General features: G+C 37.0%; 3 protein-coding genes and 1 long non-coding RNA gene across 12 annotated transcripts in view; 2 read left to right on the forward strand and 2 right to left on the reverse strand.

The window, feature by feature from the left end:
- Positions 1–9,703: 9,703 nt before the first annotated feature.
- Positions 9,704–110,487, forward strand: sema5a (sema domain, seven thrombospondin repeats (type 1 and type 1-like), transmembrane domain (TM) and short cytoplasmic domain, (semaphorin) 5A). Of its 9 annotated transcripts, none has more exons than XM_077735788.1 (26): positions 9,704–9,818; positions 10,735–10,963; positions 11,126–11,386; positions 11,487–11,559; positions 11,640–11,892; positions 41,437–41,651; positions 52,192–52,291; positions 53,990–54,035; positions 59,087–59,149; positions 66,816–66,914; positions 69,637–69,850; positions 71,248–71,533; positions 72,753–72,888; positions 76,352–76,556; positions 78,997–79,204; positions 79,936–80,053; positions 81,457–81,638; positions 82,037–82,180; positions 84,800–84,947; positions 90,065–90,290; positions 98,678–98,887; positions 102,340–102,510; positions 103,107–103,262; positions 104,104–104,148; positions 105,149–105,360; positions 109,564–110,487. In XM_077735788.1, exons 6-26 carry the CDS (start codon positions 41,504–41,506, stop codon positions 109,681–109,683), a joined length of 3,237 nt encoding a protein of 1,078 aa, XP_077591914.1. In that variant the 5' UTR covers positions 9,704–9,818; positions 10,735–10,963; positions 11,126–11,386; positions 11,487–11,559; positions 11,640–11,892; positions 41,437–41,503; the 3' UTR covers positions 109,684–110,487. The 9 variants fall into 9 exon arrangements, 8 of the variants coding, with proteins under 8 accessions (XP_077591914.1, XP_077591915.1, XP_077591916.1 ...); XM_077735789.1 differs by having other exon boundaries at positions 11,665–11,892; XR_013329141.1 differs by adding an exon at positions 106,959–107,327 and having other exon boundaries at positions 11,126–11,892.
- LOC144209663 (uncharacterized) lies at positions 62,960–64,813 on the reverse strand. The gene has a single exon (XM_077736103.1). It carries the CDS (start codon positions 64,618–64,620, stop codon positions 63,766–63,768), a length of 855 nt encoding a protein of 284 aa, XP_077592229.1. The 5' UTR covers positions 64,621–64,813; the 3' UTR covers positions 62,960–63,765.
- Positions 110,488–112,196: 1,709 nt separating the features above from the next.
- LOC144209691 (uncharacterized) lies at positions 112,197–113,707 on the forward strand. Its single transcript, XR_013329202.1, has 3 exons — positions 112,197–112,405; positions 113,414–113,490; positions 113,580–113,707. It is a non-coding gene; the product is annotated as an uncharacterized LOC144209691 (long non-coding RNA).
- An 888-nt stretch (positions 113,708–114,595) lies between these two features.
- The window catches only part of LOC144209719 (uncharacterized), a 10,659-nt gene continuing 8,810 nt past the window's right edge, over positions 114,596–116,444 (reverse strand). Inside the window, exons 6-8 of the mRNA XM_077736170.1 lie at positions 115,504–115,547; positions 115,060–115,138; positions 114,596–114,995 (exon numbers count right to left, since the gene is read on the reverse strand). The gene's annotated coding sequence lies outside the window, so the exon portion shown is untranslated. The remainder of the gene's footprint in view (positions 114,996–115,059; positions 115,139–115,503; positions 115,548–116,444) is intronic.

Consider the following 116,444-nt stretch of genomic DNA (forward strand, 5'->3'; position numbering starts at 1 on the left):
AGTAGGGAATGAAAGTGTAAATAAGCTTTTTTGTTCCATTTAGTAATTTTACTTCAGCATTTGTGCATGTGATAGATTTTCTTTCCGTTCATGGTAAGCAAAAGCCTGAGAGTACTTTACTCCCTTTACAAAAAACAACTCCTAAAATTGTGCAGCGCAGTTGTGCTATTTAACTACGAAGTTCAGCACAGAATTAAGAAATAATAACTGAATATGATCTTGATAATATAACTACTACTAATCCCCTTTGATTCTGCAGCAGCGTAAGGTGACCACCATAATGTAGTGCTGGCCCTTTATTCTTTTGGGTGATTTGACAAAAGGCCCACACAACTTCCATTTATAGACTTCCAAAACTTCAGAAAGGAACTCCCCTCAGGCATTTTGTTAGAACCCAAAAAGTCCCCAACCATGCAGCGCGGTGCCATTTATCTAGCCACCATACTTATTCCCCTTGATGACTGAATAAATTCTATTGTGTAAAGCTCAAGACTTCCCCGAAATGTTAACCATTTTACTCCCATTTACAACAATGAAATTTAAAGGTGAATTTGGTGGTCAAAATCCACCCAATAATGAGTTTACCCTACATTTTTCCAAATGTGTTGCCCATACGTGAGTGTTTATCATCAGATTCACTTCCACATTTTTCTGCGTACTTTATGTAATCCACTAGATGGCTGTGTTGCTCCATTGGCTGTGATGAAATGATTTGTAGCTCTGGTTTTTATAGTTATTTATGACAAGCTACCAGTATGAAATAGCATTTTTATTACCATAAATACAACCATCTATTTTCTTAACCACCATGCAAAAATCTAAATCACACCTATTACTCAAACCTAAACCTACAATTTGTTTTAATTTGACTTGGTTAATGTGCATGTTTTTTGGAAACTAGAAAAAAACAACTATCAGCATTTACTTTACAAAAACTGCAAGAAATATGACATTTAGGAGAAAGTATGCCAAACACTAACTTTAAACTTCCATGTCAAATCTCATAGGTTAAAATAAATTAATGTATAGAATAAAAATAATTATGTGACAAAACTACTAATTTAAAGCTGAATTGGGATATCAGAGAAATATTAGCCGTTCTTTTACTGTATTGGTCGAGTTTTAGGAAGAATGCTTATATTTTATTTTCAAACAAACTACTGTATTTTTTGGACTATAAGTCACACTTTTTCTCATAGTTGGCTGGGCCTGCAATTAATATTCTCTCTGGTATATATACATTAGAAGCATATTTTGACTAGTGCGACTTATAGTCCAAAAAAAAACAACATTCAACACAGGAGGACCCACCCACCTGGATTCAAACCTCGAACCCTAGAACTGCGAGGCCGACTCGCTAACCTCTCAGTCGCCGAGCCGCCAAAACACATTATATTTAAAATATAAGTTAATGTATTTTTTAAGATTTAAAGGATAAAACATACATTTCAGGTTTGTGTTCAAGTGAATGGTAATCAAAAGAATCCACTCTAAAAGTGTATACTTTTAATAGTTTATTTTTGAACATTACTTTGTGTAAGTTACTTCTACTCTCACGAATCCTCCCCAAACAGCATAGCACAATGCTCATTATTTCTGACAAGAAACATGATGATAGATTATTAATATACTTTTGTCAGGCCCTGTAAAGCCCATGTCCTCAGTGACAACACTGCCTTTGCAGTTCAATGTTTGAGATGTACACGCATACCGGTTTTCATCATAAATAAGTGAAATGCTAGAAAATATAGACAGAAAAGAGAAAACATTTGCAATGTAGGCTTCCACATTATGTAGTATTTATTACTTCCGGTGAGGAACACCATACATCCAACAAAAGTCAACATATTACTAACAAAATGGTATAATAGTCTAGGTTTTGTGTCATTTTAAAGTGTTATTCTCCTAAATTAGGTCAGGTTCCATCCATAACATACAGAGTAGAGAATGTTTAATTACCAATGTTCATAATTAGCTGAAAATTAACTGAGGATTATTCTCGTTTGTTAAGATTTAGTGGGAAATATACACCGATATTGAGTGGTAATTGTGTTGTCAGGTTTCCAGGGAGCTTCTGGAACATCTTTCGAGAGACTTTTATAGTCTAGACAAGTACATTTATGAGCAATGACGACCAATCCCATCCGTTTACATTGTACATGCAGAATTCCATCTCATATGCCAACACTCCCATAGCAGCTCTCACCAGGACAACCAGTCGATTGTCTTTATACGAATGAATTCACACTTGACAGATGTACTGTACAGCTGGACAATATATATATGGCCACAAATCTAGACTCTGGCAGAAGCTCTTATCATTTTGGCAGTGCTGCAATATTCCTGCTTCCATTGCCAGGGTTCTCTTTTGAAACATTTGCAAGCAGACAGCCAGGAATTAGATTTGGGATTAAGGTGCGAGTGGGTTCGGATCGACTCTCCATCAATGAAATTGGAAGTGATAAGTCCACCCAGACACTGTCTCGGTTCCCGTTCATCAATGTGCTGTGAGGAACTGTGCCTATTAACAAATGATGTGAAGACTACTGTAGCTTGCACAACCTTTTATGTCTCAGTTTTTGATTGCCAACAAGATGCCAAGAGCAAGTGTAGTACTTAAAAAAAATAGTGTGTTGTACATAGCGAGTCATTTGCAAGGAAGTTCACGAAGATAATTCTAAAAGTGAAAAAAGTACCTCGAAAATGTTCACCTTATATTTGAAACACTGTGTTGCCCTAATTAGTAGAAACTGTTGTCTTTTTTTACCGGCCACAGCTTCACAAACGGTGCCCCATAGTTGTGCATTTAGTCAGTTTGATTTAGATTTATTTAAATTGGATTAAATGCAGGCTGATGTCATGCAGTCCACCAAATGTCACCACTCATTCACATTGAACAAATCCAGATCATGCATGCAAACACGGGTGCACAAACTGTACACAGGTGAAGGACATTTAACTTCACTTTGTAGCCACTTTTAAATTCCTTTCTTGATAGGAATCCTTGGACATTGCATAAAAGGCGAATGAGATAGACAGGCATTCCAAAAATCTACTTTTTTTTTCTATGAGAAAACTTAAACTCCCACAATGATGCCTAACCTTTCTTTAGAAGGGCTAAAGGGGACACCCTTTCATACATTACAATATCTGCAAGACTCCTTTGTATGTATTGTATGTTTCTTGGACATAAACTCAAACTCCCATAATATACTGGTCAAGAAAAACAGCTATATCCTTCATCAGTCATATTGCTGTTTCGTTGATGTTTTTAGGATGACCTGCTTATTTAACCCCACATACCATGATTTTTGGATAGTGTAGTGTAGATATGAACATTTTCAAAGGTGGAATGCTTGTTTCAGTTCAACATTGACCTTCTTGATCTCCAGTATTACAGTTTATTCTTTTTTTTATGTCAAACTCCTTTTTCTCTTGTAGAAATGAACAAAATGACCAAGATTGGAAGTTTCAAACCCAAAAGATTAGAAAATATGTGGGCTCATCCATGCACCTACTTATGTCCTTGGCCTAAAGATAAATAATGGCATCTTATCGGATGATTAACGTAATTAAAATATATACAACTTATTTACAATAATGTAAAGCACACTTTAAATTTACTGTCCGATGAAAATGAACCTTGAGAAGAGAACACGTTTTTTATACTTATAATTTCATAACTAATAATTAAAAAACATTTAGATGTCAAGATTAAAAAAAAATCACATTTAATATACTCTCCAAAGACATCCAAAATGTCTAGTGTAAAGAAACACATTGCTTTTTTGTTGCAGTTAAAAGATATATTGAAAACAAACTACTTCTACGTTTTCCTACAGCCAGATACTTGGCATCTTTTCTTGGCAGCAAGTTTGTTTGTGTCTGGTTGGGAGAGGGGGGTGTTCTGTTTATCTCCGCTGCAGGTGTTCATCAGTGAGGCATTTGCTATGTTTTGTAAGTTTTCATTACAGAAAACAGGTGCTCATACAGAAATGTGCTCCCAAAAAATTGGAACATTGGAGCTCCATCTAGATGGTTTCGAGCCTAATTCCACCAAAAAAACTGAACCCCGTGTAAGCTTTTAAGAGCAATACAGTAATAGCTCATTTATTGCAGTAAATAGGTTCTGTGACCTGCCGCAATAGGTGAATAACAACAACATTGGGACAGTGTTTTCATAGTGTCGATTTAATATTACATACTTACTTTTAAAACCCTCTTAGTCCTATTATTTAACTTACCCATTACAATACTGTTCTATTCATGTACCAACAAGAACAATACTTAAAAAATATCATTTAATATTAAATAAAATAAAGATTGTACTGTATGTTGTTGCGATGTTCTCCTTTTGACAGTCAGCTATCCATATGGCCAAAGAAGCTTGCATATAATATTCTTATTATGAGACATAACAAAGCTCTTTGTATTCTTACTAAAAGTGATGGAAAACATACCTAATTTTAGTCTCGTCCTTCTTAATATAGGTAAGTTAATACAAAAAAAAGTTTGAAAAAAGAGTTAGAACTCTATGTTTGATTCTACCACCATGACGGGAAGAGAACTACTATGATTTTCTCAACAACATATCAGTACATGTATATGTATATATAAGTCAAATTTAATTTGGTAATGCATTGATGCATTTTGTTCCTCCTCCATCCGTTTCAATGACGACAAACATATATACGTATGTACACGCTATTGGACACTCTGTGCCCTGGTCAATGGACTCTAACGCTCCAAAATGTAAGTATTAACATTTTCCACACAGGACTGATAAATAGGAAAACAAAAGTAAATTACCTTTCCAGGACCAGGCATGCAACTTGGGCATCTGTCCTCATTTTTTACTTCCTTATCAGTTATTTACATTGTTCAAAGGCATCTCCGATGCATATCCTTGTTTTGTTTTTGAATTTGACATGATTCATTTGACTTTGAGAATAAGGTATTTTTTAGTACACACAATTGTTCATTCTGACTGTGGAAAAGTAAAAAAAAAACATAGTTGAAGGAGTCTAGGATATTGCAGGAATCGTGCCGCAGTCCTTACTCAAGTATTCAGATAAACCTTCCTTTTTGAGTGATAAGTCATGCCACTCTAAAAAGTACATACATTAACTTTTAAAAATGTGACTTATTAAATCCAATTAACTAATTATTAGTGGTGCAAAAACCATTACCCAAAACTCCCCTTTACTTGCTGATTTGACTTTTTGTTTGCGGGGTCAAATATGGAGCCAGCCCAAACAGTGTGCAGATGAATGATGTCTATATTTCCAAATCATTCTAATGAGTTCTCTTTCCATATTGCAGATTCATTAGAAGCAAGGGAACTCTGCATTACTGAGAATTATAGGAAATCATAATACCCCGGTAATGGCAACGATAATTGTCTTTTACTGCACATTCTCAATGCTATTTTGGTCCTGATGATTCTTTCGTTTTTCTTTATGGGACATTAAATCACTGACATTTACTAGAGTAATCTATCTAAAAGACACATTAGAATATCCACAAGGCAATGCATGCATCTTACCAACGTACGACCAGAAAATAATGTAATGGATCCAAATTATATTGTGTGCAGATGTAAAATTCTGTGTGGTGGGTGTGGTCAATTGGATTCAAAACTCTTTCAATCAGCCTATTGTGCATGTTTTTGAGAGCTGGTTTCAACAGTACTTAGATATTAAACAGTACTTAGATATTGACCCATGAATCAACAGTAGATATTTAGATATTAAACTCTTGTTGAGATCTGTTTTCGACAGTACTTACTCTCTGTCACTGTTTGACTGGCGACCAAAGGACCGGGGACCAAACGTCCGGCGACCAAACGTCCGGGCGACCAAATGTCCGGGCGACCAAACGTCCGAGTACCGTTTTTGGGATGTGGGAGGAAGCAAAAGTACAGAGAGAAAACATAGAAAGGCCATAAAACACCAGGGATCGAACCCATTATCGCAGAACTGTGAGCTGAACATGATACCTACCTACACTTTCATCCTGTCCCCCACCAAATACATTTTTTTTCATTTTCCGTACCACTTATCCTCACAAGGATCATGGTGATGCTGGAGTCTAACACACCCAAATGATCAATACTTGTTTTAGGGTGGTCATTCTGAAGTTGGTTCTGAAACGAATAAATTGTATTCCTAAAAAATTCTCTGGTGCAGGTGAAGTCAAACACTGATGAACAGCTCATATATTACTTTTATTTCCTCTTTCCTGGTACATCAATTGAAGCTCTGAATAGGTGAGAGGAAACATTATAGTTTTGATGGGACATAAAAAAATATATTTAAAAGATGATAATCTTTTCTAATACATTTTAAACTACTAAAATGCTGGCATGCATAAAAAAGGTTTGAGGAATTATATATAATAGATTCTTTAATTGAGTGTTGCTGCCCTTTAAAATGATCTGCCTTGAGAAGAATGGTGCTAATTCCCCACTGGCTAGGAATAAACATTCAATGAGTACTCGCATAAATGGCTTCATGTTTTCTATTAACATAATCCTGGACAGATTTTGCATATATAACCAGTGAAATTGATTTTAGAAGGAGAATAAAAAATGACAAAGAATGTACAATCTTAAGATAGACAAGTCATTGACTGCCACAGCCTCAATAAATAAATTGTCACCATATGAGATTGTTTTGTGCAGGCTGAATCTTCTTCATTTTAACCTTAATTAAATCTCCAAACTGCCCATGGCCCAAAGCCTTCCCAACTCCAAACTATCAATTCCCATGATTGAATTTTGCAGTTCATCTCTCTAGCCCTTACCGTCACCCATTCACCAATGGCATTGGAAATACGAAAAGGGTCTTATTTTAGAGATTACAAAGCAAAAGGGGTTACAAAGAGTGACAATTTTAGCAGGAGCAAAAAAAAAAAAAATAGAATAAGGCCTCAGACTCAGCTGCTACATTTCATTATGTCACTCAGTCCATTCATTCACTGGTTTCTTAGTCCCCTTAAGCACTTTTTTTGCTACTATGGTGTATTGGAATTGTATTGTCAGAACCTTGAGAAGAAATCTGTGATAAGGAAGAAAATATATGAAATATTTTGCCTTATAAACATTTTTATGCCATGTAGAAAACGCCATTACTTTCTGTATATATAAACTCCTCCTTGAGCTGCCACTTCAACATACAGTAGAATAATACTGGAGTCATTTTAAAAAAAATGCATTTTCTTTACCGGTTATCGGATAAGACTTATCCTCACAAGGGTAACCACCTTCTCTCCCTACAGTCTCTGATAGGCTCTCCTTGCACAGTAACTAATTACCACATACCAGAGTCATGCCTTCACTTTTTGATTGACTACTTCTTCCAACATACATTGTTTTTAAAATATTAACTAAAGGGAAAATTTACGAAATAAAATTTGCCAGCAAGATGTTTTTATTTTCTTAAAAATTAAATCAATAATATCCTTTAAAAAAATGAGTATCTGGTTTTGTACTCAACTAGTAAAATGTTTTTTTTGTGTTTAAAAACTATTACTAGTGTTCATGACAGAAGTAAAGTGATATAATTCAATTAAAATTATAGCCCCATTATTTTGGAAAAACGTTTTACGTTTTACTGGATTGGAAAACATAATATTTGTTTATTCTTTACTTATGTACTGATCATTTCAGATACTACTGCATAATTTGCTTTCCGTAGTCCTATGTAGTAATTATGATTAACTTAATATTATTTAAGTAAATAATAATAAAATCTAAAAGCCAGACATTACTCTTTTTAATGTCCATGCATACTCTTAAAATGAAGTCAAAGTGTATAAAATGCTGGCCATATCCTACAAACGCCAAACATAACACCATCAATGTTGTCCATTACTGATGTAACTGTTATATTGTCCTATTATACAACCTAAAACTATTCTGCATTAATTTCAGCATGGATTTAATATTACATTTGACTTTTGCTGATGAATTAACCACTACATAATTTTAAGCTGAGTTTTAACATTTCCCCTGTGGCACATATACTTTCTCCCAGTCAGTGACAGTTATGGCATCATTGTCTAATCCTTCTTCAACGGAGCATGACAATGAAAGTAGACTGCATGGACTCCTCAAGGCTGTGGCCAGTGCCGTAGGAGGGCCATAGTGCGGCTGAGGGATGACATAGCATTGTGGCCGAGATGGCTCGTTGAGCCTGTAGAAAAGGAGCCCAAGATGAAAAATGGCTGCGTGCTTTCACAACTGGAATGGCCTTTGTAATTCTGCTTGTTTTTACTTGCTTCATTCATCCCCATTCTCACGCCTTGCTCCTACTTTTCACCTCCCCTTCATCAACTCCAGCACCCCTGGCAGGTCAATGTACAATGTGTGCGAAGGAGGGTATATTTTGCGTGCTGCTATCTGTCAGAAAATGTCTGTCTTCAGCGGGGTTTTCCCAAGTTGTGGATGACCTAAGGCTTGAAAGTGCTGACAAAAGGCTACATGACGAATAACTTGTTTTCAAGGTTCAAGTTGCAGTCCAAAAAAGCCCAACCTGGTGTAGGTGTTATATTTTCTAAAGGAAAAAGTCATATTTCACTGGAGACAGTCTTACATTGTCCTAAAGATGATGTAATGTTATTGAAGTAGGGTTGATTTTACCATGCTATGTCAAATACTATATAGTTTTTATTATGTGTGTTATATAATAACATAAGTACAGTATATATCTTATCTTAATTTTTCCGCTTTATCCTCACTAGGGTCGCGGGGAGTGCTGGAGCCTATCCCAGCTGACTTCAGGCCAGAGGCAGGGGACACCCTGAATCGGTAGCCAGCCAATCACAGGGCACAAGGAGACTTAGAAGCAATTTAGAGTGTTCCATCAGTTTATCTTGCATGTTTTTGGAATGTGGGAGGAAATTGGAGTACCCGGAGGAAACCCATACAGAACATGCAAACTCTACACAGGTAGATGTGTCGTGGATTTGAACCCAGGACCCCCAAGCTGTGAGGCCGGCACACTAACTACTCGCTCCACCATGGCACCCAATATCATATTTTTAAACCAAATCAAAAATAAATATTGTGATGGGAAAATATAAGGGAATTTTATAGAACGCAGTTTTTCAAATTGTAACATAATGTTTCAAGGTAAATGATTTTTCCACATAATTTATTTTCCTGGCATCCGACCATCGTTACCTGCTGAGAAGCAACGCAATGTGAACTGACATCACAGAGATATATATTTCAATTACCATTGTTCTTCTCAAGATAAAAGGAAGCTTTCAGCACCTTTCATCATAGCAGTACTTTAAAAATATTTGGTCACTGTACTGTGTGGAGCTGAAGAAATATGTCTTCAAAAAGCTAAAAGATGAAACACATGCACACAATACATGACAAGGTTTAATTTAAGAGGCTCCTTTTTCAACCTTAAAATTTTATCACGTTGCCAGGCAACTTGAGTTGTACCTTCAAACAGAAATGCTGAACAATAACACACATTATGTTGTATTCAGGCAAAAACACTAAAGTTTTATTCAAATTATATGTATCTATCTTCATTATTGGGCCCTTTGGTTCCATAAGAGACATTGCGTTATTGTTGGGTATTTTTCTCGTTTATATTCATTTTTTTAGGATGACACTTGCTCACTCAGTTCCCCTTTCGCAGCTCAAAATCTGCTCTGAAACATAGCTGAACCTCTGTGGGTTATGGTTTTGGCCGTGAGCAAGTTGCACATCCATTGTGCAGAGGAGACAAGCATGCAGAGAGAAAGAGGTGCTGACAATCCTGATTGGAAAACGAAAACTTGTGGAGGTCAAAGTATTGGTGAGTAAAAACATTTACCAAAAAAGATTGTTTGAAAATGAAACTTTTTTTGTTTTTGGTTAACATTATAAGCTTGGCAACTAGAGCTGCTTTCCTGTAAAATTCCAATTTTGTTACAGTGAAGTTTTCTAATTGAGGATTTGTGTCAAATATTTCATATTTTCAAAATGAATAATGTTCAGTTCAAGTCAACTATTTATTTACCAATTATGGCTTTGGTCTTTGCAATTGGTTTCTGATTTCCAATTTTGAACATTTCTAAATTTAAAAATGTAGATCATACCTATTTGTTATTTTGTTTGATTTCATTGGCCAGGTGTAAGTATTAAAACATGTAGTGAAAATACTTACAGACCTCTGCATTATGTTTTTTTTTTTCATAAAAATGCATGCAAGCTTATGATATTGGAATTGCCAGTGCGCTGATTCTCTTACTATTTGTTAGCTATTTCACATATCCACTTCATTTCCATCTCCCACCGTAGGGGATCGAGGGAGATGGCTCACCCACGCCCTCGAGCTGCAGGGGAGATCACACACACATAGCATCCAACATGTGAAGTCAGCACGGAAAATGACTTGATTTGAATGTAATGTAGACCTACGTGTGAAGTGCGGTCAACAAAGAAGTGTATTTACAGCTGGCGCTAATGCTGCTGTGCACAGCACGACACACAGCGCACTGCAATTTTGATGTAACTCAATGTGCTCTGTGCTTTTCACAAAACATAAACAACTGCAACTAATACCATCTCAAAGATCAAATTTCACTCATTTATTTTTGTATTTCAATGTGTCTCACTGTCAAAAAAGATGAGCGTAATTATGCCCTACAATCTGTTATCCCAGATTCCTGTTTGCTGTAGGAATTGGGTTAAATTCACTTTAAAATGTTTTACCGCTTTATCCTCATTAGGTTTGCAGAGGGTGCTGGAGCCAATCTCAGCTGTCTCCAGGCCAAAAGCGGGAGACACCCTGAATCGTTGGCCAGTCGATCGCAGGGCATGAGGAGACGGAGAACCATGCACGCCCACACCCATAAATAGGGGCAATTTAGAGTGCGTATGTTTTCGTAATGTGGGAGGAAACCGGAGTACCCGCAGGAAATCACGCAGGCCCGGGGAGAACATGCAAACTCTACACAGGTGTGTATGTAGATGTATGTGTATGTGTGTTTGTGTATATACATTCATACACGCGTATATATACATATATATACTAGTATATACTTTTAAAAAATGTATTTATTTATTTTTTTAATTCAGCGAGAGAGACCACATCATTTTAGTATTCTTTTTTGTTTTCAGGAAGAGAGAAGCTCGACCTGATGCGAACCCGAAATAGTAATACTTTCCATTTTAAGCCTGACCCAAGCCGAATTTCACCTCTAGCCCCTATCCCGTCTGTTTTCTACATCTTCCTTCCTCGACTAATACACCCAAATGGAATGACCAACTCATCAGCAATGTGCCCAGACCTTAATTATTTGATTCAGTTGTGTTTTTTGGAAGAACCCATGAGTAAAACACTGGATAGGGGCCAACAAGGACTTGAATTGGACACCCCCGGTAAGTCTAATGGCTCTGTCCAAATTAGCTGCCATCCTTATCCACCTGCCGGGCCAGTTGTGCGTCGCTGCCACGTTTCTCTCCTCTGACGTTGTTGAAGGTGCGCCAGGAGAAGCGCATCGACCACCCTCCGATCTTCTCGCGCAAGCTACAAAGATGCGCGATCTCCTGGAGTAAGTTGCATTTTCTCTTCCCCTTGCCATCCTTTTGAGGTCTCACGCACACCCCCACTCCTCCCATTTCTCCTCCCGAGGGGAGGCACATTGTCTGTGGCGCAGTGTCCGATTTCAAGCCACGCTGCCTGGTGCGCACTCCTGCGTGGGTCAGGAATAGAAGCAAGAAGTCCGCGGGGAGGAGGAAGACTTTGGCTGGAGCCCGTCCCGAGCACAAACTGGGGATCTATTTGCACATTCGTCTTTATTGTTCTTCACTGCTCTCCCCCACGGACTCTTAAGACACGCTGCGTGGATCTCAACTAAATGACTGCGAGTTGACCACCTCACCAGGTAAAAAACATTTTTTCATATTTATTTATTCATACTTATTTATTCATTATGATGTGCTCCTTTTTTCCCGTATTGCAGTTGATATTACACCCGAAATGTCTTTCCTAAAATGTTTGCTTTGTATTCTTAGTTTGAAAATGCATGTGATGGAACTTGATCTTCTGAATTATTAATGTCTGAAAACCCCAAAATGCAACAAGTTGGATTAATTCCGGGTAAAAAATATTATTAAACAGCCACACGTATTTTTTTTAAAGTGCGCTTTTAGAAGTTTTAAAAAAAGACGCTCTTACCAATTTTGACCGCTTGGTGGCGCTGATAGAGTGCAACCATCACCCACATGTTTGATACAGTCAACAAATAGTGTTTGGCCCCTGCTCCTCTTTTTAATATTTCAGGACGGTAAATAAGAAATTGAAACGAGACGTGATTCCTAATTAAGATGGCATGGAAATGTACACATCCTATATACCCTATAGTGATTTAATTTAGTGTTGTGGAGTAGTAGTCATTTTAAATGTGTAGATTGGATGACATTTGAAGGGACTACCGGCCTATGCATTTCCTCAACTGTTTTTTTTTTATTTATCACTTGCATTTTGATACAATTTGAACAAAAGTCCACATCCTGGCAAGTAGACTGGACTGCTGTATTCATGCCATATCATTCATTCATCCATTTTCTGAACCACTTTATCCTCAAGGTTCGCGGGGGGTGCTGGAGCCTATCCCAGCTGACTTTTGGGCATGAAGCGTGGGACATCCTGAATCCGTAGCCAGCCGATTGCAGGGCACGAAGAGACTGACAATCATTCACGCTTACCTTTCATACCTAGGCGCAATTTAGAGTGTCCAACCAGCCTACCATGCATGCCTTAGGAATGTGGGAAGAAACCAGAGTACCCAGAGTAAACCCACACAGGCCCGGGAGAACATGAAAACTGGTGGACCGACCTGGATTTGAACCCAGGACCGTGCAACCGTGAGGCCGACGCGTTAACCACTCAGCCGCCAGGCTTCAATACAATGTACATCAATTGAAAAGATATGATTCCAGCTCTGTATTTGTAGTACAGCATTTTTTAGTAAATACTGTATGCTGGCAGTAGTACTGTAAAATACACACGCACCCTTGAGATGCTCCTCTCCACCATCCAAATAGTGAAATTAAATTAGATTTCCAACGTTTTATCTTATTTTTTCCAAATGTGAAAGTGTTCCAGTGAAGCAACATAATAATGCGAAGAGTCAGGTGAAAAGTTCTGAATGACAGAAGTCTAAATATGCAAATTCAGCACGCGTTTCTCGTTGATTGGAATCCTCATTTACGACCTCACATTCCTTTGCATCATGCCTAAGCAGCATGATGGATATTTGAGTCCAGGCACACAAACAAAGCAATTAGTTTCGCCCTGATGACACGGACCCTTGTGGCCTGAGTGGGCTCTGCGGTCACTATGACAACCACATGAATGACGGGACTATTGTCGCTGACCTTTGTGATATGGCTTCCCTCACGGGGGGGTTCCTGTCCCACTGGGGGTGAAAGTAGAGAGGCATTATCATGCCCATGTAAACTAAACAGTCGTTACCCTCTGGCCCTGTCAGTGCTCTTTTAAGGTCTTTTGGCGCCTTATTTATCTGACATATGTACCATGGAGCTTTGGGCAACTTTGTCTTTGGGCAACACACAAACAATTCCATCTTTATCACGAGGGCAAGGAGGTCGTTTTCATCTTTTCCTTGTCATGCGTCATTAACATTAGTAGTTTCAACTGAACTCTAAAATGTCTTAACAAAAACAATACAAATGATATTTAGCAGGAACTACATCTGCAGTGTGTACGTAGCATTTATAAAAAGGGCATCGCCATTGCCTAATGGACCGTCGTGCATGTTAGAGTGAAACTTTTAGGTTCAGAAAACAATGCAATCAGTCATGCTGGTTTAGTTCTCTATTTTTATTTTATGAAGGAAAAGACTGAATTCATTGCGAACAGACAGCCATTGCAATAAAACCTTCAGTAATGTTGCATGGAATATATGGAGTCATCATAAAGATCTTAATGGAAGAGAGACAGCGATATGTTTGCAGCACTTTGGTATAACGGGATTCTTGTTTTGTTCATAGAATGAGCATTGCTATACACTGTAATCATTGATATTTTATGTTGCCTTATATATTTTCTTAAAACTTTGGGTGAAATCTATTATTCCACCATTCCTTTAAGAGCAGAAGTGTTTTTTTTGTTCCCCCTTGGATTTTTCTTTGACTTCGGAAGAATATTTTTAAAGAAAATCTTCATTCAAGTCTCAAATTTGGCTTGTCTTGGCCATTTTACCTTTCAAGTTGCTTAATGCGCTGCCCTGCAATTTTTAGATGTCATTTTTTTCCATTTAAATTTGGTCTAGAAATTTAGCAACTCGACATTGATCGAAAATGGTTGTCAAAACAAGAGAACACAAAGAAAATAAGTTCCTATCTCAAGTGTTTTACCATCTACTACTTTTTATTTCACTTTTCAACCAAACTTTGAATAGAATTCTTGTCGATGAAATTTCTTCTAAAGTGCTCTTGTATGTACTGCTATACAAAGGCTGAAGTGGTGTTCTCCTTCCTCCCTGCTGTTCTTGCTCCTCTAAGCTGACACTTTACTTATACATCATAACACTTTCTGAAAATTGTCCCTTCACCTTCTTATAGCTCAAACTCATGAGTTAATTCCACTTGAAAACACTTCCACTTGGTGTTGTGTTCATTGTTATAAGCCACATATTTGCTACTTGTGTCCGTAGGGGAAGAAAAGTTGTCAAGGTAAAAGCAAACAGGTCTGTCTTTAGTGCTGTTGGGTAGTGGGAAGATCCAATGTTGCCACGGTGACAAGTCCATCAGTGCATCGACTATTTATGCCACTTTTGCTTTAGAAACCCTAGTAGCTGAGCAATTGCCTTAGAGATTAGGTATAAGGAAAAAACTAACTTCTGTTTATTTACCTTTACACTCACTGGCCATACATTTAGGGACACCTACATTGGTATATTCCAAACTTTGTCTAAAAAGAACAAAACACTTTTCTAATACAGTGGTACCCCGAGATATGAGCTTAATGTGTATTGTATGTCGATTTTCTCGTAACTCAAACAAATATTTAACATAGAAATGAACTAAAAACAAATGAATTTGTTCCAATCCTCTGAAAAAAAAACACCTACCTTTTTGCACGGCAACAGGCTGGTAACATAACATAAATTTAAATGAACTTGGATTACCATGCAGACACACTCAAAAATAAGTTTAATCTAACTTTACACTAAACGTAATTCTAATTTTGTTTGAAATTTTGATACCTTTCTTTGGCTCTATTTGCCCCACCTCCACACTGACTTTCAGTCAATATTGAGGGTTGTTTGATTGTTTTCTCTTGGAAATATTCAGAAAATGATGCACACAAATGTCTTCACAATAGGATAATGCATGACCACTTGCCAATGAGAAGTAGTATATACGCCATTCGCATTGACTAATGGGAAAAAAAAACACTGAAAACACTATCTCAAGATAAATATCTGCTCAAAATGCTACTCCTATCTCAAATTGGTCGTACGTCAGCCACTGTATAACACTGGTCACTTTTGATAAATCCATAGGAAGGAGGCCTTTGGAGTTAACAGTACTTTACATAAGAGTAGTACATTATATCCACTGTTGTGTTGCCTGCATTATTAACTGCGCTGTCACCACCATGTCTATCCAAGATTAAATGTCTGTGGTTTGTAGGCAACATGTCCACATGTCACTGGGAATTAGCACCACTTAAGCAGCATTGACCTGCCAGCACTGTTCCAGCGTTGAAGTACTGTCCCGCTCTTCTCAGCTCAACCTCAAACTCCCATCAAATAGCTGAGGAATTTGTCTTTAAAGCAAGATGACTGTAACAAGGCAGCTGGCTCTATTTGGGTCATCATTAAATAATCCTTAGAGCCCATTTTTCAAAGGAGGATCAAGAAAAAGTGGCTCTAGGAAAAGGTTGGAGAGAAACTGATTTAAAAGAAACAACTTGTTTGAATTCAAAACAAATTATTTTTCAGTGATGAAATGAATTTGATTTATTGGTAGATTGGTTAATAAGGATAGTCACAGTTTTCTGCTATTTTACAGGGCTTGTGCAGTTTTCCCCCGATTATTCCAACTTCACTTAGTTTTTTCTGCTATTAGTGATTAATACATTTTTTGTTATTATAGAGGTGATCCTACTTTGCGATTTTTCGATCATTGCGGCCACATTAACCACATTATTCGTGGGATAACTTTACTATAATTCTTATACCCTGACTTTGTTTTACGTGGTGTGGGTCATAGCTAGTTGTTGAGGTGTTTATAGATGATACAAGAAGAAATATATCAAGACAGAGTATTTCTAAAGTCACTATCCTCAATCAAACAGACCTATTATTAGGTCAATTTGTCAAATAACACATTCGCCCAGTGGCAATGTATCAAATCCTCATCCTTCCGCCTCTTAGTTTGTCTTCTCTGATATAGCAAAGACCTATTCTAACAGCATGCCAACAAAGATTTGATTTGAAAAGGCTTATCAAATTTACAGAAATTTCACTTTGTCATCACTTATAGACAGCCCGTATAAGTGCAAATCATGCACAATATTGATTGATATGGTTGAAACAAGTTTCCAACAAAGTATTCCTGCAATATCTCATTTTTTTGTTCTTAACCACGTGGGACTAAAGAAGGATACCTTGAATTCAAAGAATGGTGTCTGTTTCTTGACCACATGTTCGACGTGCCACTTAAATTCTAAGGTCAAATACTCTTCTGTGCTCCTCCCACTATTTATCTACTAAAGGAAAGACTTTAAGACCTAATACCTTGACTAGTTTATTTCCCTGGACACACAATAGATTTACCCCCAGTGCCATAATTCACTGAGGTAAAACCTGCCTCACTACAACATGTGGTGCCTCGTATAAGCCCTGCAATTAGAAGCCAGCAGCCATGAAAAGTAGATGATTCTGTTCACATCTGTTTTTTTTTGTGTCTTAGCATTTTTAAAAGGGAGAATTTGACTCACGTGGGGTCCCTGAGACCCTGTGTCCTCCTCCTTTGTAGAACATATCATCACATGATAAGGAGCTGACTTTGATCTAATCTGTTTCGGATTTCTTGGATCGTTAGCAAATGAAAACAGATGAGGACTTTGAAATCGTTGCAAAAAAGGCTAATCAGAGCAGGATCCTAAGAAGTGAAATCACAGTTACACGAGGAAGCATCCCTTGGCAGATGAATGGGGAAAGGAAATTGCAGCGCGTGCTACATTCATTTTATCCCTAGCCCTATACCAAAGTTTGCGATAACATCTGAAAGATAAAGTGGCTCACTGGTTGTGATGCAGGAAAAATGGAAGGAAGATGCAGTAGGAGATTAAAGAAGGGTTCAAGAAAAGGAAGATTGGACAGCGGTGATAGAAGTGACTGAACAGATAAACAGACAAAAGGCTAGAGCCGTCCGTCTTCGTCTTGAATGCAAAAGATGCACGAAAAGGATGCAGAATTATCCAGATCGACGATAATATCTCGGGCTGTCAATTTGACAGGTTGTCCCAAAATAGCTGGAGGGAAATTGCTCAACATTCAAGCAGGAGTTTCTCTCAAGGGGCAGCAGTCCCTGATTTAGTGAATGGGCAGAGAAATAGACAAGATGCCCGCAAAAATGTTACATGATAAATGAAAAAACAGGAAAACCAAAGGGAAACCGACAAGGAAAATAAAAAGTGGCATTTGTTTTGTATAATTGCGGTTTTCCACTCTGGCCCCCATTTAGTGATAAATGCAATATAATTAATTCATGGTTTTTACTCATACTGCTGTTTTTGTTGACGTCATTGCAGTATTATTTGTGCTATTCAATTTATGTATTCCACCTCAAGTCGAACATGCCAAAAAAGCACCAAAGTGCTCGTAATATTTTTCTCTCCACGCGCTGACTTCAAGCCAGACTTCCAATCGAAGTCCCTGCTGAAAAGGCAGCATGTATTACAAATAGTGTGATGTGGCTGCTGCTGCAGCACATTTCTAATTTGCCAGTTCGCTAAAATAACTTTTTCTCACCCATTTTTTTGTTGCCAATGCACATATTCTGCAATAGAAAAACAACCCCACCCCTGAGTATATCATTAGTAGATAATTTTTTAGCAGCACATCTGATTATTTTAATGACTGTTTAAATGTGCACTTGATGTGCTACGTTTGCAATTTTTAGACCACCTGGAGCTTTAGATTTGACTCCCTTTGTTGTTCTTGGCCCGTCTTTGGTCAGTATGCATATTTTAACGTTGTTTATGCATGGATGATCATCAGAGCCCCATTTATATTTTTGTCTTGTTTTATTTTAAATTTTATTTCCCTGATTAAAACCATATTATATGAATACAAACTATTTAAAATTCGGTAATGTTTTTACTCTGATGGGCAATTGAGGGTTTAAAGACTTTAATTTTCTGTCAATTACTTGTTAGTCTGGGCTTTAAAGACTTAAGTGTGGACTCATTGTTTCCTGTAGCTTCCGGTTTAGCCAGTAGAAGGCGTGTGCGCTGGCCAGGTGGGCTTATCAGGTTAGGTGGTCGTAGTTCAATTTGAACTTGTTTTGCCAAGCTCATAATCCATGATGTAGGCTTAATTTTTGTTTTCCCTCATGCTTAAAATAACATTTTTCTTTAAGTATTTTTGAGATTATCTGCAAATGGGCAAAATGGGCTCAAACTTAATTTGCTGGTGGTATGTGGTGGTTCTTGCAAAACTGTTCTCCAGCCACTACTTTTGCTCTGACTGGCAAGACTGAATGCAGGTTTGTACCAGCTTTCAGGTGCAATATTGAAAATAACCTGGTGTACTTTGTCTCAACACTTCTAGCTACTGACTTAATGGGCGACCTGATTTTTTTTTTCAACACAAAAGCACCATTTGTTCTCCTCTAGACACCATAAAAATAGTTGTTCGGCCAGACACTTGACTGGCTTTGAATCACCAGCCAGTTGTTTTGGCAAATGAGTAACAGTTGTTTTACACATTCAATTCTCCTTTTTACATCAAAATGAGTATGCATTGTCGAACGAAATTGCGAGTAAGTTGCTCTTGGGTTTCAATTTGTGATAATTTGCCTGAAATCAACTCAAGCTTACCTGCACAAAAACATTACATTTGAATGAGATTTTTGTTTTAAACCTGATTCTGAGGAATAATTTAAAGATCAATATGTTAAAGTATAACACAAAGCTAATATCGTATTAAAAAATCACCATCTGAAAGATTTTGTCACTTTTCAGTTCATCTTCATCTCAGGTTATTGTAATTTAAAACTTTCTTTTCCAAAACGTTTAAATACATTTGGATTTTTGTGTGAAACATCAGGTTGTTTTATTCAGAATTGCGCATTTTTCCAACTTCTTATTTATTCCATTTTTATTGGCACACTGTACATGTTCAACAGATGCCACCATGTCTGTGTGTATGTTATTTAATTCACAAATATCAGATAATTTATTGTTTCATTTGCATATGAAATTTCTAATGTGCCAGGAAATTCATGTTTGAATGCAATTTACTCACTGGATCCTCATAGAAGACTTTACTGTCTTCATGATTGACACTTCAAAATAATCATTTTGGTTTAGTGCTTCTGACTATGTTATGCTATGAACATATTTGAAAGACCTTGCTGGTCTTGAGCCTTAGTGATAAGTGAGCATCTTCCTGCAAAGCACACTTTGAGAAAGATTGGTTTGGATGTTTGGCTGTGCCAGTGCTCTTATTCTACTGTTTGTACAACCTGTGAATCTTTTAATCCCCTTGCCATTTTCTGCTAACTTAACGGCTGTGCTGGGATGAATGTGGACTGTTTAAAGCATCTCTGGAGTCAGATGGTCCTTCATAGGTTTCTTAATGTGAAGGGATAAAAAGCTATTGCCGTGAAAGCTGACTTTTGCATTTTTTTTGCCATGGCTTAGAAGAAACACTGTCTTAAAACATTGCTGAAATATATATTCAGGATGTTGACTGCCTATTTAAACAATACTATGTTTAAGATATAACGCTATCATGCGGGAAAAGTACACACTGCTCATATATAAAAAGCTTTTGTTCATCCTGTTTTCAAACGCATTTATTAAGTCTGCAAAGGGCCACAAACAAAGGCTCAAGTTTCTTCTTCCCAGGCTATTTTGACCCTAGCTTGACATCTTGACCAAGGCGCATCTGCTACCGCTCTATTGAATGAAGAGGAGAAATAATACCCCCTCTCTCAACACAAATCTTAGACCAAAAAAATGTGATTGCCTTCTAACTCAAACCTCAAAAAAGGTTTGGTCAAGTTATAAATAACTGTGGAAATACGTAATAACAATATAAGCAGTTTTTCTGACCTTAAACTGTCTTAAACATAAACTGGAGAAATTCCAATGAGGAGGAAAGGGCATTCCATATATAAATATCTCTGTAAATATATTATTAGAGAGAGATTTGGCCACTCGTATAATTGTTTTGCTTAATCTCTGACAAACTTTATGGGTTTTGAATGATGGGAGAAGCTGTCATATTTGTGTAGCCTGCAGCAGTACTCCAAAAAAAGAAAGATGAGATTGTGGTAGACTTTAATGCGAACAAATGTAGAGTGTGTTACATAATGTGGCATCTCAGCATGTAGTAGTAAACCATCCCTTGCTTCTATCAGACAATCACAATATTCATGAATTCGGTGAGATATCTCTCTCATCTGATTTTCTGAACCATTGGGGGTGCCAGAGCCAATCCCAGCTGTCTCCAGGCCAGAGGACACTCTGAATCGGTGGCCAGCCAATTGCAGGGCACAAGGAGACGGGCAACAATGCACACTCACACCCATACCTAGGGACAATTTAGAGTGTCCAATCAGCCTGCCATGGATGTTTTTGCTATGTGGGAGGAAACCAGAGTACCCGGAGGAAACCCATACAGAACTGGGGAGAACATGCAAACTCCACACAGGTGGTCGTGACCTAGATTTGAACCCAGTACCCCAGAGTTGATTTCTAGCTCAAGGTTTTTAGTTTCATTGAACGCAAATAATCACAATATGGCATAAATTCCACATTGTTTACCAACATTTGTATTTCAAATGTCTCAAAGTTCTACACATTCACACTTGAAGTAAAATGTGGGGACCCAAATAGTTTTTAAAAGATTCACCCAATCAGCATAGATGTTAATATTTACTTGGAATTGATTAAGAATATTTTTTAAAACAGTTTGCGATTTTGTTGTAGTTTGTCAAAAAAATGTAGAATAAGTAGTCCCTCGATTATTACGACTTCACTTATTGCAAATTCACTACTTAGGGATTTTTTATGCTTTTAATTAGTATTATTAATATTTGTTAAAGTTCATAAAAATCCACACTGAAATTCTTGCTACTAGGTGGTCATTTGTCTCCCACGCGCACCATCTATCAATACGTCCAACATTTCAGTCTTAAGAGGATTGTAAATATTTTTTTTCCTTGGCCTTTTCTTCGATATAGATGAGTAAGAGTACAAGGTTAAGTGTGCCCTGAATCCATCAAAACACCCACATCAGCACTATATTTAACACACACACACACACACAAACATATGTAACTGTTCTTTATAAGAATATTATTGTGAATATTTATGCAAAATGCAGAATTGACTTCTTCTGTCTGGTGTGTCCATAATAAGGCACTCAAAAGGACAAAGTGCGCCTTGAAGAAATCCACTGCACACATTTTTCACTCCTGACTGAAAAAGAAACATGACGGGATGATTAATGTGCAGATTTTCCAAGAAAAGAAAGCCCATGTGTGACAAAGATGAAGTTAGGCGTATGACTAACATCTATATTTGGAGTAAATGGGGCCTAGGATTTACTAAAAGAGCACCACAGTCAAAGTATACCTTCTTGTGGTAAGTTACTAGGAATAACAAAGATGACGCTTGGTACACCTGTGCGCCACATGTGGATCGGTGCCCTGCAAAACGGCATCGTCATCATTAAAGGCAAGGTTGAAGGGGATCATTAAGTCATTATTTATGGGCTTTCTCCTGTTTTTTTTTTTTTTTTAAATCACCTCCAGACATAGTCACACCATACAGACACACTTATATGAATAACACAATTGTGTGAACCACCCAAGGCGTCCGGGTTAATAGAAAAAAGTGCAGACATGGACAGTCTCAGATTTGTAAAGTTGCCAAAAGTGTTGTAAAAATAGCTTTGCTCGCGTGGCGTCGCATGCTTGTTCCACAATGGTCCTCCAGTGTTCCAACACAAAAAAATCCAAGGCAATGTGATAACCAGTCTTGAACAGTAATTTAGATTTAAGATGTTATCAATTTGTTCACATAACAAGCACTTTTTTTTGTCTCGGATGATTGACAGTATGATAGCCTACTGCCAGACTCACGTAAAAAGTACCTATGTTTATTTTTTAATGCATCATAGGCTTAAATCCCTCCCTCCCTTTGGCACATCATTCAAAACACACCCATTACATCGAGAACTGTGACCGGAGTTATAAGAATAAACTATTGAATAATTGTTTCGTTCCAAACTGATAATTCTGTATTTTTAATGTATCGGTGCAAAAGGCGATTCAAAGCAATTGGTCACATGAAATGTATTAACCTTTTTGCGTTTTTGCAGAACAAATTGACCACTTTATCTTGGTTCAGTCTCATATATTTTGATAGCCAATAAAATAGTTGAAAGAAAAATGCTGCCGATATTTTGTAGTTGAAGTAGGAACTCTTTTAGTCCGTCTATTGCCCTTGTGTACATGGTATTTTTAAACTTATTCCAAGTGGGTGTATATATCTTTAGCTGGACAACGTCAACCTGTGCTGATTTTTCTTTCTGTAGCTTCTCTCCCATTTGGCTGGTGAACAACCAGCATTGTGACAGCCTCTATTCATTTTAATTAGTACCTCTACAGCAGTACATTTCATTCCTCTCCCATTATGGTCAGGCAGCTTTGCTATCATAAAGAATGAGTAGCCTACATCCACAATAGGCATTTCCAGTATCTTTGTACGGATATATACTAGATATTCCCGGCAGAAATGTCTCTACAGACAAAATGACTTCTTGAGCAGAAAAGACCTTAATCATTTTTTACCACCTTTTTTCATGGCTTGCTATGGTCCTGTGATGTAGCTACCTGGGCTGGGAATTTTTTCTTGGAGAGGCCGGTGGGTGTAAAGTGGTTCAAAGTTAATGAGGGAGTGTTTTAAATAGGCTAGTGTTGCCTCCACACCATGGTGTTTCCTCTCCTTTTATAAGAATGGTGTTACTGTTTTTCCAGCTGTGGGGTAAGCATTGCTGTTGTGTACCCCAAAGTACCCTTTCACCTGGTTCTGTTACTTTTTAGGACCACAGGTATTTACCGGTTTGTGGACTTGCAAAATGTGTAGTTTAAGCCAAGCGTCACTCCCCTATTAATCTTTTTTTCATCTCATCTTCTTTTAATCACTTCCTTTATAACGGATCATTTTGTTCCTGCCCTACCTATTTTAAATAAGTCTTGCCGCTCACAAAATCCCTTCAATTTTTTTAGACTTCCTCAAGTCTACTTCATCCCTTTGTGCTTCTATTTTTGACATTCTATGCAGTACCATATCAGTGATCTACCTCAAGTGACCCAAGACAAGCTTCTGGCCTCTGACCCTCTTTTTTCATCAGATGAGAGTGAAACTGTAGGGCATTTATTCAGCCACTTCACTGAGCTGAGGCAAATAAGAATAGAAAAAAAAAACCTTTGACTTTTATTGAATGGACTTCCGCCATCATCCATGTCTATGTCATCTATTCCAGTGCATTAGTTATGTGCAGTGTTTGCTTTATTCCGTTATATGATGGATGGTGTTTTATTAATTATTACATGTTCTGTGATCGGTTGGCAATTCAAGGTGTCCCCGCCTACAGTCCAAAGTTGCCTCTGTTCAGTTGCCTTTTTTGTGTGGAGCAAGCATTTTCTCAGGTGGTGGGTGGAGTATAAAGTCAGATAACCATTGCTTGATTAAGAGCTAAGCCTACAAAAAAAGATAAATAAACAAATGCCTCAAGCACATTGGCACATATCTTCACACATGTTGGAAGTGGCATTTCCAAACGTATGAAATGGTGTGAACACAACTCGCACGGAAACTGACGCTAAGTCAAACAAGTCTGGATTTGAACACAAAGAAACTGTTCAACTTTTAAGGATATATTTGGGTCACCTAGACAGCTGTGCATACATAAACACACAACTCACTCTACACAGACGAGCTCATTGAACAACCCAAACGAGTGAAAAAAACATCTGGTTTTGGCCTCCAATAGACCCCCAAGGCAAAAGTAGCCACAAGAGAGGAGACCCCAAATTAAATACATCCCAGCGTGCTTTGAACCCGTCCAGTGTTGCGGGATACTAACGACGAAGATCGTACAACCTAAATCAATACCTCCCAGACTTCAGGGAATATTTAATTCTATCGGCCAAAATCCAATTAGCTTTGTCTGGTTTGTATTGTTCGTGTTCGTACATCCCATGAATATGCATTGTGTGAGAGTGGGTGAAAGTTTGGTTGTCTTTATTTTTAATTGGAGCAGCAAGAGGAGGTAAAAGCTAAACATAGACTGTTGAATGGATGTATAGCTGCTAAAAGTAATGCTACCCAACTTTGATGTGGAGCCAGCTCAGGCGTCACGAAATAGCTCAGTGGTTCATGGCAGATTCAGCCCTAAGCTTAAATTAGACTTGTCCCAGCAATATATGCAGACTTTACTGTCTTCTGTGACACTTAGTCCCTCGCGGGAACTTGTGAGCTCTAGTATTGTTGGTCAGGTACTGTTGCTAGTGTGTCCCAGAATATATTGGGGCACCATTTTCTGTGCCCAGTGTGTCTTCATAAAGAAAATGGGCAACTAGTGTTCCCACTGTTCCTTGAAAAAGTGACTTACCTAAACAAGTTGTTCTGAGTTTATCAGTTGGGAATTAGTTTGTGATCTTAATTCCATTACCATAAATGATGATGCGCTGGTTCATATTTCTTCACTTCATTATAATAATTGCTTTCATAAATTCTTCAGTGTTTTTCCAGTTGTATTGTTGCTTCCTTTAGTTTATCCCAGGCACTTATGAAGCTAAGAGGTCTTGGGACACGATTTTTACTCAGAGTTTATTGACCTGTTGTGTTTTAAGGGGATACTTTTTAAAGCTCCAAGCAGCATTTGCAAAAGATGGCAAATCTCAACACAACTTCCCAGTATGAAAATATGAAAAATTCCATGTAAGTGCTTGTGCTGGCTTTTGTTTTGTAACGTATGCTTGTGATTCATATTTCAGAGCCATTGGCACCATTGGACGTCAAACCTAATTTCAATGAGATATTTTTCTTTGTAGTCAGTAGAAATAAATAGATTCATAAAATTATTTTTCCCTGCAAACTACTGAAAATGATGCTTTTGGGAAGTAGACAGCTAGAGTCAAATCACTATTGGTATACTTTGTATATATTTTGGTCTCTTCCATTATCTTATTATCTCTAGTATTATATTTAAAACAAATAATCTGATAAATTTGATCCACCATTACTAAACTGTATACTGTGAAAATGATTAATGTGACTTATTTTATTTTCAATGCAATCGCTTTGCCCTCAGTGACTTTTGATTAGTAAATGGTGAATGGTATATTTTAATATTACATGTGCTCATAGCCATGTGTGTATACCAAACACGAGTTTCTAATAAATTATTTCACAGTTAATTTCAAATTAGCCACAAGGGTGCTTCAAAAGTTGACATGGTATATGAAATAACCATCATAAACTAATTTCAACAATTCAATACGTAAATATATGTGCATGTGTGTTTGGGGTGCTTTAGATGCAGGGGTGGACATTCGGGGGTGCTGGCAGTGCGGTCGTATCTTGGCCCTGGCCTGCAAGGGGGTGTTGTAGGGGAGAGTATACAACACATTCATGACGTTCAAAATATTAGGATCCCCACCCACCTGCTCGATGGGACGTTTATGGGGGGCCCGTGTGTGAAACCTTGCCAACATGTAATTCATTCTCCCTTAAGATGCCAATCTTGGTCTCATGTTGTATTGATAAATAATCCAACCGACTCGTATATCAGTTTACTGGCCCTCTGTGGCTCTTTTAAATCAAACCTACTACTTTATATTCTATGTGCTACTCTGTCTACCTGGTGTGGCACTCTGATGATTTAGGGCAAGGTAGTGAAGTGGATTAAGCGTGCGCTTCACGCTTTCTGCCCCGCGCCTCCGAAGGAGGGCACAGTGTCATCCATCACGGCGAGACAGTGTGGAAACATTAAAGTGAGACGTGATTAGTAAGAGAGAAGCAGCGTGACACGTGGCGGGATCAGCAGCGATGACATCCTAAGCTCGAGTTTTTCTTGTCTCAGATGCCACCCGTGTTGCTTTGATAGGGCAAACTCAAATTGTTAAACCGACACCATAAATATCTCCAATTTGAATGAATTTTGACTATTGCTATAAGCTTATTACCTCAGTTCTGCCATATTTTATTTCTAATTTTGCTACAGTACTGCTTTGCGCCCTTCAGGTAACTTTGAGATTGGCATTGGCCACCTATCAGTACAAGCAGATTTGTCAGTCTTTAATGAGGATTTTTGAGGACCGCCTAGTCTTTTAAGCCTTTACGGACTCCAGCATATATGATGAAGGAAGGGTTCATGATTAGAAGAGATAAGTTGGCAATATTTTTTAGTGAAGCCGTCATTTTCCAACCCAAAAGTTGTGAATTTGATCCGATGAGCTGTTATGAACTTGCCGATGTGTCATTGAGCAAATAAAACATCTGCCCTCTGAATTGGCTCTTAACAAGATATTTGTGTTCTTGTATGGTAAAAGTGTAAATTAGTCACAGTTAGTAAAGTAGTGCAGTGCTTTAAATAGGATAACTGTCTTTTCCATCACTTTTATAATGTTTTCTATATGCCTTTGCTGTATTTTCCGGATCATAAATCATACTTTTTTTCATAATTTGGCTTTCTTTTGGGGCTATAGTTATCTGAAAAACTATTTAGCCATATTGTTATTACCATAAGGTTGTTCTTTGTTTCAAAATATGCAACTTATACAGTATAACATTTTCCTCTTCATTTTGTATTCTTTAGCTAGTGGGTCCTGGGCTCAGTTGTGCCTTCATAGTCTGACGAATACAGTATTTTTAAGTTATTTTTTGCACTGCAAAAATTGTTTCTGATTATTTGTACCTTTAATAGAGTTGGATAAGAGTACATATCATACACTTCTTTTATTGATATACATACATGACCATAGCATAGCTTTTACAGAGACACCTTGATGGAGTTTAATGTTTGCAATTTGATTTTGTTGCCCTTTATTTTTGCTGTCTTTTCCCCAGAGAGTGTAACGCTGAAGCCATGCAACTCTGTGTAATGCAGTTGATGCTGGCATTGCACAGAAGCAAGTGCAATTACAGCCTCCCCGTAGATTCCTAATCACTTTTGCCCTGATGCTAAAAGTCTTTTTTAATGGGTTTTGAATTTCAAAGACGCAGCGGTAGCAATTCACTCACTTCCATTTTCGTGGTATGCAAATAAGCTTAATATCTGGACATTTCAAATATAAACCAGGATAAGGTGCTGACTTAATTCCAGCTGAACCTCAAAAGACTGCTTTTATAAGAAGTAATTTATGAAAATAATATTTTGGCCACACATTTTTTACAGTGTAGACCTCACTGAAATTGTAGAAAATATGTCCGTAAGGTTTATGTCACCATCTCACATTTGAAGGAGGAACAATTTAATTCAATTAAACCACAAAATTTGCAAAGATATGTATAAGGTAGTGACATAGTGAATTATAAACTTGCCAATTCTTGCAAAACACATGAAGCAAATGTGGATGTGAGGCAGCTTTGGCATATTTTGTTGTTGTTGTTTATCTTGAAGGCTTTTTGAAGGAGTTTAGGTCATTCTTTGGAAATTCAACCACACCTGGAGCATAAAAGAGATTCTCCAAAATTCCCCTTGCAAATTTGGAAGCAGAATTGTCTAAAATGTCTTGATTAAAGGCCTTCTTAAGGAAAACAAGGGTTTTGCTTTACCCCTCATCTAGCAAACTGGCACGATGCAGTCAGTCATTAGACTACCAGATGGAGGAGAAGGACTTAGTCACTACTCAGAAGACATTCCTACTGTTCAACAGGCAGTGGTTGCATACTTCGCTCCACCCCATCTGATATTTGGCACTGTGCTTGGTGATGTAAGGCTTGCATGCAGCTGTTAGACCATAATATTATATACATGCCAGAAATTGGGCTTTGGAATTTATACAGCTTCTTCCACTTTGCAGTGACATTGGTAATATTTAGGTTGGCTGGCTAGATCACAAGAAATTCTGTACTGCAATACGATAATAATTTTCATTTAAACAATATTTCAGTAGTTTACAAGTACCCCTTTAAAAATGTTTTTTGGGAAACTCCTGTTATTTTTTTTGATGTAAAGGACCATATTGGTCAAACACCTCACAAGACAAACAATAATGGTAAAAAACAAGACCGCATTAATTCTGCTCAACATTTCCAGTCAGAATTTCAGTGACTTAATGAGACTCAGAGTAAATAGTACTATTAATGAAATTTATACCTGATAGTGTTGGGAAGGGACATCGCTAGGAGCTTTTTTTTTTTTTTTTTTACATTTTTTACTGTTGAAATATAACATGGTGGGATGTAGATCTTGAAGTGCTCAATTAATGCAAATAATAAAATTACAATTGAAATCAATTCTTATAGAATAGATTTTTGGTTGATTTAATACAATATATTCTACATCTGAAGCAGGAACCACACTGTTAGTCCACCCTGGAGATGATCATTATATTTTTTTATTCATGTCGAATTAGCTGGTTGTGCTCCCAATTTGTATCACAAGACTGAAATCAAGCTCAGTCCAATTACAGCTTTTATGCTTCTCTTTTTCTCTGCTTCAGTGAAAACAGACGCATAAAGAGAGTTCATCTATAGTTTGGTGGATGTGATTGCCCTCATCTTATACAGAAAGAGAGACCAATTGTGTTCCAATAAGATTTGCGGGTCTTGTATTGATCTTCGACATTTCTTATTCGAGTGGTCTTAGGTCTCCTCTGTTGTAAAGAGGAGGACAGGGAGGCAATTCTAGGTGCTCGCCTGCTTACTTGGACTTGAAGAAAGTGGAAATTACGGATAGTACCTGCAGGCTCTCTCTAGAACTCTTGCTCTATTTTTGTAAAGTTACCCTTGGGAGACACAAGCAGTGCCACGTGCAATCACAAGCATGGACACCCTCCTGCTTGATGCTCTCTAAACTCTCACTCTCTCATTAACGCTTCAATTTCAGGAGATTGTGCCACTTTCTTTTGTTAATGGCACAATTTACAACTCAACAGACACATGCACACAATGTACGTGAACATGATCAGCTAATTAATCAGTTCCATTGGAGTTGAGACCTAATTTATTATCCACTTAGCCACTTTTCTTAAGATAGTGTACTTCAAGACAGTTTCCTGATGACTCTCTTTCTATACGACTCTTTCATGTACAATTAATAATATTTTTATATGCCATAGTAGTTGGTCTTGGTTGCTGCAGTTGTCTGTAAAGGCATTTAATTTCCAAGCTATATATGTTGACATTCTGTTGAGCTTGTTATCTGAGGTGCACCCATGCAAGTGCTATTTGGGAAGATTGATTACAGAGCACTTTTGTTTGCTTTGTGTCTCCCTTAAGGATTGACCGGTGAAGCAATAGATGAAAAGCAACGTTAATTTGGAGGGGAATGTTTTGTGCATTCTCCTTTGCTGTCTTAGGATGAAAGAAGACGGAGAAGAAAAACAGGGAAAGAGACGCGTGTAACATTTATTTGGAAGGAAAACTCATCTCGTCAAACAGCCCTAGTTGTTCATCTTTGATTCCTGTATTTTATAGTATTATACTCACTAATCCCTATGGTGTCTGTCAGTAATACAAACAAAACAAAAATACATGGCTGACTAAATGTCAATACATCCTTTATCCAAAAAACCCTTCTTATTGAGATCCTGTCTTCCCAACATGTCTTTCTTTCAATGGGACATGCCAAGAACAGTTCGCCAGGAGGAATCATAACCACATGCCCAATCCTCCTCATCTTTCTGCTCATAATGTGGATGTGGTCTACTCCAAGCCATTTCCTAAGAAGAATTTGAATAAATTAAAAACTTTGGAGTCTTGGTTCATGTTGTCACCATGTTCCTGACACAGTAATGCATAATTTAAGGGAAAAGTATCTTAGTATTTCAGGAGTTAAGGCTGCTTTGAGGCAAATATATAATTATTTCCATTTGTATCTTGTTTAAAGTTATTGGACCTTTCTTGCCATTAATCAAGATAAAAAAACGAAAAATGATAACATCACAGTGGAGTCAACAGTTGTAACGTGTCCTCTGTCAGGTGGTACATTACTTGCTATATGTATAGCAGCACATCTTTGCATTGAAGAAATCAAGTTATTCTTATCTTCCTGATATTGGAAATGAAGTAATCTTATCAGTTTTTTCTGTTGGATCTCTGTGCAGATGACATGTCTCCTACTTCTTGTCAGAAAAGGGCCAATTAAGTGACTATAGGTTGCTAGACTCGATGAAATTCCTAAGGGTAGACAATGTCAGTTTTGCTCAATTTTAGGAGGTCCTTAACTTCATTTATCTTAATGCAAATAAATTGCTTTAATGAAGTCGCTATTGTTAGTTCATGTTACATCTATTTTTAAAGCATGGCCAGGAACGAGCAAACCATTCAACCTGTGTTGATTGTTTTGTCCATTGCAATGTGGTGAATATATTTGTGCATTTTGCTGGGTCACTTGGGAACAGACAGAAAATTTGCTCAGATGAAAATATGTGATACAGGGGGAACTCGTATAACATATTCTAATGTACCCTAAGGGGGCCCTGTTCGTGTAGGACCCTTGAATCATTATAACTTTCCATTCTCGTGGTTCTATGCAACAATTATAATGAAAAACACGGTACCATTTATCTATAAGGGCTTGTCATACATCATTCACATTTTTATATTCTCTAACCTCTGAAGCTCATATGATTGATTAGGATCTTTGTAATTTGGAGCGTTCCATGCAGAAAAGAGGGCTTTGAGCCTTGAAAGACTTTCCTTTTCTTTGACACTTTACACCAAGGACTATCAAGGTAGCATTTAAGTGATTTTTAGATTATATCGCCATCTCTATGGGAAGTAGTTGGTGCTTTATTATTTGCTTTGTTTTTCCTGGACAGCGGCGGGCGGAGAAGGCAGGTGTGCATATGTGACTGACAAATCTGCCTAAGACACCTGCCCGCTCATAGCTATAGACGAGGATAGTGTAGTTCTCCAGCCAGGGAAAAACGTTGACTTACCCGTTAGCCAAGCATGTAATTAAGGTTGAAAAATGTTGCCATGCCCAGAGATGGGCTTCATGTTCCTTATCACTTCAGCAACAATTTGGGGACAGGGCAGTGCACTGACTGACTGTTTGCTGTTTGGTTTTCTTCTTGAAATGATACAACACTCATTTCTACTAAATAATTTGTTGCCTCATCTGAGCAGTTAATGTAGTGGCATTTTCCCCCTTTACCTTTTTCATTTATAACTATCATTTTGGGGAGTCGAGTTCCTTTTTATGGGAGTGATTAATGATTATATATCTATATATATTGATTTTTAATATCCCATCATTTTGCTCAATTACTTTACTTTCCCATAGTCAGGATAGTGTATAGAGGACTTTACAAATTTTAAACTTGTATAATTTGTGCTAAAACAGTAGGACAAGCCTCAGAATAAATACAGGCAATCTTTGACAGATGTTACCCTGTCTTTGTAGTCTAGGTATGACCGTGGCAAATCATTTTGTCCTCTGGGCTTGCTGTGACAACTGGCTTCCAGGGAACACCCCTCCCTTGACACACACCCTAGGGTCGGTGTAGGGAGCGAGCTACCGATTTCAGCACTCCATCAGCAGCCGTAGAATTATTCACAGGTTGACAGTGTATCGTTAAACATGTCTCTACAAAGTAGGACCCTATTGAGAGAGGTGGGGAGATGTACACGATTCAGATCAAGGAATGACTGTCAGTTCTCTATTCATCACTGCATCCAAATCAGTCAATTTACTTCAAAGCTTGTAAATGAAAAGGCTGGAATATGTCAGGTGATTTTTTTTCATAAATTAATTTATTAAGCTCTGGAGTTTTAGAAGCATTAATTTCCTTTTCTGCATATCTTATCTTTGTATGATTGATGGTGCTTTAAGTTGGCCTTGACTGAGAGGTGGTGTCACCCTAGACTCAATATTTTTTGGGCTCATGAATAGAAATACTTCTAATGGACAAAACCAAAATGTTAATTTGCTCAGGATGGTTTCATCCTAAGTCTTAAACAGAGTTGCACAATTAAGTTTATAAATATTTACATACTGCAAATATTTGGATTTTACTTTTATTAAAAATGTATTTCTCTTGGGTCCGACAACACCACACTTAATTTCATTGCCAATGTGTTAAGTGATTTACCAGTTAGATGTTTTTGAAACATTTACCAGAGCACACTGTTAACCTCTAAATTGACGAGAGGAAAAGAAGTGGCCTTTTTCAAAGTCTTTATTGAAAAGGGCTGGCCTGTGCTACCCTTTATATAATGGTTTCAAGTCAAAGATCATATTGACATTTCTCTAGCAGTCATTGAAGCAGCAGGGCCGTGTCATGCTTGTAATTGCTGTGTGTTTGTGAATGCTTTTCAGGGGCATGTTTGTCACTTTTTTGCTGCCTATTGCTTGTTGTTAAATTCCTTGCCTTATCTCTAGAATTGCCTCGTGTGCGCATACGCTGAGCTTTACAATTACTGACCACCACTACGAAGAAAACTCGAGATGAGTAAACAGTAGAATTTGTGCACCACTTCAGAGTTTGGATGGGCCGCAGGGTGTGAAAGCGCTGTCGACACTAAATGATCTAGACCGTGGGTAGTAGTCGTGTGCTTGTGTGTGTGTGAGTTCATTTATCTGAGCCTCACATTTCCAAACAAATTGCAATGCCTGGGTGCATCAGACTAAAGCCACAGACATTTGTGCGGTTTCGTATTGATTCACACGCTCGCATAAGCTCTAATGCATATTGTCAAAAATGCTGAAGAGTGAAATTGTGTTTGTGTGATGGGGACAAAGTATCCCAAAAAGATTGAGGGCCTGTGTTTGTGTGATTCTAAAGCCAGAGTGGGTAAAGCAGATAAGGTTGTGAAACAAGCAGGCCATCTGATCTAAGAGCTCTTCAATCCTGCCGTTGGAAAGGCACAAACATTTTCCCAGAATTAATTTTTCCCTCTGATGCAGGGGGTCGCACAAACGCCCATGCTGGGCAGCGACTGATTAAGATAATCGTCATCACTCTATCCTCCTCTCTGGCATGTCCCATTGAGACTGCCTGAATGAGGTTTCATCAAGTATTGTACAAACATGACCACTGTTTCGCTATAATATGGGGGCTGTGGACGTTTATTTACTCAGGTGCATACCAGAAGGCATTTATTACAATTTATGTCAAGTAGAACAGGAATTTGAAAGAAAAGAATAGGCATTTTAAAGGATGAACGGAGCAAAACGTGAGAAAATCCCATTCTATTCCATTTAAATCTCATTATGCTTGTTTAATGACGATAAAAGCATTCACTACAAAGTGAGATATCTGTAAATTGTGTAACATATTAGCAGACTTTGACACACGCAACAATATTGACTAGAACTACCTGAGCAATCATCATTCTTTCATGTTTGGACATGTGTGGACAAAAGTATGAAAAACTAAAATTCCATTTTCAGTTTTGCGTTCTGCTTATTTGGACAAAAAAACATTTATCAATTTTTAGGAAGTGTGATTTTCCCCTAACACGTCTCGGCACAGGGTCTTTTTCTTTGACCTGTCCTGTCCATTTTATTGCCAAGTTTGATACACTCCACATATGGGTGATGATGATAGACTTATAAGAAAGAAAACAAAATACAAAAAGAACAAAGAAGGACAATATAAACCATTTGACAGCAGTATTGTATTTTATCTATTTATTTATTAGTATATCTATTAATTAGTATGTCTAATTTAGCAAATTCTCAGGTTTGCAGCTAAATCGTTTTTATGGGCTTGAACACATGCACTTTATAGGCATCCGACACACCCACAATGCATTAACTCGGGATGAAAGTGGAAACACCAAAGACGATGTGATTCAAGAACAGCTGAGGATGGCCTCAAACTATGGACATATGGGATTTTTTTTTAATCTAAAAATTATGACTGTGACTGAAATCCATGAAAAAGATGAATGGGGAATGCAGTACACTTAAACCTACTATAGCATGCCTTATACAGCAGATGTAGTTTGAAGGCAGCCAAGTTGAGACTTGTGAACCGCTACATTTAAAACACTAAAGGGAAAATGCTTTTTGGAGGCTAAATCTCATTCAAGTCATTTCAGGAGACAAAAATGAGTAATGACTCAATGTAACAAAAGGTTATGTTTGCTGTCCTCTAGAACAGCCTGCTCGACTTTAAAACATTTTTTTTACTTGTGTTATAAATGGTTTAAAGTTCTGGCATAGTAACAAATGATTTAACGCACAGTAAAATCCATAATTAAGCAATTACAGTCATTAAGGGTCTTCCTGTTCCATGTTTTTCTAAAACTCTGCAAGGGCAAATTTAACCCCCATTGAATTTGTTTTAAAACACTGCACAGGGTCCTGTTTCATCAACTGGAGGAAATGTTTTTGTGCAAAGTCACTATGCAAGTGTGGCGATTCTGGCACCCAGTGGGAACCTTGCACTACTGTAAATTGTTGTAATTAATTAGTTTGAAGCAGCAGTCAAGCATGTGATTAGTTTGGCTTGGGAGCTGAGTCTTCACATCAATGTAAGAGGTAAATTGTACATTGTAACTGCTTTCAAACTTCAAGTGTAATATTGTGTTTCCCCTTCCCAGTGAACCACAATAAAGTGGGTGAGGAAATTAGGACACCAGATTTTACATGTGCAGAACACAAAGCATTTCTCTCTTTCATGTGTGGGTGTGGCAGGAAAACATGAAACTGACCTTAAATTCATTAATTCTTCCATTCATTTCCTTTACTGCTTATCCTATTGAGGATCATGGCGGTGCTGGAATCTGTACCAGACAACTTTTGGGAAGCATTTTCTCCAAGTTTTCTGGTTTCTTCCTACATTCCAAATAATTTATGGTTGGTGGATTGAATTCACTTCAAATTGTCTGTAGGGATGTGTGAGGTTGTCAGTTTCCATATACCTGCAATTTTCTGGCAAATAATTAGTGTATACCCCGTCTACTGCCCATTGCTGACTGGGATAGGCTCCAGCAACCCCGCGACCCTTGTAAGGATAAGTGGCTCGGATAATGGTTGTATATGGAGGAAAAAACTGCAGCTTTTCTAACTCGCAAACTGAGAATATGCCTTTTTGTGAGCTAGAGAAGCAACATGTAAAATGGCTGGATTGGACTGGAACATATGGCATTGGATTTGTGCCACATTTGCGTGTAAATAATGAGAAATACCAGGTAGAAAAGTGTGTTTTGAGTGCACAAATCTCTTTCTTGTGTGAACAAGAATGTGTTGTGCTAGAAAACATGTTGTTGTTTTTTACCAAGAACCCACTATTGGATTTTGTGTGACTCATATTTCCCCAGTACAGGTCTTCTGTTTTGCTCCTTGTGACCATGCATTCTGCTACAAGTGCAGTTCCCTCCCCTCATGCTTGCAATTAATGTTACAATGTTACAAATGCAAAGCAATGTTACAGATGCAATCAAAATTTGCCTGGAATTCCCATTCTTGATTGAGTAGGAATTGTGACTTCTTTGTTTGTGTCAGGAATCGCAGGCATAAGGACAATGCATTGTATTTGCCTAGAAAATGTTGCCTGTAGCCATACTAGTGCATACTAAATGGTGTCCTTGGTATATCCTATTGCTTACATGTAATTATTGTCCCAAAGAAAATTAATGTCATGAGAAAGGGCAAAAGTGGCAAAATGTGTATTTAAATTAATGTGCAGGCGGAATAGGCTAAGCAATGCCAAATCACCTGTGGAGACAATGAGTGCAAATGAAAGGACGGTAATATAATCCTTGGCAGTATATATAGCAATTAAAGGTTGGACCCACACCAAACGACTAACAACAAGCCAGTGAATTAACTCTGCCGACTCACTTGGATCTTTGTCATCTGAGGTAAACCGAGTTGCTTTCAAGGCAACATGAGAACAGGCAATACAGATCTATCTGATCTCCACTGAAGCAGCCTGACCTTCCCAAGGGGGAATACGGAAGGACACCCAACACCACCTGCCGTCACCTTGAGGAAATGTGGTAGCCATCAATAATATTAATTAATGTCAACAAGGAGAAATGACTTGCATACATTTTCAGGACAACAGGCATTTTGAATTGTAATCGCCCTATAAAGTCATTATCGTGGTATTAAATATTATTGAGCATCAATAGTTTGGCACGATTGCGATGTATGCATTGGCAGAAGCTTGGCCAATTTCTGCAAGTGAGCTGTTAGACATAAGATTTGTTAACAAGCCGGAAAAAAACAAACAAAACACATTGTATTGTTAAGTGTTGTGTATAACCACGCGCAGCGAAACCGACAGCTCTGCTGTGCCACTGTGATTACTGTCTGACTGCTCGTGTGTACTTTATGCCCAGCACACCCATATAAGCAGTGTCTCAGTGTGTATTGTTCTCCTGGGTGAATATTTACTTCACTCAGTTATTAATTCTCTTATAAGACATGCATGGTGAGGCTCATCAATGAGATGTTTAGAGGTTGACGTGGGTATAAATGAAGATGTAGACGTAACTTTTGTGACAGTTGATCTGTTTTCTTACATTATAAGCAATTTAAATTACAGCTTTTATATTAGAAAAATGGAAGTCAGACCACTGGAACATAAGGCCAATTTTCTTGATTAAAAGTAGATGCTTTGAGGAATGCAGTGTTAACAAACTGTTACAAAACTTATCAATGGTATTGATTATAAATGGCAGTTTCATTTTGCTGAGCAAACAAATTGAGTTCTTTAGGTTCATCTTGGCTGGAGGGACTCAGTTAAATACATTTCACTTAGTCCTGTTTTGGTTTTGGGTCTTCCTGGAGATGATGTCTATGAAATTGTAATGTATGTGAAGTTTTGTGGTTGCTTTATAGGTGGTTTCCCCAAGATCGTTTATGTGGCTCAGCAATTCGGGCTCAGATCAGTTAGAGAGGAGCAAAAACAATGGCGGAATACCATGTTATATTTTTAACATTGGAAATTAAAGGTTTCCCAACATCTTTGGAATTTAATTTCAGTGAGACTGATGACAAGAAGTTGGAATCCACTGCGGAAATTACATGTGAATGCAGGATATGTTGGCGTCCACAGTGGTTGCTTGTTTGGTTTGTTTGCTGCATTTTTTGGTAAGTTCTGACTCCACCCAGAGACACTTAGTAGAATGATGGTGTTAAACTAATTTGTTGCCAATACATTATTCATGCAGGGGCATTTGGGTTTTTTTTTGGTCTTGGATGCCCCCTGGGGTAGTGACTGCTCAAATTGCTAATGTAATATAGCTTTACAATAGATTTCCGCTTGTTTTTAACTGTTTGAAATATTTTTTCATATTATAAAACATGAATTGGGCGTTTTGCTATTGTACTCCCTTCTAAAGTTTCCTATGTACATTAGTGATAAATGCTGTCTGGAGATTGCTTAAAAAATATGTATATTTTTTTGTTCCTGATAAGTTGCTTTTAGCTTTTGATAAGTTAAATTTCCTCTGAGATAATGTACAATGACAATAAATAGCTACTCATATTATATACTTTGAATTTGCCATGAATATAAACTGCCAGTCAATCGCTCAGCCCATGTCAAGTGAAAGTCCTCTTAAAAAACATTGATGTTGCCTGATGTATAGATACTTGATTCATCAAGTTGTTATTGAAATGCAGTAGTTTTATCACCTCTTTCGCTAACCTATGTACTCCTGTGCAGAGCTTCAAACTATATTCATCATACATTTTTCAGAGAAGTCCACATACAGACAATATGGAACTACAAGTGGCAACATAACACTTTTTTAAATGGGTATAAACAAACAGGTTTCCAAAGAAGTGCACATGTAAACACAGTGCTCCTCAGTGGCCTCTTTGTGTGTTGTGGCCTTAAACAAAGTCTGGGTGGATTTTTACCAGTGTGTGTCGGGTCTGAGTGCAAGGCATCAATCGGGAGTGAGGTGTGACCTCGGCCTCACGCTCCTGTGAGTTTGGACACTTGAAACGTGTTTGTGTGCATGGTTGCTGTCTCGTGTGTTGGTCATTGTAACAAATACAAAGACAACATTTATGCAAGAGGCTCTTCAATTTATATAGTGTGCAATTCAAGAATCTTTGTATCAACCTCTCACTGAATCAATACCTCTCTTAATATGATCCCCCCAACTCATTACTGCAGGAAGAATTCAATTGATTGGTTAGCTCCTCGACTTAAAGTGAAGATGAAGTGTTTGCACTTGCTTTAAACAACTGGGGGTGCGACAAAGTAACTTGTACATTCCGTAGTTTTACGATCGAATAACTTGTTTGTAAATCGACCAAATTATACTTCGATCTTATTGAATTTTGCATTGCACTCTCAGGTTTGCTATTAACAAAAAATATTTTTATAATGGTTTTGCTTTCCTCGAAAACTAACCACACTAAAGGGAGAGGTACATAACTATGCAATTAAGGTCGGTCTAACTAAACATTTAAGTCAAGTGGAGGTTGCTGGGATATTAGTCTTGTATACATTGGCTGCTAATGTTTGCATGGAACTGGTGCTGAGAGATCTGACGCTTGCCCATTAGCACACCCAAGCAGACTCCCATGCTTGCAAGAATACTTCTTGTAAGATATAATGCCCCTGAAAACATTTTAATGAAAACATCATGATCTCCAACATTTGTATGCCCTTTGCTGGGTTTGAGTGATTCATGGGGTTGTTCCTGTGTGGGTGTCTTCTGTACTTGTAAAAAAAGGTGAACTTGAAGCTGTAGTGGAAGGTGAGCAGGCAGAGGCCTAAGGCTTGTAGTAATATGCCCTTGAGATGATTTGAGGGCTTAGACTTTCTAAAAGTGTAAAAAGCTCTCAGTGTTCTCCTACAGGGCCAGTGGCATTTGAAGAGAAAATAGGACCCACTGAACATTATTGTAGGTGAAGATACACAAGAAAAGTAATTTGACTTAGAGGCTGTTCAGCTAAAATGATCTATAATGCCTTGAATGGATCACAAAACCAGAAAGTGGATGACACTCATCAAGATGGAACAGCAAAGGTTCAGTCAATGATCAGCTGCAGGATGATCAGACAATCTGGAGTTTCCTGCAAGTGCTTTGACAATGAGAAGACATCTATGTCTATCCGTTTATACAAACGTATAGTACAAATATTCATCCATGACTTGCCTCAGGAACGTGACTTGCTCCTATCCTTGCATAGCAGCTGTCGTTTAGGTTTTGAAAAGAAGTTATAGACTACCTAAGAAACCAGCCGATTGTGACGGTTTGAGATGAACGGAAAAAGGGGACATCATGCTGTCACTTACTATCTCCTTGAGTGCATGACAGGTGCTTAAACATTTCTCTGCAGGTAATGAAAAACCATGTAAGCACACCTGCTATGACTTTTACTCTAGACTTTAATACTTTAATTCCGTAACCCCCAAGGTCATGGGGGCATTAATTTGCTCTCAAGGCAGGGCAAAGTTTGCATTCAGGTTGAAAATCAAATCAACACCGCAAACAATCGGCATGACATTTTGGAAGCAGAAGGTAGAGGCATTTTAGCTCTGAACTGAATTGATTTCATACCAGAGATGAGGTGAATTCTATTTCATATCCTTCCAGTTATACCGCCTGATGGTGTAGTGTTTGACTTGCCTGACTTGGTGCGAGCAGGCGCGGCTTCGATTCCCGCTGGTAGCGGTATGCTTGAGAGTGCAATTGGTCATTTCTCTCTCTACGTGCCCTACGGCTAACTTGCGACCAGTCTAGAGGGTGTTGTCTGGTTTTCGTCTGCCCAAAATCAGCTGGGATAGGCGCCTCCCGCAACCCGCACAAGAATACGCGGTAGGGCAGATGAATGAATGAATGAAAACCTTTCCTATTTCCCTTTAGTTTCTGCCATAAACACATCTTTACAACACAATTTTTTGCTATTTGAGAATATTGCATTTACGTACCTATAGTTCTTTCATCAACCAAGAAATATTGTGTTTTTGTTTGACAATGTAGATTTTTTTTGGGCTTCAGATGAAAATCAATTTCCTCTAGCACTGAATTAATGAGTACTCCATAAGTTCCCGAAACACAATGCATTAGAAAAGTCATTTCATTACTTTGCACATTTTCTTCAAGTCCCATGTTTACCTGACCTGAACAGCTCCGTAAAATAAAGAATCCTCTCCAAAAAGCTCATTCTTGTATTCCATAGCACTTGAATCAATCTTTTTAATGACATCACATGAATGATTAAAAAGCAATGATGTGGATGGTCTAAGCTGCTCATCAGTTTGTGCCTGCAAAGAAAGAGATCATCAACAATTGTGCAGAGCACTTTGTTGTTCCAAGGCTTAATGATGCAAGAATTGGTTGAACGGCGTAATGATATTGAGAATTAGTCTCCAATGAATACTGATTAGAGTGTCCAGCTTTATTTACCTTGACTGGCAACCATATTTGATGCAACTGTGTCGAAATCCCAGCTGATACCATCAACTTTTTTCAGCAATGACAATTTAGCAGAATATTTTTTTTAATACTTTGGACTAAAAGCATTCAAAGATTTTTTTTCAATTCACCAAATGTCATCTCCACATCTGCGAACTTCAAGTGTGAATATGAATAATTAGGATTAATGCTTTCTAACAATGATGCAATGATGTTTGTCCTTTAACCCATTTGTGTTGGTTTATAAGGAAATTGACAAATGAAAAATTAACAAACAAATACAGAGCCAATGTTCCCCATTTCAGATAAGGCAAAGTGTGTCAGAGATAAAATGTGTTCTTGGAAGAAACTCACACACGTAGTACTTCACCTAACACAACATTGTGATTTATAGGTTCCAAAGCTCACTGAAGACTGAGCTTCGGCAAACTATCTTCACTCTGTCACTACTTCACACCACCTTTCGGTTTCTCTCAAAGGATATATTTTTCATGTTTTTATCCGCCTGAATTTGAAGTGATAGTCAGAATTAGTTTGCTTGAGTAAGGAAGTGTTTTGCGCACTCTGATCTGATTACATGTGAGAGTAACACTCTTTCTAACCCAAATCCGTCTTGTTTTTTTGCTCCCACCAGGTGTGTCTCTCTTCGATGCGCTTGGCCCCTGAGGCTTGAGGAGAAGTGAGCCTAGCCCAGGCCCCTCATGGGACGCTCAGTTAGCAAGCATGCACTGCTGCTATTGCAGTGCATGCTGCTGCTGAGGCTCGGAGGCGTGGCCGGTAGGAGAGGGCCGGTGCTGCTACCCGAGTCACCGTGTCACAAGACGGAGCACCCGATCATCCCCCATTCGGGTAAGAAAGAATTTCAAGACACAACTGCGTAAATTGATACTAAAGTAGAGGGTACTTTGTGGGATGGCTGGCGAATACATCATAGCAATCCCCAGATATCATACTGTGGCTACGATAACAAATACTGCACAGTACTTTATCACTTCTCATCGTTGTTGACCACTGTATATACTGTAGTTAATTTTATTAAGTGCTAGGATGGCCCTTATTACCACATTATTGTTTATAGTCGACTATCCCAATTTTATTAGTTTTTGTAAAATAACTGTCCCAAAGCTCGGTACTTTTACTTTATGATAATGATCATAATAATGATTCATTTGACAATTTTACTCATTACCAAGATATAAAGACAATAAAAGAACAATAAAAAGGGTTAGAAAGGCTGTACATAATGTGTAATATGAAAAAAAGTGTGTCCTTGTCCAATGAAGAATTGCAAAAACGATACTCAAACAGATGTTGACTTCATAATGATTTCAGAAGCAATTTCAAACTACCCGAATTCTCAAAATCTTTTTCATTTGAATTGTCTTAATAATTCAATACTGAATCATCCACATCTTGATACGTAAGGTGCCTTAGCATTAAATATCTGCTCGGGTATAAATTCCAAAGATATTAAAATCAGTTGCATTCAAGGCGATTACACTTTGGATTGGATTATTTGGTATGAAGATTCAGTTGGATTATTATTTGATGTTGCCAAGTTCATTTTAGGTGCGATACAGTCATTTAAAATCATATTTGAACTTGTCGATGAAGTTAATTCATGAATTTATACAATATTTGTTTTATTCACCAAAATATGTTGAGAATGAGTCCTCCGTTAGTTCCAAATATCTGATTTATTCAGTAATATATTCCCATTAGAATTTCCATTCCCTGCTAATACACAGGAGAATTTTCCTTGTTTCTTCATTACTTGGTATGGAAGTTTGGTAATGCTATTTTGCATCCAATTTCACTGTCCTTTACCCTTCATCTTTCATTACTTTGAACAACTAAATATAGACGTATCCAGTACAATCAATGTAGCTCTGTCTGCCGAGCATGGAGTAGCATTGAGCTGTTTTCGGTCCTGTAAGCTTCCCAGTCAAATAATCACATTGCGTTTAGGAGAAATTGACTGGAAGGCTATGTAATGTGTGCGTAAATCCGTATGTAAGCAAGGATGCTCCTTTGATGACTATACATTAGACGAGGTCCTCTTTCTATATTAAGACGAGTTAGTCAACTAAGATTAAGCCCTTCCTTTGGCCTAATAAAACAATCATCCGTTCATTCCTACTGTAGATCCCTTATACAAAAATTGGAAGAGCCAATCAATCTTGCAAATGTTTCTCGTGAATTTTAGCCAAGCATTTGTCCACATACTGTTCTAAGGGATTAGATTTCAGCTTGTTGTTGTTGTTGTTGTTTTTTTAAAAGAACCACGTTGTGTTTTTATTTTTCACCGACTTTGAAAATGACATTCAAAGGGCTTTTGTCAAAATACATTCCCACATGACAAGATTTCAGAAAATGCCTGAAGTCATCAACGTTACAGTGGTATACTCGCTTGTATTTGGTGCAAGTAGTGTGGGTTTAGATTCCCCAGTTATGGTGTGTATGTTTTGTCACTATACAGTATTTGCTTTGAGACTTGTTCAATTTTGCCCAATGTCAGCTGGGACAGCTTCCAGCAACATGTGACTCTCAGAAGGATAAGGAGAATTTCATTTTTCTAATTACGTAGTTTAAAAAAATCACCTTTTTTTAGGCTGTGTGGACAGACAGACTGAATCTCAATGCTGTAAACCACTGGAAAAGTTTTAATGTGCAACAGGGGAGTTTGGAGTCCTTTGTGATTATTCATTCATTCATTCATTTTATCCTGTTTACGGGTTTCCAGACCTTAAACAAAAAAGAATAACGGAATAATGGAAACACAAGAAAAACATTGATTTTATTTTCAGTCATTAACAAATAAGCTCCATTGAAAACTCTTTGCGGATTTGTTTACAAAAGGGATAACGTGGAGAGGGAAAACACAAGAACCGATTGGAAAAGGTAAAATAGGACAAAGCCATGCTCATAATTTGCTAAGGACAAGAAGTGTAATTGTCAACTCTAGTGTATTGACATCCTGCATAGTTGCTAATCCTGGGATCACCAGTTACAGTGTGTGTCGAGAGATAATCTTATCTTGAGTGTGCCTGGGCCTACGTGCATGTTAACCATGCATTGAGCCGAGCTGTAGCACATCAGTCGCCAGTCCGTTTGAAGGACCCCAAGCTGGTCCAGTTTTAAAAATGGATGGATGGTATAGACAGCAGCTTTTGGCCACAATTGGGTCATACACTTTATCAAAACCTTGTAGAAAATAGCTTAATCTACAAGAAGGATCAGATTGACTAAAAAGGACAATAAAGCACCAATCTACCAGGTGCCATTTAAGATTTTTCACCTCACTGCACATTTCTTAAATCAATCTTTCACACTGAGATTTGTACTCCATAGTGATTTCCTTAGCAGAAACACTGTTCAGGATATTCCATCTTGTAAACAAGCATATAGCTGAATAGATTTTAACAGGGCTGAAATAAGGCTAGCAGGCATATTTACATTTGATGGTCCAAGTTAATCGATGAGAAAGACACGATTTCCTATGCTCTTTTTGAAAGTTGCAATTGTCCATTTATCTCCAGGAAGGAACTGTCTTAGGGGGGGGAAGTGGGACGTATGAGGCGGAAATCACCATAGCACAACCTGATTAATGGAGGGCCAAGTATAAGAGGCTGTGTGCAACTTTACATGGCACGAATGTCTTGTCCACGATTCAAATACCTCTTATTTTAGGTCTGAACCAGGCATGCGAAAGACATTGAATCTTATGGCATGTCGGTAACGTAGCACCACTAGATATGTAAAAATAAATCAGAACCATTGTCTGAGATCAACATGATTTACCCTTAAGTGTTGTTAAAATGTTTTTGAGAGGAAGTGCCATTGTATAGAGCTCTGCCAGACATCAATATAGTATTTTTGGAATTTTTGTGACTTTTTTTCAGTACAGCACAATGTATAGTTTTCACTTCTCCAGGGACCTAGTCCATCTCTACAATAGTCCATTGTTGGCTGTATTTTTAAAGATTAAACTTGAACTGCTTAGGTTTAACTTCTGTGCAACAGTGATTGTGCTGAAAACCTTAGCATAGGTTACTATCACTATAACAACGTTTATTTTTTATATTCCCACAATTGTCATAAGCCAGAGCCTTAAAAAAGAAACACATCATTTGTGTTACATGAAGGTGCCAATTAATCTTTGCCTTCACTGTTCAATCTCTCCTGAGTAATGCTTAGTATGTCATGCCCTAATGATAGCGTATGTGGAGTTCAAACACATCATGATTCCATCTTGTAACGATAGAGCTTTTTCCAACCAAATAATAGCCTTTGGGGAGAAAAAAATCACTGACTCTTGACGAAATTTGCAGACATGAGTGAAGAGAAATCTCTCATTCAACTTATGTGTCTCTTGAAATGTCTTGTACGTTATATACTAAAATGTAAAGTTTGTGTATTTTGCACTGCAGCGTAAGGTGCCCTTTTAAACCAATATTAAATATTCCGATGTTTTGGCTGAATCACAGCATGGATGATCCCTCTGGATATAGGATAGTGCCAGCTGATTATAGGGATCAATCGGATTGTCTGTGTTCAGTAAATATTGTTACTCTAGATAAGATTGGTATCTTTACGCCTTTACGTAGACGTTGCCACCTTATTAAATGTGTTGGTAATGAGCTGGCACAATTCTAATCCACCTGCTGTCACCTCATTATGTGCCTAACCTGAAATAGTACAATTCAAAATTAGACAAAGATAATTGGAAAGACAGAACTTGAACCATCATGAGATGACGCCAAAGTTATGGTAGTTTTTCTTTTCTTTTAACTTTAGTTTTTGGTTTCTTGTTTTAATTCACTTTTGCAAAAGAAGGAACAATCACAAGACAATGTTTTTAAAAAATCATGACGAGAAAATAACGTCCACTGAAAGTTACTGCACTGTCAATGGTGAAAATGTACTTTTATTTTGAGTCTCTTCTTAATATTCATTCATTTTATGAACGACTTAATCTTCACCAGGGTTGCATGGGGTCCTGGATCCTAGAATGATAAATATTGCATACTTAAATAATTTAGTATGTAAAATATCATGACCACAGTAACCCTCGGGACCTCTTTTATAGGTTTTACTCTGGTTTAATTGTTGTTACAGGTATGTAATCAGCAATATCGACCCACGTAATACCCTAAGTGTTAGACATATACACAGGTAATGCAAACAGCAATTTTCTTATTTATTACAAAAACATATGGGCCTTAAGGCATTACCTACACAGGGTGCTTGAGTATAGTATTAGTTGTGTTTTAGCTATGATGAAACTTTGACCAAGGCCCAGAAACTGTTGAATTCAACATTATAGAGTACGGTATATAATAGAGTTTACATTATCTTGTTGAAAGTATGACAGGAGGAAATAAATCAAATGGGATAAAATGTGCATTTTCTAACCAGAGGCTGTATTTCTTTTAGCTGTTTTTTTCTCCAGTTTGAAGGTCATCTTGCCGTTGAACCTCTGTCTCCTCTTTCAAGATTCACAAAATAACCCTAAGGTCAAAACCGAAACTGATGCAATCTAACACTGAAAAAAGTAGATAAACAAAAAAAAAAGAAAACATTTGAAGGAGGTCATGCTTGCCTGAATACGTTCAAGAAAACGTCTGTCTCGCTCTCACTCCCTTTTGGACATTGTAGCCTTTATGTGGAAGGGTGTGCCTCTCATGGTTCATAGCACACTGTGACCGTGGTTTTGTAAACTTGGCATAACACTTGGCTGACAGAACTGCTACTGTGGTGCGAGAATACTATGGAGTGAAAACTCTTCTCTTTTCCTCATTTTTATGGTGGTTTGCAAATATAGGGTTTGAGAATAAAAGTCCCTTAAACGGCTCCATGTATAACATAACCATTGTTTATCCACAAGGTGTACTCACACAAAGGCAAGTCTCAATATAGCTTGAGGTTAAGTTTAGAGGGACCCTCTGGGCAAGATGGTGATTTTTTTTTAAGAAGCGAAAGAAAATTAAGTTAACTTTTAAAAAGAAATTAAAATCAATCATCAGTTAATTGGGATCATAACAGCTGCTTTTGTTTTGTAGCTCATGAGCCTTGATGTCGGAATAATAACTATTTTTCTTCCTGAAATACTAATTCATTTCTGTCACTTTAAATTTCAGCAAATTCCTTTCTCTGGCAAATGCATTTTTTGTATAAATCAATAGCAGTTACCTCATATTCCCTGCACTGAAGTCATCATGCCTTGTGTGTCTAAAAAGCTGTACCAGCCCCCCAAAAAATTGGATTGTCCCACAATGTACTGAATGCCTTTACAAAAATATCACTACTGATTTTATTTTTTTAAAGATGGGTTAATTCAAGTGCTTACATTTTTAAATCCACTCCGATGAGATAAACTAAGCATCAATTCAATATTTTGTGACTGTGTTCAAGGAGAAAACTACATAAAGTAAAAGAACACATGATATTGAGTGTCTTTTCTCAAGTCAAAGCCTTTAAGACCCTCTATTATAAGTGTTTCATTTTACAAAGGTTCTTTAGTGTGGGATTTAAGGGGTTTAAAAGTTGTAAAGTGTGTTGTAAACAAGGCCATGCTCTCTCTCTAAAGGTGTTTATAGTTTTACAGCCACAGATTGAAGTTCAGATTTTATCATCTCAAACTCATCGCCAAAATACGTTGTTTTCAACACGTCGCACTTAATTGCTCAGTTGGGAAGAACATTACAGTTTTCAGACCAATTTTTACAAATATCTGATCGCACACAACAAGGAAACATTGAGAGAGAAAATAATTTGAGTTAATTTGTTTATTAGAACGAATAATACAAAAACAAGAAGCCAGATGAACACGTAACTTTCCCACTAACTTTGACAGTGCACAATACATCCATATTGCATTTTATGGAATACTTGGAAAAACATTTTCATCTCATCAATCAATACAATAATCTCAAACTCTTTTGTAGTATTATGTTCCATTTCATCTCACCGACAAAGTCCATAACTTCCAAAAACTACTGCAGGTATTGCTCACACACATGTTTTTTGCAGTCATGTGTTGAACCTTTGAGGAGATTGTGGAGGCTTCACACACCCCAAATTAAAAATAATTTTCTTCCAAAGACACACAAATTTGGTACCTTTTGATTAGAAGTAAAAGTTTTCAAATTCAGGATGTGACTTATTTGTTTGACCTGAATTTAGATGATGTTCTAATTGGGATGGCACACTGGATGATGATGAATGGTTATCATGTCTGAGGTCAAGGGTTCATGCTAAACACGTACAAAATATATATGCTAGTGTGGTTAGATGTCTTAACTCGGCATGTGCTTTTTACTTTTACTCTTGCTAATCGCCTTAGAGACATTTGGTAGTCTTCATCTCCTTATGTCGATATTGAATTTTATTATTTGATGATATTCTTGTTCATAGTGGTTTTTTAATGCATGATTTACTCGGTGCCCCAGAGCCAAAACACAGCTGCAAAAATACACGTAGCCCTTTTTTTTTGCAAATTATCTTATTTTTCTTGTATGAAGTAATAGAAAGAAACCTGGGAAGACTCAAGGTCTCAAATGCCCTGTACCCTTTTACCTCTCCCCCCAATTGAGCAGGTGTTTATTTTTTTAAACTTCAGATCTGAACTGTTTCCTCCCATGGACTTGACTGAATAGTTACAATTCTTCTCCCGCCTATTACCACAGACCTGTATTTAGAGGGAATTGACTCTCCGTTTCTGTGAGAGTCTTTTGCCACACTATTTGAACCACTCTGCCGCAAAAGAAAAAAAAAACATCCATGCTTCAAAATTGGTTCCACATGTTGCCATTGTTGTCATCCTGGCTTCGCCAGGCTGTAATGTTGAGCCCTGCCACAGCGGTGAGGCCTCTGATGCCGAGTGCAAATATTTATCCACCCTGCCTTTTGTCAGCTGCTCTGTGTCAAAGCGAGGGAATAACAAATGGGATGTGAGCGATGGGGTGTTCTATTTCGAGGAGGAGGTTAAGAGGATAAGATGGAAACCGATAAAAAACGGGGGGGGGGGGGGGGGATTTGCGTGTATGTGCATGTTCCTTGGTTTCGTTTTGGCACAGAGCTCTGCCTCTGTTTCCGAGTTATCACCCCTGTGATTGTAGGTTTGATCCTTCCTGTGTGAGTGATAGCACTTTCATCTCATCTGCAACCATTACTCCAATGCAGTCAACAATCTTATATCGGTGTATTTGAAGTGATTAAATCCCATGAATCTACTCCTTTGTTGATTTGGTGAACCAATGTACCAGGCTAAGGAAATCTAGAAATTCAGGTTTTAATAATATTCATTTTGCTCGAGGGCTGTCGTCTTATTTCCTTTGCTTCCCATTGAGATAACGATAAGGTTGGTTTGTTTGGCTCTCCTCAGGGTGGCCCCCACAAAGAGCCATTTCAATTCTGCACGTGACACATAAATATGATAATGCCACAGATTTGCATGCCTGTAAAACTAAACTGTGATCGAATGAACTTCCGTGAATGCAACGGTCCATCGAACACGTTTATTAATATTTACGGTCCTTGGCCTTTTCCCAAAAGGCTATAAATCCTGAGTGCTGTTCATTGAGGACCTTTTGCCCCTTTTTGCAGACGTCAGCAAATAACATGTCTTGTCTCATTCTTTCACATGCTCACACAGATTTATGAGGCGAGGCTAGGTTCGCAAAGCCTGTTGTCCCTCAGGTTGTGTCACAGAAACATTTGTAGCCTCTGCCAAATGATTTACTTGTTGGTGAGGGGGTTGTGAAGGATTAATATTTCTAAAAAAATAAATAAATCTTTCCCTCCAGGCAGACATAATTGGCAGACAAAATTGGCAAACATTCAGACAAATAAAATGTTAGGATCATATTGACTGCTTGTGTGTTAGGAACGTTAATGAAATTGTATCATGACAACTTTCCGGCAAGGTGCTTGTTGCGTTTTGTTTGAAAGCAAATTGTAGACTTTTTCTTTGTGTTTCACTAAGCTGGAGAACATGAGGTGATGCGTTTTTACGGTTGTCCCCCCTCTCTTGCTTTGTCTTTGTCTGGAATCGCTCAGAACGCTAGCATTTGTCAACGGAACACTTCTGTTTTTGCTTGCTTTTTGTGCTGTCAAGGGACCGCATTCTTTCATTCGAAATGTTGACAGATGCACCCGGCGACACAGACGGCATGTTTTCCAGTATATTCACTCTGTCGTCTTGCTCTGTTTCAACCTTGATGGAAAGTCCTTTGCAAATTAAAAGAAAAGACACTTGAAAAGCTTGCTATGGATGAATTTAGATTTCTGGAAACCAAACCTTGCTGGATTTTCACTTCTCAAACAGCTTTCTGCAAAAGATTGTGGTCAAAAACCAAGGTACCACTATACTACTACCACCACCACTACGACTATTGCATCTTATAATCCAATGCTTAGTTTATCTATGAAACTAAGTTTAAGATAGGGAACAAATTGTTTAGATATGCAATTATTTTCTTGGGAATAGGCCATGTCTATAATAATATAAATAATCATAAAGTATCAGTAATTGTATAAAACATCAAAATGTGTTTACATCTTAAATCATTTTTAAATCACCTTAGCACACACTCTTTTAGTCCATAAACGTTTCATTTACTTTATTGTAAATCATCTATATTTACTTATAGTTTTGGGTAAACGATAATTTTGACTAGACCAGAAAAAAATATTTATTATCTTCCTATTCCGAAATAGCTAAATTAAATGCAAATGACAAACCGCATGAAGAGAATAAAGTCATGATGGTAATGCGATAACTTGCTGAGCTGTGCTACAAATTATGCAGTTTTCTGGCTTCTTAACACAGTGGACGAGGCTTTTGTGTGGGCCATTAAACAACAGGGATGCCTTTGCTTTATAAAGGCACCGCTGCAATGAATTCCGGCTCTTATTCGATGTTTATTTTTAAATTCATGATGATAAAATACAAGCAACAGAGAACATATTGTTTAACGTGAGTAATGTACATTGAATAAACTTGTTTTACAATCGGAACAGAATACTATTGTGGAATGAAGAGTTATGATGCATATACAGCAGATTGGACATGAGATGAATGACTAATTGGCTTTTCTCCGTTGATCTTATCAAATAACGACGCAGCAGACAGTCTTATTAACAGACCTGTGATTGGATTGGTCAAGGAATAATGACTCGGGCACAATGAGATGAGGTTTGTTAACTGTTGATTGTGGCTATTTCTCTGTGTACCAATAAATAGACTGGAAGTTGGAGTGAAAAGTTCGGATTTCTGTGTTAAATTTAACTTGTTTTTTTTTTTTTATTAACATTTTCTGAAGGGGTTTCTGCATTTAATTATTCATCGGTTTTATTAATCGCCACTGCTTTGTTTGGGTATATGTTCCTCTTTGGCGCTGCTTTTCAGAAATTATCGACTTTGCACTGTATCTATCCCCTGCTATTTCTTCCTCTTCTTTCCATAGGAGTAACATTGGCTCCATCTCGTCGTTCAGTGACGACCTCTCTCTATTTTTTTTTAATCAAAGAGAGGCCATGCAAAGGAGTTATCCTCCTTTTAATGTTTTTTTTCTGCTTCAGTAATGTAGCGACGGTACATCGTATGTAGAAGCATTTGTAAGTCTAGGTACCACTGTATAGAATCTATAGTACAGTGGCCAGTTTGGATACTATTTAAGATAGTATTTAAGTTAGTCAAATAAAAGAAACTTCATGATGGTATTTTCTATCTGATGAGAGTAGGAACTTTGCTTTCATTCAGTTCTTGAGTTTACTGTTTGCATTACACATGTGGGACACAGTGTCCAAATGAGAGGTACTGACTTGATTTTTAAAGCATTTTAACTTTCAAAATAGTTACTTCCTGCTAAAGGCAGAAGCAAGTACTTCATCATCAGGGTCATCTAAATTATACCATACTGAAAAATACTTAACCAGAAGTCCTTTTCCCCTATGTTCTGACTCAGATTCCTGAAATTTTCCCAGTCGCAATTAGGTGTCGTTAATCTTTTTTTTCTGGGTTTAAAATAACACTATACTGTAATGTCAATTTGTCACTGAGAATCATTTTCCCAAATGATGGGTTTTTAGTCCATTTGTGGTTGTTTCATTCTGTGTGCTTGAATAACAGTGTCTCACTTGTCTGTGAACATCTTTAAAGCCTTCTTGTCCTTTTGTACTGCAAAATAAGCATTTCACTGTTGTTGTAAACACTTAGAAGTACAAAGTAACATCTGTGAATTCAATGGAACACTGCATTCCATCTAGAGAAATATGTAAACTCATTACTCAATATAACACTTTGAAAACAGTTAATAAAAGATGTCATTTGCTCTCGTCACTCTCATTGGTTAACTCAAATTACATCCTTTGTTGTCATTGGCAGGAATGGAGCCTTGGATTTTCCGGTTCAAAGCAGAGGGCACCGTGGATTACTCCCAGTTGACCTTTGATCCCAGCCAGAATGAATTGATTGTGGGTGCCAGGTAAAGTTCTATTTTTTTCTTTTTTTTTTTTTGAATGTTTTTCTTTTCTGTCATGGTGTTGTATTTTATGAGACTTTACTGGTGTGCTGCATGACATCAGCTTGTCATCCTCTTAAACTATATGCCACACAGAGGAATTAAGGTCAAAACAAATAGAAAAAAACTGAAGGAAAGCTGCAATGTGATGAGATTAAAAACTGATTTTTTTCTGAACGTCAAAAGTTCAAGACAACTATAAAGACATTATTTTAAAAAAAACACTGCCTCTCCCAATAAATATATGGCACGAATTAATCAGGTTATATAAGAAATTTTATTAGACTTGTTGTTTGAGTACTTTTAATTATTTTTTATTATTATTTTATATATCTCCTAATAAAGTTCGGATCTTTACGACTTCTCTTCAATCTGTGGCTTTTCACCTTGTCATACAATGACAAATGCGTTCAAATTACCACTTTGAGGTTTTTATCAAGGTTATGTAATATATACATATATATTACATAACCTTGATAAAAACCTCAAAGTGGTAATTTGAACATATATGAATTATGAGTAACATAATGATTAAAATGTTTATTTTCTTAGTTTCTCAGTATACTTTTTTTTAATGAGCAAATCTGACTTTTTGAATTACTCTTCTTATAGAGTTACAAATTGATTGGAAGATGGTATTTATTACATTTCTTTTTATTTTAGCCACAGCTGCTGTAAGATCCACATCTGGTTATCTTTTTTATTATCTCGAAAATTGATTAATCCTTTCAATGTGGAGGATTAGGGACACTCAATACAGTAATTTACTTCAGGCATCACTCTCTGTTAATGACAAAGTGTGGTGAGTGTTTCAAAATGAAAGGTGATGTTGGGTGTACAGAAACAAGCTGGGACAGCCATTCGGGGGATAATGGAGAGGGAGAGGAATCGATGCAAATATCAATACTACAGTACAAATCTGAAGCACTAACAAAATGGTTGAGAGCCTCTCCTCAGGAAGAACACTAGTTCGAACCAATGTCTATGTTGTACATGCATGTGAAATAATAAAGTCTCTTGTTGATAGGTTAGAAAAGTCCATGTAAAAATTCAAAGATATTGATGCTTTCATGGAATTCATTGATTGCTCTTTTGGAGTACACAAAAAGTAACTTGTAGATCATTTTTAGCCACGTAGACAACAGGACAGTGATTCTCAAGGGTCTCTATGTATTTAAGTCGCCAGCCTTATACAATGGTGGTCAATACAAAATGATTTTGAGAGTAGAGGAGTGCAATTTTACTTTAAAGTGAGTTTCAATGAAGTCATTTTGTTTCTTGCGAACATGACTAGAAAATACAGTTTAGGAGGAGGGATGAGAAATTCACGAAAGCGTATTTGGAATGTCCCAAATTAGTCAAATTACCAGTATGCTTGGAAAGAAATGTTAAACATTCAACTTGACTTGACTGCAGTTAATTTCGCAAATTCATTTTTAAACATTCTGTTTGGGCAATGGTTTAATCTACTGAAATCTAGCAATGAAAAGCTTATTTGAATTTCTAAGCTTAGCTATCCTTTCAAATACTGTTTGTTGACAGCCTTTAAATAGTTTCCGTTACTTCGGAACTTTCTGTTTACTTTGTGGAAAAGAAATCCCATTGGAATATTCCTCTCATTTGTATAGCCGGTATCCTGACTTTCTCCTGTTTTCCTTCCAGAAACCACCTCTTTAGACTCAATCTTGAAGACCTAACACTAATCCAGGTGAGTGCAAACAATCCTTTTATTTTCTTCATTATTCTCTTTGGAGGAGTCTCCCCTCTGGGTTCCAAAATTTTGCATTTAGAATTAATTTGGCTGGCAACATCCACAATTTATAGCTGTCATGGTAAAAACAAAAACAGCTTGCATTTTGCGTATCACTAAATCATCATACCTGCTGGAGTGACAGCTGGTTTGCTTTTAAGCATTCACTAGGGAGAAAGATGCTCTAAAATCTTATCACTGTTAACAATTTGAATCTAATTTGATCTGCATTCTGTCTATGGGTGAAAATGTGTGTAACTTTATGTGGTACCATGCTGATTAAATTCTTGCCTTTTGCCTAAAAAGAAATAAAAGCAGCTAACTTCAAAGCTCCGGCTGTGGTTTAAGCATGAACTTGTAAAATATGAACCATACGTTCATTTTTCAGAAACAACAAAGACCTCTGCTATGACTAAGATTTTAACAAAAGTAGAAAACACAGTTCTTTTACTATTATTATTTTACTCTTGGAAAAATGTCACAATTTATGATCTCTGCCGACCCATAATTTTCAGACATAAAGATAATACTTTTTCCCTCTGCTTTGAACCCTTTGTTTTATAGTTTGCTGGGGATTACTTATGGATTTTACAGGCTTTTTTTGGGTGTAAATATCATGTAGTACAATCTATAAATTTTTAGTCAATGCATTTTGTATTGCGTATAAAGAAAATACAATTTAATTGTGGAATTTGGCGGGTGCGATGTGTAACTCAAAAGTTGTATTTTTGTTGCACTTCTTGTTTTTTTTTGTTAATCAAGCATTGTATCAAATCCAGATTACTTTTTCAATTGTGACAAGACATTTACCATTGCTAATACACCTCTCAACCAAAAGGTACATGTTTTTAAGCATCAATTAATCTTTTTTTATCTCATATTTATAAACAAAGGGATTTTATCGACAATTTCAGGACTTTTGCTTGAGGGCTAAATTCACTTTTTCCTACAGCAAAATTAGTTTTGTTTGTATACACTTTTTGCTAGTATGTAGCTTTTCTATTAAGCACGCTTTTGATATCAACCTTTTTAATTCAGAAAGCGTTTGCTCTGAACCTCTTCTATTAGGTATCTATACCACTACTTTTCTCCTGAGAGTGTGTGCATGGAATCCAATTTAACGCTCCCCCAAAGCTTCCATCTCAAGGGGCATTATATAAGCAAAAAGGGAATGCACAACATAGATGCTTAAGGGGTTGGTGCCTTGCCCAAAGGCACCTTGGAAGTGTTCAGAAGGAACTAATATCTTTCTGCAACAGGCATTCTGACGCTATTGTCCTATTCCTTATATATTTTTTATATATATAGTTAATGATCCTTGCACACATTTGTGGGCCTGCACTGTTCTCATTCATACATTGATCCATACAAGGTTTGTTTGTTGGTCGTAGCAGCAAGATGTCTTTGAAGGGTTGACAACTGCTCATGTTTGCCATTTACACCCCAGGAGAGTTAGTGGCGAGATTGAGGAAGAGTCAAAAAAAGGCAACTGAGGAATGAAAATGGTTGAATAGAACAAAGAGAGAAAAGTAGGAGCCATGTAAACAGAAAGCTGCTTGGAAAGCAAAATGAGAAAAATGATTAAATGACACGGGAGCCAAAGCCAGGTCTGGTGGAGAAACTCATGCAGTCCATTTTGGGTGCTCACACATGCTTTGTGAACACCCATCCTCTATATAATCATCCACTCTTCTTTAATCCGGGTTTCAGTGAGGAGATTTCTACCAAACCTGTCGATCAATCCCTCATTTCGAGACCACAAGATTTTCACCTGGTCAGACAAAAGTTAAAGTCGAGACCTTGTGAATTTTTGTCAACCTGATCGCACCCAGTAGTGTTTTTTTTTTCTAAGCGAATATAATTTAAAGTTTGAAACTTAGAAATGACAATTTTCCACCTCCCTACTTTGCATTTGACTGGAGCTGAATCTCCATGTGAGGCAGAAGGCTGAGTGCAACTGCTGAATTTTAAAGAGCACAGGTGCTCTTCTCCACCATTCAACACATTCTCAATATTTTCTTTCCTTTTGTGGCTTTAGTTTCTCATTCAAAACATGAATGCCTTCATTGGAATTTGATGCTCACACTTGCTAGAACAACCATAGGCCAACTACAGGGGTGCATATGGCCAGTTGGTTTTATTCATCCAGCCCACCGAAAATATATTTGATATATTTTTTTAAATAAGAAATGAACAAATGTGACTTATTTCCAAATTGCCCCAGCAAATACACATACACATATCAATCATATTACATGTCCAAATGAGCATGACCTATTGGAATGCGGTCATAGAAGATGTCTGTCTATTGATTACAATCTAGTTTGCAAATTTCCAATCGACCTGATTTAATTGGACAAGATACAAAGTTACATTGTCACCTTATCATGCAAGTAACTGCCTTTATTTTCATCTTGCTACGTGCCTCACTCATCAATATTTACCATCATTAACATCGACCATGCCTGTCACAGATCTAAATTAACTGACCAATACCTAATCCAGAAAAAATCGCTATAAACAAACCTACACGTGACTTAGATATAACGGAGGGTGGACAAAAAAAAAACAATATTGCCATTGAAAGTAAATACCTCTTGTGATTTATAAATTAATTGTGATTTCACAAAAATATACCATCCATTGTTTTCCTGCCTGGACCAATCTGTCAACTTCTAGAAGCTATTGTCGCCCATGAATCTAAAAGGTTGCCTGCCAGTGAGCTATTTTCACTTGATTCAATCATACTCCAAGGGGAAATTTAGAGTGTCCAATCAGCGTACCATGCATATCTTTGAAACCGGGGGAGTACCCAGAGAAAAACCATACAGGCCCGGAGAGAACATTCAAACTCCACACAGATGGACTGAACTCCGGTCTCCCACTGTGGGGCCGACGCGCTATACATTCATCCGCCGGGGCACCCCCAGATGATATTGTTGGCCAAACCATTGTATATACGTACATTCAAAAGCTTTTTCATAATTTGGAAGTTAATCACAATTACTTTTGATTGGTACTGTGAAGGCACATTTACTTAAACAGTCCTTTTCAGATTGGAGTAGGAGAATGGATGCAGTTTCTTGCCCTGTGACACATTGGATTCAGAAATCAATAATACCCAGCAACCATGGTGTTGCTAATAAGTGCTTGCCACACTTGGTGGTCATCACACATAAAAACCAAAGACTGCTAAACATTGAATGGCAGAAGTGCTGAAACCATCTGAAACTCTTAAAACTTTCATTGACAATATTTCTGTATGGCCACAGCAAGGTAAAGTCTCAAAGACAAGATAAAGATGTGACAGGAGGACATAAAGTACATAATTCTAAACAGATGTGATATTCTACCATCCATGACAGGAATATCTTCTGAAATGAAATGGCCATGACATTTCTGAAGGGTTGAAGTGGGAAAAGTTCGGTCTGCGAGTCGTCCTCCCTTTGTGGTTTATGATTGGAGTTGACATCTGCTACTTGCTATGTTTTTATTCCCACAGCCTTTAGTGGCTTTTCTCTTCCTGTCAACCTCCACCCTCATCTTCACTTATCAGTGAAACACTGTCAGCAGCCGACGGCATGTACTTTTCCCCTTGCCCTACTTAAAGCAATTTTAAGTCGCAGTGGAAGAAACATCAATTTCAATGTAATTTACTTATTTACCATTACATTACAACCAATTTGCTTTATATACAGTTGCCAACACTTCATAGGGACATCCTACCTCTTACATCACACCACATTGTGCTTGAGACAACTGTCATCAGTCAAAACAATCTGATCAATAGAAAAGTAGTTTAAAAATGCTTAAATAGTTTTGGGCAACATAGCGTAATAGTTCTTTGCACTTTTGTATAACATAAAAACTCACATTTAGATATCACGTGGTGGCAACAACTGTGTTGACATCAGTGAACGCGATAATGGCTTTTAACACAAAGATAGCGAAGTAAGATGTGAGCTTTGGGTGTTAGACTAAAAATGCATGCCGCACCTTTATGAACACGTATGCCTGGCACTTAAATGAAAAGACAGTCAAATCAAGAAAAAAAATACGTTTCTTAGCACATGTACAATTTTTCAATAACTTGAGTTGTGGGGGTGCCGGAGCCTATCGCAGCTCACTTCCGGTCGGTGGCGGGGGACACCCTGAATCGTTGGCCAGCCGATCACAGGGCACAAGGACAAACAAGCATTCACGCTAACACTCATACCTAGGGCCAATGTAGAGTGTCCAATCAGTCTATGGAATGTGGAAGGAAACCACAGAATGCTGACATCCTATGCCCAAGTGATGTTGTAATGGTTTAAAATGTTATTTTTAAAAGAATAAAAAATGTTTGTCTGCCCTCACATAGACACCAAGTTGACAGTCTTATGTGTATTTTCACTTTCTGTGTTTGATCTGCCTTTAATTGGATTCTACATATGTATTTAACATGGCTTTGAAACTTGTATTGAATGGTTTTGGTATCTGTGGCCACATACTGAGCTGTGGGTGGTGACAACATAATTATAGGGCTGATCTAAATACCACAATATCGGAAACCAATATTTTCCCAAAACCAAGAGTTTTGGGAGTCCGGATCAAGATGCCCAAAATAAATTTCCTATTGAAGAATGAAATATATAATTTTGTAAGGTTTTAATTAATGTTGCTTAGGTTGTTATTGTATTTGTTTGTTTGTTTTTTCACATTAATCAATGTTCTACTCATGACAGCAAATTCTAATTCCAGCGCCACCCTCTAGCATTGTACAACACTATGTGATGAAGTCATTTACTAGTGGCATGGTTTAATTCAAATTAGGGATTAGTGAAGCAGGTGCCGTTGCAAATTCATGTGTGCTTTCATAGATTTTAGAACTGACTTTTTTGTCACCTTGCCTGATGTCTTTTAAAAAAAAGTAGTCTGGAAGTTCTGTTTTGTTTCATACTAACATTTTTTACCATCCTCGATGTTTGATAACTGGACAAATCTAATGATTCTTTATTTTTCTTCTGCAGGAAGCTGAGTGGCACTGTGATGAGTTTACAAAGGGAGCTTGCTTCAGCCGAGGGAAATCTGAGGTATGTTGTGTGTGTGTGTATGACGTTTCAGGCACTAAAAACATTGCAAAGAAATTGTTTGATTTAACATTTTTTTACGTGGTGCCGCATAAATGTTTCTTTGTATGGTGAATACGAGGAATCATCTTTGTAGTCTTTGTATTCATTATTTTTTATATTTCCCCTTCTTTTTGCTTGTTCTGAGAATCATCTATTCTCACTGGTCGCTATTTTAATTTTGAACATGAGCTAAAATTCTGCTCTTTCAAAAATAGCATGGAAACTAAGAGCAGATGAATGGTTGTCAACTGTGAAATCATTGAGAGAACAAATATAGTTTGGAATCTTAACGACTTGAAAGAAAGGTTATATAATTTGTTCTGGCTCAATGGAAACAAATTGTTTTGTTCCCACAAGGGGGAAAAATTTTGACATGGATAAGTCTTAACAGTTTAAATACGATTTTCTACGTCAAATTTATATTGATGCCTTAGCAAAACATTGCAGTTTCCAAGTCAGAATAATATACCTTGTAAAGTTCACAAAAGTTAGTAGTGTTCATTTTTAACTTAACTCCGACACTGTTGAATTTTTTTTGGTTATGACTTGTCGTTTCAAAACATCACCCAAAACAACAATACATTTGTTATCATTGTAAAAAAAATGTATTTAATGTGCTAACAAAACACATGCATACTGAGACAAACAAAAACACAGCCTCCTCGGCCCTTAGAGGTAGTTACAAGGCCACCCAAAATTCCAGGTCACCTCTTTTGGATGCTACAGTGCAGTTCTGCACCACTGTCATCCATAGTAACAAACTTGTTGTTACATTAATACTAATAAGCTGTTTCAAGAAATATCTTTTTAAATAAAGAACTGTTTGTTTCATTATTGTATGAAATAGATATCATCCCACACAATAAAGCAATATGACTGTCTCAAAGCAGACCTCTTACATTTTCCTTTAGTATTCACTGCCATACAATTCACATTGGGGTCAAATGTATTATAGATGACCATTTTCAATAGGCAGGTTTTTTTTCTTCTAATTCTTTCATTGATCTGTGTCACGTCTCTTTGGTTACGAGAAAAAGTTGGTGTAATGGTGAGGAGTCTCTATAATATTGAGAAAAAAGGTCTTTCAGTTCCCATCTCCTCCTGCAGATGCTTCCTTCATGGGGATTGGTGGTAGCGGTGGAAAAGGATTTAGTAACTCTTTCTGTTGTTTGTATTTTCTAAAAGTGTTGAATGTCCATCGTGGTAATTGATCTAATGTATCTATTGACCGGTACAGGTATTGGTTGGGATGGGCACTGTCTTCTTTGGTTTTCCTCCTCACATACCTGCAGTACTTTTCTGGGATTCCGCAAGCTTTAAGTTCTTGAAGTCTCTCCTCCTTACACTCCTCTAGCCATTGAATCTTCTCCTCAATCTTATCTTTCATAATGTTAAACTCGTACAGCTTCTCATTCCGCTTCTTAAGTGCCGCCTGCTCACGATCCCTCACTTGCTTCTTGATGCTCTCTAAATGCTCATACGCATCCCTCGCTCGCTTCTTTTCCTTCTCCTCATCTTTGCGCATCGCCTCCTGTGTACACCTTAAAACCCGGTCAAATTCGGCCTTCTTCTTTGAAATCTCGATCTCCTCACAGCGCTTTTTCCACACAAGTTGCTTGTCACGTTCCGCCTGAATTTTACTATTTAAAATCCATCTGTCGATCTTTTTCATAGAATTGTCCTGTTTCAGCACAGCTTTTTCCCTCATTCGGTGGAATGCCAGCCTCCCCGCCTTCTCCTCCTGCTCCTCCCCGTGCTTGATGGCAAAAAGGTCCTTCTCAATGATCAGACGCTTTCTTTCCTCTGCAGCCTTCATATCTGCTTTCTTTTTTATCACCGCCTTTTTAATATTCTCCAACTCTTGGTCAAAAAGACTTGGACCTTTGGCTTTTGCAAGTATGCGGTCATGCTCAGCCTGGGAAAGACTGACTGTTTGTAGATATATCTCATCATGTGGAACTCGGACATTATAGATGAAACCATGGTTGCAGATTACAATTGTCTTTTTTGGATGAGTTCTTCTTAAAGGAGCCTTGTGATTGGTTTCCGTCCCGTATATTCCTCGGTCAATATTCGAGATTGGGTCGCTGATGCCGTACCGATTCTGCCTCCTGCAGGTTGCAGCTACACTCATGATTTTGGGAAACCCAAAAAGGTCTAGCTCCAATTTGGTTTCTATTCAAATATGTGTCTTGTTTGCTCATTCGAATGTATTCTCAATACATAAAGACTACTAGTAAATACTTGCACCCTTTAATAAGAGATCATTTATGACATCATATTTTGAGAATCCCCTCAACCTCACTATGACGTCACAGTTGCCTTTGTACCTGAGGTGATTTTCATGATATCACTTACATAAGATCTTTTAGTTTTTGCAGCTGGGTTCTGAACATTACGAATGCTAATCTTATATATTTTTTTGTGGTTAAATGGCTACTTTCTCAAAGATTAATAATGCATCAAGAGCACCATGTGCACAGATGGAAACTTTGTTTCCGCATCATTGGAAATTGGGACCAACTAACTGGAAAACTGTTTTCTGTGTGTCGGGTTAATCAAACTATATATCAACTCAGTGGAACCCAATATCCCAGAAAATGGGCCACGAATGGTGAGTAAAAGGCAATGACTGGCCTTAATGACTAATAAGGTTGATAATTATCTTTTCTCAACTGGTATGCTTTGCACGTCCTTTTCAACACTAAAATTTTCAGTTAAAAACACTGTTTGCTCTAACATTTCTCGATTCATTCTTTTTTCTGTGAGCTCATTCAGTCTTAATCCTCTCTCTTGGTATATCTAAATCGCAGTTTACGCCACATGCTTGATGACATTACTTGTTTTAAAACTGTTAAAATGAGACTCCAAACAGGATCAAAATATTTAAAAATGACACCTTTGCCATATATGATCTTAACAATCTATTTTTGGGTGAAATTGCGCCTGGTTTGCATCTTGTATCACAATTGGTTGTCTTATCATTGTGTTCTCACCTTTTTGCTACTGCGACGAAGTGAATTTCCCAAGTACGGGATGAAAAATGTAATCGTATCCAAAAAAACGACACACTAATGTTAGCAATGATCATGTGAACAGACATGTAGGCTATAATTTATGTACATTGCAGCAATAAAATGAATTTATGGTAGTCCTTGGAGCATTTTAAATTGCACCAGGGTTAAGACGGTTCAGGAATATTATTTATCTAGCAAGGTAGATTATTGCTTTGATTGGAGTTAGGGAGGGGAACTTTTCTCAATGTATAAATAGTCTGAAAATAATCCTTAATTTAAATTCAATTACCTAATAACACATGTAAAAGTGATATATTTGTTCCAGTCAATCGACTATCTATGCATGTACCATTAGCACACTAACTTGTACACATTCAAAATGTCAGTTTCCGCAACATGAAAGTAAGTACATAACCTCTTCAGAAGTCGAGCAATTTTGGAGTCTGCTGTCAATTTTTTCTTCAGTTGTCTCCATTGACCTCTCCAATCTATATCCTTGTCTTGTTGCTGAGTCAATTGATATTTCATTTTTTTTCTCTTTCCAAACGGTAGACAACATTGGTAATTCAGATTGTTTATAGCACCTTTAGTTGGATGCTTACTCGTTTCAGTGCAATTTTCAGGAACTGGTTACTCCAGTGGACAGCAATTTACAGGCTTTACATAGGCAAGTTATTATTTTTAGTCATTTAAAAAATATGGTCTGACCATTTCTAGAACAAGTGATTGTTTTGGGTCAATAAAAAAATATAAATACTAGAAAACACATTTTTAATTAAGTTGCATTTTTATATTCATACAATAGTAGTGGTAGTAATAGTCATACAATGTTAATTCAATTAAAATGAATATACAATATTAATTTTGGTAGTAGCACTAAGAAGGCACTATATATTAACTCATTGCATGTCATTGCCAGGGTTAGGTCCCTTTTTTTTTTCAAATAGCAGATTTTGTTTCATTCATTCATCCATTTTTATTGGTCATGGTCTCGGGGACCTAAAGCTTATCCCAACTGATAAGAGGAGAAAAGGGCAGACTATACCCTGAACCGGCCTCCAGTGTGTGACAGTGCATATACAAAGGAAGAAAAAAATTCCCTTTCAGTGTTACACCATTGCTTATTGGGAATCCAACCTGGCAAATTAGGCAAAATGTACCACAGCACCATAAATGACTCTTATAACCATAAATTAGAAGTATTTTTTTCAACTTTTGGTAACATCATATAATAAAAATTTAAAAAAAAACTTCAATAATGGATAAATAGGGTATGTCATTAGATGAAGACTGGAAACAAATAAAAACAAGTGCAGTTCAGAATAGGATTTCATTAAGTCCAGAAATCAATGTAATCACTAAAAAAGTAACTAATAAATTCATACAAACACATTTCAATGTAATACTACTGTGCATGGTCTTTGGTCTTGTAATAAAGGACTGTTGCCGAGCTTTCCTAAAAAACTACCATTGTTTACACATTTTCAGTCATTTGTCACCATAATAGTCTTTGTCTAAGGGTAGCATACCTCAGCCTTTCAAATGTTAGTTAGTCTTTGATCATTTTCCATGGTACTGGAATTTCTCCACTTTTTTGCCAGATTCATCTGCCTTCTTCTTTACAAACAAGTAGTATTTATCTGAAATCCCAGTAGCTCTGAAATTGCTTAGTTTTTCCTCTTTGACTTCCTCGATACACTGATTTTGAAGCTTATCCTCCTCAGTCTCTTTCTTACCCATGCCTAGCCACTCTTGGCGGTTGACAGCCGCAACATGCTCATTCTGTTTTATCTGCTCTGCTAGGTTATCCAAATAGCGGCGTCCCTCCTCCTTCCGCTTTCTCTCCCTCTTCTCCTGCTTGACGAGCATCTCTTGTTGAGCCTTGACCACCCGCTCAAAGTCAGCCTTGTCTTTGGAAATCCCGACTGCATCGCAATGCTTTTTCCACTCACTTTGGGTGTCTCGCTCAGCTTGAATCTTGCACCGCGCGATACTTGTGTCCAGCTTTCGAATCTGATTGTCCTGCTCCATTTGGGCTTTACATCGCATGTGCATATATCGTTCATAACGCTGCCTCCTGGACAGAGATTCGGTTTCCACATCACATTTAGCAGTGCGACGATCCTTCTCAATGATCTGCCGTTTCCTTTCTTCTGCCGCTTCCTTATTCTTTTGAGAAGCCTTTTCCAAAGCCTCTTCCCTCTCCAAGAAACTGGGGGTCCTGGCTCGTGCGATGATTTTGTCGTACTCCGAAGCTGAAAGGCTTAGTGTTTCTTCACGCCTCTCCGCTCGGGGAACTCGGATATTGTAGAGATGGCCTCGGTTACAGATCACAACTTGTTTTTGTGGCTCGTTTTGATGGGAAGACGCTGTATCTTTTTTATCGAATTTGGAAGGAGTTTTTTTGCTGCTCATCCCAGATAGACCTCCATCCAGTACCGGCTTTTTCTCCTAGACATCGAGGAGCTGGGGCCCACAAACATCCACCTAATAGTGACATGAGTTACAGAGAGACAGTGCAAATAAGAGTCAAAATGGTCTATCATATTTGGAGATGAATCCAATCATCAGTCTGGATAGATTGGGACTGATGAACAGGATGTGAAAAGTCAAGTGGAAAAGGATGAAAGGAAAGGCTGGTGACATCGTAGAGTTCTCATTGTGACATCGTGCCTTGCCTCTGACAATTGCAGGGGGTGGGGGAACACAAGGGGTTGTATAATATGGTCACCAAAATAAGCAACTAACTGCTGTAAAACATTTGCATGCTTTGATGAAGCTATGATCTTGTCGAGAAAAGAAACCTTGGAAAACAGGCAACCAAGGTACAAATGTTTAATTCAAGGGTATCCAACCACAGATTGCTGAGTGCCTTTTAAAATAACGTTTATATTCAACTTTTACCTTTAACAAGTGACCATTTTCTCATTTTATATGTTTAGGCATAAAACAGCTGATTTAACAATGAACTTAAAGGTAAATCAAGTCACTTTGATCCATGCTTGCGTGCACCAACCTCTATTTAAGTTGAAGGATAGTTTGGCTCTAACAAGCAGGTTGAGGCCGTTTGTAATGGATAGTTTTCCTGAATTATAGTCCAACCCTATCTCAGTCCATGTGAATAAAATTGTTTTCCCCCTTTTCCGTGAGAAAAACACATTTGGTTTACACTAAAATTATCAAAAATAGGGCTTATGTCACTAAAGTCTTCTGTGGTTTAACAGGCAGAATATAGCTTCTGTGCTTTCTGGATATTTAAAAAATATATTTCTGACCTGCACTTATATCTATTATAATTTATTCATTTAAATTACGAAAAAAAGTTTGATTTAAATCATTGTGATTGTGAGGGCGAATGGTCTGTGCCCTAAGACTGACTGGACCGACCTGTCTATGGCGTAGGCTCCCAAAGTCGATTGGCATAGCCTTTGGCACCTTATGAACCCTGACAAGGCTAAATGGTGAAACGGAAAAATTTAATGGTTTGAATTGAGTTCACAGACCTGAATTGCTTTATCTTCTACAGAAAAAAATAGCCTGTATTATACTAGTGATGCAACACTAGTCAGGGAATTATTGGAAGCAAGACTGAGCCTGGAAAAATATTAAGAATGCTATTAGTTATTATGGGACCAGACAGTTTGAAAGAAATGTAATTATAGAAGTATAATGAATGTAACCGGATGCTTTCAAGTAGCATTGTATATAAAACCATAAAATTACCAGTGGCAGTAAAAGCAGAGACATTGGTCTGCAAACATGGGCATCTATGAAATGACATACATTTACTGCACTTAGTACCAAGAAATGACAAAGTTGATGAGTTGACTTGATATTTGATTTGAAGCAATGAAGTGACTCATTTGTGGACGACTATAAGTAGTGCGTCTTTTTAAATGGGCATCTGAAGCCACATGCTACTTTACAAGATTTTATATTTCTACAAGGTTCCCATATTTTAAGACAACAGGACAAAGGGAAAATTTGTATCCAGAGGCAAAAAAACAATCACTGAACTCCTGACATGAATGCCAACCACTTTTGTTCCATTTGTCGTTTGCTTGTTGATGGAGATTTCCAGCAAAAGTGCGCTGGTCAAACATTCATTCAATCAATCAATCACACTGTCATGCTGATTTATTTCTAGCGAGGTGCCCGCTAAGTGGTTTGCTGCAGGCCCATTCCAATATCTGTGTGGGAAAGTGAATGAAAATTAAAGCTATAGAACATATTTAACCATTATTTAGATCAAAGTGAGTTGATTTACAAAGGGAACATTAACATGATTGAGTGAAGTGTATTAAAGGCTACAATTCTATTTCACGTTCTGACCAGTCAAGACAATGTTCTGAATGTGGTCCTCTCCTTTAGCTTTCCTGTGTTTTTTGGAATAGTTAGTTACCTGCCTCGGATGTGCTTCCTGTTGAATTGAGAGACATTAGACCTGATCACACAAAGTCAATCCTGACCTTGTTTCAGAGTAGTCTTACCAAAGTTAACGGTGTTCTTTCTCATTTACAGATCCAAAGTGTAATTTTGTCCTGGAGCCTCTCACTGTGTCGATTGGCTTCCAGCTGCTAACTTAACTGCTTTTTGGTGTGTGTTCGCAGGAGGAGTGCCAGAACTACATTAGGGTGCTGCTGGTCAATGGAAACAGACTGTTTACCTGTGGGACCAATGCCTTCACTCCCATCTGCACCAACCGAACGGTACATATTGCAATTTAACCCATATGAACATTTGCTCTCAGCAGTTTAACATTTCACTTATTTGGAGTAAAACATCAGGTGAATCTCTAACACCAATCTAGGGCATTTTAAATTAGACAGATGTCTGAAGAAGTCACATTATGCAGATGAAGCCTTTCCATGCATTTGAAAATTCTTCTCAGTCATAATTGCGCCACTATATTTTGATGAATGACACTCGACATATTGTACAGACGGGGGTCTTGAGATAATTAAAAAGTGAATGCTAGTAAGTGCTTTGACGGAAGAACCTTCCTTAAGATAATTGCTCCCAACAATCATTAATCCTTGTCTTGTTGGTAATTCTGGCTTCATGTGACATCTTCATTTTTAACTAAAGCCATGCTGCATGTTTAATAAGATCATTTGTAAATTACTCTAGTTTTCCACACATATTTCACTTTTTAATATGTGTCAATCTGATTAACCCTTCTTTGGGATTACTTATGCCCCTCTTTACTTGAATTTAAAATAAAGTACAAACCAACATTTGAAATTTAATATCTTTACACATCTAACATCCCGGTGCTTTCATAAGTTAATATTTCGGTGACATTTGAAAGAAAAAAATCTAAATGTCATGACATTATCAATAAGAATTTGTTATAAGCACACATTAGACAAATTATATTTTTTTCCATGACATTTATTAGAGTTAACTTCTGTTAAATATTACTTAACTTCAACTTTCTGTTGTTGTTATAGCTGAAAGAAATGTTGTAAGATTTTACACTGTATTGACTCTAATAACTGAAAAAAAAGTTTAAATATTGTAGGAAATCATTTGTTTTTGGATGTTTTATTGTATTTTTTAACCTCCCAGCATATACTTTATTTTTTACAACGATCTAATAAAAAAACACAAAAAAATGATAGTTTAGAGGTGTACACATCTACAAATCACATCCACAATAAAACAATTATAGCTCGATATTAAAAGAAACCAGATTTGCCCAAAAATCCACAGGAAGATTGCTCTAAAATCAAAAGTAAATGACACAGAAATGCATAGCAAGTGGTCTATGGGAGCATACTGACCAGCATGAATGCATGCCTAGTTTTAAAATTAAGTTTTCTAGTAAATATGATAAATGTATTATACTAACCATGCCAATCATAAATTTCTTCGATACAGTACACTTCTGTATTTGAAATCAATGGATCATACTCTATACTGAATAATATACTGTATTATGGTATAATATAATTAAAAGGGATGAATTGGGCTTTGGTTCAGGTGTGCTGTCCCACATTTCACAATCTTCCGTCGCACTACACCTTAATCCCAATCCTTTATCTTTTAAAAATCTTCATGTGACACTTTCTTCGTCCTTGTTGCTGTGGGCTGCACTATAAATGACTTGTACTACTCACTTCCTTCTAGATACACTTCTGATCTATCATTGCACTCCCTTTAAATAGCCCAAAACAAGCTTGTCCAACCCACAGGAAAAGTCTAGTCAAGAGCAAGTTATCATCTCAAGGCAGCCGAGCATACAGAACTGTTCCGTTTTGTTGTGGTTTGGGTAGAGAAAATGTGGACGGAGCGAATGTGCCGATCCAAATCGGGAATTGGCTTAAAAACTAGCCTTTTCCATAAGTTGAATTGAATGTGGCCTGCCATGCGGGCAAACTCATTATATCTTTACTAAAAATGTGTGAGGTCGGTGGAAATTGAGTTCGGTCTAATGTCTGTGCAACCTCCAACAAGTTAGGCATGTGGAACTTTTGAATGATAGGAAAGTAATTGCACCCAGAATCACTCTTTTGCTTTAAGAGTAACTTAAATGAACTTACCTCTGGGTAATGCATTTTACTTTGTTACGCAGAGACTGTTGAATGACACGTATTGAAGCTATGCCTTCCTAAGTGGTGGTTGTCAAAGTAAAAGGAAACGCATCCTAGAAACTATTTTTATTCATTGATAGAATAGACTCATGGGTGGGTGAATGACATTTAAACTGGAGACAGAGCTGGACAGCTTAACAACCAAAAAAAACAGTGACTTTTAAAGAAGCCTTGAAATTAGCTGGCATCTTTTGATGTATAATATATCGATGAAAACATGACAGCTGTTAGATTTGTTTATTTTTATGCAGTTAATAATTGCAAAGTTAGCCCGTAATTTTTGTCTTCCTTCTTAAACTGTCCTGTGCACACCATAATGTAATGCTCCATTTGCATTCTGGGAAAAGAAAAAAAACATGTCATGCTTGGCAGTTTTTATTTTAATTTTGCCCTTTTGATATGCTACCCTATATTTTTCTGCCAGCTTTTTGCATTGATCCATAACGTGAGAAATGCTTCTCATTTGAAGTACATTTCCTTTGGTTTTGTATGAGCTCTTGGATCACATATTAAAAATGCAAATACAGTACTCCCTCGAATATCGCTGTTCAAGTAGACAGGGCCGCGATAATCGAAAAATCGCAAAGTAGGGTCACCCCTATTATAACTTTTCTGCCTTCTGGATACACGGTTCAGTGTGGCTTTTCATATTTTTATGAATTTAAAAAAAATCATTAATAGCGGAAAAAAATCACGAAGTAGTGAATTCATAATAAGTGAAGACATGATAATCAAGGGATTACTGTGATTTAATTTGTTTGTGCAAGGTATCTGCACTGTGAGAACCGTTTGTCCACTATATTCCATACACTCACCTTTGTCTTTTCCCCCTCAGCTGACCAATTTGACCGAGATTCACGATCAGATAAGTGGAATGGCTCGGTGTCCTTACAACCCTCTCCATAACTCCACTGCACTCATCACCTCCAATGGCGAGCTCTATGCTGCCACGGCCATGGATTTCTCCGGGCGAGACCCAGCCATCTACCGCAGCCTGGGCGGCCTGCCACCACTTCGTACTGCCCAGTACAACTCCAAGTGGCTTAATGGTAAGCATTTGTATTTAATGGAATAACAACTATAGAAGAGATTACAACTGAGTTCAGTGCTTTTTGAGTTAGCCTCACATTCTCGCTTTTTAAAAAGTATTCTAAATATATCAGCAACAAAAGCATTCATTCATTTTCCATAACACTTATTCTAACAAGGATCACGGGAGGTGCTGGAGCCTGGAGTGAGGATAAGTGGTGTATGGAAATTGAATCGCAAATTTAGTTTTTTAACACCCTTTTTATGACCAGTGTTACTTTATTTTCTATAAAAGGGGAAAAGTATTCCAATAATTTAACAATTGAACCAAAATAAGAGTACTTTAACATTGTATAGTTAATGTTGAAAGACTTTCTGGTGCATATTTACACAGTTTGTGTCCTACCTGATAGAGGCTAATACTGAATTCATTTTGTGTGAGACATTAACCCATAAAATTGACTTCTATCATAATGCAAGGATTTTTAATATTTTGTTTTTGTGATAATATAGACATAGATCAGGTGGACTTAATGGCCATCCATAAGTTGGATCTAAATTTAAATGAACTGTGCAACTTTATCATAGCATTGATGTTTTTTTAATCACTTAATGATACATTGAGAAGTGGTGTTTTTATGGAAGACTCCCGTAAATCAATGAATGCCTCGGTGGACAGAGCCTGTCGAGTTAATTTTTTATTTTTACTTTAACCACATGTATAAAATAATGTCATGTTTTTCTATCATTTAACTGGCAGGGTAACGCTCTAAACCCTTCATTTTTGCAAGAACTTGAAATGTACTTAAAAAGGAGCCTCAGAGCTTATTTGAAAGTTTTCAGACAAAGCAGAAGTTTGCATGGCAAGTTTTTTTTTTTTTGTCGAAGGCATTTGACATCCAAGCTAAATTGGAAAAAATAAATTAAAGTCACCATGTTCTACTATAGTAAAACCCTTGGGAAAACAGTTTCTTAATAACTAATTTTATAGTGAGGATATTTTTTTCCCCTAGTGCTCCACCCTCTCAAGGTGCTGAGGATAAGGTTGCAGGGAGGTGCTACTACACTTCCATTTAAAGATGAATTAAATCACTGCCGAGCAGAATAAAGTGTGCGGTTAAGATCTAATAATGTCATACATAAAAGATGAACGTTGTTGCTGGGGCAGCGTCGCTGGGGTCCCGTGTTTCTGGCAGGGTTAGAACTATTACGCCTCACCTCTTCTGGCCATTTCTCATCTCAACCTTTAAGAATGAAAAATGGGTTTTCCTATTGGAATACAACGCCATTAATAACATGGCCTGTAGTTATTAATCCTGATCACCTGCTGTTTAGGTGTGTTGTAAAATCATGCTCACTGTGAATGAACCCAAAACATTTATCTATTCTAAGAGCTTTTTCTTCACTTCTCCCACAGAACCAAATTTCGTGTCATCCTACGATATCGGAAACTTCACTTACTTCTTCTTTCGGGAGTACGCGGTGGAGCACGACTGCGGGCGTACCGTCTTCTCCCGTGCTGGCCGTGTGTGTAAGAATGACATCGGCGGCCGCTTTCTCCTGGAGGATACTTGGACGACCTTCATGAAGGCCCGGCTCAACTGCTCCCGGCCGGGAGAAATTCCCTTTAACTACAACGAGCTGCAGGGGACTTTCTACTTGCCTGAGCTAGAGCTGCTCTATGGCATCTTTACGACCAATGTGTAAGTTACATTAATACATTATACGTATATATATTAAAGAAATAAAAAATAAGAACCTCCATTAATTCAGAATTGGGTTAACCCCATTGAATTTTGCAAGAATATATATACATTTGCAATATATATGCAAGATTCACTGATGAATTGATTTTCTTTAAACACCATGACATTTTTCAATACGACCTTGATACAAATTCTGATGTTGATTTTTCATTTCCTCCCTGGTCATTCCAGTTACTGCTTTAATTATTGTATCTACATCAAACATGGGAACAGAAAATCCAATAAAAATAAACCTTGAAAGTTTACAAAAAAAGTTGTAGCGCACTAAGAACGCTGAGAAACAGTTAACAATTTATATGCTAACAAAAAGTAAAATTCATTATATTCTAAAGTTGCAGAGTTAACAGTTCTTTATTCAGCACTCAATATTGAGGTGACAACAGCTGTCATACCTAACTCAGAAAAAGTGTCTTCTAGACTATCAACCTATCAATCATAGTATACATCTTAATGGACTCCTTCTTGCTTAGGACGGGAATTGTTAAAGACTCGTGTATTGTCCCATAAGAAATTAATGCATGGTTAAATGACCATTTTAAGCCGAATTCACCACATTGTGAGCCCACCCCACCTGAGTCCGGGTAAAAGGCAGACTACACCTTAAACTGGTTGTCACTCACAGACAACTATTAGCTGTCACAACCACATCACCACTTAATGGGAATTAATCCCACGTTGTGCACTCTATCGTCAGGCGAATGAACCAGAAATGATATTTTGAGAGGTACTAGAAATGATCTCTCTTCAGGTTCAAACTTTATTAAACAGCCACATGAGATTTAAATTGAAATTTGAAAGTAGAATGAAAACTGTCCTCTTCATCTTTTCTTCCCCTGTAGCGGAACGGCATTTGGACATGTTATAAGTGACATCTTGAAAATTCAAAGCTGTAATTCACAAACGAGATATGCACAGTTAATCAGACCAGCCGAACAGTTTAATTGTGTCCTCTTGAATTTACGAGGTCATATTGGCCATCACTTAGAATAGGATCTGTTTTTAATGTGTATTTCTTGCACAATGCAATACTAAACAAAGAGTTACAAATCAATAAGTTTGGAGATTTGTGTGCTCTAACATATGTATTCCTATCTTTCATCCCATCTTTCTTCGCTTTCACCCTTTCTTCCCATACTTTTATATCCCTCCCTTTCAGAAATAGCATTGCTGCATCTGCTGTGTGTGCCTTCAATCTTAGTGCCATATCACAAGTCTTCAACGGACCCTTCAAGTACCAGGAAAACTCCCGCTCAGCATGGCTACCCTTTCCTAACCCCAACCCTGACTTTCAGGTAATTAAAATTCATACATGCCATGTTAAAGTACATAGAAACTAAGTGCCGCCATCTTTCTGTGATCCATAAACAAGGGATGCCACAATTTGTTTAATAATCAATGGGTAAATGAAAATTATTTTTAACATTGTTGACCTCGCTATCAGGTTTTTCTGAGACTCATTAGAAATTATTGCTTATTATTTAGTTAAATTCATACTTTTTAGCTTGAGAAACAAAAAAGGACAACTTGTTTTTAAATTAATTAAAATGAAAACAATTGTCATTGTTTTTGTTGGTTTAAAAATCAATCAAACATTAATGACAAAAAGGTGACATTTGTTTTGATTGCAGACTTTTTTTTTTTTAAGTGGAAAAGTATTGAACATTCTGACTTCAATTCAAATGTGCTACTTTTTTTTAGAAAATATAAACACAAAACATTTTTAACTAAATACCCAAATTCTTGTTGGATTTTAAAACCATGAAGTCAATGCGCAAGATTTACTTTAATTGGCCACACAAAATGGTGTTGTTGGCCAAATATGGCCCACGTGCCTTGAGTTTGACACCTGTATTACTACGTAATGCTCTCTTTTATAAACGCAGTGGTGCGCTTCATATTTTGCACCATCATTCATGAAAAATGTTTCCCAGCTTCTTTCTGGACTCCCATTAACCGGCTGTGTTCTACACAAGCAGCACTAAGGCACTTTATCCTTGTGACTGATTATTCCGAGGGCTTGGTGAATGTTTTATTAGCAGAAGTGGCTCTTGCGGGTAGAGATTAACAGATAATCCTCGCCACTCTCCATTGAGGATTGAAATCTCTTCAACGCCTTGCTGCTACTCAATCAGAACCTCTTCTTACTCACTATGTGCTCCATTTTGCACATTTCCTGCTAGGAGAAGCAGTCCCATGATAAAAAAAAATACTACATTCAAGGACTCCGTGACCTGGAAAGACACTCAGTGTAGTCACATTTTCAAGCAAACAAACTACTTTGATTGAAAGTCATTTCCCTTCTTGCAACCCAATTTTCATTTTGCTCAAGACTGGGAAAAATTCCACACCCCAGAGAGAAGCGTTTAAAAGTTTCTCCTACATTTCTATCTCTGTCCTCCCTCAATTGTGTCCACAAAAGCTGCTACTCGCCACTGGACCAACACGTAGTTTATCTCAGTTTCAGTGACATCTTCATCAATTTGTCAATGCTATGGAATTAGATTTATGAGTGCAGAATTTATGGTCTGTCTATTTTATTACTCCTCTTTGTGCACGTTCAGTTATACACGTCTTTAAAACCAAACTTTTTTTTTTGCATGAACATATCAGGAGAGATAATTAAGAGTCTGTGAAATCAATAGTCAGCTCACATACTCTGATCATTGAGTTGGAGCCTAACAACCTATTGATCTGCTGAGAAAATCCTCTCGTCTGTCTATTGACTGTACGTTGATCTCGGGATTTTGTTTTTGAGTCTCTAATTCCGTCTGTGCTTGAATGGGATTTCGGTTTCATTCAAAATGGCATGTATTTATAGTGTCCTCCGTCTACCGTTAATCAGTAATACTTTTTTAAATTTTAGTTTGACAGATAATGATGTTACCGTTGGAATACACAGCATTTCTCTACCAATTGGTGAGGACTTGGAAAGGACACAAGCCGTATTGTTAATTTTCTCACAGTATGGGACATTCTCTTTGGAATACTGAACTTTCATCAGTTGTCAGAGGAATCCAAATACTCTCTCTGGTATATCATAAATGAAATCTCAAGCTTTAACCTTGTCCTCAAATGAATTTTTTTGGCTTAATTTCACTGGAAAGACAACGTTTAGAATATATTGAAAGATGAATGGGACTTTAGAAAATGTTCTAAAATATTGAATCCTTTTTTTTTAACATGACATTGTCATTTGAAGTCGTGAAACATCTAAATGTAAAGAAAATACATTTTTAACATTCCAATGATTTAATCTTAACATGTACACGTATGAACATTTTGTTAGCAGAACAGTAAAAAAACATTTGGTAATTGCTTCTGGTACAGATAGATTAGCTTGATTGTGATGTGTCTTTTGTTGTAGTTTCATTTATTGTGCAAATTCATAAGTTCAGTCAGGGTCACTAAAGACAGGTGAAGGCATAGTGTTAAATCAAATTTATCTGCTGACTTCTCCAAATTACACTCATTAATCATTGAACAGTCTGACATCTTATATATTAAGTGAGAGAATCAGATCATAAGATGTTTGTTTTTCCATGTCAATACACCATTAAATATTGAGTAACTCTGAAGTGAATTGATCAATTTTTGCAAGATGCAAAACTTGAGAAAATCATCTCAAACCGATGGAATGACTTCAATTTCAAAGCCACTTTCATACCTCTACCCAAATTTCACTGCTATTCAAATTGTTCACGCTCTTGCTGAAAAGCCAAGCCCTTGTGTAGACATCACTTTTCCCAGTGCCATTACTCAACAGCTCTTGCAATCTTAGCAAAGGACAAAAGGTGAGATGGGCACACTCAGTCAAATGATGGTTCTGTCCCTCAACTGTACTGAACAGACAGACTCACAAATCCGTCTCTGTATATACGCTCAAAGGTATCATTCGTGTGCCTTGTCATCATGGTAGATACGTAATCAGAAAGATCCCCATATTTCAGAGGCCAATCTCTCCAGGCGATTTTCACCGTCATAAGACACTATAATACAAAACATGCTCATACCGTGTTGCTCAGCTAGGAGAAAAATAATAAGAGCAGGGACAGACATATACGAAGGCATTCTGCTGTCCCTTACGACACCCATTTCCCGTCTGCTGAAGTGGTGAGGGTGATGATCCATTGCCCATCACTGCAAAAGTCTCCATGATGCTCATCTGTCAGTCCATGCAAGGCCAGGAATTGATCCGAATAAAGTGGCTGTGGTGTTGTTACTGTAGCTATTCGTTTAGAACTAATGGCCACATTATGTTCGTATCCAGTTAACGGTGTCCAAGTAGGGTTAAGCCTGAAGGAAAGCACACTTCATTGTACGACTGCCTATCCAAGTGGAATTTCCAGAAATATCTCCATAACATCAAGTACACTATGCACGTACATTTTCATCAGGAGCGATATAAAAATCCCATAATGTTGATGGATATTTGTAATAAATGAATTCCGCACAAGAGATGTGAAACATTACAAGCGGTAAAAACGGCTCACGGTAACAATACAGGTGCAAACTATACAAAAAGACATTTAAATGTACGTTCAAATCTTTTTCCATTTTTACACTCAAAATAATTGCCTTTTCTGAATACATTTTTTTTCTACAGTTGAAATTACTTAGTCATACGTAATATGTACTAATTGGTACACTCAACTGTAGGAACAAATCACATTTATAAATAACTCATAGCATAATGACAATCTGTCAAAAGTAACATGCTTGGCTAATTTCCATTTTCCATAATGCTTAACTCCACAGTGCGGCACCATTGACTCGGGCTCCTACGTCAACCTGACGCAGAGAAACTTGCAAGATGCCCAGAAGTTCTTATTGATGCACGAAGTGGTCCAACCTGTGGTTACCGTGCCCTACTTCATGGAGGACAACATTCGATTCAGCCACGTAGCAGTGGATGTGGTGCAGGGCAAAGACATGCTCTTTCATATCATCTATCTAGCCACTGGTAAGTTCACCACTTTGCATTTTGGTGTATTTTAAATGATTGCATCCTTCTCTGTGTTAAGGCCTGGATTTATTCACCCAAATGATTTTGATTGACAAGCAATTGACTTGGCGGCCCGGATGGCTGAGTGGTTAACGTGTCAGCCTCACAGTGGGAGGCCTGGGTTCACATTTAGATCGGTTGACCTGTGTGGAGTTTGCATGTTCTCCCCAGGCCTGTATGGGTTTTCTCACGGTACTCCTCCCAGATTCCAGAGACATGCCTGGTAGCCTGATTGGACACTCTAAATTGCCCCTAGGTATGAGTGAGCATTTGTCTCGTTGTACCTGGCAATCGGCTGGCCACGCCTCCGGCCCGCAGTCAGCTGGGATAAGCTCCAGCACCCCCACGACCCTAGTGAGGATAAAGCGTTTCAGAAAATGAGATGAGCACTTGGCTTGGGTTGTCCATTGTTAACTGTCCCATTGTTATAAATGAAGTCCCGCATACTAAAGTCTTGTTCCATTTCAGCACTACAATCCTACATAGTATTGCAGCAACAACCATGAAAGTATTTTGTGCCAAGATTAAAAAAGAACACAATGGAAGGGAGAAACCGTGCGTCATTAATGATTATAAAGAGATCTCACACATAATTTAACTCTCATTGTGTTATCATCAGCAATCAGCACATTGTTTGATCCCCATAGTTTGACAATATGCTTTGACATCTTGAGTTAAGTGTGGAAATGTTATCTGCGTGATACATGTACTCAGTAGGTGTCTGTTCTCTGGTCTGGAGTAATTAGTTGCACGTGCTGTAGTATGGTTAACAGATTAAATCTAGGAAACTCAACTTTAAACAGCCTCGTTGACTGTTGACTTTTAATAATATTTTACTAAATTAAATTAATGCAAAAAAACTGATTTTGGATCATGGAGTAGTACCAAATAAGAGCATATGAGGAACATGAAAAATGGATCCAAACCTTCAAACTCATAATTTAAAGTAGATATTCTCCCCATTAGTTTCCCCATGAAGTCAATTCATATGGTCTGCACCTAATTACTTTTTTTCTCTTTACCCAAGGGTAAATGTCTAAAAAAAAAAAATAGTTTTTTCAAGTGCTTCCTTTGGGAGAAAAAAAAACACTCTTAATTTCATCTCTGGGGAGCAAAGCTTGCTTCATTGGAAAGTAGGGGTTTTATTTGCATTGTATTTGTACTCTCTTTCCATTATAAGTTGACTTCTTAAAGAAAATATTGTTTATTTTAGAAGGGTGTGTTGAGTGCATATTGTGCTTAACAAGAATTCTCCTCCACAAAGCAGTACTTTGTGCACTTTTGTGTCATCTTGTCACAATTTTTGTTTTTGTTTAAACAGATTTTAAAAGCAATTATACTGTTTCAAGTGTTTTGTTGCGTACGGTATATTGTGTGACTCAAGTGTGCATAGTTTGGTCTTGATCTTTGATCATAACGCTTTTCTTTTTCAAACGATAATTGGATTCAATGTTTTTATGATTCCATAAAAGCCTTTATTAACATTCTTTTCTTCAATTTTAGTAGCCAACCTGGTTGTTCTATCGACCTTGGTTTAATAAAAATAACTGCAAATAAGGTTTTTCTTAGGCAATTCTGCTTTAATTTTACCAGAAATTGTTTTGGGTATTGTTTATCTTGAACCTCCATTATTTTGACTAAAATTATTTTTTAAATTTACTTTTTCTTATTACTAATTAATTGACTTGTAATCCTAAAAAAAAGTAAAATTCAATAACAGCTAATGGTTGTTGTGGTTAATTGTGACACTTGATTACTTTATTGATTATTTAATTTCAGTCATTCATTTTCCAAACCGCTTATCCTCACTAGCGTCACGGGGGGTGCTCGACCCTATTCCACCCAATTATGGGAACAATGTTTATCAGTTATTCAGAGCACTATAGATACTACGAAAGACATATGATACCTTGTTTACCAAACTTTTTAACTTACATTCTAAGGACACCTTGGAAAAACTTAACATCTATTTAATTCTACTCAATTCTACTCAATTCTACTCAATTCTACTCAATTCTACTCAATTCTACTGATTTCTACTCAATTCTACTCAATTCTACTCAATTCTACTCAATTCTACTCAATTCTACTCAATTCTACTCAATTCTACTTAATTCTACTAAATTTCTACTATTTTATTTTTACTAAATATCTATTTATGTCTAAAATGCCTTTCCTATTTCTGTATCCTCACCTTCTTGCTACTGCGGAAACGAAATTTCCCGAATACTGGGATGGATAAAGTTATCCAATATTCCAATGTTCCAATACTCTGGAAGAAGAGTACATGCCTTGTCAGTATGGAAATTAAACCTATGTCACTCTTAGTCGTCAATGGTTATCTATTTAAGAGCAATTATTTTTCTTGATGACTAAAAAAAAAACTTTCTCTCTCTAGATTACGGCACGATTCGAAAAGTACTCTCCCCTCTGAATCAGTCCACGGGAAGCTGCTTATTAGAAGAGATCGAATTGTTTCCAACCAGAAAGAGACAACCCATTCGCAGTCTCCTGATCCTGCACAGCCGAAGCGAACTCTATGTGGGTGTTCGAGACCAAGTCATCAAGATCCCCCTGAAGAGGTGCAGCTACCACAAGAACAGAGAGTGAGTACAAGTGCAAGCAAACATCATTTGTCTCCATGGAAAGCATCCAAAGAGCATATGTGCACTCCTCCGAGAGTTCATCTTCTGTAGGAGGCTCATCTGTGAGGGCCAAATCGCGGTGTAGGTCATCTTAGCTAAGACTTTGAAAAAATAAAAATCAGCTTTCATGCAGTGTTATTCATCCATGGATATCTAGTTTTTACTACCTTTGTCCTTAATTGGCATCCACACAGTTGTGTATAGTTCTCAGTGAATCACAACAGCTTTTTCAGGCTCACAAAAGCCTGTTTTACTGTGAAATAAGTGGTATATTTGTGATGTGCAGCTAGTCTTATTGCCTTTTTATCCTGTTTCTTTGTTGTCAGGGGAAATGCCGTATGGCGTGCTGTGCAACATTATTCAGTCCTACACGTACACCCATTCTCGCATTTTTAAACTCTTTTCAAAAAATATTTCCTTTACTTGTGTTACTTTGTTTTAAAAAGACATTTTAGAAGCCTTAAACATTCAGTTTTGAAAATTTTGCATTCATTTCTTTTAAGTTAGGGCCATTAATAGAAAAAAACTGAAAAAAAGTGGAAGCTTTTAAATCTGTAAATGTTGACGTTTCTCAAGATTTGTGTTCTTTGTGGTGAAATTTGCAATTTTTGTATGGTTTCGGCACACTTTGAAAGTCACTGTAAGGGGTCACAAGGTCTTTAAATTTTTTTTTTTTTTTTTGCCATCACCAGAGCATGTGTTGGGGCTCGAGACCCTTACTGCGGTTGGGATCTGCTGTTGAAGAAGTGTACTACCCTAGAAGAAAGTGCCAGAATGAGTGAATGGGAGCAGAGCATTTCAAAGTGCCCTGTGAGTATCCATCAAAATATCTACTATTGTTTTGCTGTTTGGAAAAAGTCATTATCAAATCTCCACTGGAATCCAAAATTAATATTCAGACTCTTGTTGCTCTGAATTCACTTGATTTAGCCGAGCTGCATGGGACATTTTTTATTTCTAGATATTTCTCCATTTGACCAACACATTTAGGGATATATTTTATATCAGCTAAATTTGTTCAGGTCAGCTCTAGTCCCTTTAAAAAGAATATACAGCGTGTCAATGTTAACATTTGTGGAGTCTTCGAGATATTGTAGTTCCTGTTCCATTGCTGATTTTCAGCCTCTCAAGTGTGTCTTGGGGCAAGAAAACAAATATCATGTACACAATCTGGCATGTTTATTATAACCAACAAACCAGCTGGTAGTTGTACAACAGCCGGGCAGCCCCTTGATACACTTCCTCATGGCCCCCATGCATAGAAAATGAGAGTATTATGCATAAAACCTGTGGCACATTTTTATTCCTTAGCATGGAAATAAGTCACTTCAATGAAGGTTTATTCCGCAAGTATTGTTAAAATAATCAGTATGCACATGCAGCTGCTCTTAATTCTAAAATTGGATTAATATACAGCCACATATGCTCAAACCAAATAGGATAAATTCGATATTATGTGTATTTAAGATTTGTATGGTATACCGCAAACAAATTTGTTACATGAGCCAAAAATGCGTTACTTATATTTGCAGTCAGATTAAAAATGATAACACTAATGTAATTAAATACTCTGACAAGCTTTGCATTTTGAACCCAGGTGCTTATTCTACATTTTAATATCAGCAAATGCTCGGTATATGCAAATCCAGAGGTCCTGATAATGCTGTGTATTAACGTGTAGATATTTTAATTAACTGTTACTAGTAAGAAGTCTTGAACTTCTAGGCTGTGAAGAGGCAAGGCATGTTTTTTGCAGTGTTATTTATCGTTTTTCGCCAAGAGACAAGCAAATAGAATTATTCAGAAGCACCAGTGAGCATCCATATTTTAGTAAAAATTGTATGTGCATGTGGAAGTGGTGTCAACATGGCTTATGTCAGCTTCCCTTCAAAGCAGAGCCATTTGTATTTCCTCTAATAAAGCCACCTTTCAGATTTGTTCCTTCATTCTATTATACTTTTTACTCATTTCTTTGTCCATTCCTTGCATTTGAGACTATAATCCAATTCTAAGGGCTTTTTTTATATTCCGCACACCTGTGAGGGAAGCATATTTTCCTGCCAACACCTAATTGGTGATGCCACTGATGGTTTGTACTTGTTTGTGCATAGATTTGAAGGATTCCTGGCAAGCAACACATTTCCAAGGACTTCCTTGGACGAGCATTGTGGTTTCAGTTGAATTGTAATTGAATTGTATTTCTATGTTAACAGGTCCGTAATGTGACAGTTGATGGAGGTTTTGGTGCTTGGTCGGTGTGGTCTGCTTGCAGTCACAATGATGGTGGCAGCTTGGGTTCCTGTTTATGTCGCACACGGGCGTGTGATAGCCCCATGCCACAGTGTGGTGGTCAGAAGTGTCATGGGATCAGCGTTGAGGTTGCAAACTGTTCCAGGTGATTTTTGCTTACAATACATTTACTCAAGTATAAATCTCAAAAACTGTTTGTGCGTTGATACAGAAATGTTCACATCAATTTGACTTTTGTGTAATGTGTGTGTGTGTTTGTTTTCAAGTGTTTTGACCTGCTGACAATTCAAAAATATATTTATTTTCTCTTTACTATATAATTCTCCCATTTGTGAATAGATTTGAAAGAGGCATAGATCAGTGTGTCGGCATAAAAACTTAATTTAGGTTAAAATGTAGTAATTCTGCTTCACTCTTGGATGTTTGATGAATTCCAATATATTTTTGGTTGAAATTGAATCTAACTTACTATAAAAATGTGGGAAGGGTATTGCATAAACATCTCTTAACTAATTGTCCATCTTTCTCCGTATGTCTCCATAGAAACGGAGCTTGGACTCCTTGGACTTCTTGGTCTCCGTGCAGTACCAGCTGTGGTATTGGCTTCCAGGTTCGTCAGCGCTCCTGTAGCAACCCGACCCCTCGCCACGGTGGCCGAGTGTGTGTGGGTCAGAACCGCGAGGAGAGGTATGTTGATTGGTATTTGTCTTTATATAAAAGTTAGCCGTGGACGTTGGTTACTTGCTCTATTAATTGTGGGCCATGAACTGTGATTAATTCAGAAATAATTATTTCTTGTCTTAATTTGGTGGTCATAAAGTCAAACTTGAGTCTTGAAAAAGAATGGGTCGTCTTATAATCGGGGTCGTCTTGTCTCCGAGCCAATTAGGTAGTTGCAAACTATGAAAAACGTGCAAGGTATACACTTGAAAATACTGTATTTTGTACAATTTTAATTGTAATGCCATAGTCAAATAACAATACTTTAACGCATTGCTAACACTGAGAGCGAACGAGTACTGAGTTAATGAGCAGTTAAAAGAAACTTCAAGGTTAATTGCAACTAATTGCAGACTGTAAAATAATGATAATAAAATTCAAAAGTAGTATTTAGCATGCTTTTTTTTGATATTGTCATATTAGGGAAATATTAACATTACTATATATATTTAGACTATCTCACAAACGTAACATTTACTATTTATTGGTTATTTTCTGTTTTGCAGTTGAAAACAATTGTTACAGGATTAATTAATTTGTAATGATTTTTCTTAAGATTTTGCCTTCAAAGTAACACATTTCTACTCCTTATCAAAACCATGAACATGGAGGTAAAAATTGTGAATCAGGGCGCAGCTTATAAGCGAAAAATTGTAAAATTAAATGATTTTAAGGCAATTTTTACGCTTTTTTGCGAGTAAGTATAGTATCTAGCACACAATTGAATGATCATACAAGATGGACACACAATCAAGTAAATAATATGGGTAAAAGCGATACAAAAACAACATTATTCATACATTGAATTTTGGACATTTAAGAACATTATTAGGCTGTTCCAAAATGTATACTTTTAATAACATATGTTTACTCTTCACTCACCTACAACCTGGCCTCTTCGATTCCACGAATAGCCTTGAGCGAGACACACACTGTGACTGACGAGCTTGGTATCACATGACCTAACAAAGACAGTGGAAGGCCAAAGGCAGGTTCTGCCGCCCACCTCTGTGCTTGTTTCAAGTCCCATTGGTTTATTTTCATCCTTCCATTCGGAGTATACAACACTTTGAGCCAGTGGTATACTGTCTGTTAATGTGTGCTCATGCAGTCTTTGTGCATATGCTGCACAGCAAGGCAACGTACTGAAGCGAAAAGAAAAAGTAGACATTTCATTAAGAGTCCACACAACAACTCTAGACAGCTGTAACTCGCACAGACTGCAAAATATTTGTCTTTCAACTCACATTTTTTGAGATGCAGACAGGCTTGCCATCATTTTTCCTGAGTGTTCATACTAATGCAGCAGGTAAAATGCTCACATTTATTAACATTTTGGCCATTCTTCTGAGTAACTCTTAAGTGCCAGAGGTAAAAGAGGCATTTAATGGATGGACAGTTGTTTTTTTCATTTTTGTTTTTTTTGACAAGTACAATTCAAGTTTTAAAGCGGCTCAAGCTGTTTTCTATTGGGTGTGAAGAAAAGTTTAGGGGTTGATTCAAATGTGTTTATGTAAAGTGAAAACCTGCTAATCTATGTTGGATGTCGCTCTCCTTCACACTTTTCTACTCCAAGTCCCAGTTGAAGCATGCAGATTAGTAAATAGGAAAAAAGACGACCGCTGCAAGGATTATTTCCTCCATTAAGAATCTTCAAGAAGATTGCTTTCGATATTCAATGGAAAGCAGTGTGTTTTGGGAATGGTACAATAGGAATGGTCCTGTTTATGCACGGAAAGCTGTTTTATCGCCCTTCAAAAGGAAGTCGAGGCAAAAACACAACAAAACAGTGATTAAAGCATTAGCATCGTATGTAGGAAAGTTGGGAATATGGCTTGTATAATTCTGACAATGTCATTTAAGGACTTGAAGTGCCATTATAGTTGCCTGTAAAATGTTATAATTCAAGATTTGTTTCCAGGACATTACACAGTAGTCGCGTCAACAATTATATTAGAAGTAGAAGTACTAGTAGTTGTACAATACAGTATTTGAAGCATGTTTTTACCATATCTTCAATATATGCCATCTTATTTTTGCATGAAAAGTTGTTTTCATTAAATGTAGTCGATTTTCTGGATATTTATGACTTATGGTATGAAACTTTTGTATTAGTTTGATGGTGAGGCATCTTTGCTTTGACATTTCAATATCTGCTTCTAGTTCAGCAAAGCTAAAGGTTTTTTTAAAGACATTGATTCATTTACCACGCAAGGCTAAATGCATTCTCTGAGAATTACTTGATAATTGTGTTACTTCAGAAAAGAAAAAGCTCATTTTGTTATTTAATTTACTTCTTTTTAATAAGAAAATGAATGCTTTGCAAAGACATGACATTGAAATTTAAAGATCAAATCTAATTCGGCAAGAGTGCACGTTTTCATCTTAACGTGTGTCAAATGAGTAAAAAAGTTAAAACTGAAGGCTAATGTGATTACCTGCCTCACTTTAGCGCAGTAAGTATAGTTTCACTTCCTAGTTCCTAGTCAGTAATTTTTGGGTTTTTTTTTTGGTTCTTATGTTACAAACAGACTTGGTGTTAGACTTGTATCTAATGCACTCAATCCATTCCTTTTTTTTTGGCAGATACTGTAATGAACATCTGCCCTGTCCTCCTCACGTCTATTGGTCAGCCTGGTCGGCATGGGAACGCTGCAATGTGCCCTGTGGCGGCGGCATCCAATCCAGGCGGAGAACCTGTGAGAATGGCAACGACTGTCCTGGATGTGGTCAGGTATGTCGCGCTATTTAAAAAATTATAGATATATATATTTGTGTCTTGCGATCGGCTGGCCACTGTTTCAGGGTGTTCCCTGCTTTTGGCCCAAAGTCATCTTTGATGGGCTCCAGCACCCCCTGCAACCCTAGTAAGGGTAAAGCGGTTCAGCAAATGAATGAATGGATATATTTTTCATCCATGAATGTAATGTACTCACCATCTGCTCTTTGGTTTCTCACACTGGCTACAGAAATCGAACTTAACCACCTTTTGTCATGGTTACACTGGGGAAACATCTGTCTTATATTTTGTTAGGAGTAATTTGACAAGATAAACACAACGCTTATGTTTATTTTTTTTCCAAACAAAGCGATATTGCAAAAGTGAGGCAGGAAAATGAATTGGTTTATTTTTTGATGTGATGATCACATAATCCCTACCACTTTTATTTTAGCAATGAATAGATGGATGTCCTTTTCCCTTGTCCTATAGTATTTATCGCCAGTGGTCCCCTCCAGCCCCCAGATAGAAGTGCTGATAGATGCAATTCAGTTAGTTTTTATTGTATCTACCCCCATCTGTAAGCTGTTCAATTCTGCACTCAATTATATGGACAAAAGACCATCTTAAATTGAAATCAGTAGACATGGATGATGTTAATCAAACTTCATTTTCTTAGGAAAACACAGTTTAGAAAAATATTTTATTAAGTGGGAATACTTGATTCTGTTTTCTGTCCACAACTGATAATGGATAAAGCAGTAGAAGATGGATGGATGATAGATATAGATATAGATGTGGATATGGATGTGGATATGGATGTGGATATGGATGTGGATATGGGTGTGGATATGGATGTGGATATGGATGTGGATATGGATGTGATTATGGATGTGGATATGGATGTATACACCTATTATTTCACTGGATGCTATCATGGCAACTCATCAAAGTGATTTTTGAGCATGGTTGTCCCCTAAATAGAAAATGTCTCATGAGCAATGTGCACGCCCACTTCACAGGTTTTAAGACCACCTCAGACTTCCTCTATCATTTGACTGACTTTGCAACAATATACAATCCCCCCACAAGAGACTGGTGCACTAAATTACAGTAACAATTATGAAAAGGTTCACCCTAAGCATTATCTTTTGGCCCTTTTAGATGAGATGGAAAAACTTCTTCCAATATGAAGCTTCACACGCACAGGCTTGTAATGTCAGCCTTGAATCTTTCTTCTTCTGTATCGTTTGAATTTGCTTGGAGAACAAAGATTCTTAAAAATATAGTACGTAATATGTTTTCCTGCTGAACTGTTCATCCTAAAACCAAACTTCTAAGTCACATAGGTGTAGGCAGAATTGTTTTGGCTATTTTTACATGATTCAAACTCCACAGCAAGTAAATTCCACTTACTTTCAACTACTGGACAACGCCATCCCCCCATCACTAAGTCACATAGAGTAAAGTCTGTTTGACCAAGTGTGCCATGGCCGACAGTGCTAATTAAACTGATAGGGAGATAGTGGGGACTGCTCCGTCGCTATGGACACAGTGGGGTTAGATAAAGTCTGTGAAGCGCATTAATCACACGAATAATTCTCATCTGGATTTGTGTCTTAAATGTCAGGGAGCCAATGTGTGCATAACGTAGTTCTGTACATCCTTCGACACAGGCCAACCAATGAGAAGTATAATTAGAGTAATCATGGTGGGAAGTTTGAAAGGGGAGACGTGTTATTATTCACTTCCCCCAGTCTGAGCACAATTGAAATACACAACCACACTATTATCACAAGTTTTTACACACTAATTAAATGTGTCAAAAAACATTCAGAAGTAGATTATCATAAGGACTCGCTGATCTAAATATATTGAAATTGTACAATAAGAATCATTTTTGTAATGTCTGCTTCTGCATAGTTGAAACCAATGAAGTATTTAGAGGTAAGGATTCCAGCAAAAAGCATATGACTGCATGGAAAGCAGTAGTCATGATTCATTGAAGTTATTTAAGGGAGTTGGAATACAAAATTGTCTTGTTGCCTTTTTACAAGTTTACTTTTGGCCACACCTTGTTTCGGTTTCCTTGTCATTGTTAAACAATTTTCATTGGTAACATGTAATTAGCCACTTGGTCAAAAAAATCTGAAGTAAAACATTTTGAATAAAACAACAGTAGGTCCATTTGTATGCGTTCAATCAATTCAGCTCACTGCTTGGTTTGATGGAATAAAATAGGCTTATATTGGCACTTTGTATTGGAACAATGTCTTATCCAACATGTATTAACAATTTTCATCATAAAAACCATTCCATTTCTTGTAAAATATCAACCTAAATGCAGGTTGTCACAGCAGTGAAACAAAACGGATTAGGTTGCAGCACGTGAAAAATCCTGCCATTGCTTACATCATTTTCGGTAAATGACTCTAGCTTGTCAAATTCAGCATTCAGCCTGACAACCCCCAACAACAAAAATTCTAGAGTAATACAGGGAAATCTCCAGTATCCTTTCAAAGGCATTTCCTATTTTGTTTAGCCATTTTAATCTGGATTCAGTCAGTGTTACAACTTCATATGGTATTTTGGAATATCCCTCTATAAACTATATACTACAGGCAGGAGTCAAATCTTTTCAGCCATGAATAAGGTTTAATTCTAAGCCCTCTAATGAGCTCCTTAGACTTCTTGATTGACATGAATCATTTGGGAGAGCTGAGAGCTTACCAGACATGTTTCATTTATTATTTAGTGTTTGCCAACCATTAACAGCCCACAAAACCCACATATCTCTTAAATGTATCTGTCTTTTGTCTAAACCTTGGCCTTTTCTGGTTGCTTTAACTACCAGAAAGACATGGACGGTTGTGTCTGCGTGTTGTTGTTTCTGATGAGCAGAGGCGTTGGCCCCGAGCGTGGAATGATGTTAAATATTAAGGTGGAATGGTGATTACAGCAATGGATGGAAAGAGGAAGTGCAGTGAATGAGACATACTCGTTCATCATGGGCACTAACAGAATCTCAATCCCACCATTGGCTTTTTTTTCTTTTATCTGTCCTCTGAAGACTGAAGACAAGTGTGAAGATTAGAATTAAGATGTGAACAGAAAAACAAGACTCATACAATTGGGAAATCAAGGAATGGGATTTAGGAGAGGGATTATGAACTGTCAAATATTGTGATTTAGAATGCAGAACAGACTTTGATTATGACAACAACCTTGTGCTAATTACCTATATTTTCATAAATACAAGCCAAGCTGCTATTTTATAATTACAGTGCCATAATTAAAGCAGCCTTTGTGCCCCTCAAAAGAAGAATGTATTTTCTACCCTGCCCTATTCATAGAATCCATGCAAGAATAACAAAAAAATTAAATTCTGGTGATTTCCATATATTTTTTTCACTATTATACCATATATTTGCCATAATACAATTCCACACTCTTAGCAAAATTAAAAAAAACAAAAAAACACTATTTTTTCCTGAATAGTACACATCATGCATGCGCCAGGTTAGTTCAAAAGAACTTTTTAATGTCAAATAATACATTTGTCTATATCCATACTCACAAATTGAAGTATTTTCCATAAAATAATTTGAAGGATTTGAACTTCTTGCATTCAGACGCAATTTTTCATAAAAAAAGACATTCACTTGCAAACAGTTTTGGGAGTAAACAAGCTTTGTTTTGAATGTATGCCATTTGTAATGGATGGCAATAGCCAATTGGCAATTTCCGACTTTAAGTAGAACTTCCAAATAATAGACACCACAGGTGCTTATGGAAATAAAATTACATGTCTGCCATAACATTGCAACTCCGCACAGAGCACCTGAAAAAAAATATTTTTAAATGAACACTCCCTATCATATTGGAATGAACGTACATCTTTTTCACAACCCCCTTAGTATCAGTATATGTCAATACAATTTGAAGGATATTCTTAATTTCATTCTCTTATATGCACCCTCAATGTTGGTGCTTCTATTTAATTGCAAAGAAAAGCCTACTATGTCTTCGAAATGCTCGTAGACTTTCACCAAGCCAGAAAATAATCTAATTTAGAATACAAAGATTAGGATTCCTAGATGATAGTCATGAGAAATCAAGAGAAAATCGACTTTAGTATTAATCATCTTCACAGTTTTATTCAACACTGTCAAAAGGGATTTTTTTGTAACCAAAATACTAACAATACTTCATATTATGGTATGATGTGGTGCAGATGCAGGTAGTAAACACTTTTTATAACACAGCCTCTATCCTATTTAATTGTGGAGGTTTGCATCATGTTGTCACCTGTCACACCTCTATCTGCTGCACTCTTATCTTATTTTTCAAGGTCTGGCAGTCACTCAAGGTATATTCCGCATTTCTAAACAAGTTTGCAAGGGCAAAAAATCAGTCTTTCACTTGCGAAGGCATGGAACTGATTCGATTATTTCCTCCCTATAGTTATCATCATATATATAGCACCACAAATGTTATTTTCTGACCACTTGCCTTAATGGAAGTGGAAGAAATTTAGGGCTATATATTCTCACAAGTCTTCTGACTGTGACTCACATTGGGTGGGTGACACAGTGATGTGTTTTTCATATTTATTGCTAGTTGCAGATGGGAGAAAGTGCTTTATTTCCACCTCATGGTTCACATCCTTGTCTTGTATCCCTCGCTTCTTCTTGCAGCCCACCTTTCCTCTCCACTTCATCACTGACCTTTTCTGCCTACTTTGTTTGCGTCTCGCTATGCTCAGTGTGACTGCCTAAATAGAATGTATCCTCGACTGGCCCCCCCGACCCAACCAAGTGGATATTATAGCGAGGGGGACTGCTACATCACTGACATAAACTTAACGGAATTAAAAGATGAATGGCAATGAAATATTTAAAAGCTCCATTTATTTATATGACATCAAATAAGATATTTCGTATCACATTTGTCACTGTTGAAAATTTTAGGAGCTTTGGCTGGTGTTTTATTGAGCTCAAGAAGCACGCTAATAGGTTCTGTCGGAACTTTTCATGCTTAATTGTCACTTAAATGGGTGATGATTATATTCTGGTTGTAAATGTTTTTTTTTTTTTCTACTCATATTGAAGCGTTTGTATTCTTTGTTGTAGGAGTACCAGTCATGTAATTCCCATCCTTGCCCTGATCTGAAGAAAACCACTCCCTGGACCCCGTGGACTCCAGTTAACATTTCCGACAATGGGGGGCACTACGAGCAGCGTTTCCGTTACACGTGCAAGGCTCGTATCCCGGATGCTAGCCTCCTAGAGGTAGGAAGGCAGAGGATTGAGATGCGCTACTGCTCCAGTGACGGCTCGACCGGCTGCTCCTCTGATGGTGAGAAACCATTGTTGTCTTCCTCCGTAATCTTTCTTTGTTCACTCAAACGTTCTCATGGCTTTCAAACTTTTTTCCCATCTCTGCTAAGGAAAAAGTCATTTCAGCTTCTGTCATTTATCAACTGACCAGAGCTTCAGACATGTTAATTAACTTTCAATCCAAAAGCCAATCTTTAGATTATGACTAAATCAATCATTGCCAAGATACACAGTATGGACTAAAGCATTGAGGCTTAGTACTTCTTCATGAATCAATTAGAGGTTAGGATTGACTAATTAATGTTTTTGCATACTAATTCTGTGCTTCCAACTATTGCCCCCTTTTCCGGTATATGGTCCATATTAGATTAGACACAGACTAATATCACAAACCCTGTTTTTATTGCATTACTGGATTCATTGACACCATATTTCTCAAGTTCCGCTCGGATACTTGACTTACTACTAGACTTGAATATTTACCAAAAGTTCACGCTTCCTCCAAAAATTCTCGTTTTTGTTCCCCTTCCCAAAAAAAACAAGTCAGTTTTGACACATCCAAATTTACACACTTAATTTGCATTATCACTGGTGAATGCTAATAAATTCACTGTTGACTTTAAAGTCTTGACCCACAAAAAGTCACAAACAAAAATGTCTATGGGTGGTCATAATTTAAATTAAAAAAACACAGGACAACACAGAATTACTCCCAAATCAACAGAAAAAACTAAAATTTAACCGAAAATGTCCCATGAACAATTTGGGGTAACCTGGAATTGTCCCAAAATCAGCAGGTAGTGAAGTAAAATCCACTCAACCAACATAAAAGCCAGAAATTGCATTTTCTCGTGGTTGTTTAGTGTCTCTCAATCAATCAATTGATGAAAAAGCGGAATTTAGAATCGTTTCCTTACATTGTGGGATAAACTACAGACCGAGATTAAGAAAATAGCTTTTTTTAATTCAAACAAACAATAAATGGTTGAATAGGGAGGAAACTTAACACAAAAGAGTGGACTAGAACCAACTTTCCATACTTTCTACCATTTCTACTTATTGTAATAGGTGTAATATTTAAGCTTCCATGAAATGCTTCCTGCTTTTTTTTAAATATTCAGCATGAAAACCTACAGTCTATGAACATCATCAAAGCAATTCCCATCAAACTCGTCGTCATAAATAGTTTAAAAAGGCGGCTAATTGCCATCTTGTTAAACGCAAGGATTAATATAAGTCGTAAAACATCACATTTAACTACAAAATCAGTTTGTTGTTTTGGTAGGGGAATAAAGTGGAGTGAGGATAAAGGCATCTTCCACGTTAGTTTGTGTGGTGGTCCTTTAAATGTCATATATAGTATAGACAACATTTTCTCTTCTTTCCGTCTTCTGCAATGTTGTCACAGTTACAAATTGTTGGAGTTTATATTCAAAGGCACATTTGTGGTTAACAAGATATACCAGCGGGAAACGTGGTATAAGGGCTGTCACTTTTGAAAGATGTTTCACAGACGTACAAGGAGTTTTTAATACATTCTTGCCTCGTTCCTCATTAACAAGAGGGCATCAAAGGGTGTGTATGTAGTAGCCCCATGTATGAAACCATGTTGCATCAATTGCATACTTTACAATTATATAAAATGGAGAGCAGCATGAATCCCACTCGAGTTGAATTTGGCCTATGGGCAAATCACTTCAGTTGTTTTCGTTTTTTTTAATTTTTTTTAATAAGAGAATTTTAATGAGATTAAGAAGCTTGATTAGACTAAGGACTTCCTAATTGAGACATTAGATTTTTTTGTCAGATATTAGTCACTTAATCACAGGATATTTCACTTTATATAACCTTCATAGTGTCCTTCCAACCATGGAATTGGTTAATAATAATGTATATACACATGCAAAATGCATGAATAATTTTGGGAATGTATATTAGTTTTGTAATCAACAATTATGTTTGGGTTTACCTACATAGTTGAATTGAATTGAATGCTTTTAGTGTCATTATGAAAGTATAATGAGTTGAATAGAATGTCAAAATGTTACACAGAAATACAATCAGGTGTCAATCGCTTTCGGAATGTTACTATTCACATCTAGTAATGTAGCACAAAGTAGAACCTCAGGGAAATCAAGATTTTTTTTCCTCAAATATGCTTAGGAAATAAATTATACAAGCTCGCATGCAAATGAAAATAGATGTTTATGAGGCAATTTCATTCTCGGTCAGTAGTGTTTCAAGTTTATGGCCTCCGTTTGTGTTTCTCATTTAAAATCGATTCATTACAAGCTTTCTTTTTTTTTTACCACAGTCTGTCTGCTTCACTAATCTCTCATCTTGTTTAAGAAACTGTCTAGCTCTTCATCTTGGCTGTTATGGATGTGCTTCTACACTATGCAATGCCTTTTTCACTCTGCAATGCCTTTTTCTAATGCTTCTTACCCTGATATAGTTGTTTTCCACCATAAGACATCATATTTAATTGAATTTCATTCAATTATGCACATTTCAGAAAGTTATATGATGTAAAGTTTAAAAAAAGGCATTTTTTTCTTCTTTAATACATTGTTGAAGTATTACATTAGGAAACTCTTATGTTAGATCATCAAAATTACATGCAAAAATACGTGACATTTCGTTCTATCAAGAAAAGTGACTTCATATTCAATTTGTTGTAAACAATTAATTGTATGAATCTGGCCATACTGCATTTACTTTATAGGTATTTAAGACAGAATGATGGTCCTTTAAGGGAAATTATAGCTAGATGAAGAAAATTAGTTTTAATACACCTGATAAGACTCTCATTTAAGTTGTCCTTAAGCATTTAAAGCAATTATCATCAGAAAAATGTCAAATGATGAGTTTGATTTTCCACCCACAAACTCTTGAAATGGTTTAAAATGAATAAATACAATTGCAAAAGATATGATGTAAGTAGGTGGAGGCCCGGCAGATCAGTGGATAGCGTGTTTGGTTCACAGTAGGGGGCGTTGGTTCAAATCCAGGTCGGTCCACCTGTGTGGGGTTTGTATGTTCTCCCCTGGCCTGCGTGGGTTTTCTCCAGGTACTCCGGTTTTCTCCCAAGTTCCAAGGACATGCATGGTAGGCTGACTGGATACTCTAAATTGCTCCCAGGGTTGAGTGTGGGCGTCATTGGTTGTTTGTCTCCTTGTGCTCTGCAATTGGCTGGCCACCAATTCAGGGTTTCCACCGCCTCCGGCCCTAAGTCAGCTGGGATAGGCTCCAGCGCCCCCCGTGACCCTAGTAAGGATAAAGCGATTCAGAAGATGAGATGACATGACGAAGGGGGGAAGGCAATGAAGTTCTCAGTTTGATGAAATGAAAATAAATGACAATTTTTTTCACACAAAAATGTATTCTTTGAGGGGTTACATGGATGTTTTTGTTCTTGCTTTAAAAACCTACTCTATGGGGTTTATGGCTTGTTGTGGTTCTGTAGAAAGAGTGCAACGTCTGCTCCAGATTCCGTAACCCCTCTAGGGCTGCCTTTAGTCTATCTGTGCTCCTCACATTATTACTCTTCTTGCTTGGTCTGAGATTTTGGGGGCGGCCCTCTCCTGTATTGTTGAGCAGTCAATTTGTTTCCATTTGATTATGATGTTGGTCTATTTGATTATGCTCCTGGTGATCATCAAAGATTCTATTTTTTAATATCGAGACTCAGCCCTCTGATGGTGTAGGGGTTCACTTGCTTCGACTTTGGTGCGGGCAAGAGTGCACACGATTGCCGCTGGTGGTGGTATGATTGAGTGTGAATGGTGGTCGGTCTATGTGTGCCCTATGGCTGACTGGCGACTAGTCTAAGGCGTAGTGGCAGCCGAGTGGTTAGTCTGATGGCCTCACAGTTTTGGGGTTGAGGATTGGAGCTAAGGTCGGTCAACACTGTTTGGAGTAGACATATTCTCCCCATGGGTTTTCTGTGAGTGCTCTGGTTTGCTCACACATTTCAAAAAGATGTAGGATACCCTGGTTGAATACTCTACATGGCCCCTGGGTAAAAGTGTGTAGGTGAATGGTTGTTGTCTTCAATTGCACTGCCTCTGGCTGGCCACCAATTCAGGGTGTCCCCCATGTGGTCTCTGTAGTTAGCTAGGATAGACTCCAAGCCAATCATAACCCCCAAGCAGTTCATAAAATAAATGGATGAAAGAATAACCCTACTGTTGAGTCTGACCTCAAGAATTGAAGTGGGGAGATAAAGATTTGACTCTTATATCATTGATTTTACCCACATATTTTAGATAGTTTTGTAACGGTATAAATCATGAGGGACGCACCAAAGTATGTTAACCATTTTACATTAATTTATCGAAATACCACATTTCTTGGCAGATGATCTTTATTTTTACTGTCAAATTAGGACAAATATTCCAAAATGTCAGTTCACCTTGTTGCCATGCTGCATTGGTGTGTCCTAAAATGTCTGTTGTTTCCTCTACCATGTCAATTTTTTTCACAACAGGTTATCTACCTTCTATGTGGAGACTAAATGCAAACAAAAAGTGCAGTCATTCCGTTTTTCATCGTACAGTATATCAATATATTTTACAATATGTTTCCTAGAAAAAATAATGGGAGTCTGATAGTTAAAATGATTGACGTAATTTTTTAATTTAGGATTCTGCACTGAATTATTAGTTTAAAAAAATCTGGCCTTAAACAACAACCATATTCACAACGACAACACAAATATTGCCTTATTATCTCTGCCAATATTATATTATCTTAACATTGTGATTAGTATATGTATAAAAACAAATACATTACTATTTTTTTATTTTAAATTTTTCTCACATCATCCTTCACTGTTCCAACATCAAGCCCTTGTGGGCAATAAACGAATAAAACCTTTAGTCATATGTCATTCTTTGTGACCACAGGCCAGCCTAGAGTATAAATGATGACTATAAAAACTAATATGCTTGTCTGGTTCAATCAATAGTAAGGGGGGAAAAAATCTAGTCTCAACAGTCATAGCAGCAGTAACATTGGACTTAATATCTTAGAATTAGACCTCGTATAGTTTAGCTGCCCAATTGTATTCACAGAGGCCAACACGGTAGGGAGGAGAGGAAAAAAAACACAGCTATCTCTTTGGAAGCTTAGTTTATTCTGTGGTCGACTGGCTTTGGTGAGCGATGGCTTCATCGTATCCCCTGGAGAAAGTGTGGGATGTCAGCAGGCTTGATGCGTTTCACTTGAGCTGATGTGCTATCAGGGCCGGGACCCTCTTGTGGGCAACAGATTACTTTTCTACACCTGCACAGACTTGGTGGAAGCATGCCAGTGCTGACGGATGATAACCGCTGCACTATCATTATAGTCTCTGCTTTGTTTTCTCTGGCCGCTCAGCCAGCAGGCTTCGTTTTATACGCCTGACTCACTTTTATCAAGAGCCTTGGAGCGTGCACCGTTTATTTTAAATTCTTTATCATAGGTCTTCTCTAAAGGGACCTTTTTAATGTGCTTTAAAATGAGATTGAGTTGGTACATTCTGTTGACTAGAACTCTATATTGTCAACACATTGAGAAGCCTTATTACAACGGGCGGATTTAAACGTGCAGAATGCTGGCAGGCTTTCCAGTTTATTGGATTTGAAAAAAAATATGTTAATATTTAGACATATGGTGTTTCATGTCTTCATTTTAAGTTCCAATTTGCGTCATCATTACACCTTTCTTAACTGCTGTGAAGTTAGATACTCTGCTACTGAAAATAAGAAGCTATTTTGAGGACACCTGTAGAGAGACAAAATGAAGCAAAACACTTTTGCTGTCAACTGACAAAATGTGTGACTCACATATTTGCACATGACTTTGATACAATTTTTACAGAAATATTGGGTGTCTTGAGAAGCCATTATGTTTAGATTATGTTGGAAAACTTGCACTGCACAAACACTTGGTTGTGAGATGCACAGGTGGAAAATAACATAACATTTACTATTCATAATGTAACTAAGGAGTTTTATTTATTCATTTTTAACACCGCTTATCCTTGCTAGGGGCTGCTGGAGCCAATCCCAGTCGACTTTGGGCAAAAGGTCGACTACATAAACTGGTTGCCAAAATAAAAAAAAATGATTTGGGAGAGTAAATTTAATTTTAACTGGCAATCCAAAGTCTTAGAACATTAAAAGGCATTTAAAGTTATAAATGTAGCTTTGTAAAGTTTTGGGACTAACTGTTTCTGTATAACTCAAGCAATCTACAAGGGTGAAGTTACAGTATGTTTGTACTTTGCCCCAGACATATAGTTACAAACCTACTGACATACAAATATATGCTGACTTTTACACAATGCCTTTCAACTGGATTAATAACCCTTCAACCTACACTTTTCAAAGGCATACCTCTACTTTATACCTCAAATTTATTTCCTTGAGCATCTGTTTTCAGGTTATTTCCACTCACCTATAGATACCCCAATGTTGTCAACGTTGACTTACTGTGGAAATTCTTTACAGCCAAAATATGTGTTGTCGGCACAACCATTTGTCAGAAGGCGAGATCAGGCAATTCGTACCAGACAATCAAAAAACCCACATGAAAAAAAAGTATAAGACAACATATGAAAGCAATTGCTAAGTAGGCATTGTGATTAGATATGCTTGATGTCAGAACATGTCTTTGATGGACTCCATATGGGATGGGAACCTGATGGTCATAAAAATTGACCTATGCGTCAGTTTTAGTTTTTATTTTGCCGTTACATCCTTCAACGCATTCATGTACTAGTTTATTTTTCCTGTTTTGGAATTTTGGAAGACAGAATTATTTAGATGGATTTAGAATGATGCGTATGGAGATTATATACACCATGTGACTTCAATGCCTGTGTGAAAAAAAGGGAAGTTTTAACACCAACTTTTTTGGTGGGTTACCTCTGTACAAAGTCAAAATAGTTCCACAAGACAGGTTAGCTTAGTTTAGAACTTTATTTCATCCTGTATTCGGGAAATTTCTTGGTTGCAGTTGCAAGACAGACACAAGATACACAAGACATTGTAGACCTAGTTAACAAATTGGAGCCACACACAGGAAGTCCACAAAGTGGGGATCTTCTGCAGACCAGTATTGTCTTCATTCTGCCTTCGTCTGATGTCCAAGCAGCTCATTTTGGGGATTTTGATTGGCCCGAAACCTATTCACAAGTAACATACATTAATGCATTTTGCTTTGTGGGAGTATTTTACTGCTTCATGATAATTTTCCTCATTTCATTTTTATTTGCATTTTTCATTTTTGTCTCAGTTAAACATTTGAATACTGCACTTGTATTTGATGTAGTTAGATTGCATTGAAAAATAGTACATCATGCCCCAGTGATCAGATTATACCAGGAAGAGGTTATAAATGACACTGTAGCCGAACTCCCTTGTCACTGGATATGTTAATGTTCATAGAGTTTCATATTTGCATGTCTCAAAGAAAATAAGAAGTTGCTTTTATGCATAAATGAGATGAAACATGATGAAGCTAACCTACATAATGAAAACAAGCAGCCAGTCAATGGCTGGGCTTTACCAAAGTCTGAATGAAGAATATCAGGTCACAGCTGCAGCCAGGTCAGTTCATTCCTCGGCCCAGTTAGAATCCTTTAAGAGCACACGCCTCAAAGGTTGCTGTCAGAGCTCACACCAGCTTGTGAGATGATGAGGATGTTAAATGCCAAGGTTGGCCGTTTTTATGAAGAAGTTGAGGACTAGTGCGAGGAAAACACTTCATCTCACTGAGCATACAAAGCAGCAAAACGGCTGAAAAAAACTAACGGCAATAATGGTAAGGACTGAGGGAGGTAGTTGAAAATGACAAAAATGGACAGAAAGAGAGCAGGGGCAAAAGATGAAAGGCCTAAAAAAAATGATAGATGATGACAGGGAAGAGTGACAGCCTTGAGTGCTAAAGTGCCATTATATCATCTGCAGAAGGTAATGTGGCCAAAAGTTGAAGGAATGACTCATCTGATGATGACCTGGACAGTCATTGTCATTACATTGCAGCTGATTATCATTCACTCAAATCATTCCCATAGTGCTAAGTAATGTTTCCAACGTGCTGATTAATGCATGTGGTGATTATGCTTTAATACAAACTACTTACAATTTTGGATTCATTGATTTTTTTTTCTCCACGTGGGAACACCACTGATGAAAACTGAGTTTATTTGATGAAAACTGATGCTGCAATTCTATTGCTAAATCCATCTTCAGAAAATAACAATTAGGCCTGTACAGATACTGTGATGCACTGCATTTGTACAGCTGCTTCTACTTTATCATTTTTTATACCGCTATTACTGTCAAAAGGGTTTGTGAAAAATAGTTTCAAATGTACAGGATTTTTGGTTTAAACAGACCGCCGTTTTCTCTGTTTTAGGTGAAGTTCTTCATCTGGGGAAGGTCTCTGGACGCACCGTGAATGGTGGATGGGCCTCATGGTCTTCCTGGACCCAGTGCAGCAGAGACTGCAGCCGTGGCATCCGTAGCAGAAAAAGGGCTTGCAGCAACCCAGAGCCAAAGTATGGAGGTCAGACCTGCCAGGGGGCTGCACAAGAATACCAGGAGTGTAACACTACCCCTTGTCCAGGTACGGCATTACTATAAAGGTTCACCAAATATACACTATTTAAAAAAAAAAGTATAACTACCCGACTCTGATTTTAAAACTAGCCAAAATTGGCTTAACTACTGGACTCTGATTTTAAAACTAGAAAAAAAATGCATTAACTACTGGACTCTGATTTTAGAACTAGGAAAAAATGCATTAACTAATGGACTCTGATTTTAAAACTAGGAAAAAATGCATTAACTACTGGACTCTGATTTTAAAACTAGCAAAAAATGCATTAACTACTGGACTCTGATTTTAAAACTAGAAAAAAAAATGCATTAACTACTGGACTCTGATTTTAAAACTAGCAAAAAATGCATTAACTACTGGACTGTGGTTTTAAACCTAGAAAAAAAATGCATTAACTACTGGACTCTGATTTTAAAACTAGCAAAAAATGCATTAACTAATGTACTCTGATTTTAAAACTAGGAAAAAATGCATTAACTACTGGACTCTGATTTTAAAACTAGGAAAAAATGCATTAACTACTGGACTCTGATTTTAAAACTAGGAAAAATGCATTGACTACTGGACTCTGATTTTAAAACTAGGAAAAATGCATTGACTACTGGACTCTGATTTTAAAACTAGGAAAGTTTTGTCAAATTAATTGGGATAGTTAAGCGTGTTGACTACTGAGCTAATAGTCCTGTCTAGTTTTAGTGGCCCTGATACACTGTTTGAGGGAGAAAAGCTTTCCAACCCTTCCACAAACTCAGAAACAAAACATGGTCTTCAGTACGTTGGTTCGGATTCTAGAAACACTTAAGAGAAAAAATTGGGTATAATATTTTTGTTTAGAGTGGACAATGTGCTCGTCTATCTCCATCGTGGTCTTCAACACAATACTCAGCCAATAGTGAGCAATCACTTCTGAAATGTTAATTTGGCTACTTCTTAGTGCAAGCTGCATATAGAGAAAGTAGACACGATAAAAGCGCTATAAAATTCAGGTAAAATCAGTTTTACATAATCCTCAAGTGTATCTTCCTAATTGTTATTGTACCATTTCAAACTGAGTCATTAAAAAGAAGAAAAAAAGGCAGACTTTTGCATAGGATTGTAAATTCTCTCCATGGGAAGCAATTACTTCCCCTCATTTGCTATCCTACGCAGATGAATCCACACTTCACCAGATCCAAACTATGCTGCCTTTTTCCCTTGAGTAACAGATCAAGTATTGCAGCACCAAATGACTTGCAAATCTTCAAAACTGCAAAAAAAAAAAAATCAGACGTGGGTTAAAGCTGGGATGAAAACTCTCATTTATACCAAGGAATCACAGGAGCTATCCCTGAGGTGCTTCACTATGTAATTACATAGAAAATACATTATGCTGATGCTGTGGCAGACTTTGTTCGATTGTGAAAAGCCCTTCAATCGAGCATTTTCAATACAACAAAACCATGCATTTTAATGAAGAAAATACTTTTTTGATGAAGAAATTGACCTTCCTAATTGAAATACTCTGCTATTTCACATGTCTCCAGGGCAAGACTGGCATATGATATGGTGTAGTTGATGTTTATTAATCTAAACCCCACTTGAGAGGAAAAACTAAGATATGCAGCTAATAGCTTGATTTGCGTACCCCCAATCTGTCTTGCTAAATATTGCTATGCTGGAAGTAAGCAAAAAAGACGTGCATGAACGCCCATCAATGCTATTTTTACAGACCGTTAATTCAGTCCTGGTTGACTGCTTGGCAATTCTCGCATTCGTGCTGAAATATTCCAATTCTCGCTAATGTAAACAGTACATATCGTGAAAATGTTGAGTAATCATAATATACAGCGATTTTTGTGGTGCTCTCGGGTATGAGCAGCAATGAATACTAAATGTTTCTTTAAATAGTCCGATATGATTTTAGATAAGCGAGCAGATGCAGCGTCAGACCAGCTGTGATGTCTAAGCCCATTCTTTATAATTCAACACTTTGAAGGAGGAAAAACAGGTGTCATGCCAACCATCCGTCTGCTTTAAAAACAAATGAATCAGTGTTTTTCCCAGAACTTTACTTGAGATGAGACAATCCGTCTTGGAGGGACAAAAATCGACTAGGGCGTCATTTTGAAATAGAGAAATTACCGCAGAGATGACAAAAAAGCAACAGCATCTTCAATTACCTGCAACGAGGTGCCAAGCATCAGCAAGTCTTTAGAATAGATACCCAGGTGCCTGTCAAAAGGGAATTTGCTTTCTGATTGGTAAACGATATTTACTCGTAATTCACTCCTCTCGTGTTGTTTATTTGTGAGGCATTTGGGCAGTTTGTAATGTTTTTTTCCCCACATTCCATTAGACTAACAAATTCCATTGGGATTGAATACAAGTATTACTTAATAAATGATGTTTTTATGTTAAGAAAAAGTTGATATTTTTGCAACTGTATATGAGTTAGCATATTAATCAACATTGGTTGGGACATATCAAATATGTTGAACTACAAGAAGGTATTTTTTTTTTATTTTTTTTATGAAGCCAGGTATAAAAACATCTTTATGTTGTATAAAGTCCTGGCAGATATCTTCCCTAAATGTGAAAATTGTATTTAAATCATGGTTTTGTATTTGTAAATACATTATTTGTGGTAATACAGAAGAAAAGTATTGGTTAGATGTTAGACTTGTCCCAAAATAAAATTAGTAATTAGTTAAATTTACTCGTATCTGCTACTAATAACTAAATAACAGAAAATAACAAACTTTTTTGTCAATACAATTGGCTTCTTAATTTTTAAGGTGGTTTCTGTGTTGTATATATATATATATATATATCTGTAGAACACATTATATTTCTTTGGCCTTCAATGTTCAGTCAGTCCAAATTGCTAAAAATGGTAGGGTGGATTGACAAGTAAATTATAGTTTGGCTTGAATAAATTCATTCATTATTTTAGACTTTAAGTTTCATTTTTCTTCTTCACATATTGGATTGAACAATAGAACATCTATTGGCCATTGTATAAAATAACACTTAAATAAAAGAACTCCTATTGCTACCAGTATTTGCCACTTATGGTGACTCAATGGAACAGTAACATGGTTCATTTACCTCAATTTGAAATGGAAGAAAATGGCTATTTAAATAAAGGGATGCCTCAAGTCACTATCCTTTCAAAATATATACGCACACAAAAACTCAATACAATACCTTCTTTTTTTTTCAAAAATAAGATGAGAGCAACATCTTTTGAAAAGTGACATGAATCAGACATGAGTTTGCATTCCTGAACAAAAAGGATTTGACAGCTCCTTTTGTTTTATTGTTTTGATTTGTGGAAACACAAACTCGCCTCCTGCCTGAATTCTAATCCATTGTGAAGGCAAGATAGAAACATGGAGAGCTTTATCATTTTTAAGAAGAATAACGCAAAACAAGTTGGATTCCTTTTAAAAAGTCAGCTTTGTCTTGTCTAATGTTAGTGGATGGAAGCTGGTCCTGCTGGTCTTCATGGTCCAAGTGCTCTGTAACATGTGGGGGAGGACATTATACGAGGACTCGTACTTGCAGCAACCCCTCACCTGCTCACGGAGGAGACATCTGCCTTGGGCTGCACACTGAGGAAGCACTATGCAATACTCACGCCTGTCCAGGTACATACAAACATCCAGAATACAGACACACGTTTATCAATGATTCTATTGGACATGTGTCAAAGTGGCGGCCCGGGGGCCACATCTGGCCCACCGCATCATTTAGTGTGGCCCGGGAAAGTAAATCATGAGTGCTGACTTTCTGTTTTAGGATTAAATTAAAATGAAGAGTATAGATGTATATTAAATTTCCTCATTTTCCCCCTTTTAAATAAATAATTGTATTTTTTTTATCATTTTTTTGTGTTTTTAGTTCAAAAATCATTTTGTAAAATCTAAAAATATATTTAAAAAAAAAAAGCTAAAATAAACATTGTTTTAGATCTATAAAAAATGATTATTCAGGGCTTTTAATCAAGTTCTTTTAATCCATTTATTTAAAAAAATTGAAATATTATTTCTAAAATGGTCCGGCCCACATGGAACCGAGTTGACGTTAAAGCGGCCCGCGAACCACCCTTATTCTATTGCCTTACTCTATTCAGTTATGGAAGGCCCTGGAAGGCAGTCATGCATGACTGAAATATATCCAAGGTCCCACACAAACAGTACCTTGCTTTGTAATTTACTGTCTTGTTTTTTTTTTCTTTTTGCAGAGAGCTGGTCTAGCTGGTCCCTATGGTCCCAATGCGACTCTAGGGGCGCCCAATTGCGTGTGCGCCATTGTGATGTTCTGTTTCCCACTGGAAATCAGTGCTCAGGAAACCACAGCGAAACCAGGCCGTGTTCTCCTGACTCAAATCTGATACCAGGTATCCATTCCCACAGACAAATATACATATATTGAGCATTTGTCCTTACATATCAGGCTATAGAATATATGTCGAAAGAAAATCATTGAAATTATTACATGAGTGTTTATTATTTTAAAGGTAAAGTCCGCTATGGTGAGATTTTAATCTGATATTCATTGAGTTGTGCAGTAATACCCGAGAAAGTAAGAAAAATGCCAACTTTGTCAAAGTCAAATGCAGAGACGCTGTCCCTCTGCCAGCCATTTTTATTGATATTTGCTCAGTGAGCTGCATTGCTATTGGTAGAAACCATTCTGAATTGATGTCTTGCACAGCAGAATCGTTCATACACTGTATTAGTCATAAACTAGTAGAACATTTTTAATACTCAAGTCTAAAGAGTTGTGCTAACATAATTAACAGTATTTATCTTCCACATACTAACAATCCCATTACTCACTAGTGTAGACAATTAGCTGAATCAACTCTGTTTAAACATTCTTTATGAATGAACAGGGACATAATACTTGGCACAAATCTTACAAAATTGCCCATTTTAGTTCATCATCCATTGTTCTTGATGGGAAGACTTGTCAATTGGGGCTCATTAGAAAAAGACTTGCACTTCATTTCCTCAAATGAGGACATCTACTTGTCATAAACCCGTCCAGGTACTGTCACGGCAATGATTGGAGATTGCAGAGTTTCTTCAGTAATCGTTATCTTATTGAAAGCAGCTTTCATCTTACCGTTTGCCATCGGAGGTATAATTTGTCACGCGAGTAGGGGTGTGTCTCTGCAAGGTCCGGGTGTAATTATCTTACCTTTTTGCTTTTTTTTCTTCCTCATTTTCTATCAGAAGTCTCCATTGCACGCTCCAGCCAGGAAGAGAGATGGTGTGGAGGTAATATATGTATGTGTGTGTGTAGTTCAGTGTGCGTGAGAAAGAGAGAGAAGCCAATATGTTGCAATCATTTGAAATTCTGCTTAAATGAATATCAGTCCCAGTTTAAGCAGCGAATTAAAGAAAAATGCTGATCTGATAGTAGCTCGCCTTAGTTTGAATGACATAGTTTGACACAATCACATGCACACACACACACACACACACACACACACACACACACACTTATGTCCTCCAGTTAGGTTTTGCAGTAATACTTAAAATTGTGGTCTAGAAATCCGGAGTAAAATGTATCATAGCTACGCAGTTACAGTGTGAGGAGATCAATAAAATCAATTTCAACCTTGCTTATTTCTGCAACAGCTGCTGAAATGCTGATGAAAGTACCCAGAGTTCATAAGTACGCAAAAATGTGTGTATATGTGTGTGTGTGTGTTTAGAGACAACCAGCAGCTGGTAGCCAAGGTTTGAAAGCTGAAAGTAAACAAAGTCAAATTCTTGCTGTCATTCATGCCATGTTTAATTTCAAGTTAAAGAGCTCTTGGAAAAGTTAGTAACTATCTGATTTTCCAAAGACAAAAAAAAACTTTTTCAACAAAATTTAAAGGGTCAGTTTCATGCAAATATCCTTTTTTTGAGCTATCAATTATACTATTACTTCATTTTGTGGTTAAGACCACAGTCATAGGTGGTACTTACCTCCACCCCCCCCCCCCCCCCTCACCACCACAATTCCTACTTCGTAATGGTGATTGAGTTTGTGAAAGTACAAGCCCAAAATTGGTCCAAATGGCTGCTTCTAAACCCAAATACTCCACTTTCTGCTTCATAATAGGCTCTTTTGTTACATTTTTTTTTTTTAAATTACATCCCCCCATTATAAAAACACCAGGTTGCTGAAAGCCTTAAAATATTTCTCAAGTGAGTTTGAATGATCGTTTACCTGTTATAATTCTGCACAGCTTCAGCTACCAACCTTCTCCATCTTTCTTCCTTTCAGATTTCAACCTCTTTCATATGATTGCCGTGGGGCTCAGCAGCTCCATCCTGGGGTGCCTGGTCACCCTGATTGTGTACTCGTACTGCCACCATTACCAGCAGCAGGCTCACGATGCCACTGTCATTCACCCTATCTCGGCAGCGCCACTCAACACCAGCATCACCAACCACATCAACAAACTGGACAAATATGACACGGTGGAAGCCATTAAGGTCAGATCTCAATATTTTATGAGTATTTTTTCTGTGAGGAAATGCACTTTGAGCTGCATGACTGATAGTCACAATATCTCCTGCAGAGTGCCGACACCCTCTAACTTTGTAACAGATCGACAGGTGTGGCGTACATTTCTTTTTATGTGATCCTCAACGTCTCAATGTGTGTCTCTTCTACATTGGTGTCAAAATTCTGCTTTATCAAACTGCTTTGGAGATCTTCGGCTTATGACAGCTTATGCGTAATATGTCTGTATAGTACCACTCTATCCTGAATCTATTGTTCATTGGATGACATCCTCTTATATGTAGCATATTTAAGGTAAAACAACAATTTAACACATTAACACTAATCAATTCAGGTCATTTTGGGACAAAGAGTACCATCTTTTTCGTCTCTATTTTGAAGTAGCATTCCAATATGACACAACACCGATTTGGAGAGCAAACCAATTAGCATTCTACTCTGGTGGAAGCAGGTTAATATTTAAATTACTCATTAGGAGTTTTATTTGGATTACCTCCTATATCCATTATTTTTTAGACAACCCACAGGGAGGGGTCTGAAGTTCTGACTTCCTTTGTTCTTCTTCACTAATTAATGTTATTTGAGGATAGATTAGAATGAAATTTGGTATTTCCTAAGGATGTATATGCACTGATCCTCTTTTTAAATCTTAGACTAACTGAAGTTAGTCATGGTCAAATCAGAATGAAATTTGGTAGGTATATTATAGGGATTTGTATCTCTTAACCTTGCTAATTTTTGCAAAAGAATTGTAAGCCCGTTTGACTTTATGCCTCTAAGAATTAGTTAGATAACCCATTTTATAAGTTCCTTTCTAAGGTGCTCAGTGTAATAGAAGTTGTTCCCAAAGTTTGAAACATTGTCTTAGTGAGTCTGGTCACCGATTCAGGACCTCTGGCTCGGAGATTGGACAGCTTGGATTGGCTCCAGCACCCCTCGCGAGCCTACTGAGGATAAAGTGGTTCAGAAAATGAGAAGAGATGATTTATGTATCTAGTAGCATCTCACATCCTATGCCTTTTTCCTTCTCTTGAATTTGTTAGCTTGCTGTGTTTTGGATTTGACCTAATGGCCTAAAAAAAAGCTGAAATTATTACATAATATGCATTTGATGAACAAAAAAAAAGTGAATGCCTAAGAGCTCACTTTTGCAGAACAGATCCTTTTGGGCTCAGAACAAATTTGTCCCAAGTGTAATTTCATCAAAGCATGAAGGTGTCACTAGTGTTCATCCATCATGCAATTAAAGTCAGGAGCATAATTTGCTCTGTTCATTTGCAAAAGAGGCGGATATTAATACAGACTGTCCACGTGATGAACAAATAATTAAAAAATAAATGCATTAAATTTACAGAAAATTAACACAATTTTTCCTCTGACGTATCGTGTTTATCTACCTTAAGTGGGCTCAACTATACAAAAGCGGAACCATTTTTAAATGGTGGATGTTAGTTCACAATCGTTAATATCCATGACGAAAAGGATGAACTGCATAAAAGATATTTGGTAAAGTAAATCATAATTCCGCAAAAAAAGGTTTGGTGTTGTCTACTTCCTCTGATTGCAGCCAGATGTTTCAGTTCTCTTGCCCTTGGACGAGCCCGCCATGCACCAGCCTCTCTCCGCTAACATGGGGGTGTCTATGCGGGGACTGGAGCTATTCTACTAACCACTGACTTCGCTACAACATCCGACCTTTAGAACCCCCACCCCCTTATCCCATCCTCCCTATTTACCAACAAATTGTCTGACCCAAAACCGAAACCACTACTTCCTTCCTCTTCCCCTTCACCCCAACTGTGCCACCTCCACCGTATGTGGCAGATTGGAATCAGAGTACAAACTCTAGTTCATCTTACCCCACACTCAGATCCCTACTCACTCTCCACCTGTGCATCATGAAGGACTCTCACTCTTCTGCTACCCTTCACAGCTTGTGAGATTATCTTTCTCTTTGTGATTGTCCCCACTTGTTGCATGTTTTCTTTCATATTTGTCTCTTTTTTGTTGTTGTCCTAGCATGGCACATTTTTGGAAATGTTCCTCTAGTCATCACTAATGCCAGCACCCCATCAAAGCATTTTTTTAACCATAATTAGTTCATAATTTAAAAGTACAATTGTATTGCAAATGTACCCTATTTAGAGAGATTATTAAGAGTCTGCAAAATCCAGTTCAAATACCAGGCTTTTTGTGCAATAAGAATTAGATTAGTATTATTGCACAAACTTAGTTAAATTGTTTGTTTTTTGGTCATCTTGAATGTATTTTGTGATTTAACCTTAATTTTACCTTAGTGAACTTTTGTTTCTTTGGTCAGCAATTCCTAGAAAGGTTTACAAGACCATCTGAAATATATATTGAATGACTCCAAATCACTTTAAATAGGAACATGTAAATGTAAACTTCATTTTTAAATTTAAATTAATGTGATTCTGAACAATGTCTCATTCCAATTGAGTTATTGCTGTGATCACATTATTTCATTTTTAAAATATGTGATTTAAGTATGTAAATATATGTTTGTTTAGTAAGCAATGTGAAGTTTTAAATCAGATTAATGTTGTTAAATTTTTATCACAAAAAACAGGATTGGCCAATTGTAATACAGTTCTTGTACTGCATTGTACTTGTTTCAGTACCTTGCAAATTACTCGTATTATTTTATCTGATCCAATTAGACATTGAATTCTTAGCACTAAACACCCTTTTCCCCTTTCTTACAACATAGACTTTAATGTTCAATCATTAGTCACACAGAACATTTAGTAACACAATCATATCGTTTACATGGTGCTTTTTTTCCAGCCCAAGATTGTGAATGGTTGATGCTTAGCAATGAAAAGTCTTATTGGCATCTGAGCACAGCTGTAAAGGAGAGACAAAGAAGCCTCTTGTAGTAGTTATGGCTTTTGTTGGGTACTTGAGGACACTAATATGTTAATTCAATTCCTTTGTGTACAAATTACACAATGGGAATGAAGCCAAATATACTAGGGTTTGTTTTTTTTTTGAGGGGGGGAGAGTTGCTTAGTCCCCTCGTTCCCTATCAATGTCGACAGTATATCTGCAGTATATGCAACATCATCAAGTATTCAATTACACAGTCTCTCAGCACACATTGCACCACATAGAATGAACACATCCAAGTCATCAAAATGCTGATGTTGTGCTTAACTCCAAAGATATAAGTCCATGGGAACATACAGTAGGTCACAAAGAGGACAGCCCCAATGGCTCTTCCTTCCTACTAAAATGTATATTTTGTTCTTATGAGAAAGCCATTGAAACAGGTTGATTCTGGTTTTTAGAGGTGACAAGAGACCAATGCATTGTAAATGATCAAACTGCTTGGTGGCCTTGCTTTCTTTTCAACTCTGTTTTCCAATCCACAGACATTGATTTTTATTTATTTTATTTTTTATTAATGGATGTTTCATTTCATACTTTTCAGTTTGCTTGAAATTTTTTTGGGCTGTACTGAAAAGAAAAAATTAAAAGAGGTTGGAGTATACATAGAGGTGCAGTATTAGTACAAAATGGATTAAATACAGTTTCAGAAGGGGGAGACATGTTAGTAGAAGTCACAAATTTACAGGATTTAAGTTGACTAATAATGACAATAATTTTAGGGATACATCAAAACAATAAAAGTACATTTATACAATAATGAGTCTAATGAGAAAACCTTTTCATTTACCAAAAAGAAATAGGAATATTTACCACAAAAATATGTTTTTCAAGGTATGAATTCTTGAGGAAAAAAACATAGAATAAAATACTATTCCTAAGAAATTAATTATACTTATGAGATTCTTAATACCAATACTACAACAAAGACAATCTATAACAGTTTCAAAATGTCATTTTTTTAATTATACAATAGAAGTAATATAAAAATTAGGATAAAATAAAACATACAATACAAAAAGGCAAAAAAATGTGTATTTACAATAAATGTAATTGCATAGGTCTATTTTCTAACTAAGTTCTAATACTACTAGAATAAAGTTTGAATATCAAAGTTTATGATATATATTTTTATAATATTTTGTCTTTTCAATACAGCCCTTGGTAAAAATCTTCCCATCTCTGTGCAGAATAATTATATAATCATTCCAAGGCAAATCATAGCACATTGATTCATCATTCCTTTTTATTTCTTCCTTCAGGCCTTCAACAAAAACAATCTGATTTTGGAAGAACGACAAAAGTACTTCAACCCTCAACTTACCGGGAAGACTTACACCAACGCATACTTCACCGACCTCAACACCTACGATGACTATTAAACAGGAAGATACCCAATTCCTGTCCTCCCAAACGTGACTGAATGGTTTATGTTTTTGTGTAATGAAATTTGTAACACTACGCTACGTTTGGGCTGCTCCATCCACCCTGAGACTCTGGCAGCGAAACCGCAAAGGCGTCGTCATGCCAACAGGGGGAGCGGCCCCCTCTCAGGTGCCTTGCGGTACGCAACAAAATGAACGACTCTAACAAACACGTAAGGGGAATCTCGATTAACTTTCCTGTGATTTCATATGAACAGTGCTGAATTTATAATGAAGCGCTCCAAATTGGCTTTGCATGATACATCTGACGTTTTTCAGTTTGCATGACAGCATTCCATTTGTTTTAGTCGGTTTCTTTTTACGATTACTCGTATAAAAAATCACATTGTAGAAATTGGAAGAGTAAAATGTTTTTTTTCTTTTTACATTTGTCAAAAAAATACTTTTCTTTGTCTTTTCTGAAGTAATTGACAGTATTGACGTCAACTTACATTGATTCCAGTGACAGTACTTTTTGTATTTTTTGTAAAAAAAAAAAAATGTGGGGAGGGGAATATAGAAAACATGCTATTTTTTTTCTTTGGTCTTTGTATTTGTGCGAGCAGAATGTTCATAACTGTACAGATCCAGTTTAGCAAACACTATCTTTGGAGAGCTCATGTATAGTGAACGATGAAGTTCAGTCATAGTAGAAATTCAAATTCATAACCAAATATAGGTTTTTGGGTGGTTCAGTTGCAAATAACTTTTTTTTTTTTGCCTGTCTTGCTGTGCATAAATTAAAAGCTGCTTCGTACACTATTTCTTGGAACATTGCTTGTTTGGCCATGCAGCACAAAAACAGTCTGATATAGTATTTTTCACATGTCTCATCTCACTCACATCTTCTCCCGCTTTATCCAAAGTCAGGTTGTAGGGGCAGCAGATTCAGGAGGTAGGCCCAGACTTCCCTCTCCCCAACTCATCTGGCTCGTCTCGATCCGGAAGGCTTCCTTGACTTGTATGCTTTGTTTTGTTCGTTAACGTCTTTTCAGGTTTTTAATCGTATGATCTAAACGGCCTAATTTGGTTCAGCTCCAAACATGACATGTTTGTTAAAGGACATGAACAGAAGTCTACCAAGAAGTTGTTGTTTTTTTTACATTGGATGATTTTTGTGTACTCGACGCATGCCGAAAAGGTAAGAAATGCTCCTGTTTTCTATATTGCAAGCTCCTATAAAGATAAAGTTACATTTGTAGTCATAATATCCCCAAATCAAATTGCGTTTAGTGTTTTTTAATCGTTTCAAAGATCGCACAAGGACAGAAAAGAAGACGGCTCAATGATGACTTTTTAAGTAAGGAAAACAACATAGTATAGTAAGGCTTTTATTTTTTATAAACATTATAGTAAGGCATTTTTTTTCTTTAAAAAATGACATTATGACAATGCTTTTCTTAAAAAACAATGTATAAGGCTTTTTTTCTTTAAAAAATGACAATGTATAACAAGGCTTTTTTCTTTAGTATAGTAAGGCTTTTTTCTTTTTAAAAAAATGACATAGTATAGTAAGGCTGGGAAACATTTTCCGTTAGTGGTTTCTATGTACTTGTAGACAAGACTTTCAAATGAAGACAAAGGAAATTGCAGCCAAATTGTGGAACAGTGGTTAACTCACCGGACTCCCATGTGGGAGACTTAGGTTCAAATCCCGGTTGGGACCCATTTTCACTTAGTTGTTTCTTTGTACTTCTTGTCAAGACACAAATGATGACTGAGGAAAATGTAGCCAAATTGTGGTACAGTGGTTAACTCATCGGACTCCCGTGTGGGAGACCTGGGTTCAAATCCTGGTTGGGACACATTTTCACTTAATTGTTTCTGTGTATTTGCAGGCAAGAGGTTCAAATGACGATCAAAGATAGTGTAACCACTTGTTGGCGCAGAAGTTAGATCACTGGACTCCCGTCTGGGGGACCTGGGTTCGATTCCCGCTGCCGTCGTTTGGTTGAAAATAGTTGGAAAGAAGAATTGGTCAATGGAATAAGAAGAAAAAAAAGGAAAAAACTTTTTAATTTATATTAAACACTTTGTCATACTTTTCAGTAAAAGGTTATATTCCGAAGGTGTTGAAACGTTTTATCCAAGGAAAACTGGGTGAAACACTTAGTCATTTTTTGGACAAAATGCTTCATCCACCATTGAAGACTTATTCAGTTAGACACTTAGCCATTAGAGACATTGAACAACGCTGTACTATAAACATGTTCTGTAATGAACCTGAAACTGATGAAAGAGTCTACGATAATAAAAATCCTTGATCATTATGTAAAAAAAAAGAAGAACACAGAGTTATTGTTGAGTTTCTTTTTTAATAAATCATATCTAAACCACCACCAGATAACTTGTTTTTCTTTCCTGCATAGGAAAATTGATTTTATCATCCTGATAAAGCTTTGGTTATCAGGGAGTTTTAGATGTAAGTATTTTTGATTGGTATTTTTATTGATGTATAGGGGAATTCCAAAGATGAGCAGCAAGATCCTCACTCTACTGTATGAGCGTGGTAATTGCAAAATTACGCCACGCCACAGGGAACAGTAGTTGTTGGCTGCAACAAAAAAAAGAGCTTTTGTGCGTAGGCCAACCAGCTGTTTAAATTTGGCACATGCGCGGTACCTCATTCTTTCAGGAAGCCATTTCACTTCCGGTGGTGAGACACATGTATCCGAACGAGGTAAGTTCTCTTGCGTTTTACGGCCATAAGTGCGTTTTATCACGCCATCGTGAGACTTATTAGTAATCGATTGAGCCCAAAACGCCGGTTAATCTGTTACTTTAATGCCAGCTTCAACACACCGTCGACGATTGAAGTTTGAGATCCCTTTCCTCTCCAGATGTGTGCCGCATCTGACTAGCTATTTTAGCATTAGTGACACGACGACACTTCATTTGGCTTTAATCGTATTGTCCGTTTTCTGTCCATTATTCCGTCGTGTAGAAATACTTTTAATCTAATCAAACAAAGTCGAGATGTCAATGTAAGTATAGTTAGTTTGATGGTTAGATGACATCCAGTGGCACGACTTGTGTTGTATGTAAACGGATTTCACACTTAACATTATTGATGCAAAATAGTTATGTCAACTTTCTTATAACTGTTATCGCTACTGTGTATATTTAATCGCCTTATCTGTACTAAACGCCTCAATTTTTAATTGTTCTGATTTCACTCTAAACATTATTGATGCAAAAATAGTTATGTCTACTTTCTTTTAACTTATTTCTACTGTGTATATTTAATCACCTTGTCTGATAAAGGGAAAAGAAAAGTTCAACACGGCGCACTAACTTATTAGCTTGATCGTATATTAATAAGTTTTTGTCACATTTATCAGCATGAGTATATAGTTAGTTTGATGGGTAGATGCTCTCTCCTAAATTACATCCAGTGGTACAACTAATGTTGGATGTAAAGAGATTCCACCACGAGTGCCATTTCCAATTTGTAATTGTTCTGATTTCACACTATAAAAAATATTGATACAAAAATGGTTACATCAACTTTCTTCTAACTGTTATTGCTACTGTGTATATTTAATCGCCTTGTCTGAAAAGGGAAAAGAATAGAACGTAGCGGTCACTAACTTATTTTCATTCATTATCTTGATTGTATATTAAGTTTGTTGTAAGATTTCTCCATTTTGCAATAATAGTTTTGCAAAATCAAGTTCTCTCTTTTTAGCATCCGGATGCAGCCTTCCAGAGTGTCCACAACACACGCCCTCGAGGTTAAAGTAGAGGAGATTGGGCCAGATCAAGGTAAAATTAATTCCAAAGAAACCATTAAGCCTTTTTGGTGAATCTTAATACTCTATATTAAGTTTTGTTTTCTTCTTTGTACACATCAGGTCCATGTCACTTGTGACTTATCTGCACTTCAGAGATGACTGGCAGGCTTCTCAAAGGTTAACGTATTTGTTTATTGCAAAGTATCCAAGTCTTCATCCAAACTAAATAAAAGCTTTAAATATTATAATCTTGTGGAACTCCATGATGTGATATCTGATCTTTATGGTGAGGTTTCACTGAACTTAAGTTGGTGTTGTGACCTCTTATATAGGTAAAGTCCACAAGGATATTATTAAAGATTAGAAACTTCATTTGTTAAAGTAGATTTTTCTTCAGTCAATTTCCCAAGTACAAGACTAGTGTTTACTCCCCTTGGTTTTAAAAAAATAAAATAAAATCCTAAATAGTTTCTCCAGCTTTATAAAAAAAAAATATTCTAAGTGTTAACTGCTCCAACTTTCTATTAAAATATGGTTTATTCCTTCAGCTATTAAAAAAATGTTAAATTCCCCTTGGTTTAAAAAAAAATTAAATCCTAAATATACTATTTCTTCAACTTTTTAAAAAAATATTCTAAGTGTTAACTGCTATAATTTTCTTTTAAAATGTTTTTTCTTCAGCTATTAAAAAAATACAATCCTTAATATATTATTTCTCCAGCTTTTAAAAAAAATTCTAAATGTTTATTGCTCCAACTTTTCAAAAAATTATTATTTATGCCCCCAGCTTTTAAAGAAAATATATGCTAAATATATATACCCCTGATTTTTGGATATTCAATTTATTCTCCCAGCTTTTGTTCTAATTTTTTTTTTATTGTTCATTCCCCCAGCTTTTTTTCCTACATATATTCCACCATCTTTTTTTTTCAATTTTTTTGCCTAAGTGTTTATTCCCCCAGCTTTAAAAAAAAAAATATTCTAAGTGTTTATTGCCCTTTTTTTTATTCTTTTTTTCTAAATGTTTGTTCTTTTTTTCCTAAATATTTTTTCCAAATTTAAAATGTTTACTTGTAAATAAAATATTTTAACTTTGATTGTGACTTGCATCTTTTGTTAAAGACAAAACACATGCATACATTTAAAAGCTTTTATTTTGAAAAACTTGAGCAAGAGTAAGTAATTCCTCCAGTCACCAGCAGGAAATACAGGAAATAAAAGCTCCAGCTTTTATTTTGAAAAAGTTTGTAGATAGGTTCCCGCTGGTGTTACAGCATCGTAAAAAATCGAATCTTCTCCACCCTCTGGTGGAGAAGATTCGAAAACTGAAAAAGGGGGGGTTAGTACAGTTAGTTCAAAAAACAATGAGTAGGGCTCACCTTTTATTTTGAAAAGATGAAGTAGTTCCTCCTGTCACCAGCAGGAAATCCAGAAAATAAAAGCTCCAGCTTTTATTTTGAAAAAGTTTGTAGATTGGTTCCCGTTGTTGGTCCAGCATCGTAAAAAATCGAATCTTCTCCACCCCCTGGTAGAATTCTGGAAAACAAAAAAAAAGGGTTAAGTCACAAAGTTAGTTAAAAAACCAATTAGAAGGGCTTACCTTTTATTTTGAAAAATGTCAGACTGGTTCACAGAGAAAAAATTAAGGCATCTGGGCCTATCTGTTCAATGGGGGGATTCTGTAAAACAAGAAGGGGTCAATACATGAAGTTTAGGACAACTTTTATTTTGAAAAATGCATAGATCAGTGCTGGCTATTACACCAATCTATGCATTTTTTCAAAATAAAAGGCAAGACCTTGCAAATATATTTGCATGTGAGGTTTAACCTGACTTTGGTGGGATTCTCCCAATTCAGGTTAAAACTCACTTGCAAATGGTTGAGTAAAAAATATATTCACAAGGTCTTACCTTTTATCTTGAAAAAAATGCATAGATCAGTGCTGGATGTTACACCAGAATTAATCTACAATTTTCTTTTCAAAATAAAAGGCAAGACCTTGCGAATGCTTTTTAACTTAACCATTTGCAAGTGAGATTTTACCAGAATCAGGGAGTGGTGTAGTCCATCTCGACTTGGGTGGAATTCTGGAAACAAAAAAAAGGGTCAATATACAAAGTTAAGTAAAAAAAACATTTGCAAGGTCTCAACTTTTATCTTGAAAAAATGCATAGATCAGTGCTGGATGTTACACCAGAATCAATCTATACATTCGCAAGGAAGGTTTTACCAAAATTGGGGAAATCATTTATTTTGAAAAAAATAAAACATTTGGGGCTAAATACTTTTGACTTGAGTTTTTCAGTCAATCATTTAAAATCTATTCATTCTTAAAATGCTTGTTTTTCTCTTCTTACACCAAGAAAAAAAGTTATTTTACCATACGCGAGTCAAAAATGACCCCTGCACTATGGTTGAATAAATGCCTCACTTATATTTTGTCAAAACCACATTTAAAACTAAAAGTTAAAAGATCCAAGCCCTGAGGTCTTTAAGAAAGTTAATGGGGTAAAAGTACATGATTGTTTTAATCCATCAAATATTAGCGGTTCCACTACATGGCAGATTATTTATTTAAATTCAGAAAAATGTGAAAAGCTACTTCTCTATTTGCCATTATAGTGTTTATTTTAAAAATTAAATTCAATATGCATAAACCTACTATAAATTTTTCCTTTATCGCAACATGTCTGGTCTACATTAACCATGATAATTAAGGGATTACCGTTTAGCCTAGAGGTCTTTGAGAAAGTTAAGGGGCTAAAATTATATAATTTATTTAAGTTCTCAGTGCCACTGCATGGCAGATTACTTTTTTTAAATTCAGTAAAATGTGAAAATCCACATTGAAACTCAAGCAGAAGCTACTCTTCACTTGCCACTATAGTATGTTTTTTTTAAATTAAATTCAATAGGGATGACCCTAATTTAAATTTTTCCTTTGTAGCAGCCATGTCTTTTCTACATTAACCACGATAATCGAG

Source organism: Stigmatopora nigra, chromosome 16 (assembly GCF_051989575.1).
Source record: "Stigmatopora nigra isolate UIUO_SnigA chromosome 16, RoL_Snig_1.1, whole genome shotgun sequence".
Lineage (NCBI taxonomy): Eukaryota > Metazoa > Chordata > Actinopteri > Syngnathiformes > Syngnathidae > Stigmatopora > Stigmatopora nigra.

What these genes read in the sequence shown, in the direction of transcription:
- LOC144209663 (XM_077736103.1), bottom strand. Translation starts at nt 64,620, where the DNA reads ATGAGCAGCAAAAAAACTCCTTCCAAATTCGATAAAAAAGATACAGCG.
- sema5a (XM_077735790.1), top strand. Translation starts at nt 41,504, where the DNA reads ATGGGACGCTCAGTTAGCAAGCATGCACTGCTGCTATTGCAGTGCATG. An exon ending in GAGGTTGCAAACTGTTCCAG is followed by an intron (nt 81,639 to 82,036) that starts GTGATTTTTGCT and finishes ATGTCTCCATAG; the next exon opens with AAACGGAGCTTGGACTCCTT. An exon ending in GACCGGCTGCTCCTCTGATG is followed by an intron (nt 90,291 to 98,677) that starts GTGAGAAACCAT and finishes TCTCTGTTTTAG; the next exon opens with GTGAAGTTCTTCATCTGGGG.